The sequence below is a fragment of the Oreochromis aureus genome, linkage group 23 (assembly GCF_013358895.1).
Source record: "Oreochromis aureus strain Israel breed Guangdong linkage group 23, ZZ_aureus, whole genome shotgun sequence".
Taxonomy (NCBI): Eukaryota; Metazoa; Chordata; class Actinopteri; order Cichliformes; family Cichlidae; genus Oreochromis; species Oreochromis aureus.
In genome coordinates this window covers 15614146-15756842 of record NC_052963.1, presented here as the reverse complement: position 1 = coordinate 15756842, position 142697 = coordinate 15614146, and the positions used below count along the sequence as shown (strand labels likewise).

Below are 142697 nucleotides of genomic sequence, written 5' to 3'. Positions count from 1 at the left end.
AAAACCTGTCATCCTAGATGACACATTGCTGAAATATAGAGCACACCTATACTAACAACTAATAAGCTAAACCCTGTATACAACAGCTAAAGCTACAGGTTTGAGAAGCTGAATAAAATGAATTAAATATATGGTCACTGCTAAGCTGATGAGCAGGCCATCAGTAACTTGTTTTTGTTTTGTTTTGTTTTTGTTTTGTTGGGTTGAAAAATGAATAAATCTGTGATCATACTTGTGGATCACAGTGGCACATAATGATTAGGCATATGATTTACTAATGCAGATGTAATAACTTTATTCTAAAATTCAAGGAGAACAAACAAGAACAACACCTTCAGTTGTGTCTTGTTGTTGTTCTCTGTGCAGTGTGCTGAGTTTTGTTTTTTGTTTCTTTTGTTTTTTGAAATGTTGCTTGAGTGATGAGTACTGTAACTTCTGAAGTAGCTCTCACCATGCGTCCTTGATGATGATAAGTTCAGAGCCAGCTGAGAGCTGGGCTGTCTGTTTTGTTTTAGGTGATAAGGCAGAAAAGTTAAAACTTAGTTTCTTGTTTTGAAAAAAAAAGGGGGGAAAGGGAGGTTTTGTGTTTCTCAGCCAAGAACAACTACAATTTCATTTTCTGTTTTTGAGAAAGGAGAATTTAAAATAATAATAATAATAAAACAAACAAAGAGTGATGTTTTGCTTAAGTGTTGAAGCAGGCTAATACTGCAACATACCGTCTAATGCATGATCTGCGAGCAATATATGAAATCATTTTATTTATCTTTAAATAAACTCCAATTATGGAGACCTGAAGTCACATGCTTAGGGCACACCCTCAGGTGAAGGCAGAAAGCTACTAAACAAAGAAAAGAAGCTATACAAAATGCGCCACAGCCAAAAAACTAAGCATTCACATTCTTTCTGACTCTTTGTGAGCCTGAGTTATGACCTTGGCTCCCTGTTTTTCTGCTTCCACCAAGGGTGGGGGTGACGCTCCCGTGGCATGTGCTCTGTTCTTCTTACTATCACAAAGAGGCCCCTACTCTCTGAATACAATATTCTCTTCATAACTCAGCAGTATGAAATGTCATGAAACAGTGTAACTCACTCACAGTAAATCAGCATTATAGGATAATACAAACCTATCTAATAAATCTGATGATTTTCACATTCTTTTAACTCAGAAGTGTGATGCAAACTAAAATTACATACTGATTACACAAGAAGCATGATGTGGCCTACAGCAGTATCATGATTCACTCATTTTGATTACAGGTATAATGCAATATAATCTCACAACTGCTTCAAGCACATTTGCCTTTCTTAACACACGCGAGTGAAAGGCAACTGTTAAGAAAATGCCCTTTTGGGTGAGACAGGCCCAGAGGCCCTGCATGCAAGCATACTACCACACATACATACGCAATAAAATAGTTAAAATTAACCTGCCTACAAATGCACACACATGCAATGAAAAAACAGCTTACACTCATGAACACGTGAAGATTTTCCAGCAAGGTTAGAGCAGCGAAACTTAACATACACCTGTTGTTTTAATGATGAAGTTTATCCACTACTAACAAATAAACTCTCTGGGTTGCAGGACAACAACTTCAAAAAGAATGAGACTGGTATGACCAACCAGTGATGAAACAACAAATTTAGTGGTTAAGAGTCAAATTGTGAGATGTTTTCTGCTGATTGAATCATACAAGTGATTACTGAAGGAAGGAAAATTCCTTTTTTGCTTTTAAACGTGATCTTACGAATTTTAACATGTACCTGTGTTGTCCTGTCAGCTTGGTGGGTTATGAGTTGATTATATGGTGAGAAAAAAAAAAAAAGGGGGAGAGAGAAGGCTGACACAGGGCCTGGCCCGGTGTTTCTCCCCTCTCTGAATAACACAGCCAAAACAACATCATTTTCCTGTTCGTCTGTTTTGTTTTGTTTTTGTTTTTTTCCTCTATATGTTTAATTACAGGCTGCTTTGCCAGCCCTGAAAGCCGAAGCTGACCTGGACTCCTGCTCTCCCCTCTACCATCTTTGACGTGACCCTGACCAAATGCTGCAGCAGCTAGACCCATAACAACAATCTGAAAATGTCAACAGTGCTACAGGAAAGCGATCTCATGCAGCAGAGACGGAGAGCGTTAAATCCAAGGCTCGTTTCACTACACGGGGGAGATTTCCAGACAGCTTCAGCTGACAGAGCTGTGACGAGACGCCCATTAAGCCCGGATGAAAAGTAAGGCCGAGCAAAAGAATGCTGACCTTGATAACTCTGCATTAACACTGTGCAGGACAGTGATGGACCAACACGGATGATCGGGCAGCAAAAAGGGCGTGCCAGAGACAGGAGGAGCAACTGAGGTCAAAAGGCACCTCAGAATGGACAAAACACAGAAGAAGATGCAGGTTTCACCTGCGGTGAGCATGGACACTGGAGAAAGGACTGCCCCAATTGGGGCCAAAACCAGGACAGACTGAACTTTGAGCAGCAGCAGCAATGGTGGCAACCGGACTGAAAAGGAGGAGGGCAGGACCCCAGGGCACGCTTCAGGCCGTGGTTTACCCGAAACACCAGAACAGGAAAGTGATAAACACACCAGCATACACAAACATACACATCTACATACATTGACTCAGAATGAAGAAAAACACACACCTGAACCGACGTGCACTCATTGATTGAGTGAGAAATGACAAACACACACATCAGACAATGTACACTCATCAAACATGACTGATGCCCTGAACGCCTTGAGACAGATCCAGCAGGCCCAAAATCAGGACTATGTAAATAATACAAGTGACTGCTAAAAAGACTACTACTCCCTTTTCACTGTGCAATACTTTTTGTTAAAAACCAACGGTGCAATAGACTTCAATACTTGAAATACTTGAAATACTTATTTATATATATATATAGTATTCTGCTCACATTCTGTAACTTCTGTCGGTGATCTTATCTTACTCATTGGAGTTGGAGTATTTTTACTTTTATTTTGTGTTTTTGTAACATGTATCCTGCCATGTCTGAAACTCATGATTAACCGCATAATTGTTTCCACTGTTGCTGCATACATAGCCGTGACAAATGATGATGATGATGACCCCGACCTGTTGGAACATGAAGACTTTGTGTGATTAATGATGATGTGACAGAAACTGTACAACAAGATGTTACATACTGATATCTCACTTCAAAGTTATACTGACAACAGGAGGGAATGTCAATGGAGAGTTGTATTGGTAGTCAGTATAAGCTTTTAATGATATAAGTTTGCATATGATAGAATACTGCATGATGACCTTTTGATGACTTAGACTGTTGTCCACTACAGGACTGTTTTATAAATTCTTTCTTACAGCTGAACAAGCTGTTATTATTTCACTCCTGCCAGGAAGAGGAGAGCTGGACACTCTTATCTGACGCTCCCTAACAAGAAGAGAGGCTGCGTCTTTCTGTATCCCACAACACACACGCATACACCTGAACCACTCTTATCTTCACTCCCTACGCACTAACATTCCTCTGCCTATGAATAGACGTATTCACTGTTGTATTACTTTTGTATATAAATAAAGACAAGGGCAAGAACAGGGCGCATCACAGGGCCCCCACTCTGGTGTGTGCGTTCTGTGATCGCCCTTGTATACAAGTAAATGCTGCAGCGTCTGTGTGTTTCTACCCTTAGACTCTTAGCTGAAGAAGTGTCTTTAGAATAAATCTCTTGACAACAATAAAAGCGAGAAATGTAGCATGTGGGGTTAAAAAAAAGAAAGAAAAAAAAGTGTCTTTAAATCTCTCATTAGACATGCTGCATCTATTTGTAAGAATAAACGTGACAGCAGCCTAATGTGACGTATGGGGTGAGGTATGGGCGACAGTGGACAGACGGCTGTTGCCAGTGCACCGGACTCACAATTGTGATTATATAAGATCCACAGGCCCCTAACCTAACACCAACCTTAACAAGTATTCCGAATGGGTGAGAAAAAAAACAAAAAAACCCAAAGTTAATGTGTGTTTTGTGTTGTGCGCATGCGCATGCGCAGCGTCTGCGCAGAAACAACAGGTAGGATGTTTTTTGAGGTAGAATAGATTCCCAGAACACCCACAAATGCATCCTACGTTGTAAGCCTCTATTAATGCTCGAAAACGTAGCAATCCAATAAGATCTCCAAACCGGAAGTTCTTCACTCAAAGAGCAAAAGAGTACCTTGTGAAACATGCAACTCCCACCACATTACTCCAGGCAACAGATTGTCTTCAGCTCCAGAAGCACTCTGCTCTGAATGCAGTACCTGTCATGATAGGCTGTGTGGTAGGCAAGCCGGAAAGGTAGACTCAAGAGCAGGACTCAAAACCGGGAGGTTAAACCCAAAACACAGTTTTATTGCTGGGAAAAAACTCCTCATAAATAAACTCACAAAAAAACAAAACAAAACTCTGAACAGAAGCGCTAAGGACTGAATGGTAACAGAGAACCTAAACAGGAGACAAAACACACAGCATGTAGACAGTAGCAACATTAACGACACAACAGAGAGGAAAGGAAAACACAGGGCTTATATACATAAACAGGAGGTAGACACAGCTGGGAGAAATTAGGCTAGAAAGACAGGGGAAGTAAAAATGAATACACTGACATAAGACATGGACCTTCAAAGTAAAACAGGAAACAAGAAACAATTTACAAAGATGCGGACTTAAAACAGAGAGACAGACTTGAAAGAATATAACCCGTAATACAAAATCAAACCAGCAAAACTTAAGAATCAGAACATAAATCATAATCCAGAAAAACACCAAAATATAAGAAACAGAAAAAGCTGGGTCAAAATGACCCAGAACCGTGAGAGTAGCACAAAGATGAGGAAAGTCCGTGATCTCCACGTGTTCCACAGCTACTTGTTTTCATTTCCCACGTAGCCAGAGGTACTCTGAGCAACGCGGGCACTCAGAGTGACTATCTGGAGTCCATCTGTCATTATCCAGTCCGGTAATGATCCTCTGCAGCTTTTTAAGTTCCACAAAGTTAGCAAAACGGCAGTCTACAGTAATCCTATTACAAGACAACAGTCACACAGAGATAAACAGAGACACAAAGAATGGCAAGAAGCTGTTGTATTATTAACTACCATAGCTGGTCGCATGACAGCCACGGGAAGCCGACAGGTAAAGAGATTGTTTTTTATTGGATTCCTTTGTGGAAGAAAAATTGTTCATGTTTCCGAAGTCACAAAGAGGCAATGGATGGCCTGGATTGCGGGGCAAGTCCCGAGACAGACCGTGCTACAAGAAATCCCTTTCACTGGAAAGAACAGTGACTGTCGCTGCCCCCTCTCTCTTCCAGTACTCTGGAGCAAAGAGACAGACAGGACGGCCCAGGGCCGCCTGGTTTTCTTTGCCCCGCTCCGATTTTAGTGGATTTTAATGCTGTGGCTGACGCCACTGGATTTTTAGTGTTGTTTTTATGTTTTTACTGTGTGTTCCCCTTGGCCAGGGGTGTTTTTAACTGTTTTAAATCTTTTTTGTGAAATAAATTATATTTTAGTAATCGAGTTTTATATTGTTCTATTGCCTTGGTTACCCTTCCTCTTGTGTTAGGGTCGGCACCGACCCATTTTAAATTTTAAATGCATAAAAAAAATCACATACATTTTTTTATTGTATCAAGGCTTTTTGACTTTGTCAGGAACCTCTATTTCTACAAAATAAAACAAAAAACATCTTTTCACTAAATTCTAAAATGCTTTAGTTGAAATTATGACCTTTGTGTTGTTAGGGTCAGTTTCGACCCAGTTATGATAATATGAGTATAAAGCAATAATTAGAGCCAAAACTGAAATCATAAGTGCACTGTCAGCTGACCCACTGACAGCCAGCTCCTTTCCTAATCATGTGAGCTTTAGGGGATTGCACATTTACAATTTGCAGCATTCATGAGAAGAACATTTACAGTGAGCCAAGTTCTGAATCATAATTTTGGTGAAAATGAAAGAGAGGACACAGAACAGCATAGCAATTCAGATGAGCAGGTTTCTGAGGAGGAAGACAATGTGGAGTACCATCCAGAACACACAGACACATCTAATCAGAGGTGGAGGTCGCTGGTGCTGAAGCTGCTCCTGCTGAAAGATTCAAGTCCAAAAATGGTAAGATCTTTTGGAGCTCAGTACCTCATTATGTACATGGCAGCTGCCGCATATGTCATCAAAATGACCCCTGGAATCACAAGGTTTGCTCTGACCAGAGTCAGTAACATCAAGACATGTTTTGAGAAATTTATGCCATTGTCACTAAAAAGGATCATCATTACTATGATGAACCTCGAAGGAAAAAAAAGTCCATGACAACACGTGGAAAGACATTGATGAGGAATACCTGGATGCTTTCATTGGTGTTCTTCTTCTTGCTGGAGTGTACAGATGCAGCATCTGTATGATGATATGTATGATATGATATGACATGATATGATATGATATGATATGATATGATATGATATGATATGATATGATATGATATGATATCTGTATGATATGATGATAATGAGGCCACTAATAGTCTATGGGACGCATCAACAGGCAGAAGTCTTTTACGAGCAACAATGTCACTGCAGACATTTCAAATGATATCAAGAGTCCTCAGATTTGACAACAGAGAAACCTGAGTGAGATCTGACAAGCTTGCTCCCATCAGGGATGCCTGGGAGAGATGTGTGCAGCTTCTTCCACTGATGTTCATCCCAGGGCCAAAGGTGACAGTGGATGAATGTCTTGTCCCTTTTCAAGGAAAATGCCCCATCCGGCAATACATACCCAGGGAAATACGGCATAAAAATCTAGGAAGCCTGTGATGTAAAAACCAACTATGCCTGGAAGGAGCGTTTCCACAGGTTCTTCCTCCCTGCAGCTGTCAGACTGTACAATCAAAACTGCTCCCAACAAACATAGAGGTTTACATCAGCGCTGTAACTTGCACTATATTTTATCGACCGATTCATACTATAACCAGGGTTTGCCTCTTATCTGTATTTAATTTTATTCAATTTTAATACATGTACAGTACTCTGTTTTTGGTAACTATTGTCCTTGATGTAAATATGTAAAAATTGTGTATGTTTCTGTTCTGTGTCCTGTACTGTTTGTTTGTATATGTGTTTTTCTTGCTTCTGTTACAACCAAATTTCCCCTTGCGGGACGATTAAAGTATTATTCTATTCTATTCTAATCTACAGATTTACACAGGCAAAGCTGCGAGTGGCATCCCTGAGACCACCTCCACCTCCAACATGAAAATGTGTGGTCCTCGATATGGACTGCAGGGTCACAATATCACTTGTGACAATTGTTTTTACCAGCTATGACCTCGGACAAGAACTTCTGGAGAGGAAACTTCACAAAGATGCAGCTGTACCTTCAGGAAGTGACAAAAAGTCCACAATTACCCACGACTATAACCAAAACAAAGGAGGAATGGACTTTTCTTTTTTTTCAATTTATATTAAAGTTCTATTGCTGAAAAAAAAACCTTTTTTTGCCTTTTCTTTATGTAAATATCTATGGGTTGAAATTGACTCGCAACACCACAGATGTCACTTTAGTTATTAATACAAAAATGAAAAAAATCAATAAAACAAATTTAAGTAAGAGATGTGTTCTATACCCCTCAGTAATAGTCAGGTAACACAAAAACCTTTTATTTATTAATATGATTCTCTTGAGGTTCATTTTACCATTTTTTTTTAAATTGAAATCAAGGGGTATAGTCACAAAAAAAGACCCAGAGGCCCACACCAAAAGTATTAAAAGCAACATTTTCATGGATAAGGAAGCCTAACAAGGTAACCAAAGATGAGAAACAAACTGGATGATAGCTTATTGTTTTTAGTGTATTTTATAGCTGATTTAACACACGGGTCAAAACCGACCCATTAACATAAGAGATGATTTGAATTTATTTATTTAAAAGGGACAGTGCAGTTTAACATAGTACAAAACATGAAACCGATGTAATGCACATAAGTTTATAGCTATTGCTAATTTTCAACAATTTTCAACAGAAAGCTAACACAAGAGGAAGGCTACTCCACTGCTCTGTCCGTTTTTTGAAGGGTTGCCCTTCACTTAGAATAAAACCTGGTGTCCATCAACATATCCGGCTACTCGGAACATCTCAAGGTCTGTACCCATCCGTCGGTAAACTGGAACTGGGCTTGTTGCAGGGATCTGAAGTTACTAAACACTTCATGAGTGTATGCACTCACACTTAGGACCATATAAATATAAATATGATCTTGTCTCATTCAGTTCTAAAATGTTTCAAGATATCAAGCAGTAAATGTCACTAATGCAGCTTATTAGTTCGTGAACAAGATTAGATCATCAGAGGAAATGATAAGTAGAACGGTGTGTCATCTGCATAAGAATATTAGGATAAAATTATGATACTTTGTAATTGTACCAAGAAGGAGTATGTAAAGGTTGAGCAATAATGAATCAAGAACCATACCTTGAGGAATCAAAAGTTGGATTTTTATTGGCACAGATCATTTAATTGAAATTTAATAAAAACTACCCTTTAGATATGATGAGAGCCAAGCAAGAACCTGATCTGCTAAACCAACAAAGTTTTGAAGCCTTTGAGTTCTAATGTTACAGTCAACAGTGCTGAAAGCAACAGTGAGTTCAAGCAGAACTTAAACTGAAGCTCTTTGTAAGTCACTATCGATCTTTAGGACATTGATGCAAGAGCATCAAGCAAGTACTGTTTCTGTGCTTTGATCAGTTGACATAAAAATGCCTCTTACTAAGGCATATTTTACACATATTAGATATTTCTTCACTAGCAGATGGACCGGCACTTAAATCTGCCTGCAAGCAGGTTGACAAGCAAGCTTGTCTCCACGGTGAAAGTTTTCTCTTTCTGTTTCTTTCTTTAATTTTAAAGTGCAATCAACTTTTCATCAAAGTTCATCTTGTGTCTCAACTCCAAAGTTAGCAGGTAAGATTTTTTTTTTATTTTTACATATCAAGGGCAAGGTCTGGCTCCTGGGCTAGAGTCAGCATTCACTCAGCTAATGTCACCCTGGGTTCTTGGCTAGCTTTGTGTTAGCATGTAGTCTGTGCAGAGGCTTGCAGCGGAAGAGCAGAAGTTTTCTTAGCAGCATAATGCGGTTGTTTCTGTGTGCGTTGCAGTTTCCAGTGTACCTTGCACTCTTGTCCTTTAGTGCAATAAAAATTAAAGTACTGTGCATATCACTGCTGCAGACTGCACCATTATTTTCCTTCTCCGGTACACAAACTGAAATCAGCTAATTGTAGTGCAAGTGGAACTGATAAGCAGAATCAATAGGCAGGCAGACTAACAATTCAATTGAAAAACTGGGTACTGGTTCTCGATTCCCATGCCTAGTCATACAGTAATACATACATACAACAATTTTGATCTAATTTTCCACCACCATTATAAATGAATTTGACTGTGCCATCATCACTAAGGATAAATAGACTGATATACTTAGATTTGCTACATTTTTTGTAGATATTCCTCTTTAATATTCATGCATTACAGTTATCCTTAGTCTCTGTGGCATCTACATGCTGTCCCTTAAACCTTTTATAAGGGGGTTATTGATTTTGCTTCTTTCCAGGTTTTAACAGTCCATCGACAGTGAGCAGCAACCAGGCAAACTGAATCCTCATTGTTTCCTGGAGAAGGAAAAACAGGAACATTTTTTTGGATCAAGAATTTAGTCCAGCAAAAAATAGCATTGCAGTGAATATCAGATATGTTAGGCTCCTGTGGATTCTGACGGTCAGTATTCGTTCTTCTCTAATGCTTTACCACCTCCAATTGCAACACTTCTGGCAAGAATTATAGACAATTTTCCTCACTGCCAGTTGCAACAACAGGACAGAAGGACTGACAACCCTTTCTTTTTTTGTATTTTTCCCATATTTTTAAAATGAAAAGAGCATTTCACCAAGCAAAGTTTCATTGATTATTTCAAAAGATAATTTAACAAACTGTTATCCTTGGATTCTGAGCCTCTTATCAGCATTTAATTTCAATGCCACTGCTGGCTGACTGTATTTTGTTTGGTGAACAACAAGCACTAGTGAACTGAAATACCTTGGCAATTGAGTAGAGTGCAGCCAAAGTTAAAGGTGAACCTGAAGAAATGCAAAGACACCCACAGGAAGAAGCTGGAGGTCAAACTCAATGAAAACAACAAAAAGTGGAGGTGTGAACTGAGAAAACTGATGAGAACCAGTGGCCAACCTGGACAAAACAAATGAACTCTTAATGATTTCTGCAAGAGGTTTACAGGTTCACAGCCCTCTCCTGCCTATACACACCCAGACTGCCTTCAACAATGTTTCCCTTCCATTTTAACTCAGATGAACTTTGGCTCGGATTACCCCACCTCTGACAAACATTACTGTTTTACTGTGACTTTTGGCCAAGTTAGGAGGAGGGGGAGCTGGAAAAACTACATGAGAGCAAACCTGCAGGCCGAGATGGCCTCCTGTTTGTGAGCCCAATAGTAGTATAACATAAAAGCTAGAACAGCTATTTATTGTCATTGTAGAATGTACAAGAAAATTGTGTGTGCCCCACACCAACTCTGGAATTACTGGAATAAAACATAAGAAATAGACAACAAATGAGTGTCTCAAATACGTTTTAAATTAATTATTTGTTATCTTTTGATTTACAGTTATTTTCACTTTCTTATGTGTTAGTTTTGGTCTTCAGTTAAAATCATCTGAAGCTGGTGACTGGCAAGGTTCATGAAGAAGAAAATCCACTCTGCATCCACAACACTTTCACTGACTCAGCAAACATATAGATTGTTTTTCACAAAGTAAATGATTTTCTGCTTTTCTATATGACTTGTGGACTTCAGCCTAACAGCCCTATCAACTACTGGTTACTGGTCTGGTCTTGTAATCCATACCATTAAGCTGCATTCCTTTCCTCACTCCAACAGTAAACAAGGTGAAATTCAACACAGCAGTATGTTTTTTTTTTTTTGTTTTTTTCAAATATTCTTTCTTGCCAAAACTCACCTGTCACCTACTTCAACTATAATGCAACATAAACACTTAAAGATATGACATTGTGCTCTTTTGTATTCAAATACAGAGAAACAGAGAGGGCGAGCTGGCTGCAGACGTCTGGTAAACTCAGTCTTCCTGACTTAACAGCTAAAATTTTCTCTTCAGCATTCACAATGCTGACAAAAGTGACATTGGTAGAGGCAGTTTCTTAAATTAATCTAAAAATAAGTAAATACACGTTTTATACGACTTTTCTATCTAAACATAGTGGTGGTATCAGTGGTGATGCTGGCAGTTATTCAAATAAAATTTGAATAATGAAAACTGGAGTACCGTGTTGTATCTGCACAGAGATAAGTAACAGGCAGGTTGCTGTCTGAGACACTGAAGTTCACTGACCTGACAACACATCACAGACAGAATAACCCTGGACAAACTGTCAGTCCATCCATGGTGAATATATAAAGACAGACAACCATTTGCACTCATATTCACACCTATGGTCAATCTAGACTCAGGAGTTGGACTAAGTGGACTGTGGGAGAAACCAGAGTTTGCAAAGAGAACATGCAAAGGCCTCAGCCTGGATTTGAACCAAGGATTTTCTTGCTGTGAGGGACAGTGCTAACCAGTGCAGTAATTTCTTGAAATACTTGACTGAAAGTGAGGCCATGAACTCCATAAAAAGGCTTTGCAGTTCATGTGCCAGTTAAAAGTGGCACAGCAGGTTCAGTGATTAAACTCCTTTACAAGAGTCTTATAGCCTGGAAAATGATCTATCCGATTTAAATATACCAACCAGTTAGGTTTGGCATATATCAGATAAACTTATATTTTTTTTCTTTAATTCTATGTCCAGTTAAAACGTGTATTGTTCTAATGCTTAACAATGTATTCAGAAAGAGACTGATGATTTGAATAAAGAAATGATGAGTACTACATTGTATTTGGAAAGAGACAGGCTACAGTCAGCTTTGAATATGATAGGTTCACACAACTATGGTCAATTTACAAGACTAGAAAAGAACCTTTTGTTCAGTAAGATCATAAATACAGAAAACATCTTCTTTGCATTAAGACCTCACATGTCACAAAGTTTGTCAAGAACTAATTATTAATTTATTAATGATGAGTTACACATTGAAGTCTAAAAGTTTCCAGCATAAAAGAGCCATTGTCATTCTTTCCAATAAACTTGGTGATAATAGAAGCCTGAATTTACTTCTATTAATAAGGAAAGAATACAGTGAGGCTGAGATCAAATGTAATGCATCCTCTAAATACTGACATTTCTCTATTGAATTATTTGATCTTGATTTATCTCTGTGTGGGATTAAGTCACTTTTATTTACAACATACAAACTGGTGTTATAGTATTGTTGCACCTTTGAGAGTAAAAAGCTTAAAGTGATCCTTGATCTTCTTTTTGTCTTTGCCAGACATAAAATAAAAGTGCAAAGGTGGCTATTCTGTGCCGGCTAAGCTAGGATAAAGGCAAATAATAGAACAACAGCTTGGTTTTATAAGTTGTCTTTTTTTTATTGTTCAATAGCAACAAGCATTTTATTTTTTTTTAAACACAAGAGGCAAAACTTCTGGAGTAGCAGGACCTTTGAGTGCTGCTAAAATCAAAGGTTGGTTAACAGTGTTCGGTTTGATTTTTAGGTTAAAAACAAAGCAAAACATAAAGCAGCAACACTCTTCCCCCTCGTGTGACTGACAGAGAAACAGTTCATGTGTGCTCAGTATGATTGAAATGTGTGTGTGAATATAAGACTACTCATGGCCCATACTCTGAACATTAACAACAAGAACACATTTTTTAACACAGGACTGCTGAGATTGAATCACAGCCCACACTGGTCTGCACAGGTGGCTCTATGGTCAGTCATGAAGTGGAGTGTTTGGCATCGCGTCATAAGCCACAGTTGAGGGACTGCACAGGAGGAACTACTGATGACAAAAATCAATGAACAAGTGGTGCATGATGGTGCATTTGCAAGGTTTGCTTGTGAACATGAAGCTGGTTCATACTCTGTTACTGTAGAGCAAATGCTACATTATATAAGCAAGCTCAAAATTTTATATACCAAATTTTTTAATTATGCAAATCTGCTAGCAAGCTGTGGTCACAAGAAAGCTTTCCCCACCCATAATCATTAGCTATTTTTTTCTCTTCAGTGTAATTATTAATGCTAACATTAACTTACTGGTAACAAGTACAAGGCTTTAGCAGAAGTGTTTTATTGTCATTTTTCTTCAAGCTTAGTCACAGGGAGATAATTCATTTTGTAATCTTTTTTTAAATCACTTTTCATTAATACTAAATATGGAATAACCAGATTGACTCTAACCAGTGATGTGGATACATTTTTAGATATGTTAGTTTATTTTTCAAAAAGCTATTACATTTGGAAAAAGTGTAGCTCAATGATGATATGCTTGATTTTCTTATTAAAAATATAATTTTGTGTTTTGTATCAGGTCATTGTTTTCAAAGTATTGGAAACCAGACACATCTTTGAGTAACCACATGTGATGATGACTGAAAATTGCATGTTATAGAAATGACTTTAACTTAACTGCTGAATTTAACACAACCTGAGTTTAAATAATAGTTGTGTTCTGTGATTACATTTCACTTTTAGAGAGAATAAAATTCATTGTGCGTTTAGCTACATGCTTACAGTCTTCACAGTGAATTTTTGCCTCCACCAAAGAGAAAAAAATATTTGGGGCTTTCCTGAACATATTAAATCTAGTTAGTTAGTCCTGTAAGACCATAATGTCACCTGCAAAGTGCACAGGTAAATTGTTTTCACAAGCAACAGCGACATATCTGTTAGTAAGGAGATTACCTTTATACTGACAATTGGGTTTCCTGCCCCCCTCATTCTTTAGTTCACATTTAACAACTTTGAACTGTATGTGACTTTTTGTCATTTGAAGATTTTCATCAAATTTTCCTTCCACACAAATTTTTTTGACCTCACTTGGATTATCAAGGATGAACGTGTTGGTATCTTTACAGCTGTTGTCAGGGTTGTAGATTTGTTTACTGTTTATAACCTTATCACATTTCTTCTCAGTCATCTTGCCGTCTACGTGCTGTCTTTTAAACTGGTCATAGCGGGTTTCTTCATACTGGGAACTCTCAGTGGCAAAGAGCAACAAACAGGTAAACAGGATCTTCATTATTACCTGGTGGAGAAAAAAACAGAAACAATATTCTGGTTGAGAATGTTATCCAGATGAGAGGTTATTTTCACTTTCTGGGCATGTTGTTCAGAAGAAGCGAGCTGTCCTGTCATCTGAAAATGTCAAAAAGCTTGTCTGTTTGAGCAACTGGTTCAGTGCAAAGAAAAGTAATATATAGGGACAACCCATGTATTGTATGTTTTAGCTCTTTTTTTTTGTTTCTCCTTTGTGGTGTTTCCATGTTCATGTTTTGTTAGGAAAAAAGAAGTAGGAAGAAGCTTGGGTTGCTCAGCCTATGCTAAATACAACTGGAGAGCAAAAACAAGTATAGCCAAACTGTTTTAATCAAAGACACTGGAAGTATAAGCTATAGCCTAACTGCACTTTGTAGGCTTATGTATTACACTCCCCACTGTTACATATGCATTTTATTTATTGTATTTTTATTTTTAATGTGTATTGTGTCTCCCTGTTTTGATCCCACTTAGATGGGAATATGTTTTATGAGCCTTGACTGTGTCTAATGGTAAATTAAACACATTGTATGGGAGAATATGCTTAAATTTCCTTTCAGCATATTTTTGAGCATTCAGTAACTTTGAGGTTTTTCTGAAGAATATTCTGAACTTTTCAATGTATTTTTCACTGTAACTAATTGTTGCAATAAAAATAAACCTATATTTGAATAAAGCAAGTATATTTGTCCACTCGCATACTCATAAGGGTATTAGAAGCATGAAGAGTATCCTGTTAAAGTTCCTTTAGAACAGATTAAAAAAAATCTGTTAACTATTGAGTTAACTATTGATAAGTATGCGATTAATCGCAACTAAATATTTTAATCGACTGACAGCCCTAATTTCGACCATATTAGCTTATAGCAAACAGAATACTTTATTAACCCCAGGGGAAATTATGTGGTCACAGTTGCTCCATGAGAGTAAGAACAGTAACTAAGTTAAAGTACCAATATATAAAAAAACAATATATTCCAGTCAATAAATTACATCTCGATGGGTTCATAATGAAATATGATAAACGGACTACTTCTTATACAGTTCTTAATAACTCTACCTGAGCACTCAAAGCGCTTTATAAAACTTTCCTCATTCACACTGGCACTTTTTTCCATGCTTTTTCTAAGCAAGTGTGTTCTGTCTAACATTTACACTCTCACAGATGTCATCCCAACAGAGCACTTTATCCTCAGACAGCAGGCTGTGTTTCCTAAAGTAGAATCGGAAGCAGAGCCCTCAACTATCAGACCCGTCTCCTGTTGACCCTGTTCCCAGTCTGAGTTTAGGAGAGTTGTTACACCAGTCAAAAGTAATGAGGACAATAATAAAGAATTGTTCTGTAGCATATTTCTCATATGGCATATGGGTAAATATTTTATCCTTCTCAAACCTGACAATCAGAGGAACGTTTACTTACCATATTTCTTGCCCAGGTAATGAATGTTTGATTGGTCACTTGATTGGTTTGTTGGTTGGTTGGTTGGTCAGCCAGTCAGCTGGTTGACTCACAGGAGTTAGCTTTCTAAGCAATGGTTGACGAAGATCATCAGTGAAGGAATGTCTCTGAAAGGTTGCACTGAGCTCATTATAAGTAAAATCCAGGTGGCTGGACATGTCTAGTTTATAGATCCAATTTGAATGAAGTTTAATGAGTAACTAAACAGAAATCAGTTAAAACAGCTGTAGACATGGGAGACAAGCAAATTAATTATGTAAAACAAGGAGGACATCATGTCATACAGTGAAAGAAAGTGGTTGAATTTTTACTCTTTTATCTTTGTCTTCTTCAACAGAACAACTAAAAAGTGTTATCTGACCTCGCCTGAAGCAACAAGTCAAATGAGCCACGTTAGAAGCCTCAGAGAACAACACCAAGGAGGTGACCTCATCTAAAGTATAGCTGTAGTATGAAGGCTTGTGTGTTCTCTCACCACAAATTATTTAAATATTAAAAATGACAACTTTGTTTGCTCAAAAGCTCCCAGTCAAAGTGGATGCTGTATAACAGAGTTACAATCTGAACAGTTCATCTTATATGGATGCAAAATGCCCTGCTGCTTATTCCAAAAAAGTTTACGTTAGCTGGAAGATAACTTCTCTCATCTGAACTGACAGCAGCATAGTGATGACAAACTATCGGTTGATGTCAGCAGACAAAAGAAACGCATCACCAAGAAAACGGCGTGAGTTTGATCAACTAATTTAAAAAGTGAAACTGAAGATACAGATTAGAGGAAGCAGAATATTACCAGGAAAAGTATTTACTGGTATGTGCGAGTTATAGAAAAAAGGATTTTAACAGTATTTGACATGTTAATTTAAATGGCATCCTCCAGAATTTCTCCAAAAGTATTTTCACTTGGAAAGTTGTGACACCGTTAATCTAATGTAAATGCAATTCAAAGCTGAAAGTCAAGTTTAGATTAAATGGTAAATAGTAAATGGCCTGTATTTATATAGCGCTTTTCTAGTCCCTAAGGACCCCAAAGCGCTTTACACAACCAGTCATCCACCCATTCACACACACATTCACACACTGGTGATGGCAAGCTACATTGTAGCCACAGCCACCCTGGGGCGCACTGACAGATTATCCAATATACACAACCGCCTGGGGTAACCGTGCTGTACAGAATATAACAAATAATTAAAAGTAATCAGTTTCACTAATCTAAAATGATAGGCATCTTTGTGAGAATCAAAAGGTCACAACAGCCACATATGCAAGTATAGAAAGAAGAAAGAAAGAAAGGAAAGTTTGAACACAATAAAGAATATCTTTGTGATTTTGTCATTATTTTTGCTTCTGCACTTAAATGTGTTATGATATTAAATGTCTTTTCCAGTGGTGATAATGTGGATACAATATATACGGTTGTGGAGAAACTACATCTATAATGCTTTACAGCTTATTCAAAAAGATTTTGACGACACAAACATGACTGCTTGGGTATGAATGAAGCAATTATGAGCACTAGTTTGTAACAGTTGAGAGATAAGTAACAGACAGCTCTGCACTGTGAATTATTCAAAGTCACTGAGTCAATGCCACATCTGCATCTCACATACGACTCCCATTGTTGTACATTGTGTTTTAAAGTGTAAAACACCTTAATTGAGAAATGGTTAGAGAACAGCTTGTTGTTGGATGTGATCATGAACACATGAGTCATCTTTTTTTATCCATTGTGCTTCAGACAATTACATAATATACAACATTTTCTCTCATTTGCAACAATGGACTTTGTTTTAACTGACATAAAAATGCTGAAATAAATGTGCCTTTAAACTGGCAGGTGCACAAAAACATGTAAAAAGAAACTCTATAATGATACTTATAATCTTCATGCGGCAATAAAAACATGACACTGTAGCATGTGTAAAAGGAGCAACAGTGCCTTCTGCAGCTTGTAGAAAGAAGTGCCCAAGCGATCTCCCATCCAAGTACAAACAGATTTTCAGCATGCATGAGGCATGTTGCACAGGTGACATCCTATCACAGTACATCACTGAAATTCATTGAGCACCTGAAAGTGGCCCGTTCTTTCACAAATGTTTGTAGAAGCAGACTGCACACCTAGGTGCTTGACTTTATGCAACTGTGGTGATGAAAGTGATTGAATAACCTGAATTCAATGATTTGAATTGGTGAGTAAATTCTTTTGAAAAGGTAGTGTATCTTTGTTAGAGAATTTAAAATACATTTGAATTTAATTTCATCAAACTCTTCAGTTCTTTTTAGAGATGTAGTTTTTTATGGTCATTCACTGATCATTATCTTCACTACACTCCTGGACAATATGTGAGGTCTGAATACAAAGGTCAGAAGACGTCTTCTCTGTTAATGATCATGCTGAAACAGCACTTTTTTTTTTTTTTTTACATGTTTAAACATTGTGTCGCATAAATTCTGCTGATGTGTTGTTGGTTCAGTGAACTTGAATATCTTACCAAGGAGCTCTGTCTGAACAATAGTTCACAACAGTTTTCAATATTCAAATCGGATAGATCATTTTCCAGGCTATAAGACTCTTGTAAAGGAGTTTAATCACTGAACCTGCTGTGCCACTTTTAACTGGCACATGAACTGCAAAGCCTTTTTATGGAGTTCATGGCCTCACTTTCAGTCAAGTATTTCAAGAAATTACTGCACTGGTTAGCACTGTCCCTCACAGCAAGAAAATCCTTGGTTCAAATCCAGGCTGAGGCCTTTGCATGTTCTCTTTGCAAACTCTGGTTTCTCCCACAGTCCACTTAGTCCAACTCCTGAGTCTAGATTGACCATAGGTGTGAATATGAGTGCAAATGGTTGTCTGTCTTTATATATTCACCATGGATGGACTGACAGTTTGTCCAGGGTTATTCTGTCTGTGATGTGTTGTCAGGTCAGTGAACTTCAGTGTCTCAGACAGCAACCTGCCTGTTACTTATCTCTGTGCAGATACAACACGGTACTCCAGTTTTCATTATTCAAATTTTATTTGAATAACTGCCAGCATCACTACTGATACCACCACTATGTTTAGATAGAAAAGTCGTATAAAACGTGTATTTACTTATTTTTAGATTAATTTAAGAAACTGCCTCTACCAATGTCACTTTTGTCAGCATTGTGAATGCTGAAGAGAAAATTTTAGCTGTTAAGTCAGGAAGACTGAGTTTACCAGACGTCTGCAGCCAGCTCGCCCTCTCTGTTTCTCTGTATTTGAATACAAAAGAGCACAATGTCATATCTTTAAGTGTTTATGTTGCATTATAGTTGAAGTAGGTAACAGATGAGTTTTGGCAAGAAATAATATATTTGAAAAAAACAAAAAACAAAATACTGCTGTGTTGAATTTCATCGTATTTACTGTTGGAGTGAGGAAAGGAATGCAGCTTAATGGTATGGATTACAAGACCAGACCAGTAACCAGTAGTTGATAGGGCTGTTAGGCTGAAGTCCACAAGTCATATAGAAAAGCAGAAAATCATTTACTTTGTGAAAAACAATCTATATGTTTGCTGAGTCAGTGAAAGTTTTGTGGATGCAGATTGGATTTTCTTCTTCATGAACCTTGCCAGTCACCAGCTTCAGATGATTTTAACTGAAGACCAAAACTAACACATAAGAAAGTGAAAATAACTGTAAATCAAAAGATAACAAATAATTAATTTAAAACGTATTTGAGACACTCATTTGTTGTCTATTTCTTATGTTTTATTCCAGTAATTCCAGAGTTGGTGTGGGGCACACACAATTTTCTTGTACATTCTACAATGACAATAAAAAGCTGTTCTAGCTTTTATGTTATACTACTATTGGGCTCACAAACAGGAGGCCATCTCGGCCTGCAGGTTTGCTCTCATGTAGTTTTTCCAGCTCCCCCTCCTCCTAACTTGGCCAAAAGTTACAGTAAAACAGTAATGTTTGTCAGAGGTGGGGTAATCCGAGCCAAAGCGTTCATCTGAGTTAAAATGGAAGGGAAACATCGTTGAAAGCAGTCTGGGTGTGTATAGGCAGGAGAGGGCTGTGACCCTGTAAACCTCTTGCAGAAATCATTAAGAGTTCATTTGTTTTGTCCAGGTTGGCCACTGGTTCTCATCAGTTTTCTCAGTTCACACCTCCACTTTTTGTTGTTTTCATTGAGTTTGACCTCCAGCTTCTTCCTGTGGGTGTCTTTGCATTTCTTCAGGTTCACCTTTAACTTTGGCTGCACTCTACTCAATTGCCAAGGTATTTCAGTTCACTAGTGCTTGTTGTTCACCAAACAAAATACAGTCAGCCAGCAGTGGCATTGAAATTAAATGCTGATAAGAGGCTCAGAATCCAAGGATAACAGTTTGTTAAATTGTCTGTGAAGGTTCTCAGTCATCCAGGTCATCGTAGTCAAAGGAGTTTGCAAAGAAAAGCGTCTGGACTTCTTTGAGTTGCTTGAAGACGTTTCACCTCTCATCCGAGAAGCTTCTTCAGTTCTAAGGTCAAATGGCCGAGAGTCCCAGATTTAAACCCAGTGGGAGTATCCCCCCAAAGAGGGACAAAGGACCCCCTGGTGATCCTCTAATCACATGAGCCAAGGTGTGAAAGCGGGTGTGGTACCTAATCAGCCAGGGTTTCGGGTGAGCTCATTGTGAAACCTGGCCCCACCTTGTCATGTGATTTCCTGGGGTCAGATGGCCCAGGATGTGAGTGGGCGTTAAGGCGTCTGGGGAGGGAACTCAAAACTGGATTATAGATGGCAGACAGTTGGTGTCGTAAGCCACCGCCTCTGTTCAAAGATGGTCGCTCACAGTGGACATAGATGGCCTCTTTCACTCCTCTTTCAAACCATCTGTCCTCTCTGTCCAATATGTGAACATTGGCATCCTCGAAAGAGTGACCTTTATCCTTTAGATGCAGATGGACTGCTGAGTCTTGTCCTGTGGAGGTGGCTCTTCTATGTTGTGCCATGCGCTTGTGAAGTGGCTGTTTGGTCTCTCCAATGTAGAGGTCTGGGCATTCCTCGCTGCACTGTACAGCATACACCACGTGGTGTATGCTGTAAAAGACGGATTTAATGCAACATGACCGTTCACACAGCAGTCGCTTTCTAAAACATCGGATATGTATCGGATTCAGGACCACATACGAAAGTGACCTAGATCGGATTTGAAAATATCGGATTTGTACCGCTCACACTGTCATACCATGATCAGATATGGGTCGCATAGGGTCAAAAAAATCGGATTTGATGCGCTTTCGCCTGCAGTGTGAACGTAGCCTTAGTTCTAGTGAAAGGAAGTGTTAATGCTTCAGCAAACCAAGACATTTTGGATCATTTCAGTTTGAGGATGGCCCTTTCCTGTTCCAACATGACTCCACACCAGTGCACAAAGTAAGATCTATAAAGACATGGATGAGCAAGTTTGGTGTGGAAGACTTGACTGGCCTTCACAGAGGCGAGCCAAGTCTTCCCGTCCAACGTCAGTGTCTGTCCACACAAATGCACTTCTGGAAGACAGGTCAAAAATACCCATAAACACAAAGCAAAGAGTTGGCCGACATCATATTAAACCCTGTTTAATATATATATATTTAATTAATATAAACCTTACATACAAACTGGTGTTATAGTATTGTTGCACCTTTGAGAGTAAAAAGCTTAAAGTGATCCTTGATCTTGTTTTTGTCTTTGCCAGACATAAAATAAAAGTGCAAAGGTGGCTACTCTGTGCCGGCTGAGCTAGGATAAAGGCAAATAATAGAACAACAGCTTGGTTTTATAAGTTTTTCTTTACTGTTCAATAGCAACAAGCATTTTATTTTTTTAAAACACAAGAGGCAAAACTTCTGGAGTAGCAGGACCTTTGAGTGCTGCTAAAATCAAAGGTTGGTTAACAGTGTTCGGTTTGATTTTTAGGTTAAAAACAAAGCAAACCAGAAAGCAGCAACACTCTTCCCCGTTGTGTGACTAACAGAGAAACAGTTCATGTGTGTTCAGTATGATTGAAATGTGTGTGTGAATATAACACTACTCTTGGCCCATCCTCCAGGCAGTAACGAGTATCACAGAAACACTCAATTTTACTCAGAACATTAACAACAAGAACACATTTTTTAACACAGGACTGCTGAGATTAAATCATAGCCCACACTGGTCTGCACAGGTGGCTTTGTGGTCAGTGGAGTGTTTGGCATTGCGTCACCCGCCACAGTTGAGGGACTGCATAGGAGGAACTACTGATGAGAAAAATCAAAGTGGAGCATGATGGTGCATTTGCAAGGTTTGCTTGTGAAGCTGAAGCTGGTTCATACTCTGTTACTGTAGAGCAAATGCTACATAATATAAGCTAGCTCATATTTTTATATACCATTTTTTAAAATTATGCAAGTCTGCTTGCAAGCTGTGGTCGCAAGAAGGCTTTCTCCATAATGTTTAGCTATTTTTTTCTCTTTGGTGTAATTGCACAGTTTTAATGCTAACATCAACTCAGTTATAACAAGTACAAGTCTTTAGCAGTTTTTTATCCTGCTTTTTTTTTTTCAAGATTAGTCACGATGAGGTAATCCGTTTTTTAATCTTTTTTTAAAATCATTTTTCATGAATAGCAAATATGGAATAACCAGATTGACTGAAATAAAAAAATATGAAACAAATTTTGGAATGTTGTGGAAAAATGTTTAGATATTTTATTTTAATTTTCAAAAAGCTATTGCATTTAGAGAAAGTGCAGCTCAATGATGACAAGCTCGATTTTCTTATTAAAATATAATTTTGTGTTTTGTATCAGGTCATTGTTTTTAAATTTTGGAAGACAGTCACCTCTGTTTCACACATCTTTGAGTAAGCACAGGTGATGATGACTTACAATTGCATGTTAGAGAAATTACTTTAACTTAACCGCTGAATTCAACACAACTTGAGTATAAACAATAGTTGTGTTCTGTGATTACATTTCACTTTTAGAGAGAATAAAGTTCATTGTGTGTTTAGCTACATGCTTACAGTCTTCACAGTGAATTTTTGCCTCCACCAAAGAAAAAAAAATGTTTGGGGCTTTCCTGAACATACTAAATCTAGTTGTTCATATCATTTAAGACCATAATGTCACCTGCAAAGTGTACAGGTAAATCACCTTGACAAGCAACAGCGACATATCTGTCAGTAAGGAGATTACCTTTATACTGACATCTGGGTTTTTTGGCTCCCTCATTCTTTAGTACACATTTAACAACTCTGAACTTTTTGTGACTTTTTGTCATTTGAAGATTTTCATCAAATTTTCCTTTGACACAAATGTTTTTGACCTCACTTGGATTATCAAGGATGAACGTGTTGGTGGCTTTACAGCTGTTGTTATCATTCCAGATTTCTTTCTTCTTTATAACCTTATCACATTTCTTCTCAGTCATCTTGCCGTCTATGTGCTGTCTTCTAAACTTGCCATAGCGATCTTCTTCAAACTGTGAACTCTTAGTGGCAAAGAGCAACAAACAAATAAACAAGACCCTCATTATTACCTGGTGAACAAAAAACAGAAATAATATTTTGGTTAAGAATTTTATCCAGAGAAAGCACATATTATTGCAAAAAATATTAAATATATTTGAGTGCTCTGGGTTGTGTTGCTTAGTAACATTTTACTAGGATAACTCATGCAGTAAAATAAAATCTTAATAAATCTGCAGTATTGCCACCTTAGGAGCATCCTGTCTCGGAGTAAGGTTAAAACATTAGTCCGCACACTTTACTTCTAAGCTGCATTATAGGAATATGTTTTTATTAAGTTGTCCTAAAAACTCCCTGAAAAGCCTTCAGTTGATCAAAAGCTCAATAGTAAGAGGACCAAACAAGTAAGACAGATCATATTTCTACCATATTAGCTTATAGGAAATTTGTGGCCACAGTTGCTCCAAGACAGTAAGAACAGTAACTAACAAGTTAAAGTACCAATATATATATATATATATATATATATATATATATATATATATATATATATATATAGATATAGATATATATATCTCTATATATATATTCCAGTCAATACATTACATCTTGATGGGTTCATAATGAAATATGATAAATGGACTGGTTCTTATACAGTTCTTTTCAACTTTACCTGAGCACTCAAAGCGCTGTATAAAACTTTCCTCATTCACATTGGGACTTTTTTCTTTGCTTTTTTTTAAGTAAGTGTGTTCTATCTAACATTCACACTCTTGCAGATGTTATCCCAACAGAGCACTTTATCCTCAGACAACAGGCTGAGCTGAGGCTCCTAAAGTGGGAGCCTCAGCTCAGAATGGGAAGCAGAGCCTTCAACTATCAGATCCCTCTCCTGTTGACCCTGTTCCCAGTCTGGGTTCAGGAGACAGACACTCTCTCTACCTTTATCTACCACCAGTCCAGTTGTTACACCAGTCAAAAGTAATGACGATAATAATAAAGACTTGTTCTGTAGCATATTTATCATGACATATGGGTAAATTTTTATAGTATCTTTCTTAAATCTGACAATGCGCCAGAGGAAGGTTTGCTTACCATATTTCTTGCCCAGGTGATGAACGTTTAATTGGTCACTTGGTTGGTTGGTTGGTTGGTCAGTCAGTCAGCTGGTTGACTCACAGGAGTTAGCTTTCTAAGCAATGGCTGATGAAGGTCATCAGTGAAGGAATGTCTCTGAAAGGTTGCATTGAGCTCATTTAAGTAAAATCCAGGTGGCTGGACATGTCTAGTTTATAGATTCAATTTGAATGAAGTTTAATGAATAACTAAACAGAAATCAGTTAAAACAGCTGTAGACATGAGAGACATGCAAATTAATTATGTAAAACAAGGAGGACATCATGTCATACAGTGAAAGAAAGTGGTTGAATTTTTACTCTTTTATCTTTGTCTTCTTCAACAGAACAACTAAAAAGTGTTATCTGACCTCGCCTGAAGCAACAAGCCAAATCAACCACGCTGGCAGCCTCAGAAAACAACACCAAGGAGGTGACCTCATCTAAAGTATAGCTGTAGTATGAAGGCTTGTGTGTTCTCTCACCACAAATTATTTAGATATTAAATATTAAAAATGACAACTTTGTTTGCTCAAAAGCTCCCAGTCAAAGTGGATGCTGTATAACAGAGTTACAATCTGAACAGTTCATCTTATGTGGATGCAAAATGCCCTGCGGAACGGCATGAGTTCGATCAACTAATTTAAAAAGTGAAACTGAAGATACAGATTAGAGGAAGCAGAATATTACCAGGAAACGTATTTACTGGTATGTATGATTTATAGCAAAAAGGATTTTAACAGTATTTGACATGTTAATTTAAATGGCATCCTCCAGAATTTCTCCAAAAGTTTTTTCTCTTGGAAAGTTGTCACACCATTAATCTAAGATAAGTAACAGACAGCTCTGCACTGTGAATTATTCAAAGTCACTGAGTCAATGCCACATCTGCATTTCACATACGACTCCCATTGTTATACATTGTGTTTTAAAGTGTACAACACCTTAATTAAGAAATGGTTACAGCTTGTTGTTCGATGTGATCATGAACACGTCATCTTTTTTTCCCCCAGTGTGCTTCAGACAATTACATAATATTTTCTGTAATATGCAACAATGGACTTTGTTTTAACTGACATAAAAATGCTGAAATAAATGTGCCTTTAAACTGGCAGGTGCACAAAAACATGTAAAAGAAACTCAGAATATAATGATACTTATAATCTTCATGCAGCAATAAAAACATGTGACACTGTAGCATGTGTAAAAGGAGCAACAGCGCCTTCTGCAGCTTGTAGAAAGAAGTGCCGAAGCGGTCTCCCATCCAAGTAAAAAGAGATTTTCATATCAGGAGTGTTCAGCATGAGGCATGTCAGTCATCACTGTAAGAACCACGGAGTGTTTTATGTCCATGGAAATACATGAAGTAACTCTGAATACAAACACACAATTTATCCACAACAACAACAACAACAATAATGATAATAATAATAATAATAATAATAATAATAATAATAATAATAATAATAATGATAACACTGTATAGCGGGGCTCTTGTCCAGGAAGGGAGATCAACAAACTCAAAAGAAACTCCGAGTTGATAAACGCTGAGCGTCCGGAACAGCTGATCAGAGTTAGTTTAATCAACTCTGAGTATGCCCACCCTGAGGTAAGCGCGTGCGTGATACCAATAATAAAAAAAAATCCATCATCAACAGATCCTATGATTCAACATGGAAACCGGGCAGAGAAAACGCTCGGCTTACTTCACCCCACTTGAAATAGATATTCTGCTGGGTGTATATGGCGAGTACGAACACATTTTTAGGAAGAAAGGCAACACGGCTGCAGCAGCAAAGGAGAGAGAACTGGCGTGGGAGAGAATTGCAGCGCGGGTAAATGCGTAAGTTGAATCGGTAAATAGTAAATACATGTGAATCCTGAGATGCATTTACAGGCGAATTTTTACTCATAATTTTAATTAAGGTGCAATCCCACGGGAACAAAAAGGACTTGGCAGCAGCTGAAAATGAAATATAAAAACATAGTTCAAACAGGTAAGGCCCACTTTTGCTTTTGTATATGAGTCTATAATTTTTTATAAACCCACAGGCCTAATATCCTGCTAAGATTAACATATGGATTCAACTTAGCTAACAGAAAGAAGGCAGAGGCTCGCAAAGTGGTTGAAGGGGCACCTTCATCCATGCTGAGGCAGAAGAGCTTGCCAAGAGTAAGTGTCTGCATAAAATGTAATTATTTATAGCACACACATACATGAAATTTGAATATGTGGGATGAAATTCTCATTTCCTTGTTTACCACCAAGTTAAAGTGAAAGTAAAAAGTGAATTAAATGAATCACTGAGTGAAATAAAAGGCAAACATAAAGGTTCAAATGCAATGCAAAACAAACAAACAAAAAAAAACTAATTTATTTCCATCTCTTTAAAAAAAACTAAAAAGAAGCAATACTTCAGGAACCATCTAAAGCCAGACTCTTTTCAGTGAGTTATACTACAAATTACACAGAATTCACGAGTCTTTGAAATGGGATAATTTCTGTCTGCATTGTCTCAACTAAAGGTTCAGTACATTTGGTGAAACAGTAGCTAAATTTCTTCATCAGCAGTGTAGTACTGATCCTTGTTACTAGTGCATTTTCCATAATGTCTTTATTACTTAGGAATGCTGTTCCCTGCTGACTTATTCAGAATGCCATCATGTGCTATAACACATCTGCATATTTATTTCAACAGTTGCTGATGGCCTTGTTGAGACTCCTACTTCAGCAGAAGCATTTCCAACCCTTCCATCTGTAAGTAGGGCACTGAGTGCTTGTGATATGTTTCTAAAGAAAGGTTTCTAAAACAGAATGTTGCTCTTCATCACAGGAAGCAGACGAAGATGATGATAAGGATACATTATCCGCTGAGATAGATCCAGATAGACCTAGTGAGGTACACATCATAACAGTAGAGATATGTTTTAGTTTGTGTTCTTGTATTTGAAATGTGCAGTCAAGTGATGACGATGACTGGAAAACAATCTTCATATTCACGTTTTTTTCTTTTAAATTAACAGAGCAAGGCCGAACATTATCAAGAGGAAGCTCCATCAACTACCCCAGCACATATTAACAAAGTGAGACGTTCAATGCCATTCTGCATTTTCTGAACTTTATTTAAACTGCACCATGCATGAATTTCAAGCCATTCTTACATTTTACAGTTACCAGTTAAAGAAATATACAAAATGCACCTCATCCAAACAATGACAAAAACTGACAAAGAAATCACATACTTGGATCGTCAGATTAGAAAGACAGATCTGGAAATTGAATTACTGGAGCACCAGTTAGAGGTGGGTAACATGTTACAGGTGATTACTCTCTGATAAATACACAAATGATAATGGTTGGTTTTGTATTTGTAGGAAATAAAGAAGAACAAATGAAATGTGAATAAGGAGTCCTTATTTATCCTGTGGGGGTGGGGAAACTAATCTGAAAAGAGATTGTAGCAAAGTTGTTTCTCTGACAGCTCTTGCATCATGAACATCTTCAGGGTGAACAGGATCCTCTTCCCCAGGTTCATCCACTCATATGGCAGGGTGCTGCTAAGAGAGGCAATATTATGGAGAACAACACATGCCACAATGATGCCACATGCTCTCTCTGATGATACCTTGAGTCTATGCAGGCACTGGAACCAGGATTTGAATCATGTCCACCCAGAGAAGGGGAAGTTTAATTACAGCAACAACAATTCCAAGTATAATCATGAAGTATAACTGAAGGATTTGTACATCAATCGCCTGCTGTGCTACAGAATTCCTCTTTAATACTCCTTCTTAGTTTATGAGATTTCTTATTTGGAATAGTACAAAATTTTGTAGCTGATGTTTAAGAGAAAAATAAATCTTTCTAACTGGTGCACAGACAGTCATGTGTCATACAGGAAACCCCTGATGGTAACAAAGCGAATTGCCACACAAAGAGATTGGTCTGATGTGAAAAGCACAACCTCGCTGTGTTATATTTGATTTGTATAAGGTTGGAGTGTGTTGTTGGTAATGGTGACATTCAACAAGATGCTCATCTGGGAATGAAAAAAAATTCTAATCAGGGTGTCATGCACAGAGATCTGAAAGATCTTCCAGGGATAGTGATACTATATTCTGTAGAACTGATGGGTCAGTAGGCAGCAATTTTATACCTGTTAATCTCTAAGATAGAGTTTAATCTGCTCTGGTGCAGGTTAGGTTCAAGGCAGGCATGTGCAATAGTGCAAATTTTGGTACTGATCCGATGCTAAGTAATTACATGGCCAGTACCAGTACTGATATTTTTATTTTACAAAGGCAGGCAGCTTATGTCTGGGGGAGCAGTGCGTCATGACTTATGAGATTAATCATCAATTTGCAAATTCTTAACACATTTTAATGAGCACTAAATCACCGTTAACACAACAAAACACACCTCAGGTTTTCATGTTTTTTGAAACTGGGTTTTTTGGAGACCTGAAATGTAAACATACCTGTCTCTTAAGGAGTTTGTGTTAACTTTCATTGTTTAAAAGTGAGGCTATAAATAAAATAGATGTGATGGTCAGTGCAAAAAAGTTCTCACATTTTTCATAGTATAGCTACAGTGGGCTACATAGTGGACATAGAGGATTTAAACAAATTATCAACTCTGTTATGCTAGTATGGACCCAATATGTGTTGGTATTGATACAATAGATTGAAGCAGTATTTGTTTCGATCTGCTCACCTCTAATTCACAGCATAAATTACCATGGCGATTTGACCGTGTGAGAAGTGAACCCCCTTCATAGTATAGGTAACCCTGAAGTTACCTGGATGAGCCAAAATCCTGCTTCGTAGTCTAAGCTGCTCCAGTATCAGGTTATATTTGTTTCGAACTGCTCGCCTCTAATTCACAGCATAAATTACCATGGTGATTAAGCCAGGTAAAACTGTCACTTTCATAATACTGAAAGCTCAGATTTAAAGCTCAATACAGCCAAGCTATTGACTTTGCTCTGTACTACAACGCATCTGTCCAGTTATTTTCTTTTCTTTCCCACCATGGACTGTATGGTTTCATACAGTTGTGTTTTTCACGAGAGACCCCTGAAGGCCACACTGATTGGAGTCTCGGAGCACCTGAGGGACAAACGCGCTGAGGCCGGAGAGTGACGGGAAATGGTTTTGGAAACAGCGGCGTGATATGAAAGCCGGGAAGCAGCCGGGAAAGCGCGTACTTACAGGTGTTATATTTATAGCTCCCTGCCAGAGGTAAGTTTCACTCAAAGAAATGTGGGAAACCTCCACAATGGATAACACTGCTAGCTGATGGGAAGAAGCTGTAAACTCCGATAAAAGCGAGACCCTAAATTGTACTATACACAAATGTGTAGTTTTATTTTAGTACATTTAAAAAGTTGCGTGTTTTACCTCGAAAATCTGTAATTTGTCATATTTGTTGTACTCAAAAGATTTTACTCCACAAATTAGCTGAACAGTCGTGTTTTTAGCACTCTAAGTAGTTTGCCCTCGGCTTATTCTCCTTTTTTTCGTTTACATAAAGCACTGAGTGATTTTCCTCCAAGGCTTACTTTCTATGGAGAACTTAGAATGCCAAAAGAAACAGACAAATTAGTTAACGGTATCCAGAAATCTTATTACTTTTCCGTGTCAGTTGTTATTTGCTTCTTTCCAGGTTAGAGTCATCAATATATTTTTGCTTTGCTTTGTGTTACGAAATGGACATTCCTGCTGCTTTGCTATCATCTTAGCTAACTGACCTTAGTTATGGAGGCTATAAAATGGAGAGAATGGAACGAATCGTTCTTTGGGTGTAGGACCTTATTGCACTGACCATCTGCTGACCTGAGACATTTGGCCATGAACCTAAGGGCCTCACTGCTGCTAATACCCACCCTCTGATGAACCCCACTGACCCTATGCATTGCTATAGCATGTTTCATAATTTGCAGGGTATTGTGACTGGCTCTGGTATGTGCGCGTTGAACTCCACTATCATATTAGACATTCTTTAAAACCATAGGCAGCAATCCATTCTAATATTGATCTGCTGAAAGCTTGCATCATAAAGAGACCTTAGTTTAAAAGGGAGTTCTTGGGGGAGCTTGAGCTGAATTCAGTAGGTTGTAATACCTTGTGCAGCTGTGATAATGCTCAAAATGCTTTATGAAGGAAAATCTCATCATCTAGTGTCTGTTGTTTGTTTTGATAGTCTTCAGTAATGATCTGTTCCCTGTACTAAAGACTGATTTCATCATACCCAGGGTGCCATTCCGTTATCTGGCTTCTCTTTAGTGTAACATCAGCAATCAGCGGGAACAGGCACACAGTGCTGGTTATCAGATTGCTAAGTTAACCCAATCACAAAAATCATGTTTACTGGCAGCAGAACTGAAGATAAAATTATACTATAGGAAAGATATGAAACCGTTACGCCCAATACAGACTGAAAGCAACACTGCTGCTGCAGACAAAGCAGCTGAGTGAGAGAAAAAGCACTTTACAGTAGTTTAGTATTAAAAGTGCTCTATGAACAGTGTTGGGAAGGTTACTTTTAAAATGTATTCCACTACAGAATACTGAATACATGCCCCAAAATGTATTCTGTAACGTATTCCGTTACGTTACTCAATGAGAGTAACGTATTCTGAATACTTTGGAATACTTAATATATTATCATGCTGTTTACAACTACATGAATGTCCTATTGCTGTGATTTATTACTGTTACTGAAGGTCCGCGGCTCCGAAACGTAGTAAAGGGACCTCTGGCTAATACGTCGGGTTCGTGTCGGGCTGGTAGCCGAAAACTAGCTTTACTTTGTTGTCTGGGTCAACTTTGCTTGCGGGAGACAGAGAGAGGCGTTGAAAGGCTTCTCCAACGGAACTTATTTTTTCCGGAGGAAAACACGAACACAGTGTACAGTTGAGTCTTAATAGCTTACTTACAAATGGGCTCGTCAGGCACTCTTCTTGGCTGCAGTGGTTATTATTATATTTACATGCTTCCAGCTCCCGTTTTTGCTCCGTGACAGCTCGGACTTTTCCTTTCTCTCCCTCCCTCGCTCACAGACACATAACGGGTATGGCAGTCCATTCTCCCTGCAGCACGGACTACACTGCCCATCAGGCTACATTCTTTAGGGCCATGCCTGTAGCATTCTGCCTTTAGCTTAGCACAACAACAACAACAAAAAAGCGCTCTCTCACCCAGGAAACACGCAGAGAGAGAGCGTCACCCTGTAACCATGGCAACCGTAACGCTGCCGCCTGGAACAACATTACGTAGCTGTCAAACAAACCCAAATAATCCTGACCCGCGACAATATGAAACAGGGAAGTACCGCCGTGTATTCCATTTATTTCAACAAAGTAACTGTATTCTGAATACCACCTTTTTAAACGGTAACTGTAACGGAATACAGTTACTCATATTTTGTATTCTGAATACGTAACGGCGGTACATGTATTCCGTTACTCCCCAACACTGTCTATGAATATGTGAACGCTTCACATATTTGCATAGTTTAAAACTCTGAGAGCAGGACGAGAATAAATATTAAAACAGAATTAACACGTAGGCTTAGTCTGCATTCAAAGGGATTTTTAAATCAGCTTGGAAGACCCACCTTACTGTGTGGCTTTCGACCAAGTGTGAAATGTTGATTTTATTGTTTTATTTTATTGTTTTCAATCCATGTTTTTGTGTCTTGCACTTTTTATTTTTTATTTTTTTCTTATATATAATTGTTACTGTTTTTAAGGTGCTTTATAAATTAAGTTAGCCTGGCTCAGCTTTGTATCTTTAGTTCATCTACCCACCAGATTTCTGTGGTCACAGGAAAGATAACTTCACCAGCTGAAAGTCTCCAAGTTCAAACTCATAGTCTGGTTACAGAACACCTGCATGTTGTTAATGCAGGTGTTGCATCTGAACATTTGTGATTCTGTTTACTGTTAATTTCTTAGTTCTGATTTCCCTTCTGTAATTTGCTTTGTTTTTGCATGCATTTTTGCTTTTTCATCATTTCCCTGGTTTTTGTCAACAGTATTGCTGAAAATTCACACAGTTTAAAACAAAACAACTGTCTGGTTTACAACAAACAACTATTCAGACTGGTACTCTGCTGGGCTCCAGCAATTAGAAATTTGAACAAAACACTTCAGTGTATGGAGGATGTTTGTTTCGTGGGAAAAACTGTAAAATCTGATTTATTTTTATTCACACCTGTGGGATACATTGTTAGACTTTGACTCTAAACGGGGGCAAAGATACAGTGACTTGTGTTGATCATATTTAAATGCAAAACTAGAATATTGTCATAAATCATAAAGTAAATGGTTCACAATTCTAGAAGCAATAAATAAAATGAGCCACAACTCACTGAGTTGTTTTTGTTTTTTTTTTTAAATTAAGTATTATTAATATTGTTGGGAGAGCCTCTCCCATCTGCTATCTCATTAACTCCACTTTTACTTTACCTCTCTGCATGCAGCAGGTTTAAAGGTTGTCCTGAATGAAATGGCAGAAGGGTACGACTGGTTCACCAACCAAAGGAAATCTCCACCTGCTTCCCATTCCCCTCTTTCATGTCATGACAGCAGCTCCATCCAACCATGGCTGCCAGTGAAAACTCTGCAGCCTTTCTGGAATGATGGTAAAATGGACCATGATGAAGACTCTGGGGGCCGTCAGTTGAATGAGGGTCCTTCGCCTCATTTGTATGAGGAACTTTTCTGTGCCGGTCAAACTTCCATCCCTCTGGGCCGTCTGGCCGGTGCCCTCATGACCTCGTCTGGGCCGCAGACCGATGTGGTGAAACAAGGTTACCTGGGGAAGCTGGAGCGGAACCACAAGAGATATTTTGTCCTCAGAGCAGGGAGTCACACTGGACCGAGCCGACTCGAGTGGTACAAGAGCCAGGAGAAGTTCATGGCAAAGGAGAAGTCTTCTGGCAAAGCTGCGTTGTTTGGGTCAAGCAAACAAGGGTTGGTAAAAGTGACTTTATATGTGAAGCCTCTAACCGAGGCTCGTAGTTTCTATTAAGTCACATTAAGTGGCACAAAATTATTATACTGGTGTATTTGTTTGTTGTGAAATGTACTGTAATACGGCCCCCTCAAATTGATGTTTTTAGTAGTTTCTTTATAAATCTCTAAATAATAATACAGTTAAAAACATTTCAACTATCAGAAAGGTAGTCCTAAATTTAAAAAGTATGATACTCAAAATATGTGTCCAAATCTAAACTTCCATTTTCATCTGAAGAAGCATTAAAATCTAACTGTATTTAATTCCCCAGAGTGATTTACTTGCGGTGCTGTCTTGGCGTGAGCCGGATTGCCAGTTCCCGGAATGGCCACACTGTGGCGTTGTATCCCAAGGATCAGACCATGGTGTTGGTGATGGAGGACCAGAAGGAGCAGGAAGATTGGTATGTGGCCCTTAAGAAACTGATGGAGGAAGAGCAAAAGGATGAAGAGAATGGCGAAGGGGCTGATGAAGACGATGATGGCTATTGCACTCTGCCCCCTGCTGCTTTCTTTAAAGAGGTTAGAACAATTTTTGGTTGTAGTTAAGATCATAAACAGTTGATTAAATCTACTGAATTTAATGATGTCTTGATCAAAGTAAGCAGCTTCCCTGATGCTCAGAATCAATTGGAAATGGCAAATATGACAACCTTATTTTCAATAGGACACATTTATGCCATACAAGTGCTGTGCCGCCTCCAAAAAAGATGATGATAATGATTTAAAAAAAAAAAAGTACTGTGCACAATTCATATTTTCATCAGATGACTGCTTTGACACCCTCAGCTAATTCAAAATAATTAAAAAAAAACGCCCAGTTGTCTTGCTCCAACCTGTTTCTTTTACATTGTCTAAGGTTTGGCCCATTACGGTGAAGCCCAGAGGTCTGGGTACTTCCAAGTCCCTCACTGGTGAGAATCGACTCTGCCTGACAGCAACATCTCTGATCTTGGTGAGAGTGGGTGCAGGAAATGATTTGCCATCCGTCACCATACCTTTGCTGAGCGTTCGTCGCTTTGGGCACTTGGAGGGCTTGTTCTACTTGGAGCTCGGCAGGTCTGCACCAAATGGTCCTGGAGAGATTTGGATGGAAGCAAATGACCAAGGTAATTAAACAAACAAAAAAATGTTGTGTTGAGGCCTGACTGGATAAAAATAAAGAGTGTGACTCATCCTGGTGTATATGTTCTTTACAGGAAAACGAATACTGGCCCAGCATATTCACGAGGCAGTTCGGGAGGCAGTTCGGGCACTACGAGTTCTTCCAGATTTGAGCTGCTCTCCAGTCTCCAGTCAGAGTCAGAATAAAGGCCTTCTGGCTTCAAAACGCTGCAGACCTAAATACAGAAACAGAGTGGTGAATGTAAGACCACAGCGCCCCTTAGCCTTGATTCCCAGAAGTCCTGACATACAGACTAGTCCTGCACAGTCTTGTGTAAAGCCCTTCGAACCAGACGAAGCGAATCCTAAATCATCTCCAAGCTCAAGCTTTAATTTCAGCCCTTGCAGATCTCAGAATAGGTCCATTTCTGAAACTTGGAGTGACATGGAAATGAAGATGGACCACTGTGGTGCCACAGCCTGTGAGATGCAGGGCTCCGAGCCAGTTGAAGACAGGGAGGGGCTGGGATACATGATCATGTCCCCTCATGTTAGCCGCAGCTCATCTGTGTTATCTCATGATGACTATGTCACCATGGCAAGCCCACATAAAAATAGCCAGCCAGCTTACTCTTCATCCTCCACTTCACTGCAGACATCATTCATCAGGCAAGTTTTTTTTTTTTTAATCTATATTGGTACTAGTAGAATGTAGGATCTTGAAAAAAAAATGACTGAAATACATTTGACAGAGGATACCGCACATAGAAATGTCAGAATGGATCAAGTTTTTTGTCTTGTTTTGTTTTTTAGTTAACCTTGGCTGCCGCTTGTGTAATTTCTAGAGTAAAACTTTTGTCGTTTTAGCTCCTCCTCTGACAGCAGCTCTCCCCTGGACCCTCCTCATCATCTGACCAATGAGCACAGTCGGCCACACTGGCTGATGACACCAGCCCAACAGTCAAAAATGGAAGCTGACCAATCACAGATGAGCATCAGTTGCTCCACTGAACCACAAGTTGATGCAGAGCAGGAAGGCAGTAAAAGCTCAGCACAGACTGGAGTCACTTCTCCTTTAGATAGCATTGATGGGTCTGACCTGATAATTCCATTTGTCACATTTGGATCAGGCTGTAGTGGGCCGATCCAGGCTAGTTCCAACTTGGATACAGATCAGTCTAGTCAATTCCAAGCTGTACCAGACCAGTCTAGTATTAGAAGATGCTGGCTGTCATTGTTTTTGCCTGCTTGCCTTCAAGCTGAGGACGCATCCTGAGTGTTTGTAATGATTTAATGTTTTGTTTGAATCTCAGTAGTGTAAAGAAAAGCTGATTATTTATGGTGCACTTTACAAATGAAAAACTTGGTAAATTAAAAGAAATATTTCAGTGAGATTGTTGTTGACACTTGTTGCACTTGATCACTTGCAGTCGTTGCACATAAAAAGAGAATCTGGGACTAATGTCTTTACACAGTTTAGTAATGAGTATACTTTTGAGAAAAATAAAGTTGTTGTTTTACAGTTTGTCTGTAAAAGCACACAGTGTGCCTCTTTTTGTCAGTGGGTGTTGTTTTGGGGGGTTTCTTCTGCTTGGAGTCTTGCTGTTACGTGGAGAAAAAAAATTGTTAAATAAAATGACATTAATTAAGTTTTTCTAAAAGTTTTTTCCCCCTGTTTGGTAAAAATTGTAAATGCCAGTTGATAAAATGTAAGTGATGCATTATATCTAATCCATCTGTTGACACGTGACTAACTGTTCTCGAGCAAGACTTTAACACAACATATTAAAACTATATTTAAAATGGTAGGGAATCAAGTGTTATTTCTAGCTTCAAAATAGATTTTTAATATGCTGCCATGTCCATGGATTTGTAAACATGTATATCATATGCACAACTGTGTGTGGCCTTTCTCCATTCAAATAAAGTGTAGTACTATACACTACTTTAATTAAATTCAAATGTAGGAACATTTCCCATGCCTGCATCATCATTACAATGAGGACAATGACCTAACACTGTTGTATTGTAACATGCAGTATTGTGCAAAAGTCTTGAGCCACCCCCTTATTTCTTTATATTTTGCTAGGAAAATGGGTGCAATGAACCATTTGTAAGCATACATGGAAATACAGGATATAACGCAAAAAAAGTTGTATTTGTTTGCTTCAGCACAGCCTGAAGTATTTTAGGCAGCTTTTAAGTAGTCTTCAGGAATAGGTGAAGGACACTCAAAGCTCTTCTCTGGATGAGAAAAAATGATGTAACTGTAGTATTGATTCTGATATAGTGCAGGCCTGAGCCTGTCTTTGTAATGCACACTGGCAGAGCAGTTACTGCAAATAAATCCAGATGTGACCATCAGCTTTTTATTATGGAAGTTTTTTATGCTTAAACATAAAAATCATAACATATAACTCAGCAGGAAAACTTGTCGACATGGGGTATGAACCCAAAGAGAAGAAAAACAATTATAATTTGCAATTATACTGAAGAACAAACTTTTCTAGTTTGGGAAAATGACTTTAGTTGTGATCTTGCAATACTGGCTGTGGCTTTTTTCTGTTGAAATATAATACACTGCTCTTCTTTATTCAAGTGTGTGTCAAATTCTTGCTAAGCTGTAAAGCAGTGTCACTGGTGAGCACTACTGCTGCTCATCCATTTAAGTCTGTATACAAACAAAAATCAGTGACTGTAACTGTTATTATTGCATGCTGTAGTGCTTAAGAATATGTGTGTCTTTAGTGTGTGTGTGTTTTTTGTGTAGTAATTTCAATGTCCTGAATGGTGCTAGGAATGCTCACAGTAACAAACGGGTGCTTTATAGAGGCTGTAACAACAATTACATGCAAAGCTGCCACTGCAACTGTGCACCTGTGCTTCGTTTTAACATTATTCTATGTAAAATCATGGCTCACTAATGCATTACTATGTTCTCTGTATGTACAGTACTAACTCACTGCGTCACTGTATTCAGATGTGTTGTCATGCTTCTGTGGACATAAACACACTCAGATGGTTTTTGTGGTAATGACTGGCATGTGTCTGATTCTGCCACTAACACATGACTCTGAACATTCACAATGTCAGGAGCCTAAGCACCATCCAGCCTGCTTAGAACCTGAAAGAAAGATTGCCTCTTTTTGAAAAGTGTTGGCTTTTCTTGTGTGTGTATTTAGCCTCATGCTTTTGAATGTTCGAATACTGATTTATTCCCACCAGTAAATTGCTGCTGGTGCACCCTTCACCAGAGTCTAACTTATATTAATATTAATTTCACATAGATTTATTTAGTAATGTGGTAACTAGTCCATCAGCACTGGGGTGATACTCATATACCAGTATTTATTATAACTATATATTTAAAGGCAGTTTAGTTAACGGGGGACTGGGACAAGGCTTCATCTTTGAGTGCAACTCAGTCCAAAAAGAAGTAGCTTTAGCTCTACCCATGGGGGTTAGGCCCAGAGAAGGACAGACCACTATTGCTTGTTTGAACTGAGCCTGACCAGGCACATTTAGTTAAGACCTGGTCACCAGGCTAGAATTGGATGTCTCGAGACCACTTTTACGTGGACTTGGTCTTGTCTCGACAGACTTTGGTCTTGGTCTTGTCTTGGTCTCGAATCCCTCGGTCTTGTCTTGGTCTCGCTGTCTCGGTCTTGCTGTCTCAGATTGACATAGTGGTCGGGAGATTTGAAATCAACAGTATCCATGACACACAACGTAACGTTCGATAATGTGTCATGCGCAAAAGCATCAGCTCTAAGAGCCGTGCTTAGAGAGTGCTTTGTAGTGAATCAGAAGAGTCGACTCCCATTGAACGAGAGCCGGCTCCTCATTTAATTTCCTTTCGCTGCTCAACTCTCACACAGTGGCTCAGCTATGCTCCAATCCCTCCATATTGTGGCCAATCACATGCAAGGATATAGGATAATATCATTATGTGAAAAACAGAGAGGGTGAGAGACGCGACAGTCAAGTGGAGCATGCGTCTGTCCTCTCAGTAAGTGAGTGAGACAGTAGACAGCGGTGAGGAGGCCTGTGCAAAAGCAAAAACACATAAATATGCCTGACACCTGTAAACATCATGCAGCATCTGGCTGCAGTTTAAAGACTTTTTTGTCTTGGTCTCGTCTCAACTTTGTCTTGGTCTTGACTCAGTCTGTCTTGGTCTTGTCTTGGTCACGATACCCTCTGGTCCTGGTATTGTCTTGGTCTTGGTTTAGGCGGTCTTGACTACAAGTCTACACCAGGCACTCCCAAACAAGCTCCCTCACCAGACCTAGCATCAGGATGGGTCTCCACCGGTGTCCCTGGGTATCTCCAGTAAGGTTTATAGATTCAGAAATCAGTTTATGGACTGATTTCAGATTTTGAGTTGCACTTAGTCTGACCCCTCACTCAGGACTGTTTGCCCTGACAATATTGCTCCTGAAATCTAACATCTCATCACAATAAGGTGAGTCCTGACCAGTGATGGGAATAAAGGCGTTACTTTTGTCAGTAACGAGTAATCTAACTAATTACTATTCCTATCGTTACAACGGCGTTACAGTTACTAACAAGGAAACGCGGTCTGTTACTATTTTTCAACAAACAGACGGTTGAAGCTGTGTTCAGCTTACCGCATCTTATATCAGTTGCACGGAAGTAGCCGACTACGTATCAGGGGGCAAAACAATCGCATGAGCGCTGCTGTTTGACTGAGGAAGAATAAAGTAGTCGTGGTAAGTTAATCACATGACCACTTAAAGACGAAGCAACACGGTGATATATACCAGTTTTTAAATTGTGTCGATAGGCCACGTAAAACCAGAGTCATGATAAACAAGATATACGCGGCGTTTTCTCCTCAATAGTTTCGCCACGTTAGCGCTAGTAAGCACTCTCTGCTTATGAGCAAAAAAAAACAAAAAAAAAACAGGGGAAGTTTTAGGAGTGACGGAGAGAGAGAGAGAGAGAGCAGAAAAAGAGAGAGGGAGTTTTGAGATGTGAGATTTGTGACGTTTAGCGTGTTTGGAGTGTGTAGTTAATGTGTTGTCTTGTGTAGTTAGTGTGTAGTGTTGTGGATAGTTTTGTGTTGTGTGTCAGAACAATGAGGCGACTGCTGTCTCCAGGTAGAAACAGGAGTGATACACCTGCTGCTGTCAGACCTGCAGGTATCAGGCTGTGATGTTCTCCTTTGTAGTGGACACAAAATATTTTTTTGGAGTGGCACAAATAATTTGTGTGGCATCTTATTGAAGAACAGCTGATTGTTCTGTAAATAGTTTGAAATGGTTTTTTTTTTAAAAAAAGGGTAAAAGGTAAATGGATGCAAATAACTTTGTTGTTTGCAAAACTTGTGCATAGGATTTTAAAATTGACAATTAATATTTGCATTTGAAGTTATGAAATATGATTCATTAAAGATGTTTATGGTTGTTACAGTAAAAATATAACTTTTTCTACTCTGATTTTATGTTTTTTGTCTGATTTTAGATCAATTGTGTTAATACAGTATGTCAAAATGAAAACATAACTGTAAATTCAGACACGTGAGGTTGTGCTAAAAAGAATGATACCAAACAAGGCAAAGTAAATAGTTTAAAATGTGGAGAGAAAATCAAAAGTAGTAAAAAATGGCCAATTATACCCTGGACCCCAGGGGGTTAAATGTTTTTTTAAAGTAACGCAATAGTTACTTTTCAAGTAATTAATTACTTTTAGAATACTGTAACTCAGTTACTAACTCAGTTACTTTTTTGAAGAAGTAACTAGTAACTATAATTGAATTACTTTTTCAAAGTAACTTGCCCAACACTGGTCCTGACACATAGAGGGTCCCCATCAAAAGGAATCAGCTGAGGTGCATTAGGCATCTGATCAGGACACCTTTGGACAAGTCTTAAGTGAGGTGTTTTGGGCTCGTCCCACATATAGGAGACCATGGGAGACCAGGGCAGGATGGAGAGATTATATGTGATGACTGGCTTGGAAACCTAATGGTAGAAGAGCTGGAAGAGGCAGCTGGGGAAAGTGAGGTCTGGGTATGTATGGTTAGTACTACCCTATGACCCAGACCTGGATAAATGATGGATAGTGGTATTTAAAAATGCTTGTTGATATGTTTTTAAGACACATCAATAAAATATATATTTTTGCATGCTTTAGCACATTTATGCTATTAGACTCTGTGCCTCCCTCATATTCGCTGTAATTCATTTACCAAAACAAAAAAAATGTGCAATAAACAAGCTGAGTGAATTTGACAAAGACAGTTAATGATATCAACAGATATCAACATTATTGTTAAATGAAAAAAATATGTTTTTTGGCAAAGATCATCATCATTTGATCTGTGAAGGAGAACAAGAAATGCATGCCACTTTCTTCATGTAAGCTTTCTTTCTGAAACACTTTGTCAATATTCAGCTCTTTCTTACATACACATACATTTATTTTGTTTATTAGCTTTTTAGTGGGTTTTTTTGTGTGTGTGTTTTGCCATTTCACTTTTTTTTGCCAAGCTTTTTTCCAGTATGGGATAATGTTTATATTTCAATTTCTACAACTGCATATTTCGGAGGATTTTGCTTCTCTATGTACAAACTGCTTCCAGCACTGTTGCACAGTACAACAATGCAATGCCTTTCAGTGGTTTCAACAAATTGATGCAGTTACAGGAATGCAGCTCAGTGTAATACTTTAACCTTTAAGTATTTACAATCAGAATTGGTGGGGTGGAGCAGTTTCCTCTCTACGTGTTTCAACATAAGCAACTTCCCCCTATAAGAAACACAACAGAGCAGGATCAGTGGTGAGAAACTTGGACTTCTGAATGCTAATTTCTCTCTCCTAGAGATGACTCTCCTGCACACTGTCCTTGCTCTGGTCCTCAGCTGGACAGGTCTCTATTCAGTCCTGTACATTTTCAGTATTGGACTGATTACTGTGGTTGCACTTTGGACTGCGAGACTGCTGCTGCGTCATGCCTGGTACACTCACAAGTTGTCCTGTTTCAGCAAACCACAGACACGTTCATGGCTGTTGGGCCATCTTGGGAAGGTACGACACGCAGCAATCATCTAGATTTTTATGGTCTATTTGACATATTTATCTCTAAATCATAACATAACTGTAGAGTTAAGAGTTAAACAGGGTGCACTTTCTGTTGCAAAATATCACCATTATTTCCTCTTCAACTGTTTTAAACACCGCAAACCTTTAAATTTTGTTTTGGGATAAAACATTATAGATGCAGAGCACAGAAGAAGGTCTCCAGCGGGTGGATGACCTGGTGCAGACATACAAACACTCCTGCTGCTGGTTCATCGGTCCTTTCTATCACCTGGTCAGACTCTTCCACCCTGACTACGTCAAACCTCTGCTTATGGCAGCTGGTAGGGTAAAACACCAACAGTCAGTCTGTATTAAACCACATTTCCGAAGCTTTTGTTCTTCTCTTACATCATCTGTTATTTACTTATTTCAGCCAGCATCACTGTGAAGGATGAACTCATTTATCACCATCTACAGCCATGGCTTGGTAAGTCAGACATTTCAGTTTTTCTCATCCATGGTTACAAGATAGGATCAGTGTCAATTTTTTTTAATTACCCAGTCTTAATAGAAGGTCGGAAATACAGGAAAGAATTATTCCTGCAAACTCTCTTTTTTCTCTCAGGAAACAGTGTGTTGATCAGTAACGGAGAGGTTTGGTCTCGCAAGAGGCGGCTGCTCACTCCAGCTTTTCATTTTGATATTTTGAAGAGCTACATTGCCGTATTTAACTCCTCAGCTAAAACCATGCATGTAAGATACACACAGGCACACATACAGTTACATGCTAAGTTTTTACTGACATATTTAGACGAGCAAACATTTGAAACCTTTAAAGACTGCATATGGTTAAACTGGTACACCCATGAGGAAAATTAGGTTTCCAGTTAACTTCAGGTTACGAATTAAGTTAATTGAAGGTTACCCATAGTCTTCTTATGGCCTCTGACAGTGGCCTCCTCTCTGTGCTTATCCTGCTAGAACTCAATGCAGCATTTGATACTGCTCACCATAATATTTTGTTACAGAGATTAGAACATGCCATTTTCATTGAAGGTACTGCACTGCTGTGGTTTATCCACAGTAACAGACTACAATTTGTTCATGTAAATGGGGAGTCCTCTAAACACACTAAGGTTAATTGTGGAATTCCACGGGTTCTATGGTTGGACCCGTTATATTTACATTATATAATGCTTCCCATAGGCAGTATTATTCGAAGGCTTAGCATGCATTTTCATTGCTATGCTGATGATACCCAGCTTTATCTATCCATGAAGCCACATGACACACACCAATTAGTTAAACAACAGAAATATCTCAAAGACCTAAAGGACTGAGTGATCTCTAATTTCCTGCTTCTAAATCCAGATGAAGTTTTTATTTTTGTCTTCTTAGAAACATTCCACGATACACTGAGCATTTCTTGTCTTTTGTCCTGTCTCGCTTCGTGCAGATGGCTGCCCATCCCTGAGCCGGGTTCTGCTGGAGGTTTCTTTCTGTTAAGAGAGAGTTTCACCTTCCCATTGTCACCAAGTGCTTTTTCATAGGGGGTTGAGTGATTGGCAGGGTTATTATTGTAGGATTCTTACCTCACAACATAAAGCGCCCTGAGGTGATTGTTGTTGTGATTTAAAGTGTTTTGAATTTAACTGAACTGAATTCATGTTCTAATTCTTGATTGTTGCGGTAGTGATGAAAACCCCTAAAATCAAGCAACCCTCTATGAGAGAGCACTTTGCGCTTTGGGGTCCTTAGGGACTAGTAAAGCGCTATACAAATACAGGCCATTTACCATTTTACCACTTTGCGATGGTGATAAGGAAAAACTGCATTTTAACAGGAAGAAATTCCATAAAATCCATGTTGCTGTGGGGAATTGTTACCCATATTCAAGTGTTCTAATCTTCAAAAAACATGTTTTATTTCATAGGTTTTAATCAATGTATGTTATTTAATCTCAGTAAAGAAATAGTCCTGAAATAGTCCAGGAGGCCAAACACAGACAAATACACAATCTACATCTACACTGCTTCCAAACTGCAGAATTACAGGTGACCTTCAAAAATTGCGAATACGTGTGATATAAATATATTTTCCATATTTGCCTGCAAAACAAATCAAGTCATAGTTTTTACAGATTTCAGAATCAAGCAAAATCAGAATACTTTATTAATCCCTAAGGAGATTATAGATTTTATATTTGTATATTTTTTATTTATATATTTTAATATTATATTATGATATTTTCCAGTATTGTCAAAAACTTATGCTGATCATGCACAGAGCAGGTGCTGTAAATTGAAGACTTATATACCATATGAATCACACACCACATATGATTTGTTTCCTTGCAAATGCTCACACCTTTATCCTGTTAATCCCTCCTTGTTTCTGTTTTCAGGACAAGTGGTGCCGACTTGTAGCAGAAGGCAAAACTAATCTGGAGATGTTTGACCATGTCAGTCTGATGACTCTGGACAGTTTACTGAAATGTGCCTTCAGCTATGACAGCAACTGTCAGGAGTGAGAGCAGCCACTTATTTCAACTGATATCTTCCATTTTTGTTGTACTTGTCTGTTTCTAAGAAGATTGTCCCTCCAGGTCTTCCAGTGAGTACGTGTCAGCCATAGTGGAGCTCAGTGACCTGATAATAGAGCGTAGAGAAAAAAATATTTTACACCACTGGGACTGGATTTACTGGAAGACTCAGCAGGGGAAACAATTCAAACAAGCCTTAAACACTGTACACAGGTAATGCTCTGACCTTATGACATTTCTGCAGCTGAGTTACACAAGTCACATAGAAGGCTGCAATTGTGATGACACATTGTTACTGTCAAATGGTGAAAAGTAAACTGTTACTGTCCTTTCTGTTGCTTATGTTCTTTTCCTTGTGCAATGCTGTTGAAAAAAATTCTATTTAAATCTAATGTTCTAGATACTTGTGATGCTGTAATATTCTTGAATAGTAACTTGTAATTATGTCTAATGAACTGCTGAGTATGGTAAAGGCAGGCTAGTGATGTCAATTTTGAGCCGCTGCATTCTGGTTTACAGGTTCACCAGGGATGTGGTTGAGAAGCGCCACACCCTCCTTAACCAACAGAGGGAGACAGAAACACAATCTGAAATTGCCCCAACAGCCCAGAAGAGGAAAGATTTTGTAGACATCCTGTTGTTGACAAAGGTAGGATGGTACTCAACTTTAATAGAAAACGACTGAAACAAAATGAGCCGGGCCGAGCCGAGTAGATACCAGGAGGAGGCAGTAGTGGAAAAAAGGAGTGTATAGAGCCATTTTTAATTTAAATACTGCATCTGCTTAAGTGTCTCTTAAATAAGGGTTTATAACACCCAGAAAAACAGGAACTTTACAGCAGTGTAAAGTAGGGATGGGTATCGTTTAGGTTTTATCCGATACTGGTGCCAAATCGGTACTTTTGAAACGGTGCCAGTGCTTAAACCGGTGCTTAAAGAATGGAGAACGCAAGCTTTGTCCAAAAACCTCTCATGTTTTTATTTTTAGTGGTCTCTTTTTTTCTGCAAAATGATAAGAACCGTACCAACATATAAACATCATCTGTGCAAAGATTTATGTTTTTAAAGTGAAACAGTGAAAAATTACAGCGCTGTCAATACATGAATATTCAGTAGGGATGGGTATCGTTTAGGTTTTATCCAATACCAGTACCAAACCGGTACTTTTGAAACGGTGCCGGTGCTTAAACGGTGCTCAAACCGGTGCTTAAGCAATGGAAAAAACACAAACTTTGTCTAAAAAACTCTCATGTTCAGCTGTTTTTTTTGTAAAAAGATAACAATGTTAGCCTTTTCTGCAGCTATAGGGCATATATGGTCTCACTCTTGGCTGGAAGCAGTGCTTAAACAATGGAAAAAAACACAAACTTTGTCCAAAAACCTCTCATGTTTAGCTGTTTTCCACTTTTTCTTTGGTCATTTTAGCCTTTTTGGCCAGGGTGAAGGGAGTATCTGCCATCAAACAAGAAGACAGCCGCATGTAACTACGACAGCGTTTGCTAGTTCACCTTACATGCATTAATTTAATAACGTGGTTAACCTACTCAACGTAAACTACACACGAACAACATTAAACAACTCACCCAGAGAAGAACAGCTGCTGCTGCCATCATCATCCGTCATCATTTCTGCTACACTGACAGGGCTAGGGGCCAGGACTCTACTCTTCGGGTTTTTGGGGGATGTTGCTAACTCCGGGTCCGATAACAGGCAACCCACCCGCAGTAGATGTGCACGGTGTGAGGTCTCGCAGCAAGCTATCAAATACGCCGCATTTCTCGGCTTTTAACAAAATGCTATATGTCGCCAGGCGTTTCATCAGATTCGAGGTGTTACCTCCTTTGCACAGTATCACAGTATCAGCTTAAAGCACTTGTTGCAGGCTGCTGAGTTTGCATCTTTTGCTGTGAAGTACAGCCAGACTTTTGACCGCTTGGCCTTGGGCATTTTTAATCTGTAGCTCTGCTCTAAAAGAACTGGCACCGGATACCGGTACCCATCCCTAGTGTAAAGTGCTGTAAACGATTCACAATGAGGAAATTTCAACATAGCCAGACTTTCTCTGCATTAGCTGACTTCACACAATTCTAGATGTCAAAATCTCACAGAGGTGAAAAATAAATTACCTGGAGTCATTATTAGCTTACTACTCCGTGCACTTTTGCTGCTGCTGTATATTTCTTACAGCTGCACATTAAAGCTGAAACTTTTCATACATTTAAACATTAAAAGTTACTCTGTGTGTGTATGTATGTATACACTCGTGTATAAAAATGATTAAATCAACAGGGCACTTTGTTCACGTTGTACGTGTACATTAACTGTTTATTAAAACCTCTTTGCAGAAAAATTTAATCTTTCACTCCATTCATTCTACCTACATGAAGAATGTATCATAGAAAATCTCGTAGCAAAATATTAAATAGTTGTTAGATCTCTCTACATTTTCCCCCGTGTGTTTTAGCATCATAGTTTCTGCCACTTTGGGAGTAAGATAATATTCAGATGACACATATCTTTGGCCAAATGGAATACGAGTGTATTGATTTCATTGCATATTCTTGGAGTTGGTTGGATATGTAGATGTGCTGTACAGGCTCACACTTATGGACATCTGAGTGGGTGCTGGATAAGTCATTTTAGTAACCAATGACTTGTTTTTCTTGGCCTCCGCATATTAATTATCCTGCAGTTTGTGGTGTGTTTTCAGCTAGTTATATAATAATACTCTTTCCATATGATATGTTTTGGTTAAGCTTCTGTTCATCTGGACGTAGCGTTTTAGGCCAGATGAACAGAATCAACCTTTTGGGATTTAATTACCTGGATGCTTGAGTATGCATCAATGAATCGCTTCCAGAGCCATTTAATTCGATCTATTACTGAGACAGCTCTGAAATAATCACGTGAAACTGATCTATATGTGGAATTCCGTGCACATAAGACACAGAACCTCCACCAGCCATTAGTGGCCTGGAACAGGTGATGTTATGGACCTTCCACACTTATGCGTAAACTAAGTGAAAGTGTGTAGGAAGATGGTGTTGGGGACACTTTGAAATTGGCCACAGTGTAAGTAAATAGTTAGAAGTGAAGCAGGGCATTGTAAAATGCATTACATTTTTGGGACTGCATTAGTTACAAGATGTCTGTGTTGAAGGATGAAGATGGACAAGGACTAACGGACGAGGAGATGCAGGCTGAGGCCAACACTTTCATGTTTGCAGGTGACATGCTACAGTAACATCTGTGGTCACACATAAAAATTACACTATAGTGGTAACTGCTGCTATATACTCTAGGATGTCTCTTTAAAGCTGCAGCTCATAGTTTGTTGTTATTATCCTCACACTTCACACTTCTTCACCTTCTTCTCGGGCAGGTCACGACACAACAGCCAGTGCCATCTGCTGGACGCTGTATAATTTAGCACGCCATGAACACTATCAGGAAAAATGCAGACAGGAAGTGATGGACCTGATGGAGGGACGAGATGGACAAGAAATTGAGTGGTCAGAAAATACAAATGCCAGCAACATTATTGATAGATTCATATGTTTACATGTGAATATTATCTCAGTGCACTGACATGACTTGATCTTAAGGGAGGATCTGTCCAACCTTCCCTTCACCACCATGTGCATCAAAGAGAGCCTCAGACTCCACTCTCCTGTGCAGGCTGTAACACGGAGTTACACTCAGGATATGGTGCTGCCAGGAAATCGAACAGTCCCAGCGGGTGAGGGGGGAAACTCTTTCAAGATTTACAAATAGACTTTAGAGATTCAAGAGCTTTGTCTTGTCATAAATCATGCTTTAACTTTCATTTGTGAGACAGTACTTTAAGGGATACTATTTAAGGAGAGATTACTATATATTAGTGCCAGTTTTTAATGTCAAGTTACACACTTAATGAGAGAAGTTGATGACGAATAAATGTTGAAGTTGTAAAAGGAAAGTTTAAGCTTTAACTAACTCAACTAATTATTTCTTGTTAACCAGGTACAATCTGCCTGGTCAGCATTTATGGAACACACCATAACCCCACTGTCTGGACAAACCCACATGTAAGCACTTAGTAAGATCATCTTAATGTTTGATACAAATCTGTCATATTTAATCTTTGTCATTTGCTCTCTAACCAGGAATATGATCCCCAGCGATTTGACCCAAGCAACAAAAAGAGCCAAACCTCTCATGCCTTCATCCCCTTCTCCTCAGGCCCCAGGTTCAGTTTCAGAATTATTCCCAACGGTATAACTAGGAAATGTTTTGGTAGCAAAATAACAAGTATATTTTCACAGGAACTGTATTGGTCAGAAATTTGCCATGGCGGAGCTTCGTGTTGTTGTGGCGTTGACCCTGCTCAGGTTTCGACTGACCCCAGGAGTGAACCCTGAACTCGGGAGCAGCAGGGTTCGCCGTCTCCCCCAACTCGTCCTGCGTGCGGAGGGAGGCCTGTGGCTGCAGCTGGAGCCTCTGAACACACCCACATAGCAGGAGCGGTCAGATGAATGAGCCAATAAGATGATATAGTAGCTTGTTTTTTTGAGAAAAGAGTAAAGAAAAGATCAGCCAGGAAGTGAAACTTAATGCAGTATCTATGTTGATGCCCACTGACAAACGTTATCTATCTGCAGTAACTTTTTGGTGTCTTTATCTAATATAGGCAAATGCAATAATAACCATGCAACTCTTTAATGTACCTCTCAGACTGTAATTAGCAGTTTGATTTTGAGGTTTCACACATTAATATAAGGGCTGAAATCTTCTTGTCAGAAATCGACATTTAACTGGGCAAATAAAAAAAATAATCTTCTTTAACATAAAAAGAAACAGAGGATTCACAATTTTGTTTCCTTTCTTACATTTTGGTGGCACAGTTCATCTGTCATAACTTCAATATACTGTAGCTCTGTATTTAAGTACTGTTAAAAAAAAATCAGTGAAAATAAAAAAAAAAACTTTTTTGAGATATAACATAAAAATACGGCTTTATAGCTTTAACTTTACCGGCAATATTTTTTTTTTTACAGATTTAAATTTTAATCGTAAAAGGTATTTACATGTGTAAAAATGATTACATTAAACTATTAATATGATGAAATGTTGCTACAGTACAACTGATCAACCTTAGAGTTGCAGAAAAGTACTGTTATTATAATGTAATTTATGTGAATTCTCTTACATGGCAGTCTTATTTAATCAGAAAAATTACAAAAATTACATACCACCCTTAAAAGTCAAAATACTCTTAAATACTGTAAAACTAGCATCTGGCTTTGTAATTATAACAATCTACTGTTCATTGTTGATTCTATCAACTGTTATTGATATAATTTATTATTTATAACTTCATGTAAGAAATCGTGATATTTAATAAATATTAAAAAAAAGTTATTCCAAATGACTTTTTATTTAAAAAATTAAAAAATGTTAATGTTATTAAATGTTATTGGTATTGTAATCACATCCACATGTAATTACATTGCTAACTACAAATCTTATCAAATCAGACTGGAGTTCATATAAACACTCAAAGTTACATTTAATATTAGCTTTGGTTTGTTTGATACTGTCATAACAGTTCAGTAATACGGCATGGCATTTTGATTTTTATATAAACATTTACCTACTTAAACATTATAGAGTTATGAAATTCAGTTTTCCAATGACAGCTTTTAAACACACTTCCTGTGTCTCAACATTTAATCCTTTTTTAAAATCCTGTTTGTCATCCTTCACCAGGTACAAACTATAAATGGCCTGTTTCCTTCCTCCAAATTTTTTCCTTATTGCTGGCTATTGGATGAATTTACCAGCACTGCACACCCTGCTTCTGTTAAGAACTAAGGTACAAAATGTTTTGACTGATTGGCTGCAAAATTTTCTCAATGTAACCCTTTCACTGATGTTTTTCAATAAAAAAAAAATAAGTACAAAAATATTGATATTTTTAGTGTTACATAACTGATAGTACTTTAATTATAAGAAATTTCAATAGCCATCTGTAAAATAATATTAAATGATTGATTGCATTTTAATAATGCAAACCTGTAATTTACATGCAATTGTTTATACTCATTAAATTTGTGAATACCGTAATAGCAAATCTATATATAATCTGTATACAATATACATTTCTGAATCTGGCAACTACTGTACAGTAATTATAGTTTTCAAAGATAATTATATATGTATTTTGACAGTCTACTAATAATAATCAATGAGAAAATTAAATGAGAATTTCACAGTTTCTGTTAATTAAACATTACATATTTGTGAAATTATGTTAAATTACAGTCTTGTTTTCTGAATAAAAAGCTAAATTCTTGGTTAATACGATAACACTTAAAAATAAAATCTCATTTTATAAATATTTATTTATTTTATTTAAAACAATAAAATGTTTATTAACAGTTTGGGCTTTTTAAAATGTTATTTTACATTTGACATGTTAATTCATTCCCTATTTTTGTAATTTTTTTCATATATTTCTTGTATTTAAATATAATGGTAAAATTCTGCAAAGATTTAACAGAAGAAAAATGTAAAATTACAGATTTTTTTTACAGTGTATACAAGAACTCCATAAGAATTTTGTTTGCTTTTTGTTAATGTGCTGTAAAAAAACAGTCTTGCTCTAGCACAGGTCACAAAAATGCCCAGAACACAATACTCCCAGTCCTCCCAGTTTCAGTTTGTTTTTGGTTTGTGTCCAGATAAATCGACAATGTGAAAAATGCAAGCATGTATTCTGCTTCAAAACATATTCATAGCTGTAAATCCAATAAATCAAAAGAGAAACAAAGATTGCTGGATGAAGAAACTTTATTCTGCTACATTCAATGTTTCCCAAATTCTTACACTTCCAAAATAAATCCTTTAATTTCCAGAATTAACTGAACATAGACACATAATTAACATTTTGATAAATGTTACTGCCAAGTAAAGAGGCAGGAATACCATCACTTTCAACTTTAATCCTTCCAAGCATCAAGTTGTACAGGTTTTCCATTGTTACATTTTATCACCCTAAGTTTGGTTTCAGTGTATTTGTATGAACAAGGGTTCTTGCTCGATTGTTTACATTTAATAACGTCATACTCTCTGGGGATGAATCCTGTGTTTGTTTTTACACACACAGTCAGAACTGATTCCAAATACTCTTCTTTGATGAAAGTGTTTTTCTCCTTGCATTCATTTCTGCCATTGATGTTTTTCATCATTTGATCACAGGAGCCCTTTCTCACAACAATATGTTTAGTTTTGAGCTTGTCATCAGTTTTACAGAGCACAGCAGGAGAGAGCAGCACCAGGAGCAAACAGGCACACTGAAACCTCATGATCCCCTGATAAAGAAAACAGAGCATTTACATTAATATTTTCTCATTCTTGTTACTGGTGTAGTAGATCCGTCATAAATCTGATATAGTGCACATCAACTGGATGGTACTGATCACATTTTACTTTGGTTTTATCTGAAAATGTGTAGATTTACAGTAAAACAGTGCTGAGCCTCCATCAAAATGTTTGCATTTATTTGATGCTCTGTAATAACAGAGCCACAGAAACACTGCTTTTGCTAAATGCAGTTTCACATTCAAAAATATCGGTTACCCAGCACTCTACCTTTTTTTGTTTTTGCTTGTAGTTGTTTGGTTAACTTGCAGTTGCTCAGGAATGAGTTGGTAATCTGAAAAGTAGAGCAGAATCAATAATTCAGTCTTTTGGTATTCAGCATACACGTCTTTACACCTGTGGGTGAACTTCAGTTAAGAGTTTTGTCTATCAATGAGTTTCTTTCCTATAATATATGATAAATGAATGTTCTTACCAAACATGAAGTGAAGACTCAAGACGAACAGATACTACATTTTACATTTACAAGTTATAGTTTGCTTCTGTCAGAGCGTAGACTCTGTGCACTTCCGCTTTTATACATAAAAGCACAAACATCTCAGATAATTATTTGCATCATTTTTGCAACGATCCTGAGACACTTTAGCACTTCTCTATTTGTGATTAGGAAACAATGCAACTGTCACAACAAATGACCACAACAGCTTGTAGACACAGTTTGCTATTCAAAGCTGGTTTTACATTAAAGAAGGTATTCCTGCATGTTTGTCGGCCAAACTGTGACAGCACTTTTGCACAGCACTATATTTTAGATAACTGATGATTTATACAGTTTGTGCACACTCTGCTAACATACCTGGTGCAACAACAGATAAACTATGATGTGGCATTTATTCTGTGACTGACAGACTTGTGAAATGTTTTGACAGTTTGCTCATATTTCCGCATTTTAAAGCAGAAGACCAGTGGCACTTGTGGCCACAGGCATGACTCTAACATGACACGTATCTCTATACTTCTGGATATATCTACAATTTATAATCATTCTGCCACAGAATATAGACATCAAATAATATTCTGCCAGTCTGCTAATAAACTATTTGCACATTGCTGTTGTCCCTTCTGTTTATGACAGACATCTATCTAATGTAGGTCAAGGTACATTGCATATCATATAGTACATGCTCAAAAAGCTAAAAACAAAATAGATGTAATACACTTTTAGATTGCCTGAGTACACTAAACCAACAGATACAGTCTTGTGTTAGAAATTTCATGATTTTAGTTTCTTGTATAATTAATACACTTTATACCACTGTGGCCCCGTTAAAGACTGATTTGGCCATGGTAATTGCAGATGAAACATTTCGAAGTTCATTTTCACTCAGCTGTAATGTACAAATGACTTATTTTGTCATTACCTATTACAATAGCTTACTGCGGGAAATGGTTAATGCGGTACAGAAGTTTAAAAATAAAGAAAGAAAAGCTAAAGTGGTGAAACTGTTTTGTGACTTCCATGTGTGTAGAGAGATAAGCACCTCTGCATATGACATGGTCAAAATTCACTGAGTCAATGTCACGTCTGTAGGACGTGTGACTCTTGTGAACACATTGTACACCCCCTGTCTGCAACACCACTGGAGTCTAGAAAACAGCTTTTGTTTTGTTATGATCAGATAAGACGTATTTCTCATGTAAACTCATAAAGATGTACATGGTGTGATGACTGACAATATAAAAGGACTTTTTATTTGAGCACTTCGGCCCTTTATGGTTTGCATCATAATAAAAAAAAATTGTTTTAGTTTAAGTCACAAATAATAATAATAATGTTAATGTATTAAACCAAATATATCTAAATTTGCAGAAAATATTTGTACCTACATATTAATATGTGTTAGCAGAGAAAGCTGTTCTATGGCGTAAGTGCATTTCCTTTGCTTGTGGTCATGTCTCTGTAACTCTGTTGGTTAGTTGTTTATATGCCGTATATGGGCTTAAAATGCAGACTATGAAATGGACAGGAAGTGAGGGTGCTAAACTGTTGCTCTGCATTCCACAGGACTAGGGTGGTAGTATAAATTGTGCAGCATAAAAAAAAGGAGCTGCACAGAGAAATCAGGGTTCTTTTCCCTTGGCCGTTTTTGTTTTACTTTTTGTTCCTTATTTGGTGATTTTCATCTGCAAGCAGGTCAGTCTTTGGACTTGTTATAATTTACCATTTTGCTTTTGTGTAACCTTTTGCTAGTGGGTAATAAAATTTTAGTAGGTCTTTTGGTTTTAAACACTGATATCTGAAAAATGTACATCATAAAACTGCATGAATACAGTGTTTTTAGTCCATCATTAATGATAAAACTATAATAATAATGGCGGTTGCATTTTGTTAGCAGGGTTCAAATATTTTTGTACTATTTCAATACTCAGATTGACCAGAATCGACAGGATTAGAAATGATTACATCAGAGGGACAGGTTTTGGAGACCAAGTTGGAGAGAGCTGGTGTGACAGATGAGGATGCTAGGGATAGGATGATAACTAAAGCGAACAGCTGAAAGAGGAAGAAGAAGAAGACTAGAAGTTGTATGCAAAAAAAAATATTACATTAATTAAGTAATATCCTTGGAATGCTTCAGAGTTAAAGAAAACAAAAGTAACCTTGTGATTTTGTCTCAGTGAATTTGTATATCTGATAACTGACCTCCATAACTTACACACAGAGCTGTTTGTGAAAATAAGTGACTCATTGTTGTTGGATGTTGTTCAAGTCATATATCTCATATACACGGCTGACTTTAGTGGTTACTTTGCTTTTGTTAAAGTTAAAGAGTCTATCAGCAGGTCACTGTGTAATATATTTACTATTGTGGCGGACCACCAGGTGGCTCCACTCACACCCAAGTGGAAGGGAAGTGCTGGGGTGGAGATTTTGGCGCTTACTGTATGTGAGGTTCTGAGAGTCAGTTAATAAAGTTGGAGTGAGACACTGAGACCTCTCCTGTCATTATTACATACCTCCACACTATAATCAAACAATATTCATCAGATTGAATCTAAAAAGACATCTTTACCATCTGGTGCTTCAAACGAACAGCTTATGTTCACCGCAGATTAACCAACCAACCAGTCCACAGTCAAGTCACAAAGCTAGGTAATTTAGTATATTATAAAAAGTTTGTTTTGTTTTCTTCTTTTTCTTTACTTACTGTTATAGTGCACTAAAAAGGTCATATTTTTCTTGTAATTCCCAAAAAATGTAAACAAAAATTTAGAAAGTTAATTTCCCAGAGTATTGTATTGGATGTCTTTTACTCAGAAAATGTTTTTTTATTTTTTTTATTATGACTGTTTAAACGATATTATATTTTCTTATTTCTACAGACAACTGCCCACTAAAACCACAACTTTAAAGAGGTCAGACTAATGTAAATGTTCTGTTTTTCTTCACCAGGGGCTCATGAAGGTTCAATGCGCCTGTTTGCTGCTGCTGCTGCTCTCTGCTGCTGTGCTCTCACAAACTTATAATGATTTCAAAAGGAAACACATCCTTCCAAAAAAGGGCTCTCATGACTGTAATAACATGATGATAAATGTCAATGACATAAATCAGTGTAAGTCAATAAATACTTTCATCAAAGATAAGGGGAACTTAGTGCTACACAAAGCCACTACTATCAAAAATGGGTTTGTCACCCACAAATTTGATGTCATTGACTGCATAATGATAAGCAGCAAACCTTGTTTATACCAAATGCTAACACTCAGAAAAAACAAAAGGATAAAATGTGAAAATGGCCTACCTGTACACCTTGAGGCCTGAAGTATCAGGTTTCAATGATGCCTTAAACGGTTCTCTTTCTTTCTGTTTCTTTATCAGTTATATATTTTATTGTGTGATGCTGAATCTGAGTAAATAAGTCACAAAAAGAGTCCCATCAGTCAGACTCTGCCCAAACTTTGCCTGTGCCACAAACCTTTAATGTTGACCTTCCTTTATAAACATTTACATTTGATTTAATAAAGGGTTTCTAAAACCACAAAATTAACAGATAGAAAGTATGCCATTGTTTGAAATGTGTCTATGAGGAAGCAATAAGTTAATAAAAATGTGAATTTGAACATGTACTATCTCAAGTATATCATAAAATAGTTTGAAATGCTTAATCATTGTAGGGTCTGTGATTTGGTGCTATATATATAAAATGTAATTCAATTTAATGCTGTTTTAAATAGACAGTAGAAATTCCTGATTATGTGTGTGTTGCTTGTTGAAGCACTTTGAGTTTGTTGATACTTGCTGAAGACCATCTCTGAAGATGTCCTTTGGATCAGTTACTATCCTTACATGACATTATCATGTATTATGTGTGTTTTAACAGTTCTGAGAACATGATTGTGATTGGCAGTCACAATCAAAACTACTGTAACAACATGTATTGATAAGTTAACATTTGTATGCCTTCACTTTTTGATCATCTGGAGATCATTTAACTAAAATAAAAATGTGCAATCTGACAAACCAGGCTCTCTTGATTTGTCTCTTACATTTTTGTGTTCAGTACTGGCATAATCATAAACTGATGGTGAGATTAATCAAATAGTTATTGTGGAATTAAAATGTAGCACGGGCTACTCAGGTGAAATATCTTCAGATTTTACTTAAACACAATTCTTACATCATTGTTATGTGGATAAATGCTATCTCTGGTGTTGCACTAATAACCATGTTACTGTAATACCTCTACTAGAAACAGAAGAATCAAATACTCACTTTGGCATTTTACAATAAATGCCAGCTATAGTACACAGAACTGACGAGTCTACATTTGAACTGCAAAAGCAAAACTTCAGTTGAATTTATGTAAATGGAGTAATAAAGAAAATTATGGTGATAAACTTTTTTCTGATTAAGTTAGAGAAAAGAGGGTAAAAAGAAAACAGCAGCAACAATAAGTTTTGCTGACACCTTACAGGCACACACAGATCAGTATGATCATTGTTACTATGTCTCCAGTGAGGAAGGCCCAGTATGTCTAATGTCATGTGTTTCATGTAGTTTAGGATTGCTTGTATCACTGCCTGGCTATCTATTACCTACTCTATACAGTAAATTAGCAAAAATCTGCTGACGTTAATTTGAAAATGAACACCTGCTCAACACAATTAGTAATTAACTATTACGATAATACCACACAATGTGTGTAACTCTGTGTTGTATTACAGTGCTGTGAAAAAAATATTTGTTGTGTTCCTGGTTTGTAGTAAGGACTGATACAGTCTGACTATGTCATTCTGATGATTGGTGTGTCTTACTGAATTGTGTCTTCAGCTACAACAGATATCAGCAGCGCCCTCTGCAGTTTGTGTGTAGAAGTGAAAAAGCTTGCAGCACCTGGTATTCCCAGGAGGTTTCCCATCCAAGTATTAACCAGGCCCAATGCTGAAAGTTGAAGTACTGATTCAAGTTCTTTACTTGAGCAAAAGTGAAAAATTACAGGCTCTGAAATGTCCTCAATGTACGAAAGTAAAAAGTAGACAGTTCTACTATCTATTTTATGCACATGTAACTAGACCTTCTGCTATATTAATATACTACAAAATTAATTTCAGTACATGAGAATACAAATGTTAAATGAGCTGTTACTCTTTGTGGATTAAACTCAACAAGATGTAACCTGATGTTTCACAGTTATGAGTTCCATTCCCTGCACTAAAAGTATACTGTATATTACTAAACTGTTTAAAGTTGGTATAATGACTGAGTTCAGTGAATGACTCTAAGCATCATTTTAAATGTAAATGAATTAATAATTAGAATAATTAAAATAACGTATAAGCACAGGTGCATTAGCATTAAACCTTGTGAACTGACTGCATGTGTACGGCTCATTTCCTATTTAAATAGTATCTCCTGCAGTCCACAGATATGACCTCTCTTCTTTCTCTCCTGTCCTGTCTTTTCTTACATCTTTCTGAGTGCAGCAGCTGAACCTTTAGTTAGCAACACACTGTGCAACAAACTGCACACATATAGTTTGCGTGTTTGCTGATGATTGCTGAGCTGAAAAATATTACTCCCTTTATGCTCATTCCTCTTCTGTAGTGTTAGCAAGATGCTAACTATAGCAAATAGACATCTGCACTCGCCCCCTTTAACTGCCAAGTATAAGCTATAAATGACACCACTAAACTTAAAGTAACGAGCCTGATTTGAAAATTATAAGTAGAAAATACAGATATTTGCTTGAAAATGTAGGGAGTAAAAGTAAATTGTTGTCAGAAAAATAAATACTGGAGCAAAGTACTGATACCTGATAAATCTTCTTAAGTACAGTAGTAACAAAGTAAAAATACTTGGTTACTTCCCACCTCTGGAAATCAGATAAGGTTAAATGTATTGAGGGTGGTACACAACTTGGTCTCTGTCATAACAAAACCTTCAGAAGGTGAATGTAGGAATATTTAGTGAATAACTTTAAATAAAAAATTAACACTTTCAATTTTTTCAACCTTGTGCTGTTAATTTTCACTCAACAATATATATATAAGGAGTCTGCAGAGCATAAAGCTACTAACTGAAGCTGAACACTCACATACAAAAAAAATCTACAAATTAGTCCATCAGTTATGCCCATAATGCATAACAGAGTGTTAGCATGAAAACATTCATTTTAGTAAAAGGATCTGGATGTGCAAATACCTGGTGCTGTAAACGTTTCCACTTCTCTATACAAACTGCACAAGATGCTGCTGCTTCTTCAGAGAAGAGACTTGTGGCAACAATAAAATCACTTAATCATTTTTGCGAAAGATAAAATGGCCTTTGCTCACTGATTTTGAAAAGTCTCATATGCAGAGCTGTCTGTTACAAAAAATGTTGTCTGAACATATTTGTCTGTCTTAGCAAAGAAAGTAGTTTCAGGAAGCAAGTGCATTTCCCTTGTGTGCAGTCATATGTTCGTAACTCTGTTTGCCTGGTATATGCTGCATATAAGCTGAGAGTGCAGGCATCAAAAGTTCACAGGAAATGTGGTTGCTAAGCTGCTGCTACATGCACTCATCACACTGATGAATAGGGCAGCAGTACAAGTTGTGTAGCATCAAAAAGGAACGACACAGACAAACGTGGTTCAGTTTCCCTTTTATAACTTGGATCTTTTTGGTCCTGTTTGATCCTCCGCTGAGCTCAAGTCAGTAACCTTGTGTTTAACAGTAATAAACAGATAAATTACAGACATGAATAGGTGTCTGCAACTTAAGACAAAGATTAAATGTTTAATTTATTCAGTTTAATTACTATGCAGCATTAACTCTGCAACAATTAAACTGATAACTGATAAAGTTACTTTTTCAGAGTGTTGAATGTGTTTTTATCCATGAAAGTAAATCATGTTTTGAGTTTTGTTTTGGTTTTAAATGATTTGACTATGACTAGTTTTTAATTTTATCCAATTACTCATGGTTAACTTCCTGTTAAAGTCTTAATAATAAAGATGAGAGACTAATGAAAACGTCAATTCTGTTTTTCTTCCTCAGAGAATCATGAGGGTTCAAAGTGCCTGTTTGCTGCTGCTCTGTGCCGCTGCGTTCTCACAAACCTACAATGATTTTGAAAGGAAACACATCCTTCTAGAGAAGAGCTCAGAGGTGAATTATGATAATATGATGAAAAACATCAACGGCAACAATAAATGCAAGGAAATAAATTCCGTCATCAAGGCGAGGGTGGAGGAAATTAATGTTGGCTTTGCTTATTTTATAGATTTTTCCTACAGGAGATTTACACAGAATTATCTGTCTTTAAATGTGCGATTCTCTCAGAGGTGACACCTACATTATGAGTAAACTGAAGCAGGAATCTGTGGACATCGGTCCTCCTGAACGCTGTGATTATCTGATCTGCTGCTACTAGAAAGTCATGTCTGAAGCTGATGTTGGATCATTTGTGAAATCTCAGGGTCCCCCTGTGTTATTCACCAAGCTGTCAATGTTTGATGGTGCGTTAAATAAAGACGCAAATATATTCAAAATTTTGTTTTATGTTGTTTGTTTAAGCAATTTTTAAGCGTTCAGATGAAAATCAGATCACATTTTTCAACATCCTCTTAATACTCTGAACATTTGAGCACAAGAAAATTAATATTTTAATTTTAAGTGAAAATCATTGACATGATGGTGAATATATATTTGGTGTTCTACTATGTGTGTGTGAAGAAACACATGACGGTGGCTTCTTCCAGGACTCCCAACAATCTGAGAGTGGATATTTATTGTAAGTGATATTTATAATATGGAAAGGATTAATTTCTCTCTACATCTGAAGAAAAATGAGTTTATTAAACTATGGGATAAGTGGATCAAGTTTGTTAAACCCGTTAAACCCGATTTTGTGGAGGCCGTAGACAAATGATGGTGATTTGTTATTTTATTTATTTAGTTAGCCTTTTTCTTTTTAATTTTTACTAAAAATAATAACAATAAAATAAAATGAAAACCATTGTAAGCAGTGAATACTTCTCTGAGGATCATCTCTGGTCCTTTTGGTCTGAAACATCCACTGGTGCCTGTAATTATCAATATATTTTATCACAATTACAATTACAATACCTTTTACTCTCAATAAGTGGCTTTACATGACATAGTCTTGTACTATTCTAAGGATATGATAGATGTACTGCAGAAGATAATCTGTATCATATCTCTATCAATATTATATCAGTTTTTCTTACTGCACATGCTTTTATGATTTTATGGACAAATATCCTGGACAAATAGATCAGGTCTGTTTTGCCTCTGAGGTCTCTCCTCAAAGTACAACATTCACTTGTAAATATGTTTGTCATCACAGCAGAACCTTTTTGTGAGTGTCAAATGGAAAATAAAGGAAGCAAAAGAGATGTAGCTCTCTCAGTAGTGTAGTTGTTCCTCTTTACATTTGTTTTATAATGTAAGTTGCCAAAGCCTGACATTTCAAAACAGCTTGCAAATCTTCCTCTAAATGAGTGGTTCTCAAACTGTTGTACACGTACCACTGGTGGTACTTGGGCTCCCTCTATTGGTACATGGGAAATCTCAAAAACAGAAAATTTAAGATTAAATAATTCACTGTGGCAAACTAAGAAATATTGACAACAGAGGACCCACACAGAGACTAAGGCAGCTATTCCAACCCAAGCAGGACAGGGGTGCTCTTTATTGTACAGGTCACTGTACAACACAGTGCTTCAGAGGGTCAATAAACCTGCACATGAACTCCCTCATGGTATAACATCTCTTTCCATCAAACAACAACTGTCAGTGTATTTACACTGTAGCATTAACAGGAACCGTTAAGAGTCACGTAACAATAACAGATGTAAATAACACAGTTTCCTCCTATTAAATGGCAACACATGTTCCCAAGGCATGATGGGAGATAACTAGCCACTCCCAGCACGCCACAATACCGTGTTCTGATTGAGGGATTTCTGAAAAATTAAAACGTACACCTCTGCTATCACTTCCAACATAAATGAAGACAGAAAACTAATCAGCAGTGGCTCTTGTAGGGGTACTCAAGTTGGGCTAGCTGGTATATAATGATGTGGTACATGGTGGCTAGCTACACAGCTATGGTTAGCGTAACATAAACACAGTGAAGCTGGAGGATGAACGCTAACTTTTTTCCACTCGATAAAAGTTAAAGTGAGGGTTCCAGATGGTTAGGGACAAATGCAATCGGATGGCAGGATGCTGTAAACGGACCAAACTTCAGTCAGGAGAACAACTGAGATAATCCATCCACAATACGAAGTTAGTCATTAATATACTGCTGCATAGGCTGGGCTGTAGTTACATTGTAAGGTTTTAAAAACTGAGCTTTAAAATGAATAGAGGTAATAAAAACTGAGAGAAGCCGACAGTGATCACTGACTGTTTTTAGGGGCTTGTTCAGATCAAATAGAAGAAGATACAAAGCATTAAAATATGTTAAAAACACAAAAGACTTAATAATCTCGAAGTAGTTTGGACCCAGAAGCAGGGTTCATACGTCATCACTTAAAGATTGGATATCCCACCTGCTGTGAATGTTTTAATGCAGTACAGTTGTTATTAGTATCACTTGTCACATCTTGTTTATGACAGTTAAAATAACATATGTTACATATGTAACATTCATATAAAAATAAAATTGTCTCGTGTAAACTGTATGTGGTGTTAAATAGGCCTATACTACTGTACTTTGTCGGTCATAAGGGTGGTACTTCAAGAGCCATATATTTTATGAGGTGGTACTCATTGTGAAAAGTTTGAGAACCACTGCTCTAAACCAACCAGTCAATGTTAGGAAAGTCATGAATAAAGCACAGTCAATGCAGCACAGGAAAACAGAAATATTTATCATAAATGTTTTCTGTTGCTGTCTATGGTCAGTTTCTACGTTGGATGACAAATCATTCAAGTCTCTCTATCATTTATTCCTTATTATCACTTAGTTTGAGTTAAGCAACTGTTGAACAGAAGCATGGTCACCAGAAAAAGACATAACTGTAAAGATCCTGACACTTAGTGAAATAAAAAAAGGCTACTAAAAATTACAGGATATTGGGAAATGAAAATATTTCCACCGAAACAGTTTATTATTTCACATTTTCAAAATGTTTTGTTTAATTAACAGATTTTACTGTTTTACCCATATTTTGTTGTAGTTTTGATGTGCTTGGACTTTACTTGAGAGTTTGTTTTAGTTTTCATCTGTTTTGGGTTCACCTTCTATTCATTTTCATATTTGTTTTTTATGGTTTTAAGAATTTATTAAATTCATAAATGTAATTAATTAAAAACCCACAACAGGTCTCTTCTGTTCTCAGACCAGTTTCTGTTCACAGATCTCTGACAGGGTGCATTACCAGGATGTAAGTACTAATAAGGTGTTACGTTGTGGTCACGAAAGAAACAATGTTGTTAGCAATAATTTTCTGGTAGTGTGTGATATTCACAGAACAAATTAATCTTGAGTCCAGGCACAGTGTTTGAGTAAGAGTTGGGGTTTTTTTTTAACAAGGTTGTATGTGACAGATTATACTGCAAACAGTCCCTTATAACAACTGAAATATTTAAAAAACTACAACTGATATATACATCATTTTGTAATTCAAACCTTATTATTTCATCAGTTTGTTTATTCCCCTCTCTTTTGACTTCTCCCAATAATTATCTGGCAACCCTTTATATGTATCTGGTGTCCTTGTTTTAAAAAATGTATCTAAAATGAACTCTGCCTTTTACAATACTAATTATCCTACTAATTACAACAATAACATGCAGCTTATTGTCAATTGTCAGCTTATTTGTATGAAATGTGAACAACATCAACATCACTTTTCATCTGTGCCCCATGTAAGACCTAACCTGTCACGGCTGGGGCAGCAGTTGTGTGGTGTGGTGAGAAAAAGGATCCAAAATGCAGGTACTGGCTGGGGTGCGAGTGAGCTTTATTTGCAGAAGCGACAAAGTGGCAAAAACAGGAAGAGCAGAGCAGGGAGATAAGAAACTGAAACTGGGGAAAACTAAAGAACTAAGCTGAAACCAAACACACACGGGAGGAGGAGCAAAAAGCACAGAGAATGTGGGCAGACACACACTATAAATACACACGAGGTAATGAGGGGAATGACACACAGGAGGGGAGCACAGCTGAACCTAATTCACAAGACGACACACAGACCTACAAAGTAAAACAGGAAACACACAGACTGTTTACAACACAAACTCAGGGACACGAACAGAACACAGAGGAAAGACACAGGTAGGGATGATAAAACACTAAACACCAGAACCAACCCTAAGAACCAATACAAAATCAGGATTAACACAAAACACAAAGCAATACCAAAAATGAAACACAAAACGCTGGGTCGAACGACCCAGGACCATGACCAGTACTCTAAAGAACTTTTTTTCTCAAAGTGGCAGCCTGAAAAACATTGATTGTTAAAGAGGCACCAAACTCACCTCGAGCCTCAAAGCTCTTAGTCTCTCCACAAAAATGTTATTTTTTTGTTGTTGTTGTAGCAAACCCACTAGGAAAAGTTTCATTGGTTTTAGAAGACACAATCTGTACATACAGACTCAGCTCCATTACTCTGTAATTCTCCACTTACATGGCTACTCGAAAGACCTCTGGTCCTACCAGTTGAGCTCTAAGCTAAAGAACATGAGGCTGAGGAAAATTAAACTGCCTAAAACATGGAAAGGGAAGCAGAAGAGCAATGTCAAAAATCAGAGACATTTAAAAAAAGTCAATTCAAAGCTACTTACAGCTGATCTTTCTTTTATTTAGATTTCCCAATGTATACATTTTAAAAAATGTCTTGTTGTTGCACTGAAATAAATATAATTTCATCCTGTTATGTAGAAACAGCATTTTAGTCATAACATGATAACAGCATGTTATCAGTTGTAATGTTCCTGTAGAGGTATTTCAGCTGATATAAAAGACTGATTGCAGTATAATCTGTCACATATAATCTTCCTGAATCATGTGAGGAAAATTTAAAGTACAAACAGCATTTTAGTCACAAGTTGCATTATAATAATGTCACACTGTTGTTAAGGGCATTAGTAGGATGTTAGTATCTGCATCATGATCATCATTTATCATTTATAAGGCATTACTCCTGCTTAGTATGTCATTTATAAAATAGATAGAAATGTTTATTCTTGATCAGTAACCTCATATATAACGCGCCCATGGTATCATTTAGAAAGTCTAAATGAGTGAATAACATTTAGATGCACATTCATAATCATAATGTTCAAGATTTGAGCTCATTGTTTGTGAGTGTGTTAACAGAGGTTTTATAAATACTCATTTCACATTTTAATTCATGGTTAATTTAGGCAGTCACTAGTTTTTACAAGATTTAAAAGTCGCAGCTTTCTTTACGGCAGAAAAATGGCACTGACAAAGTACAACGAGATACAGAACATACAAATATTTATTGCCAGATGCAAACATAACCTGTGTGAGGTTTTCAGAATACTAAAATGTCGGTAGGATCAGAGTCTAAACCAGAGTTTGTAAGAGGCGTTAAAGAGATAAAGATACACTGTGCAGTTGCAGCCACAGGATAGCTGTGGCTCAGGAGGTCGAGAAAGTCACCTACACATTGGAAAGTTGGTGGTTCACTCTGCTCCAGTCGCCAGATATCCTTGATACTAAGACACTAACCCCAAGTTGCTCTCAGATGCATCCATCGGAGTTTGATTGTGTGTGAACATTAGAAAGCACTTGCATAGGTAAATCATAGAAAAAAGAGCTTGGGTGAATGAGGCAAGTTGTATAAAAGCACTTTGAGTGCTCAGAGGAGAAAAGCACCAGTCCATTTATCCTTTAACTTAAATATACTGAAGCTTCTTCAGTTAAAATAAAATGAATCAGGTTATCACTAAACAACTGTGAAGATTCCACAGAGCTTCACAAACAAGTGTAAACACCATAAACAAAGTGTCCATCGTACTAAACTGATAATGAAGGAGTTTAAATTTTCTTAAGTTCATTCCTGGGAGTCAACTTTCCTCTAGTTTTTAGTCTGCTAGCTAGCTTTAGTCAGACCAGTTAGCATCCGGTCTGATTCAGATCCAGAGTGCTCCTAAATTAAACAGAGAAGTCATGGTTAAACTCACCCTGTGCTTTTGCGCAAGTGAACTAAGTTGAAATGACGGTCTCTTTCTCTTTCTCATTTCATGAAACTCAGAGCAGCTTCTCTGGGTAAGCAGGTGATCAGGTTAAGAGGTGGTTCTCTGCCATCAAGGAGAATTCCCAGTAAGTGGGCATTTTCGTGGAATCTTAAAATCCCAAGTCTGTAGAATGGAGATGTCACTGCATTAAATCAGTAAATACCAATAATTAATCTCCAAAATTCTCCAAAATACTGCGACAACACTATTTTTTGGTACAGCAGTTCTTGCATAATATTTTACCTTTTATAGCCATCATGACTTCTGTTTTTATATTTATTCACTTATTTCTTTTTATACAGTTATCATTTTAAATTACCATGTGCAGTAGCCATATTGTTTATACTACATGTTATTATTATCATTGGGGGATTGCAAGAGTGAAATAGTTTGTAAAGTTATATTAAAATGTGACGAGACTAATGGAATACTATGTACATTTCATAACTTAGAACTAGAACTTCTGGTATTTATAATCAAAACTGGGGGAGGGAGTGTGTGTGAGTGGGGGGTGGAGCAATTTGCCCCTATAAGTACAACCAACAGAGCAGGGCCAGTAGTGGGAAACTTGAACCTCTGGATGCTAATTGCTCTCTCTCAGTGATGACTCTCCTGCACAGTGTTCTCTCTCTGGTCCTCAGCTGGACAGGTCTCTGTTCAGTCCTGTACATTTTCAGTACTGGACTGGTTGCTGTGGTTGCACTTTGGACTGTGAGGCTGCTGCTGCGTCACACCTGGTACTCTCACAGGTTGTCCTGTTTCAGCAAACCACAGACACGTTCGTGGCTGTTGGGCCATCTTGGGAAGGTACAACACACAGACATCATCTTTTTTTATGAACTATTTTAAATATTTGTAATCTCTACATGATGCAGCTATAGGTTTCACAGTTAAACAGAATCTACTTTTTGTTGCTATGTTACTATTTCTCTTTGATTGCTATAATCAGCACCGATCTTTAAGTCTTGTTTTGTGATAAAACATTATAGATGCAGAGCACAGAAGAAGGCCTCCAGCAGGTGGATGACCTGGTGCAGACATACAAGCACTCCTGCTGCTGGTTCCTCGGTCCTTTCTATCACCTGGTCAGACTCTTTCACCCTGACTATGTCAAACCTCTGCTAATGGCACCCGGTAGGGTAAAACACCAACAGTCCGTCTGTATTATACCACATTTCCAAAGCTATTGGTGTTTGCTTACATTGTTCATCATTTACTTCCTTCAGCCAGCATCACAGTGAAAGATGAATTAATTTATCACCACCTGCGCCCATGGCTGGGTGAGTGAAATATTTCAGTTTTCCTCATATGTTGCAAAGTTTACTGGAATTAAATCTTTCCCAGTATTGGTTTCCAATTTCATTGTACTATTGTACTATGTATGACTGTGCAATGACAATAAAGAGTTATCTTATCTTATTTTGTTCTAAAGGTCAAACGACAGTGCTCCTAACTACAAGTCTTTTTTTTCGGTTTCAGGACACAGTCTGTTGATCAGTAACGGAGAGGTGTGGTCCCGCAAGAGACGACTGCTCACTCCAGCTTTCCATTTTGATATATTGAAGAACTACATTGCCGTATTTAACTCCTCATCTAAAATCATGCATGTAAGATACACACAGCCACGCATACAGTTATGCGTACAAAAATCTGATCACATGACAGTTTGAGTTTATTCCTCAACTTATCGTCACACCTCCAAGCGGGCAATGTGGACAACCAAGTTTGTGAATGCGATAACTTGAGACGTAGGCTACATAGAGTTTTTAAATCGATATCATAGGTGCATCTACTAAAAATCTCAGACAAGCTCGATTCTCAGTGACCTCGGCCTCAAAGTCAGGGGTCACAGGTCAAGTTTTCTGAAAATGTTAAATTAAGTCACGTAGGATTATGAAATGGATATGATTAGTGTATTTACTGGGAGGGTGACGGGTACCACCGGTCACAAACAAGACAAGCAAACATTGTTAAAACTGGTACAACCATGAGAAAAATATGTTTTTCAGTTATTTTCAGATTCTAAATTAGTCATTCAGGTTTTAATTGCAGTAAGAGCACACAGAACACAGTAACAGCCACCTAAGATGCTTTATACTGTTAGTTAAACAACCTACAGTATTGGAAAAAAAAAAAAACAGCAGTAATCAAGTGACCTGCTATGAGCAAGCACATTCTGGTGGTGGGAAGGAAAAAGTTACATTTAGCAGGAAGAAACTTTCAGCAGAATAAGGCTCATCAATGTGATGCCTGTTATTCATATTTCTATGAAGAGTACTACACCCTCTACAAAACTACTGCAGAATTTTCTGTAGTGATTTCCAGAATTGTCCAGCAGTCTGACATCATCTTGATAACACTGATGACTTGCAGTCATCAGTTACTCCTTCACTTGCAGGAAGGAGTTTTCTTCTACTTTCCTTTTAAAATTTTTCAGTTTTATGATTCATTTGTTTTAGTGCACCACACCTTTTAGCAGACACTCTTTCAAGAAGATCAAATGTTTCCTTATCAGCAATTTTCATAGTATGCACCGACTTTCTCACACGCTTTAAAACTGCTGTCATTTAAAACAATACACAAACAGTGGCACTGATGAGATGTTTGTATTTTTTATTAATAATTATAATAACTTAGATTTGTATAGATCGAGTAAAGACGAGTGGAAAAAAAAGATTATTTACTTTAGATTCATGAAAGTGCAGAATGTGTTGAAGCATGGTAATATTCACATTACATGGGGGAGGGGGGAGTGTTGTTTGTTGTTTTGTGTTTATTTTTATTTATTCTCAGTTTAAAAAAAATCCTTAAATTATCCAGGGGGCTGAACACAGGCAAACACACAATCTACATCTACACTGACTGCACAGAACTTAGGTGGTCTTTAAAATTCATGTGTATAACATAAGCTACCATATTTGAGATCAAATCATAGTGTTCACTGTTTGTCCAATAAAATCTTAAACCGATCCTGAACAGTTCAGCTGCTTTAAGTTAAAGACTTAGACCACATGAATCACCCCCCAAATATGATTTTGTTTCCTTTCTTATGCTGATATCTTTATCCTGTTAATCCCTCCTTGTTTCTGTTTTCAGGACAAGTGGTGCCGACTTGTAGCAGAAGGCAAAACTAATCTGGAGATGTTTGACCATGTCAGTCTGATGACTCTGGACAGTTTACTAAAATGTGCCTTCAGCTATGACAGCAACTGTCAGGAGTGAGAACAGCCACTTATTTCAACTGATATCTACCATTTTTGTTGTAGTTGTCAGTTTCTAAAAAGATTGTCCCTCCAGGTCTTCCAGTGAGTACGTGTCAGCCATAGTGGAGCTCAATGACCTGGCAACACGTCGGCAAGAAAATATTTTACACCACTGGGACTGGATTTACTGGAAGACTCAGCAGGGGAAACGATTCAAACAAGCCTTAAACACTGTACACAGGTAATGCTCTGACCTTCTGACATTTCTGTAGCTGAGTTACACGAGTTACATAGGAGGCTGCAAGCGTGATGACACACTGTTACTGTCAAATGGTACAGATGCAAATAACTGTCATATTTGTTGCTTATGTGCTTTTTTGTATTAATTGCTGTTGAAATCTAATGTTATGGATTGCTGTAGATATATACTTAACCATATGATGCTGTAAAAGTCTTTAAAAGTATTGTATAGTACTATAATAACCTGTAGTAATGTGTAATGTATTGTTTTACTTCAGAGTACTGTAAATACAATCTTGTAGTGTCAGTTTTAATCTGCTGTATTCTGATTCAGGTTCACCAGGGATGTGGTTCAGAAGCGTCGTACCTTCCTTAGCCAACAGAGGGAGACAGAAACACAATCGGATGTTGCCCTAACAGCTCGGAGGAGGAAAGATTTTGTAGACATTATACTGCTGACAAAGGTAAGGCAGAAAGAGTATAAGCAGTATTTCAACAGTTTTTTTCTGCTGAAGTATCTTTTACAGAAGGGGTCAGGCAGTAAGTTTTGCAACATGCACAGAAACAAGAACTTCCAGTCGGCATCTACGGCATTTTACACTACCATTAAGCATGTTCAACACAGCTTTTCTCTGGTTTTTATTAATATGCACCAATTAAGAGGAGAGAATGATGCTGCAGAAGGTTTTCAAAATCACACAGAGAGAAAAAATAGAATATTATCTCAAGCTATATTTAGCTTACTTACTCTCTGCACTTTTAGTGCTGCTGTTTATTTCTAACATTCTAAACATTAAATGGTACTCAGTGTACCATTTTAGTGTACCCCATTTTTATGCTCCTGATCAACAAGGATCCCCAAAAGGATCCTGTCCCATCCAACTACCAGTCAATAACCTGCCCCAGTACCACATGAAAGCTCCCGTCGGGCATCATAGCGGCTAAGATGAACAGACAAATGGTTCAATACGTGATTGGGGAAGAGAAAGGAATTGGCTACTTTTAGATAGAACAGTCGCACAAGACTGCAAGACCAGGATCACCAACCTATGCACAGCCAGGATTACTGCAAGAAAGTCTATGACTTAATGCCCCACACATGGATCCTGGAATTCCTAGAATTATACTAGATCAACATGACCCTAAAAGCCTTCATCAGGAACTCAACTGGGATGTGGCGTACAACACTAGAGGCCAACTTCAAGCCAATACCACATGCCACCATCAAGTGTAGGATCTACCAAGGAGATGCTCTGTTGCCACTGCTGATCTGCAAAGGCCTAAATCCCCTCAGTGAGATCATTAACAAGACTGGCTACAGATACCAAATTTTAAAATGGGAAATTACATGCATGGAAATCAAGTGAAAGGGAGTAGGTCTCAGTGAGTCAATAGTTAAAAGTAGATGCAAAAAGTGTGGTGAAGAAGGACATTTTAAATGCATTTTGTTCATGAGACTGTATCACTATTACAGATAAATATTATTACTAAATGTTTGTGTGTTGAAGGATGAAGATGGGAAAGGCCTGACAGATGAGGAGATACAGGCTGAGGCCAACACTTTCATGTTTGCAGGTGAGATGTTACTCTAACAGCGACCTCTGTGGTCTTATGTGAAAATCACACCATAATGGTAACAGCTGCTATACACTGTAGGAAGAGTAATGTCTCTTTAAAGCTGCAGTTGCCATTAAAATGTCCTCACACTTTGCAAATCGTCCTTCTTCTTCTTCTGCAGGTCACGACACAACAGCCAGTGCCATCTGCTGGACGTTGTATAATTTAGCACGCCATGAAGACTATCAGGAAAAATGCAGACAGGAAGTGATGGACCTGATGGAGGGACGAGATGGACAAGAAATTGAGTGGTCAGAAAATACAAATGCCAGCAACATTATTGGTAGTTTCAGATGTTTACATGTGAATATTATCTCAGTGCACTGACATGACTTGGTCTTAAGGGAGGATCTGTCCAACCTTCCCTTCACCACCATGTGCATCAAAGAGAGCCTCAGACTCCACTCTCCTGTGCCGGGTGTAACACGGAAGTACACCCAGGACATGGTGCTGCCAGGAAATCGCACAGTCCCAGCAGGTGAGGGGGGAAACTCTCTTTCAAGATTTACAAATAGACTTTCGAGATTAAACACTTGTGTCTTGTCCTGGATCACACTCTAATCATATTCTGTACTTCATTTGTGAGGCACTAATTTAAGGGATCCAATTTAAGGAGAGTTGATCACATTTGATGTCAAGTTAAGCAAACTCAGAAAGTTTTTGATCAGAAATGTTGGTGACCAATAAAGACTGAAGTTGTAAACCTACTAATTTTTGTAACACAGGTACAATCTGCCTGGTCAGCATTTATGGAACACACCATAACCCCACTGTCTGGACAAACCCACATGTAAGCACTTATACAATATAACATTAATTCCTGCTACAAATCTATTGTGTTTAATCTTTTAAACACGATTTGCTCTCTGCCAAGAAATTTGATCCCCTCCGTTTTGACCTGAGCAACAAAAAGAGCCAAGCTTCTCATGCCTTCATCCCCTTCTCCTCAGGCCCCAGGTTCAGTTTCAGCATTCAGCCTTAATCTCAATAACACAAATAGGAAATGTGTTGGTAACAAATTAACAGGTATCTCTCCACAGGAACTGTATTGGTCAGAAATTTGCCATGGCGGAGCTTCGAGTTGTTGTAGCGCTGACCCTGCTCAGGTTTCGACTCACCCCAGGGGTGAACCCTGAACTCGGGAGCAGCTCGGGGAGAGTTCGCCGTCTTCCCCAAATTGTCCTGCGTGCAGAGGGCGGCCTGTGGCTGCAGCTGGAGCCTCTTAACAGAGTCACACAGAAGGAGCAGTCAGATAAATGAGTTACTAAAATAATATTGTAACTGCATTTAAGACTTAAGAAAAGATCAGCCAGATCTTAACAGGTAAAAAGTTGTTATGAGTCTTAATGTTAATGGAGTTACCTTTTAAAAAATATACAGAGAATGTTGTTGTAATTACAATTATACTTTTAATTACAGATGTTATCAAATGCAACCAGATTGATCAAAGATTCCATATAAAATCATATGTAATAAATGGATATAAACATTGACATTGTTACATTTAATATTAGCTTAGCTTTGCCTGTGCCACAAACACTTGCTTCTCTAAGGTCCACCTGTTGATCCTCCTGAAGCTGTGCATGTCTGCAGCTACCAGAAAGTCTTGTTAGAAGCTGCTGATTGATTATTTATTTATGAAGTCCCCTTGTATTTTTCACCATACTGGGCATGCTTATGTTGTGTTCAATAAAGACACAGAAATTCCTGATTACATGTGTTGTTTTCCTCCAATGTATTTTGTTCACATGGGTTTTCAGTAGATGCTGTCATTTCACATATCAGTTTTCCATCATTGTATTTGGAGAATACAATAAAAGTTTCCATTTTTTAAATGTGCAACAGAGGCGTTACAACTAGTGTCGTAATGTTGTCTAATATGCAATCTAAGTGTGCAGGTGCCGCTCCGTGATTGGTGGATCCAGGGGACGGACCATATGGATCGGCTAACCAGCTGGAGACGACTTATATGCTGACCAGTCATTCATCCTCAGCTCATCCCAACCAGCAGACCTTTTGTTACTTGCTCACTGCTGTTCGTCTTATACAGAAGTATGTGGGGTGGACTGCATTTTTGTTTGATTATTGTTTTCTCATGTTTTTCTTTGTTAGGGAGGCAGGTTGTTGTCATTTGGTTTAATTTTTTAGAGTAGGTAAGTTTGTTAAATCCTTGAGATTTGGGCTTTAGATTGAGGCTCCTTTTTTGTTGTTGTTTTGGCGTTGGGTGCACCCTGAAGTTATAATCAGTTCCTTTCTTTGTGTCAAATAATCTTACAAATCAACTCATTGTAAATAAATCATTATCAAACTTTTCCAGTTGTGTGATGTGGCTGCTTGGGGTCTGATGAGGATGGATCACCCTTATGTTGTGGTCTGGCCACCCCTAGACGGGCCATAACAAGAGGGTTCACGACAGTCGCATGAGTTTTATTTTAATAACAGATGCATCCACAGGTGTATTCATATATGAATGACAAAGATATTCTTTAATGTCTTCAAACTTATTTTGCATATAGTACTGCTGTTACCTTGTTGCCCTCACAAGGTCTCCTGCTAGTTTCTTTTTAGTTTGTTTGTTTTTTTATAAGGAGACTCATCATGTTGTTAATTCTCAGAGTTCACACAGCAGCATGTTCCCTGGTTATGTTGGGTCGTTTTCTTGTATTTAGGATCTAACTGATGTCTTTGCAGCAACCTGTCAACCCATCCAAGTGCCACCCAGGCCCAATGCTGCTTAGCTTCAGAGAGCATGAGGTTGAATGTGTTCAGGGTGTCATGGATGTAAAGAACATTCTTGATCAGAAACTGACTTTTTACAGAACTTGGCCTCCATCATAATAACTGTTACAGAAGATGAAAGTAAGAACATTTAGTAACTAACTTGAAATAAAAAAGTAAAGATACTTGTATTTCACTTGTAGATTCAAATCTGTTTTGAACCTTGTGCAGTTACTTTTTATTCTATGTTTTATTCTAATGTTCATCTGATGTCTTATGGATGAAACGCATGACATTATTAACTGAAGCTGCTTTCCTGTGAGGAAGATGGTGACACCCACATCATGAATAAACTAAAGTAAGCATCTCTACACATTTGTCCTCTTGAATGCTGTGCATGTCTGATCTGAAGCTACCAGAAAGGTTTGTTCGAAGGTGTTGTTGGTCATCTATAAAATCTGAGGTAAACCTGTCAGGGTTCCTGGGTCGTTGACCCAGTGCTTTCAGTTTTGTCACGTTTAGTTTATGTTGCCACATCAATGTTCTCACTTCCTGCTTTTCCTGTGTCAGCTCGTCTCTTGTGCCGTTAGCCAGATTATGTTCAGCTGTGTACTCACCGGTCTCTCATTATCATCCTCATCAGTCTGTGTATTTAAGTCCTCTGTTTCCACTCGTTCACTGTCGTGTCATTGATGTTATGTTGTCGTTTCCACCTGCGTTCAGTTCAGCCAGCCATTCAGTCTTTCAGCCATTCAGTCCTTTCGTTCCTGCCCTGTTCATCCACGCTTCATAATAAACCATCTTCAGTTCTTCACCATCCACGAGTCCTGCGTTTGGGTCACTTCCTCACCTCCACACGACACAAATCCTGACAAAACCCTGTTCAATGTTTAATGGTGTGTTAACTGAAGACGCAAAGAAATCTTGATTATGTGTGTGGTTTTTGTTTAAGGACTTTGTCTTTTTCAATTGTCCTTTTGATAAAGCTCATAGTTAGTGTTGGATCAGGTGACCCTGAACCCTTTCTTAATTATGTTGCAAAAGGCTATGCTTTGGTGGGCTTGGCATGATGAGTTTTTCCTTCCCACTGTCACCTAGAGCTTCTCATAGGGAGTCATCTGATTTGAGGGGTTTTCTCTGTAATATTGTCGATTCTTTACAGTATAAAGCACCTTGATGTAACCATGGTTGTGAATTGGTGGTATGTAAAGAAAACTGAAACACAGGAGGCTGTGACAAGTAGGAAGTGAGATGACAAATTATTACTACCAAGTGCAAAAAAAATAAAAAATAAAAATAATAACGCATATAGTACAGTTCAATGCACAATTGTACTTAAATATATAGGAGATCCAGTCTAGTAGGGTCTTATTTTACAACAGTTATTTGCAAGTGCACAAGATCTCATTGACCAACAGAAGGAGACAAATCCCAAAGACCCTAACACAGAGAAAAAACCCAACAATCAGACGACTCCCTGTGTGCAAGCACTTGGCGACAGGGGGAAGGGAAAACTCTCTCTTAATAGGAAGAAACCTCAGGCAGAACCAAGCCCAGAACAGGGAAGCCATCTGCCGTAATCAGAAGACAGGACAAAAGACACACTGTGACAAAAAACACTGTCTTCCAATTAAGCAAGAATTTCTTTGTTTTTGTAAATGTAAGTTTTTGCAGGTGTGTGCATATTAAAGACAGCTGCTGTAGTTGATTGACTCACTCAGTTAGGATGTTCCTTGACTTTCAATACTTCTACATTAACATTTGCCATCTCGTTTTTCCCTATCAGAGCCAACAGTAGCCAAGTCTCGATCTAGTAATAACAACTGCATCTCTTCTTTTGTCAATAAAGAAATATTTTTCAGTTCTCACTGTATTCTGTATTCTGTCAGGATAGCCCTTGCCTTTTTAGCATTTTAACATAAACCTTGAGTGGGAGAGGGAGACTGCCTGGCAATGCCAGTTGCTGTGAACTTTTTCCCTTCTCTATACTAACAGCAGAGGGCGCTCCTGCCATTCAATGAAGAACCTGCATCTGGAAATACTTGATAACAATGAGAGCTCTTAAAACCTTGTTTTAAAAGTTAAAAGTGACAATTTAAACAATATAACTTACTTGACCAACTCGTGTATTTTCTAGTAGACGTCTGGGTTTGTGACTGTGACATCCATAGATGCTGTATGTAGATTATTAGCATCGCTGCATTCACAGTTTCTCTGGTCATAAACTCACAGAGATGCCCACGATGGTGGTAACTGACAGTGTAACACTATCGTTACTTGAAGGCTTTTAATTTAAAGTACAACACTATGATCTGACTTTCAGCTTTGATTTGCTTTTACATTGGATTAGCAGGGTGCTAACTATAGCTGTCTGATATAATGCATAGCTTTAATAATAATGTACTGTGGGGAAATTCCTCTCTGCATTTAACCCATTCACTCAGTGCACAAACAAATATTTGTATGTGCTGTAAAGAAAGTAGTTCTTGAAAGTAGGTGCATTTCCTTCATTTGCAGCCACATTGCTGTGACTCTGCTGGTGTGATTTTTGTGTATACCACATAAAGGCTGAGAGTACAGACATGAAGTGGACAGGAAATGTGGTTGCTAAGCTATGTGTGCTGGTGTGACTGGTAACCAGGGCAGTAGTACAAGCTGTGTAGCATAAAAGGGGCTGACACAGAGAAATCAGGGTTCATTTTTCCTCTTTCTAATTTTCCCTTTTCGGATGAGCCTCAGCTGCACACAGGTCAGTCTGTGAACTATTCTGATTTTAACAAAAGTTTGCATTTGTGCAACTTTTTGCTCAAGTGTAATAAAATTTAAGGAGATCTTTAGACCTACTTAAACATCGTTTAATCTCCTTGCATCCTGATATTACATTTATTTATTTATTTATTTATTTGTGTGTGTGTGTGCGTGTGTGTGTGTGGGGGGGGGGGATAAAAATTCCTCTGTTCTAACATTCCTCTGCATGTTCAAATTAAAACAACCTCTCCTCACCATGATGGGGATCAGAGCACTGGGACTGAAATACCTGCTAATTTAGTGTTAAACCTAGTTCAATAACTACACCAGCTTTAGACTTGCCATCACATACCAGTATTCTGATACTGATACCAGTAGCACATATACACACTGAAACACTCAAAGTAAATGACTGTGTTGTTATTGTTGTAAATCTTGTAGTTGGAGGCTCTTGGGTAGTTATTCCCATTCAGTCAGAGGTGTCATCATCTGTATGTGTCAGGTGTTCTGTCTGTCAGAAAACTCTTCAGTATTTGTTCTTCAAAGAGCTCCAAGCCAGCAGTAATCGGTCTAGGCCCTTTGGTCACGTCTACATTGGTATCCACATCAGATTTTGGGGTTTCATCATCTTAAAATGCAAATGAAGAAAAAGTTGTGTTTGACTCATTATTGAAGTTCATAGAATTTTGAAGTGAAATTTCTGTGTCAAAATGAAGACCAGATCAAATTTATGGGACATTAAACGGGTTTCGATACTTTTGTTGTGATACTATCACAAATGTATTTAATAAAATGCGCTTTGAAATAATATCCTCTAACTGCTAAATCCTTTTAATCTGTTTGAATCTGCTCAAACAGACAATAAAGACAGGAAAACAACAGAAACCCATCATATTCTAGTCTCAGTGAATTTGCATATCTGATAAACATGATGTGGTTTCTGTGATTAGGTCAATCTTGCTAAAGCTTAATATCTGAAATGTCTCCATTGATTTGTGTTTAGTTTGACACTGTAGAATTAATTCACTGTAACCATTCAGGGAAATTCACTGACTGAAGATATCTTTACCAGCTGGTGCTGCAGACGACCACCTTGTACCCAAACCAGCAACCAACTCACAAGTCAAAGTAAGTCTGCTGTCAGTAAAACAAAAACTAAGGTAATTTTGAGAAGTGTGGCAAACAAAATTTTGGTAAGATATAAAAAAGTTGTTTCTAATGTAACACTAACAGTCAATGAAGTAAGGGGTAAGTCTATGCAGAGTATTATTTTCATTATTTTACACATTATTTTCTGTGAGTATTGTTTTATTATACCTGTAATCTAAAAGCTTTTAGAAAAATAACCACAAAGTTCATTTTCCAGATCACATTGCTACACGTATCTATCTTGATTTTAAGTTTTTTAAGTAGGTTTTTTATGATTGTTGAATTATATCAATGAAACCAAAACAGTACAGAGGAGAGACTCATTTAAATATTCTCTGTTTTTCTTCCCCAGGGAATCATGAGGGTTCAGAGTGCCTGTTTGCTGCTGCTGCTGCTCTGTGCTGCTGTGCTCTCGCAAACTTACGATGATTTCAAAAGGAAACACATCCTTAAATCATGTGACGACATGATGAAAACTGTCAATGACGACAGTCAATGCAAGCCAGTAAACACATTTATCATAGCGAATGAAGAAGAAGTTAAGGCTTTGTGTAAAGGTAAAGACAATCGAACCATCACGTACAAATTTGATGTTATTGACTGTAAGAGGAAAAAGAAAAAGCCTTGTGAATACAAGGCTCGACCACTCGAAGGAGAGGAGAAGAAGATAAAATGTGAAAATTCTGAACCTGTACATCTTGAGAGAGGCATATATGACGATTTTGATTATGACATTGAAAATTAAAGATTGTTGAGTTGTTTTTTCAGTTTTCTTTGCTGTACGATCTTTACCTTCCAGTATAAAGCATCTTGACGTGACTGTTGTTGTGATCTGGCGCTGTATAAAAAAAACTGAACTGAACTAACAAAGACTCAGAAAAATTTTAGCTATGCCACAAACCCTTTAATGTTGCCTTTGCTAAGTTTTGATTATTTGTTTTCGATTGTTTCATTGTTTATTCATGCTTTCTTTTTTACTTCTTTGTGTAACGTTTATGGGTCAAAATGTTAAAAATGTATTTGCAAGTGATGACATTTGCAAATTAGTATTTTTCAATTTTATCTGCATATTTCTGAAAAATAAACCACATTCACATTTTGCTTTAAAGCACAAAATAAGCATTTCTGAGTACTTCTCTGAGGACCATCTCCGGACATTGGTTCTCTCTATGCATATCTGGTCTGCAGCTAATTGAAAGGCTTGTATGAAGTTGTTTTTTGATCATTCGAAATCTGCATGTGTGATAAATAAAGAGGCAGAAAAACCTTATGTGTGTGTGTGTGTGTGTGTGTGTGTGTGTGTGTTTCTTGTAACCAGTTAAGCGGTTCACATACTTTTTGTTTGATTGTGCTAAAGAACAAAAAAATATACATACTAATCAAATAATATAAAATGAATACTTGCTACATGCTATTCTTCCTTAAAGTGCATTCTGTATTCTGAAAAAGAGAGACATGATTTCCACTGAGCTATCAAAACAAGCCTTCCTGTGTCATCACAACTTCACAATTGTTCAGTAAAAACTACATTTACCTTATGAAAGGCACATTTGAGCTTTTATGCTTGCGCTCATTAGCACGACACGAGTGTTGAACTCAGCATTTCTGACCCATGTCAGGGGCTACAGTGGTGCATCAGGTTGTGATGAGCTACAAACAGAGATCTTGACAGAATGACTCTTTAGCATAATTGCATTACATTTTTTTCCTCAAGAATAAAGCCTTTAAGCTGTAATTCTGGTATTATGACTCAGATCATGAGCAGCTAAACACAAGTATGTACAGCATGCTTCCATGCTCCAAACAAAAAGGACAATCTATTAGATTTAAGAACAGAGGAGCTGATTATACAGATTACAAACTGTAAGGAATTAGAGTGGATGATAATTTAGCTCCACTCTCCTACTGACTGACTTCCCTGACTTTTAAAGTCTGCTGGAACACATCAATCAGAGAAATAAATGGTGTGACAATCCTGCTACATAATGAAATAGAATATATAATTACATTACAGGATATTTGGAAATAAAGAGGTTTTCCACTCTCTGTTATTGTTTCCTATATCCCCATTTTTATTTAAATAATATAATTTACTGTATTATTGCATGTGGTGATCAATTTTACCCATATTTACCATGTTAAGACCTTAGGGTTGTTGGACGTGCCCAAATTTTGTGGAAGTAGTGCGTGGTATGTGTGGTGTCATATGTAATGTGTAGTAGTGTGTGGTGTCAGTGCATACATGCAGTCTTTGACCAGCAGACTGTGCTCCCTGCTTCATCTCTCAGACTCATACAGCAACTAGGAGTGAGTCAGCACATTTTCTGACACCATGCATCACCTGTGACCATCGTTCTGATTTGATTAGCCTTCACCATATTATTATATTATTAGAGTATATTTGTTAATTGCCATGTAGTGTTTCTGACATTGTGTTCTCATTTGCGCTGAAAGTACCGATCAGGTCTGTTTTGCCTCTGGGGTCTCTGAAATGTAAAACTCACTGGTGAATATATTTGTCTTCACACCTACACGACACTTTTTTTAAAGTGTTAAATGGAACATGTGAATGTGTTTATTTATTTATTTTTTTGATCAGCTCTCGTAACCCTTCCTGCTAACCAAGCAGTCATTCTCATGCACTGATCACAAAATCATAACTCAAATCATCACGGCTCAGTCAGAACAGAACAAACACGCAGAGACGTGAATGACATGAGCTGCCCCGTGTGATACTGCATTTAAAATGAATGATGACAATCATGGTTAGAAGGAACAAACGGTGAACATATTTTAAAAAAGGCACAAAGCCTTGCATTATATTAAATCAAATGTAATGCAATGACTTCTAAAATTATCATATCGATAGTAGGATTTATTTCGCTCTTAAAAGAGTGTTAGTTGTGCACAGTTTTGTGTAAGGATGCATCACCCGGCTGCAGTGAGTCATTAGGTGCTTACTTGTGGTCATGAAAGGAAGAATGTGGTTAGCCACATGTCTTTGCTAAACTGGCGTAGCACCACAAGTAAACCTTCTTTCCAGCCACAGCGTGATGCTGTGAGAGCACGCCTTTAATGAGACATGTTGCATTCTCATGCAGTGTTTTCCACTCTAAGATTTTTACAGATGTTGATCAGAGGCCTCGAGCTAATTAATGTAAACAAGTTTCTGATGAATAAATCAAAGTCATCAGAACATGCGACTTTGTGTCAGGAATCATTTTTAAACTAAAAATGACATTTTATAAAAACAGTGGATTAAAAATGTGATAAATATTTACCAGAAATTATTTCTATCCCTGTTGGAAGTCAGTTTCTATGTTGAATGTGAGATCATATTACCTAAAACTACAAGATGTCTCGAAATGGAAATGTTTCCACTGAAGCAGTTTATTATTCTACATTTTCAAAATCTAATGGTTAATTAATATTTCAACTGGGGTTCTTTGCATTTATTTGTCAGCTTTGCCCTTTTTAGGTGTAATTTTGATGTATTTGGACTTTATTTGAGAGTTTGTTTCAGTTTCTATATTTGTCATCTGTTTTGGGTTCACCTATTCATTTTCATAATTAAAGACTTTAGTTCATTTGAATAAAATATATTTATTTTTTGATTTTGAGAACTTGTTTATATATATGGCCTACATTCTCCCCTACAGCTTCCTGAGCAGCGGCGACCTCTGCAGCTTGTAAAGAGAAGTGAAAAACCTAGCACTATGTCACTTGTGTAGGCGGGCATGTTCAGGGTGGTCTGATTGTGGGATATATATCATAGTTTACCTTAATAAATGTAACTTTTAGACGATGCAGAACCCTGTCACTGTAACACTGATGCACATCTCTGTAAAAGAATTCACCTCTGAATATTGAAGCGGCAGTTAATAACTTTACTAGTTTGCTGTATCATATCACAATAGAAAGAATCTCAAGAACTGTAATGTTTGTCATCTATAATGACTGTCAAATAAAGTCTATCAGAATCAAGGTGACAGTTCTTTTTTCCATTTGTTGTGACTGTGTGTCAGTCATACTGACCTAAAAATAGATCAGCAACAAAACATTTCTAAACCACTGACACTGAATTGACTGGAAGACACAGCAGGTGTTCTGATTTGATCTTTTTGTAGTCCAGTAACACAAATCATGTAGGAGGCTGACTTTGATTTTCACCTTTGGGCAGTAATAAACTGTAGAAAAATAAGCATTAGATTATCATAGTTTTGTAAATTTAGGGTCCAGTGGGATATTACATTGACCAACAGAGGGAGACAGATCACAGTCTGAGCTCATCCAAACGCCACAAGGCAGGAAAGAAGACAAAAGGTATATCAGCAGCATACCATGTAAGTAAATAATGAAAGGTAAATGCAAAAGTAAAAAATTTTAGATTTAGATTTTAATGGTGTTTGGCTGTACCAACATGCCGTTTCCTTTTAAAGGGAGGATGTGTCCAGTCATCCTTTCATTACTATATATAAAGTAATAAAAAGAAAACCCCAGACCCTGCTCTCCTGTACAGGCTGGAAGGACAAGGAAGGACATCCAGGACATGGTGCTGCCAGGGGAATCACACAAGGTCAGAGCAAATGTTATTTATTTTTTCAAGGATCGTGCACACAGTAAGTTAATCACAAAATAGTAAAAGATGGTTTGTCCCAGATTTGGAGATTTTTTAATTTCTGCCTGCAAGTCCTTGGCAGAGAAAAATGCTGTTGAAATACAGTTGAACTCTGTGACAGACACCCTCTTTTTCCTTGATGTATTAGGGAGTTGAGTTGTAGATTTCAAACATTATTTTTCTAATTTAGTTTGTTTAATGGGATTTTGTTTTAGACATTTTGTGTATGTTGGCTTTGGCTCTCCTTGAAGTTAATGTATGCTTTCAGTAAAACGGCTTTGTGTTAAACCAGTTCAAACTAAGCTAATTAGTTTATTAACCTGGTTAGTAATGGTGAAAAGCTGCCTGGAAAAGTCAGGTGCTGTAAGCTTCTTCACAAATGCCAGAGGGTGCTGCTATACGTCCAGTGAAGGTCAGAATTTGACAGTTTTCATGCTTTGTGCAAAAATGAACATTGTTGTGATTTCTTTTCTTCCAGCGGAAATTTATTTATGTTTAACTTTTTTGTGTTTCATGAGGAGAAATATGCACCAACATTATTTCCTAGCTTTAGTTTCCACTCCAGAACTGTTTGTAGGTCTGCCTGCAATAAGAATAGTCATGCATGCTGTTTTGCTATTGAAATGCTGTTGTCACTCCTTTTTAATACAGATAGAGTTGTGGTCAGAAGTTTACATACACTCATTATGGGCTGTTATGGAAAATTCTAGTTCATCCACACATTTAGATTTATGTGTTTATAATCTCACTGTAGGATTTGGTATAACCTTTGTTTGCTTGGATGACATGCTTAGATGAGTGTGTGTTAGTATGACCTCGTCAAGAACTGCTTAGCTAGGCCTAATGATGTTTCACTATGTTATCTGCTGTTAGGGCGTAGAAGGACGAAACTCCCAAGATGACTGGTACCAGGAGCTACCTGGGAAAAGATAGTGGGAGTTGCTCTCTGCCCAGCCACAGCCCGTGGGACTGAGACCTGTTGTAACTAAAAGATACAGAGAGTTGTGTTTGGGGAGGAGGTATAAAAGAGGAGCTGAGACGTCCCAAGGGCAGAGCTGGCATGACTGTGAACTGTGATGTTTGATGTGTGTGTTGGCTCTCCTGTGCAGTAATAAATAGCTTGATCACAGCTCTTTCCGTGTTGCAGACTTTATTTACAAAATTCCACGACAAGCTTGACGTCATGACCAGGATGCTCGGAGTGTGGGCGCTGAGGAATGACCCCAAAGACGGCTGATCACCCAGAGGGAAAAAGTCAATCCTTGGTCCCACCAAAGCATCAAAAAGGGGGAGTTGTGGGGGGAGTCCTCAGCAACACACCGAGATCATCCAAAAGAACTAGAGGAGAATCTGCACCGGTGAGCTGTGTCCAACCTATGTTTATACTTGATATATATATAAACATAAGTCACTGGAGTTCTCTGTTCAGCCAGGCCAGAGGGTGGGTGAATGTTGCGCACCTCTGTGATTGGACACGGTGAAGTTCTGAGCCTAAGCACGGAGCAATTTCCTGACGTCTTAACTAGACAAAGGATCTAATAGCCCCCGGAGCAGTGGCTCACGGGAAAGTTGGCTGGGTTACTTAGAGTCTGCAGAGCGGTATTTTAGCACTTTTGGTCCGTTAACGCAGAAAGGCCTCGCTAAGGACACTTAAGCGAGTAACATGGGATCTGGATCCCCAAGACAGCCAGCATGGCCGAATTGAGGTCTGGGGCATGGGCTGTGGCGCACGCCCCACCGGGTGGCCAAGGAGAGAACTCAATCTTTGACTCTATGGTGAAGAAATAGGGGTTACAATGCATTGAATGTGTTACTAAATAGCAAAAGAAATGTTGAAAAATCAAGGGGCTAAATCAGCTGGTTTGCTAAGTATGAATGATGAAAAGAGAGTGTATTAACCTACAACAGCAGCTTTAAAAAAAACAAAACAAAACAAAACAAAGTGAAAAAAGAGGTGAGAAAGGAGGAGAGAGGGAGAAAGCTGACACAGGGCCCGTGTCAGCACCCCTCCCGCCTCCGTAAAACGCAGCAAACAACACATCATTTTCCTGTTCATACACCGCTACCCTTTTTTGTGCTTATGCCCCACTACAGAAAGCTAAAGCTGACCTGGACTCCTGCTCTCTCCTCTACCCTCTTCGACGTGACCCTGACCCACCGCTGCAGCAGCTGGACCCACCACAACAACCTGAAAACGCCAACGGAGCTGCAGGAGGGGGACCTCATCCAAAGGAGATGGAGGGCACTAGACCCAAGGCCTCCTCTCACTACAGGGGAGGAGATCCCCAGACAGGCCTTAGCTGACAGAGCTGTGATGTCTCGCCCCAAAAGAGAGGCAGAGCAACAGAATGCTGACCTCTACAGTCGCTGCATTAACACTGTACAAGGCCGTGGCAAATCAGCACGAAGGATTGGGCAGCAGAGAAAAAGGGCGTGGCAGAGGTAGAAGGAGCAATCGAGGTCATAAGCAACCTCAAAATGGACAAAACACAGACCAAGACGTATGTTTCACCTGCACCCAGAATGGATACTGGAGAAAGGACTGCCCCAATCGGGGTCAGAACCAGGGTGGACAGCGCAGTGATCAGCAGCAGTGGCTGCAAGCAGACTGAAGAGGAGGAGGGCAGCACCCCAGCGGACGCTTCAGGCCATGGTTTGCCCAAAACAACAGAACAGGAAAGTGATGACACACACACACACACACACACACACACACACACACACACACACACACACACACGCTGATTCAGTACGAAGTAATGCACACACAAACACAAACCTATACACACACATGCTGATACAGTGAGGAGTGATACAAGAGCCACACACAAACGGATGCACACACACATGCTGACGCAATGAAGAATGCTTTGCTAACAAGTGCTCATGTTGATACAAAAAAAAAGTGTTACACACACACACACACATACTGTTGCAAGACGCCATTGAACACTTAGAACGCATTCCCTCAAGTTGCATTTCATGCCATCCAGAGGGCACATATGTACATTTAACAAAATATGTACATTTAAATCTCTGCCTATGTATACATTGTCTGTGTGTGGTGAGAATGTGGAATTTCCTGTAGACTCCGGAGCCACTCTGTGTTACGCTCTCACCCTCCCTGAAATTCCAGCCAACATTAGAAGGTACTCCCACTCTGTCTCTACAACAGGGCATGTTCAAAGGGCGATTTTCACAGTTCCCCTGTCCTGTATTGACGGACAGGGCCAAAAGTTAAAACATAATTTTCTATGGTCAGACTCATGTCCAATAAATTTACTTAATGTGTAAATTAAACATAAATTTGATCTCCTGCCATGATGGCCTTACAATCACACAGTCAGAATGTGACTATGCAATGGTGAAATACAGCCCTGTGACCCCTGCCTTCGAATATGAATGGAGGCTGCAGGCAGGGCTGCTCACTGAAAGTTATCTTTTTACAAACAGCACGTGACTGCATGCCTCCAGATGCCTGTTTTGGCTGCTGACGGCCTGCACTGCACTTCTCACTGTGCTTCGCAGGGCCCTGATGAGAGACATGAGGGGAAGTGGTACAGAATTGAAAATGATAAACTAACAGTGAAATGCTTATTTTAGAGCTTTACATTTGCTGTGCTTGCCATTTCACTCACTAAAGAACAAAAGTTGTTTATAATGGATGCATCCACCCCACACATTTGCCTTGCCAGGCCCACTGACTGCAGGTGGGAAGACCTGGGCAGTTTTGTGCACAATTGTAAAAAAAGAATCATTCTAAGAAATCATCAAAAGCCCAAAATTACCATGACATTCATGCTCATGACGAGAGGATAAAAACTGCAGTGCTGGAGAACTGTGGTAACTTAATCTTAGAATTTCTGAAATTCTTCAATATAAGATTATGAAAAAAAGCCCCCAAAAATAGCACAGACAAGATGGACAGAGCATTTTTTTCTTTAGATTTTAACATCAAATAAGAACTTGTGAACCTTGAGAGTGAGAAATAATGAGACAACTTCTGCAACAAATTTTCTGCAGCATTAAATTGGATGAAAGAAGTTTATTCTGGTTTCTTACATGTGATCAACTCAAATCCTTACAATTCCTCTTCATGTTTGTGAGAAGACGATCACATGATTATCAACACATTTTAAGAAATTCTTTTGAACAAGTAGTTAAGAAGACAACACAACAGTTTCAAACTGGAATCAACTGCTGAGTCTTCCCCTAAACACTACCAGCCTCAAGGTGTACAGGTAGAATCTTATTCTCGGATTTGTCTTTTTCACATTTTATCTTGTTAAGAGATTTTGTTTAATGTTTTATTAAATAACATGCTTTCCCTAAATAGGTTTGCGAATGTACAATGATGTTCATATATTTTATACTACATGTATCTTGTCACTACACATGCACGTGAGCCTTGCTGACTTCTAAAAATGACTGGCATAAGGAGGTTGCCACAGGAAACCTCACCTTTGCTGAGTCTGCCGTTGGGAACAGGAACCAACTGGCTTCTGTTCCCCTTAAGATAGGCTTGACCAGTTCCTTACTGACAGTTGAACGTATATGTTTTATGCTTGTGTAAGGAGTGGTATGTTATCTCTTCCTACATGTGTCTGTGACGCAAACATGCTTGAGTATAAATAAAGCTGACTCCAAAGCCTCGGGGTGAGTATCGCCCGATCACTCACCCGTGCGCACGTAGTTCTCTGAACAAAACTCTGACTGTTTTGTATTCCTTCAATGTGTTTTATAATGTCTTACCACTGACATATCTTCTTTTTCTCATTAGGTTTTTCTTGTGTGTATGAACAAGGTTCCTTTTTATCTTTTGTCACACAGTCAAAAGAGTTAAATGGTAAGTTAACAAATTTCTTGTCAGAATCAGGTGTACACATGTTCTGAATTATTTGCTCGTCACTTTCGTCAATGAAAGTATTCTTTCCCTTGCACTTTCCCGGTGGAGTTGTCTTTTTTGAATTTTCCAGTTCATTGACAGCTTTCATCAAAGTAGCACAATCTTTGTTATTCTTTGCCTCCACAAGCGTGTGTTTCACTTTGAAGTCCTTATAATTTTGTGAGAACACAGCAGTGGAGAGCAGCAGCAGCAGCAAGCAGGTGCACTGAACCATCATGATTCCCTGGTGAAGAAAAGCAGAACATTTACATTAGTCTGTTTTATTTTAGTTTTAGTGGAGCAGTTGAGAGTAGTTTATTTGATTTTACTTAATTCAATAATCGTTAAAAACATTCAGCACATTGCACTAAAAAATCTACTTTGTGGATCTTTGTCAACCAACAAGATTTTAAACAGAACAATACATGACTTTTATATACTTTTATATTTAAATGTTATTTCAATTCAGTTAATGCTCTGTAATTACTCTGAATAAACATCCTGCTCTGGCTTTCATAGCTGCACAAGTAATGCAAACTTTTCCACATTAGGACACGTACCTGAATCTTTTGCTTGACTGATGAGTGGCGGGTTAACTGGCAGTCAGTCGTCTGAAACACCAGTAGACGAAGATGTCTTCAGGAAGAGAAATTCTCTGAAGCTGGTAAATGGGTACTTTGGATTCATTATATAGTGTCTGCATGAACTGTCATCATGTGATAGCCTCTACATTTTGCATGAAAAATGAAGTTTATCTCAACAGAAATCACTAAAGGCAGCCCTGCATGTATGATATGTAGGTTATACAAGATTTGCCTACTCACATAATCTGGTAGTATAGCATGGGACTAAGTCCATATCTGGACAGTGGAAGTCAGTTATATTCACAGACAGCTCAATGTACAAAGCTAATTTATTAGATACAAAAGGTAACTGAGCTATAACATTTGGGGGATATTACATTTTAGTGCTTAAATTTAATACAATAATACAAAACTGAATCCTATATTGGTCATGTGATCTGATATTCATCTGACAAAAATGTCAAAACACACAATTTGCTAAAGCAAACTAACTCATAAATGTCAATTGATCCAGGAATTTAAAGCATTTTTCTTTTATAGTCAGATCACATGAAAGGTACAGTACAAAAGTTATGCTGTTCTTTACTCTGTGAACTGTTATGTAAATTAGACCTCATAAAATGAACAAACTGTGACATCTTTGTTCATACACAAATTTCTCCACAGTACTCATCTTTTCTTTATTCAAATCAGAAGCAGACATCCACATTATTAGGATATGCTGAGAACCATTTCCTTGTTGTTTGCTAATGTCATGTTAAACTTTAGCTCTATGTTGTAGTGGGATCTCTGTGTCTTTTGCTGAAGTGTTTAGCAAGAATACAGCTCAACTAAATCCAGGTGAGATTTTAAAAAGTTTATTTCAACAGAAATCAATAGAGGGTGTTGATGTTCTGTAAACTATATCACACTTCTTCACCTTGAAGTTGCAAAGTTGCTTATTTACCCTGGTGAATGAAGAAAGGTGTTTCGATGTCAGCAAAAGACAGCACACACACTGGACCTGGAGGATACTTTTACCTGGAGGAAACAAAAACACCATTTTTAACAGGTGACATTTGAGCCTATCTCCAAACTTTCGTCTTTTTGCCTCCATGGTGATAAACGTAAATGGTTTTTATTTGTTCAGTTTTTAAACTTACCTCTTGGACATTGACTATAAATGCTTCACTTGCTGTGCAGTCACAAAGAACATTTTTCACAATTTAAGACTTGTAGAGCTCGGTTTAACAGCTGTATAATGACCAGTGTTGTTCAAGTTACTTGAAAAAAAGTAATTAGTTACTTATTACTTATTACTTCTCTAAAAAAGTAATCCCGTTACATTACTGATCACTTATTTTCAAAAGTCATTAGTTACTTATTACTTAGTTTCTATTTAAAAACATGATACACAACCTGAACACTTAATAAAGCAATAGACCTTTCAGCCCAATTCTATTTTTTTTCTGCAATATCCATCATATAAAATTGAATCAAATGAAAAAGTCTCTTTTTAAAAATTGTTTTCTTAGTTTTAATCTTTTAACTTTATGCACATTGCATTAAGCATAAATTAAATTATATGCAGCAGTCTTTGACTTGAAGAGATTTGTTTAACATTTAAACCTGTTTTCTGCATATTCCAGCACATCATATAAATTATTTTTTGTGTTTACACTCGCTCTTTCAGATAGATGCAAGTAAAACACAGCAAAAAATAAATAAAATCAAAGACTCGGGGGCACTGTCACTGTGAGTCCTGTCGCTTTTAAATCTATTTTTCACCTGTTTAGGCAGGAGTGGGGCCAGTGGACGTTTACCCGGTGTTGCAGCAGTCATGTCAGTGGAAAGATCCAGGGGTTTCTCTGTGAATTTCACATTACCGTGGCAGCGTGCTAGGTGCTTGCTCAGATTTGAATTTTAATTTGTTGCCGTGGAAAGAAGTTTTCTTCCCATGTAGAGTGTACAGCGGACGCTTATGTTTTTGTCATTTTCTACGGAATAAAACTTGAAGTAATGTAAGTACTTCCACGCTTTTAACGCTACATGGTCGTACTTTCTCCTGCACTCCATATTATCCATTGTTGATCTACACACGTCTGTTGCTGCCACGGCATCGCATGCGCGTATGTCATTGTCATGAGACACACTCACACACAAAATTATGACAGTTTAGTAACACGGCAATGCAGCGTGCTTACGGGAAAGTAACAGTAATTTAATTACTTTTTTGCAAAAGTAATCCCTTACATTACTCGTTGTTTGAAAAAAGTAATCAGATTACAGTAACGCGTTACTTGTAACTCCGGTGTTACAAGTAGCGCGTTACTGCCCATCTCTGATAATGACTGCTGATTAACATCTGGAATCTAGAAATGGTCTACTATAACAGTTTTTTTCACTCAGTATCAATAACAAATATGTTACACAACCATACAGCAGAACCTGTGATGTTTCTTATTTCAGACCCAATGTAACCCACATCAACTATAATGCAACAGGACCAGTGGCAGACATGTCTTATCCAGCCTGTTTGTAATCTGCTTTAAAGAGGGAGGAGCTGACTACGGAGGCCTGGTAAATTCAGTCCTCATAACTCCACAGACAAATTTTTATTTTCACATTTTTCATTTTAGCATTAAGTGACATCAGTTCACAGTCAGTTTTTCAGATCATTTTGAAAAACAAAAAGCTTTCTACAACTTTTTTTTACACATGCTATTATAGTTTCTGTTATTGACACATTTACATTTATCCAAGAGGGATTAAATAACCGTCTCTGATAAATTTGTGATTAGAGTAGTTAGGAGGACTGATCCGGGGAATCTCTTAAGATTTATGCAGTGCTCCTTTTTCCTGAACACCTCTTTTATACAAAGAATGCAGTAAAGAGTGAGCTCAAACCATGAAATGATGCATTTTATATTCAAGCATTAAGTTAAAAAAAGGAAAGATTTAGTTGCATCTCGATCTCCCCTTTTGTTCTCTCTCTGGACATTTTTTAGGGGGAAGTGTAACACTTTGTTATGCTCAGCTATTGACTGTATGCTATTATCAGTCTCAATACCTGGAAGTTGAGTGCTCTAATTTGAATAAAGTTAAGATGAGTACTATGTTCATGTGAGATACTCAAATTCACTGAGAGAATGACATGTCAGCAGAACTTGGGTAACTCTAGTGAATACACATTTAGCTCACGAGGCATGCGTGGAGTTTAGCGAGGGTAAATTATCAGTTGTAAGACTACAGACCCAAAAATGTTCAGAGTTCAGACACTGAAACTAAAGATGTAGATCAAAGTTGATGGAGTATTAACAGGAAAACTGAGTCAAATATGAAACATGGTGACTTCAAGAGTTTATGATTTCCCCACTAACATTAAAAAACTTGGGTTACTTGGGCTCTGGTTTCCCTTGGGTGATGTTTTCCTGGTGGCTGCGTGTAGCAGGGCTGGGGGAGGGTCTGTGCTGGCAGACGTGGGTTACTGGCCTGGTAGCCTAGCTGCCCTGGGGTGGGTTCTGGGCTGGCTTGGCGGCTTGGGGTTCTGGGGGTGCTCCGCCTCCGGGCCGGGGCTCTGGCTGAGTCTTGGGGGCTTGGTTTCTAGTTGGTGTATTGCCGGGTTGTGGGTGGGTGCATGCACAGCCTTGGCGCAGGGGGCCTCTGGTGCATCGGCAGAACTAGGGGCCTCTTCAACTGGCGGGGAGGTTGTTACATCCTTGCAGGGGGTCTCTGCTCTCCAGGAGTTCACTCTGCAGGTGCGGGAGAGATATAGGAGAGTTGGAGAGTGACTCAGAAGTTCACTCTGGACTGGGCAGAAGATAAAGCCAATCAGGACATCGAATTCACATTTCCAATCACCTTCAGAGAACTTAATGTGCTGAAAGAAGAACAATTCAGCGTGGTGGGACTTGTTAATCATTTCTACACTGAAACCAAAAGAGCAGAAATTTTTAGTTTTGAAGACTTCAAGGTTATATTAATCTTTGATGGCCTGGATGAGTGTCAACTTCCTCTGGACTTCCACAATATCTTAAGATCTTAACTGACCCTAGAAAGTCCACCTCAGTAGATGTGCTGCTGACAAACCTCAACAGGGGGAACTTACTTCCCTCTACTCGCCTCTGGATAACCACACGACCTGCAGCAGCCAATGAGATCCCTCCTAAGTGTGTTGACATGGTGACAGAGGTTAGAGGGTTAACTGACCCAAAAGAAGGAGGCCTACGTCTGGAAGAGATTTAGAGATAAGATGCAGGCCAAACAGATCATCTCCTATGTGAAGAAGTTGCCTCGACATCATGTGCCGCATCCCAGTCTTCTGCTGGATCACCGCTACGGTTCTGGAGGATATGCTGAAAACAAGCAAGGTAGGAGAGCTGCCCAAGACCCTGACTAAGATGTACATCCACTCCCTGGTGGTTCAGGCCAAAGTGAAGAAGGTCTAGTATGATGGAGGAGCTGGGACAAATCAACAATGGAGTCCAGAGAGCAGGAAGATGACTGAGTATCTGGGAAAGCTGGCTTTTCAGCAGTTGCAGAAAGGAAACCTGATCTTCTACGAATCAGACGTGACAGAGTGTGGTATCGATATCAGAGCAGCCTCAGTGTACTCAGGAGTGTTCACATAGATCTTTAAAGAGGAGCAAGGGCTGTACCAGACCAGTGTGTTTTGCTTTGTGCATCTAAGTGTGATCCACACAAATATGTGGTCACAATTGTGAGTTAAGTGGCATGATATATGGAGATTATTATGCATGTTTTATGTTGCTGGTTTATTGGTGTAGTTTAAATCCACAAAGTCATGTAAGTTCTATGTTGCCAAGGGAATGTATAAAACTTTGGACAGTAGGGGGTAGCAGAGTGATTTGGGAACTGAGTCGGGTGCATAGCTGCTGCAAGCTTGCCATTCTGGCAGCTTGTTGGAAGATCAACAAACAACCTCCCAGAAGTCTGAAGTTCAAATGGACACCTGGACTTGTTCCTCAGCTTTCTCCTGGGTCTTTCACTGCAGACCAATCAGACTCTCCTACAAGGCCTGTTGACACAGACAGAAAGCAGCTTAAATGCCAATCAGGAAACAGTCCAGTACATCAAGGAGAATATCAGTAACAATCTGTCTGCAGAGAAAAACATCAATCTATAACATTGTCTTAATGAATTAAAAGATCAATCTCTAGTGGAGAACATCGAACAATACATGAGATCAGGTAACCTCTCCCGATTTTCTCTTCCCCTGCTCAGTGGGCAGCTCTGATCTTCTTCTTATTGTCATCAGAAGAAAATCTGGAGGTGTTTGACCTGAATAAATATTCTGCTTCAGAGGAGGCTCTTCTGAGGCTCCTGCCAGTGGTCGAAGCCTCCAGTGAAGCTCTCTAAGTCCACAGATACAGTAGATTTACATATTTGTTTTAAGAGGAGGCAACAGTCATTAAACATTCACAAGTGTCAGGAGAATTATTCTAAAACACTTCTTCAGTTGAGAATCAGAGAGGAGAAACACAGTTTTACTTGTATACAAGGGCAGCACAGAGCAGGGCTCTGAGACACGCGCTCTGAGACTGCCCTGGTCTTTATTTATACATCAATGGGTGTTTGTTCTTTACATTGGAATGTGGATGTTTAGGTGTAGGTCTGTGTGTGTGTGTGTGCGTGTGTGTGTGTGTGTGTGTGTGTGTGTGTGTGTGTGTGGGGGGGGGGGGGGGAAAAAAATCCTCTGCTCTAACATTCCTCTGCATGTTCAAATTAAAACAACCTCTCTTCACCATGATGGGGATCAGAGCACTGGGACTGAAATACCTGCTAATTTAGTGTTAAACCTAGTTCAATAACTACACCAGCTTTAGACTTGCCATCACATACCAGTATTCTGATACTGATACCAGTAGCACATATACACACTGAAACACTCAAAGTAAATGACTGTGTTGTTATTGTTGTAAATCTTGTAGTTGGAGGCTCTTAGGTAGTTATTCCCATTCAGTCAGAGGTGTCATCATCTGTATGTGTCAGGTGTTCTGTCTGTCAGAAAACTCTTCAGTATTTGTTCTTCAAAGAGCTCCAAGCCAGCAGTAATCGGTCTAGGCCCTTTGGTCACGTCTACATCGGTATCCACATCAGATTTTGGGGTTTCATCATCTTAAAATGCAAATGAAGAAAAAGTTGTGTTTGACTCATTATTGAAGTTCATAGGATTTTGAGGTGAAATTTCTGTGTCAAAATGAAGACCAGATCAAATTTATGGGACATTAAACGGGTTTCGATACTTTTGTTGTGATACTATAATAAATGTATTTAATAAAATGCGCTTTGAAATAATATCCTCTAACTGCTAAATAATCTGTTTTAATTTAATCTGTTTGAATCTACTCAAACAGACAATAAAGACAGGAAAACAACAGAAACCCATCATATTCTAGTCTCAGTGAATTTGCATATCTGATAAACATGATGTGGTTTCTGTGATTAGGTCAATCTTGCTAAAGCTTAATATCTGAAATGTCTCCATTGATTTGTGTTTAGTTTGACACTGTAGAATTAATTCACTGTAACCATTCACCACATTCAGGGAAATTCACTGACTGAAGATATCTTTACCAGCTGGTGCTGCAGACGACCACCTTGTACCCAAACCAGCAACCAACTCACAAGTCAAGGTAAGTCTGCTGTCAGTAAAACAAAAACTTAGGTAATTTTGAGAAGTGTGACAAACAAAATTTTGGTAAGACATAAAAAAGTTGTTTCTAATGTAACACAGTCGAGAGAGTAGGGTAAATCTATGCAGAGTATTATTTTCATTATTTTACACATTATTTTCTGTGAGTATTGTTTTATTATACCTGTAATCTAAAAGCTTTTAGAAAAATAACCACAAAGTTCATTTTCCAGATTAGATTGCTACAAATGTCTTTATCTTGATCTTATGGTTTTTAAGGAGGTTTATTATGATTGTTGAATTATATCAATGAAACCAAAACAGTACAGAGGAGAGACTCATTTAAATATTCTCTGTTTTCCTTCCCCAGGGAATCATGAGGGTTCAGAGTGCCTGTTTGCTGCTGCTGCTGCTCTGTGCTGCTGTGCTCTCGCAAACTTACAATTATTTCAAAAGGAAACACATCCTTCCAGAAAACGGCTCTCGTAAATGTGATGACATGATGAAAAACGTTAATGGCATAAATCAGTGCAAGCGAATTAATACGTTTATCAACCAGAAAGCAGAAAAGGTTAAGGCTTTGTGTAAAGGTAAAAAGAATGAATACATCACCCACAAATTTGATGTTATTAACTGTAAGAGGAAAAGTGAGAAGCCTTGTAAATACAAGTCTCTAGTACTCAAAGGAAAGAAGACTAAGATAAAATGTGAAAATGGCCTACCTGTACATCTTGAGAGAGGCATATATGACAATTTTGATTATGACAGTGAAAATTAAAGATTGTTTTTTCAGTTTTCTTTGTAATGCTGTACGATCTTTACCTTCCAGTATAAAGTGCATTGACGCAACTGTTGTTGTGATCTGGCGCTGTATAAATAAAACTGAATGGAACTAACAAAGATTCAGAAAAATTTTACCTGTGCCACAAACCCTTTAATGTTGCCTTTGCTAAGTTTTGATTATTTGTTTTCAATTGTTTCATTGTTTATTCATGCATTTTTTGTACTTCTTTGTGTAACTTTTATGGGTCAAAAATGTTAAAAATGTATTTGCAAGTGATGAAAATAAACTGCATTCATCTTTTGCTCTAAAGCACAAAATGAGCATGTCTGAGTACTTCTCTGAGGACGGTCTCTGGACATTGGTTCTCTCTATGCATATCTGGTCTGCAGCTACCTGAAATGCTTGTCTGAAGTTATTTTTTGATCATTCTAAATCTGTGAAAAACACCAAAAATGATTTCATGTTGTACAATCCACCTGGCGGACATTCCTAACGGCGTCACCAGGGTGTCATTTGACATCTGTGTGATAAATAAAGAGGCAGAAAAACCTTATTGTGTGTGTGTGTGTGTGTAGGTGTGTGTGTGTGTAGGTGTGTGTGTGTGTGTGTGTGTGTGTGTGTGTGTGTGTGTGTGTGTGTGTGTGTTTAACCAGTTAAAAGGTTCACATACTTTTCGTGCGATTGTGCTAAAGAACAAAAAAATATACATACTGATCAAATAATATAAAATGAATACTTGCTACATGCTATTCTTCCTTAAAGTGCATTCTGTATTCTGAAAAAGAGAGACATGATTTCCATTAAGCTATCATAACATATCTTCCTGTGTCATCACAACTTCACAATTGTTCAGTAACTACATTTACCTTATGAAAGGCACATTTTAGCTTTTATTCTTGCGCTAATTATCACGACACAAGTGTTGAAGTCAGCATTTCTGACCCAGGGGCTGCAATGGTGCATCAGGTTGTGATGAGCTACAAACAGAGATCTTGACAGAATGACTGTTTAGCATCATTGCTTCACATTTTTTTCTAAAGAATAAAGCCTTTAAGCTATAATTCTGGTATTATGACTCAGATCATGAGCAGCTAAACACAAGTATGTACAGCATGCTTCCATACTCCAAACAAAAAGGACACTCTATTAGATTTAAGAACAGAGGAGCTGATTATACAGATTACAAACTGTAAGGAATTAGAGTGGATGATAATTTAGCTCCACTCTCCTACTGACTGACTTCCCTGACTTTTGAAGTCCACTGGAAAACGTCTGTCGTGTTTTAATAAAACATTAGTAGTAGTGAGCAAGCTTCTTTATTTTTAACATGGCTCACATCCATGCATGTAAACATAACCTGCCGCTGCCTTTTCACAGGTGTTGTTGGTTCAGGTGGTGTGTTGTTGTCATCACACTGTCCTTCTGATGGTCCCATTGTCTTTTGAGTGTACAGTAAACTCCTCCGATTTCTCCTTAACATCAGTCCATCTTCAGTTTTCACATTGTATGATCTTGGGTTTACCTCCTCCAGTACAGTTGCTCTCTTTGTCCAGGTGTTTGCATCTTCCACTCTGACTGCTTCATTGGGTGCGAGTGGTTTTAGACTTCTTGAGGACTTGTCAAAGTTGACCTTTTGTCTCTTCTGCAACTGTTTCATTTTGTCTCTCACTTGTTTGTGTTTCCTGGTTGTTGTGTAAGGAAGAGTGGTCTGTAGTTTTCTTCCCATTAATATTTCTGCTGGTGACTTGCCATGCTCCAGTGGTGATGCTCTGTAGCTCAGTAGTGCCAAATAAGGATCTGCATTACTATCTTGTGCTTTCTTTAGTAATTGTTTCACAATGTGCACACCTTTCTCTGCTTTCCCATTGGACTGTGGATGCAGGGGGCTTGAGGTCACATGTTTAAAGTCATATTCCTGAGCAAATAGTTGGAATTCTCTACAACTATAGCAAGGTCCATTGTCACTATGAACAATCTGTGGTATCCCATGTCTAGCAAATATTGATTTCATGTGCGTTATGACACAAGTAGCTGACATGCTGGACAATAATGCCATCTCTGGATAGTTTGACAAGTAATCAATAACCAGCAGGTAGTTTTTTCCTCCAAGGTGGAAAATGTCTGTTCCGACTTTCTGCCATGGTTCCTCCGGTATGTCTGTTATGGTCAGAGGCTCTTTTGGTTGTTTGGCCTGGTGTTTGATACACGTATCACAAGTTGAAACCATTTTCTCAATGTCTGCATTTATACCTGGCCAATAGACTGCTGTTCTGGCTCTCCGTTTGCATTTCTCTATGCCTAGATGTCCCTCATGCAGTCTTTCCAGGATGTCTCCTCTAAGTGAGTGTGGAACTACTACTCTGTTTTGTCTTAGCAGAACTCCATTCACAACACTTAGTTCTGCTCTTATGTTGTAGTATGTTTTGCATTCACCTCTTGGCCATTTCCCATTCAACAGTGTTATAACTCTTTGCAGACTAGAGTCTTTTTGTGTTTCAGCCTTGATCTGATGTGATTTTCTGACATAGGAAGTGACTCTGCTACCAGGTTTACATGTATATTTACATCCATCTCTGTGGAGCTTTGCTCTTTGTTTGGGGTTGTGGCCCTAGAGAGCGCATCTGCTAACACAATGTGTTTACCTGGTGTGTAGCTCAAGTTGAAATCATAGCGCTGTAGCTTCATCATCAATCTTTGAATGCGTGGAGACATTTCACTTAAGTTTTTCTTGATTATGGCTATCAATGGCTTGTGGTCAGTCTCTGCCACAAATGTTGGCAAACCATAGACATAGGTGTGGAACTTTTCAAATCCAAAAACAAGCCCCAATGTCTCTTTTTCTATTTGGGCGTAGCGAGATTCTGCCTCTGTCATTGCTCTTGAGGCATATACCACTGGCCTCCAGTGGTCTCCATAAGCCTGCAACAACACCGCGCCGATCCCGGCCTTCGATGCATCTGTTGACACTTTTGTTTTTCTTTTTGGATCAAAATACGCCAAAACTGGCTCTGTTGTAAGTGTCTTTTTCAGTTGTTCCCACTCGTTTTCTAGTTCTTTATTCCATCTGAACTCGCAGCTATTGTGTAGAAGCTGTCTCAGGTGCACTGTTTTGGCCGCCAGGCTTGGGATGAATTTTCCAATAAAGTAAACCATTCCTAGGATTCTCAACACACCTTTTTTATCTTCAGGACGTGGCATTTCCAGTATAGCCCGTAGTTTTTCCTTGTCCGGCTCGATGCCTTCGGCTGTCAGCTTGTCAACGAGAAAGGTAATGTCACCCACGCCAAACTGACATTTTGCTCTGTTCAGTTTAAGTCCATAACGTTTCACTCTTTCCAAAACCTTTGCTAGTCTCTCATTGTGCTGCTGGAGTGTGGATCCCCACAAAATGATGTCGTCCATATAAACTCTGACTCCCTCGATTCCTTCGATCATATGCTCCATGGTCCTGTGGAATATCTCAGGAGCTGAAGAAATTCCAAAAGGCATTCTCAAGAAGCAGTAACGCCCAAATGGCGTGTTGAACGTGCAGTATTTTGTACTGTCCTCATGAAGCTTGAGTTGCCAAAATCCTTGAGACGCATCTAGTTTGCTAAAAAATTTTGCACCAGCCATTTCACTTGTTATTTCTTCTCTTGTAGGTATCTGGTAATGCTCTCTTTGTATGTTGGCATTTAAGTCTTTTGGATCCATGCAAACTCTAAGAGCGCCGGTTGGTTTTTTAATGCACACCATGGAATTAACCCATTCAGTAGGTTCTTCAACTTTTCTTATAACTTCCAGTGCCTCCATCCGCTCTAGTTCCTCTTTAAGCTTGTCTTTAAGAGCAGCTGGAACACGTCGAGGTGCATGAACCACAGGCTGAGCTCCTTCTTTCAGCTTTATCTTGTAGGTGAAGGGTAAGACTCCAAACCCCTTGAATATGTCTGGGTACAGATCCAATATGTCTTTCACACTTTTGGGATCAGAGCTGTTTATGCTGTATACCTGTCTGACTAGGCCGAGTCTCTCACATGCTTTATCTCCCAATAGAGATTCATGTCCCTCCAGCACAATGATAAACATCAGACTGTGATATTTTCCTTTTACTTGTACCCTGAGCCTGCATTTACCTTTGGTTTTGATTGGTTCTCCATTATATGCTTGGAGTAAACTGTTATTTTGGAATATGGGTGGTTTCGTTTTCATTGCTTTCACATCCAGCTCATTCACCAGATTAGCCTTGGCTCCTGTGTCCAGTTTGAAAGTTACCAGGGCTCCATTCACTGGTAACGTCTCTGTCCATTTGTCCTGCTTCACTGTACTGACTGCAGGTTGGTCCATGGGTGTATCATGTTGCATTACCATTCCCACAAAAAACGTGTCACTGAGAGCAGTTTCTTCTACTGTGTGTACTCTTTCTTTTTGCTTATTCTTTGAAAAACATTGCTTGACAAAATGGTTTTGTCCATTGCATTTTTTGCATATTTTACCATAAGCTGGGCATTGTTTCCTTCCATATTTTGTGCCACATCTTTTGCACAAGAACGTGTCTTTTGATTCTTTCTGTTCTTTTTTATACGTGCGCCCTGCCTGCCGTGTATTAACTGCAGCTACAGCCGTGCTTTCCGTGTCTGTTTCCCTCGGCGACCCGCTGAAGGTTTTTGCATGTTGTATTGCAAGCTCACTGGCATGACATACTTTCACAGCACTTGCTAGAGTCAGATCCGCCTCCCTCAGAAGCCTCTCTCCTATCTTTGTATCTTTTATTCCAAATACGATCTGATCTCTTATCATAGATTCTTGCAGCTGTCCAAAATTGCATGTTCTTGCCTTTAACTTGAGGTCGGTCAGAAACGTATCAAAACTCTCTGAAGGTTGTTGTATACGTGACCGAAAGACGTACCTCTCAAATGTTTCATTCTTTCTGGGCTGTGGTGTGTCCAGCGGGGTGGCCTGGGGGGGGCACAGGCCACCCCCCTAAGCAGACTGGCCACCCCAGGTGCCACCCCGAAGCTAAAACAATAAAATTCAATGAAATATCAAATGTACGATTATGTTTTCACAGTGTGTAACGTGCGGTGGAGATGAAGTCAGCCGCGGAGGTGTGCAGGTGGATAGCGAATGAGCAACAGCTTCTGACTTTCCAAAAGTACTCATTTATTTACAATATCAAAAATAAAAATGCCACCTCTACCACACATTACTAAAGAGCACACTAGTCCGCGTACACACGGGAGCATCCATTACAGGGAGCGTGCGAAGAAGAACAAAAAGGGGGTGACACACCAGTCATGAGACAGGTGGCGCCGCCATGTGGTGATACACTGCATTACAACAGCAACTGTTACATAGTCCCCCCTGGTGAGAAAAAGGCTGTCCTCAGCCGTACACAGCTGAAAAAGCACACACCACACTTAACAGTACCCTATACATAGAGGTTACAGCTAAGATTGGCGCACACACACAGGGCAAAAGACCATTTAAAAATTAATTTGGTGAAAGCAAGAGGAATATGTACAGTGGAAAATCATTTTCCTTTTTTTTTTTTTTTTTTTGCACTTTTTCAAGTAAATGCCAAGAATGAACCTTAACTCAATAAAGAGCCATAAAACCGGATTAAGTAGAGCAAACAGAAACAGCTACATAGCATGACTCAAAATAGCAACGCAACAAGACAGCATCAAACAGGTTTAACCAAAACATTTCACTTCAGATCAAGCCTGGTTGTGTGAAAATCATTAGTCCATCTTTTGTTGTTCCAGCCAGACGTAATTCTGGGGCAACGTCTGGGCCTGAGATTGTAATGTCCACCAGCAGCTGGGTGCTGAACAGACCTGGGTGAAAGACTGTCTGAAACAGCGCCCACACCAGAAGAAGAGTCAATGTCCGGTAAATCAAAGGGGAATGGCTCAGAGTCAATGTCAGTGTCTGCAGGGGGCCAGGGTGGGCCTGAGAGTCAGAGTTCAGATCCTCTGCGGTCTCTCTCCAGCAGGCGATGAAACAGAATGTTCTTTGGAAGTGAGAGAGTCCCAGGTATGGAACGGTTGCATGTTCACAACATGATAAACACCTGCATCCACACCGAGTCCACCCAAGTGAGCCTGTAATTAACATCACTGAGTCTCTGAGATACACACAATGGTCCCTCAAACAGTGGTGCAAGTTTAGCAGTAAAGTTAGACTGAGCGTCCGACCTGGGGTGCGTCTTAACTCTCACAAGGTCACCAACACGAAACGTGGCATGTCGATGTCTCAAGTCATAGTAATGTTTTTGTCTGTCATGGCTATAGTCCAGAGCTGCTTTGGCGTGGTCGTGAGCTTCCTGTAGGGAGGCTCTCAGAGTCTCAGGGTAAGGTACACCCGGTTCATCAACACCTGCTGTAGAAGGCTGAGTGATAAGGTCAAGCGGGTGTCTAACTCACGACCATAAAGCATCATGGCAGGAGTCATACCTGTACTGTCATGGGGGGCGGTACGCAGAGCAAAGCAAATCTGAGGGAGAAACTTGTCCCATGATGTGTGTTTATCACCTACATAAGCGCGGATCGCAGTTTTCAGAGTCCGGTTGACACGTTCAGTAGGATTCGTCTGAGGGTGATAAGCCGTGGTTAGTCTGTGCACCGAGCCTAAGGCAGAAACAACATGTTCAAAAGCTCACTCACAAAAGGAGACCCTCTGTCAGAAATCAGGTAAGTGGGTGTACCATGTCTAGCAAAAATGTCAGTGACAAATTTACCAGCTGCTACCTGAGATGTAGCTTCTTTGACAGCACTGGCTTCAACCCATTTAGTCAAATAGTCAACAAACACGATCAAATATGCATTACCAGCGGGGTGCGGGGCAGTGGTCCAACAAAATCCACACCAACATACTCCCAGGGTTTCTGGGGACAATAGGAACCATAAGACCGGCTGCTTTTTTCTGACTTGGCTTGGTGAGTTGGCACACTGAGCATGAAGTCACATAGCGCTTCACATCAGCTGCCATTTTGGGCCAAAAGAACCTAAAACGCAGTCTAGCCAGTGTCTTAGAAACACCCAAGTGACCTGCTGTGGGGTGGTCATGGTAATAGTCCAGCAAGGTGCCTCTCATGGAAGTAGGGGCAAACAGTTTCAGCTCTTTCAAAGGGTGCAAAGCACATGTGGACTTGGGGTCTCTGTAATACAAAAGAGAGTCATACACGACATACTGTAACAAGGTGGCACTGTCTGAGCTGTTCAGAGAGTCTGCTTCAATGTCTCTGAGGAGTGGACCTGCGACGTGATCATCTAACTGCAGCTGTCTCAATTGTGAACGGTCAGCCAGAATGACGGGGGCAGAGTACGAATGTCCAGGCTGCCCATGACAGCATGATCTGGTAAAAGATCTGTCGGCCTGTCAGAGGTCAGAGGCAAAGGGTTGCGTGACAGTGCATCGGGAACTTTGTTTTGTGCACCAGGTTTGTGCACTATTGTGAAATCAAAGTCCTGCAAGCGAAGTGACCAGCGGGCGAGTCGGCCCGTTGGGTTTTGACGAGACATGAGCCACCTGAGACTGTTGTGGTCAGTGAAGATAGTAACATGAACACCTTCAACATATGGGCGGAAGTGTTCCAGGGCCCATATCACAGCAAGGCACTCCTTCTCTGAAGTGCAGTAGGGGAGTTCAGCTTTGTGAATGGAGCGACTAGCAAAAGCCACAACATACTCACGACCCTTGTCATCCTTTTGCATCAACACTGCTCCGAGACCAATGTCACATGCATCGGCGTGAATGGAAAAGGGACGGTTGAAGTCTGGAAATGACAGGATCGGGGCTGATGTGACATGGTCTTTCAAAGTGTCCATGGCTCTTTGACAGCTGTCGTCCCAGTGGAAGGCATTGTCCTTTCTGGTGATGGCGTGAAGAGGTTCGGCATGGCGGGCGTAATTCTGAATGAAGCGCCGATAATAGCCAGTCAGGCCAAGGAACTGACGGACGTGTTTCACTGAGGTCGGGTATCAAACTCCTTAACCGCCTTTACTTTGTCTGGATCGGGTTTAACACCTGATGATGTGATGCGGTACCCGAGAAAGGTGAATTCATCAAGGCAGAATTGGCACTTTTTGAGCTTCAATGACAAGCCAGCAGCCTGGAGTCTGCCCAGCACCTCCTCAAGATCCACCAAGTGCTGTTCAAAGGTAGGTGAGGCGATAACAATGTCATCCAGGTAGACTGCGCACGTTTTGTAAATGAGGCCAGCAAGCACAGAGTTCATGAGCCTCTGAAAAGTTGCAGGCGCGTTGCAGAGCCCAAAGGGCAGCACCGAACTGGAAGAGACCGCAGTGAGAGATGAAGGCAGTTTTAGGCTTGGAGTCTTCTGCTACAGCAACCTGCCAATAGCCTCGCTAAGTCCAATGTCGTGACAAACTTTCCCAGCCAGAAAGTCCAAAGACTCATCCACACGAGGCAGGGGATAAGAGTCTTTTCGGGTAACTTGGTTGAGCCCTCGAAAGTCCACACAAAACCTTGGTTCATGCCGCTCTATTGACAATGACTACAGGAGCTGCCCAAGGGCTTGTGGAAGGTTCAATGATGTTGTCCTTCAACATTTGTTGCACTTGTTCTTCAATCACACGTTTCTTAGCAGGTGACGTGCGATAGGGTGGGAGATTGACAGGTGTTGCATTGCCAGTCTCTATGGCGTGCTCAGTGAGAGCCGTTCGACCAAGATGACCATCAAACAAGGAGCTAAACTTGCTTAGCAGATTGAGTAAAGCATCCTTGTTGTTCTCTGAGAGGCTTGCTTCAGACAGTTTGGCTGTTAAGTCTGAGCGAATCAAGTCCAAAGACATCAGTGCTCCAGGCGAATGCGAGTAATCATTTGGAAGGTCCTCTTCATCGCCTCATGCGAGTGGGCAGGGATGTCCTCAATGCAGACTGTTCTAGTGGGAATGTGAATAGAAACAGAAGCTCTTGCCATAAAATCCATTCCCAGAATGAAAGGAGAAGACAAATCCGGTATTATTGCAAAACGCTGGTAAAAGTTCTTGTTCATGAATCCAATATTGAGCCAAATAACACCCTCAGGGATGCAGGGAGCATTATTGGCGAGGTTAACTGCAGGACCATTCCACTCACTTGTGTTTCTAGGGTAAGAGTCATTTACTTGAATGAGATCTGGTCGTACAGCTGAGAGGGAAGCGCCCGTGTCGAGGGTAGCATCCACAGATGAAGCATTGAAGTTCACTTTCGTTCTTAGTGGGGTATTCCAGTGGACTTGTGAAAAATTGTCTTCCAAGTGTCCAAGACTGTGTCCACCCTGCAGTGAATGGGGCATGTGAGGCTCCGTTAGTAACTGGGGGAAGGTTGGCCTCTGTGAAATGTCCTCCCCCCCCTGGAGTTTCCCGACTGCTTGTATTGCGGCTGGGATGCAGTGCTGCTTAATTCCAACCTTTCGTGGCCTGGGTCAGAGGGGCCAGGCGCCGGCAATGGCTGGACCGGGCCATGCCTAGCGGAGTCTGAGGGTCGTTGTGGCAAATGAGGTTGGGTGTTACAGTTTGGGCAGGTGCGTGTAGTGAACCCTGGCTGGGAGCATTTGAAGCAGTAAGGTTCAGGCTTATAGTTTTCTTTGCCACACGAAGGAGGCTGTGGTCTATGTGGTCCAAGCACTGAGTGAAGCTCATGAGCACGCAGCAGCAGGTCCATTACAGAAGTGACATCAGCGCCGTACAGGGCAACTCTGTATTTTTCAAGAGCATGTTTACTAATTAGGTCGATTCTGTCTTTTTCAGGTGGAGGGCTCTTTAGTTTGTCAAACTCGCTCAACATGTGGGCAACAAAGGTTGGGAGCGGTTCGTCCGAGCCTGAACACGATCCAATATCCCTCTCAGGATGCGTTCTTGGCTGTCGGAGGGCAGAAAAACTGTCTTAAACAGTTGACAGAATTGAGCCCATGACGTGATGTGGGAGCTCAATGCCTTGAACCATTTCCCGGGCTCTTTTGCAAGAAAGTGTGGCAGTTCGTTTAGCAATTGCCCATCGGTTAGGTTTAATGAGGCTTTGTATGTGCCAACTGCATTTAACCAGTCCTCAGGTTGCACTTTGTCATCCCCAGCATACACAGGAGGCTCCAGTTTGGCGTGATGTAAAGCTGCCGCAATCACTCTGGAAGTGCTGCTGAGCTCGAGTGAGTGAGATGGGAGGAAAGGATTTGTAGGTTGAAATGGGTTGCTGGGCAGGAACGGATTGGTACTGTTGGTGGGTTCAGTTTTGTCCCTCGCAGGAACATGAGGTGTCGATGTGGCCACTGGGAAAACAGGAGACTGTGGGACTGCGGGAGGGAGAGAGTTCCCCGTTGTGAGTTGGTCCCACTGCTTTAGTAAACTCTGCTGTATGTTCAGTGACTCACGTAAACAATCACTAAGCCTATTCACCTCAGTTCTTAACTCCACCACTTGTTCACTAAGGCTAGGAGTCACATTTTCAACTATCTGGCACATTGGCAATGAGTTAAGTTCCATGTCTGAGTCAGATTCATCCGGTAGAGTGCCATTGCGATTTCAAAAAAAATTTAAGCTGCTCCAGCACACAGTGCAGTCATTTATATAGCAGTAAAAGAGTCAGTTAGGTCAGACTAGAAAGACAAAACTGCAAAATGCCGTTCAGGACTAAAATCGAAAAACCACATATGAAAACGTCACCCAACAACTAAAATTTGACCAAGTGATCACAACCATGTTATTACAATAGCATGTCTGCAACACTAGAGCTCAATGCAAGATTAGTTTTAAATCGTTTCGTTATACTGAGCCAAGACCAGCACTAACAGTTGTAGTCGGCCAAGTTATCACTTACATGCGCTACAGTCCGTCTAGTCTCAGCAGAGGAAGGGGAATGAAAGGCCAGCAGAAATGTTCATGTCCAGGCTCCCCACAGAAGAATTAATCCTTAGAAGACGAAACCAACAGCATGTCCAAATAACAGATCCACAGAGTCCATACGCGACACGGAGTCAGCTTCTCTCTTTTCCTTCTTTTCAAAGCGAACAGCGGCACACCGCGGTATCCAGAGATTAGTCGGGTCCCACCTGAGCTGAGGCTGCGGCCATGGCTGGGGAAACGTCGGGCGTCCGCAAAAGGGAGAAGATTTCGAGACAGTTCACGTGTTAGAAGAGAAGAATCCTCGGCGGGATACAAAAATCGTCTGAAGTCCAAGGGAAAAAGTTCGGGCGCCAGTTGTAACGTCGCGGTGGAGATGAAGTCAGCCATGGAGGTGTGCAGGTGGATAGCGAATGAGCAACAGCTTCTGACTTTCCAAAAGTACTCATTTATTTACAATATCAAAATAAAAATGCCACCTCTACCACACATTACTAAAGAGCACACTAGTCCGCGTACACACGGGAGCATCCATTACAGGGAGCGTGCGAAGAAGAACAAAAAGGGGGTGACACACCAGTCATGAGACAGGTGGCGCCGCCATGTGGTGATACACTGCATTACAACAGCAACTGTTACAAGTGAAGCTCAGATATCTGAGTGTACGTGAATGCAGCATCGGCTTCTGCGCTCTGAGCATCATGTTAGCAAAGGTAGGAGAGCCAAGCACGAAAGACAGCACCGCAGAAAACAGTTTTTCAGCGAAAGATTAACAGGTTAACATAGCTGAACTGGCCATCGAGCATACCTGGGTATTTGCCCGGTGGGCTGATGACTTATTTTTTTTGTTTTTTTGTAACGGCATGAACAATGAGAGGTGGTGGATTGGCCAGATGCTGGCCATGTGTAAAAATAACTCAGTTGTTTGGTGGTGGCTATGGCGGAGCTTGCACAGAGGCCAGCAGGTGGATGAGGGAGAGGGGAGGCAGGAGGAGGAGAGATCCGAGGCAGCCGCCAGTCCGAGTGTCAGGTGAACTGAATTTCAGGTAAGAAGTTATGACCTGCAGTCTATCTGGGTCAGATATAAACCAAGTTTAGGTGGAGTTTAATTTCGTTGTGCTGACTTTTTACAGTCAGTTACAATAACTCGTACTGCCTGCTAGCTAGCATGACGGAGTTTCTATACAGCTGGGCGGGTGCTATGATGTTACTGATAGTGAACTTTATTTTATTCATAAGGTTAGTTAGTAGAGTTGTCAGCGGCTCCTTAAAAAAAGGGAATGGTCCCTCATTCAGAGAAAATATTACACGTTTCGTATTGAGCTGAGAGAGACGCAGTTTGTCCTGCACTTCAGCTAGAATGAAAAAAAGACACAAAGCTGGATTTATTCTGTGTTTACGCTGCACAGCTGCCTCTTCTTCTCTCATTCTCTCCCCTCTCTCTCTTGTTTCTACTTCAATCATGAAACTGATCAATGATCAGCTGATCGGCTTTTCTCCCTTTTGTTTATCGCCCACTTTGCGCCAGAAAGAGGAAACCAGCGCTAAACAACAGCAGCACGTTTAAGCTTGATCAGCAGTTGTTAGAATTTATTTAATATTAATTTCTAGTATCAGCTGATGTTTGTTGGAGCCACAGCTGTAAAGCTGCTGGTCATGATATCGGTTTGGATATGTGGTGAGCAGAGATGGGCAGTAACGCGTTACTTTTTTCAAGTAACGAGTAATGTAAGGGATTACCATTGCAAAAACGGTAATTAGATTACCGTTACTTTCCCGTAGGAACGCTGCGTTACTGCGTTACTAAAACCGTGAGTTTTTTTGCGAGAATGTCTCATGATAGTGACGTAAGCGAGTGCGACGTTCGTGACAACAGCTGTCTGCAGATCAACAATGGATAATATATGGAGTGCGGGAGAGAGTATGAGCGTGCAGCGTTTAAAGCGTGGAAGTACTGACCTTATTTTGAGTTTGATTCCATAAAAAGTGACAAAAACATTAGCGTCCCTTGTGCGTGGGAAGAAAACTTCTTTTTACAGCGAAAAAAACCCCTAAACTTCCAAGCAAGCACCAAGTGTGCTACGACTGTAATGGGAAATTGACAGAGAAACTCGTGGAGTCTTCAACTGACCGCTGCCGCACACCTGCACCAGGGTAAACCTCCGCCTACCCCAGTCCTGCTTTACAGGTGAAAATAGAGCAACTAACCTTTGACTTTATTTATTTTCTGCTGTGTTTTACTTGCATCTATTTGAAAGAGTTAGTGTAAACACACAAAATATTTTATTTTATGTGCTGGAATGTGCAGAAAATAGGTTTAAATGTTAAACAAATTTCTTCCGGTCAGAGAATGTTGCATATAATTTAGAGCTGGGCGATAAAACGATAACGATATGTATTGCGAAATAACTTTTTCTCGATAGAAAAATTAAACTATTGCGATAGGCCTCATCTCTCTTGTCCTCTTAAAAAAAAAAAGAAAAGAACAGCCAATCCAAATTAAGTAGCAGAGCCGAACCAATCACAGCCGCAGCGTCACCTCACGTGACTTGTTATGTACAGCACAAGTGCCAAGGCGCACATGTGTATTTGTTTTTGCAGCCGTGCAGCCCGGGTAATGAAGGAAATGAGTTTGCCGACTAGAGAAAAATCAACCGAGAGCGTGAGCGAAGGTTACCGAAGAAAAAACAGATGATGGTTCCAATGCCGGAGAGATTGTCGAACGGAAGGGCCACAGAAGTTCTGTAGTGTGAAGGTATTTCGGCTATTTCAAGTCAGACAAAAAACAGAGTAGCGCGCACTGTAAATTGTGCCGAAAGCAAGTCTGGAAATACAATAAAGCGGTGCATGCTCAATCTCTGACTGAAAGCGCTAATTCGTCATTCGGCTTTTGTCAGACTAAAGTAACTGTTAAAACTGTTTGAAAAGCTAAGCTATACAACAAGGAGAGATTGAGAATTTCCTTTTAGTTCTCAGTTTATTTGATATTGACAAAAGTTAGTCAATTTTGTCTGTTCTTCTGTAAAACAAACTAAGATTTATTTTTAGAATTAAAATTTTGTTTCTAAGTGGAATTGACAATTTAGTCTGTTTTGTTTGTTCTATTTTGAAACTTAAACGCTTTAGCGGCTGCCTTTTGTGTAGTTTGCAATATTTGCCTTTATTTATCTGAAACTGAAGTCTTATGTTCCTTAAGTACATCTACCCTGTTGAACTTATTATGGGAAATAAATATTTAAATCAAAACAAGCTGCAGATTATTTCACATTTTACTCTTGAGCAACGGCACATTTAAATCTTACAAACATAGTTATTTGGCCTATATCGTGATATATATCGTTATCGCCAGAAATGAAAAAAACATATCATGATATGAAAAAATCTTATATCGCCCAGCTCTAATATAATTTAATTTTTGCTTGATGCATAAAGTTAAAAGATTAAAACTAATAAAACAAGTTTTAAAAAGAGACTTTCCATTTGATTACATTTTGTATGATGGATTATGCAGAAAAAGTAGAATTGGGCTGAAAGATCTATCGCTTTATCACCTATTCGGGTTGTAAATTGTGTTTTTAAAAAGTAACTAAGTAATTAATTACTTTTGAAAATAAGTAATCAGTAAAGTAACGGGATTACTTTTTTGGGGAAGTAATCAGTAATTAGTTACTGATTACTTTTTTCAAGTAACTTGACCAACACTGGTGGTGAGAGGGAAACATGAAGATGAAACCAGGAGATGTCCTTACTGAATCATCAGAGCTGAACAGGTGATGGAGAAACAGGTTTACCTTTTAGGTGACATGAATGAGTTGAAGGGAAGTTATCAACTGTTTCTGAGAGACAAATAACACCAGGATCCTTTGTAGCTGACAGCTGGTAACTGTGCAGGGGCGGGTCTAGCAAAGTTTTGCAAGGGGGGCCAGGTAGGGCATTAACAGGGAGAGAGGGGCACAAAGAAATACTTTCTTATTCTCATTTAAAATATCTAGCTTTTATTAAATAATTATCTGAATCTTGCGAACAAAGTTTTTATCTGACGTAAAATGTATAGAAATCATACATATACCAACAAGACTGTACATCACTGTCACAACAGCGTTTGTTTTCATTCAAAGGCTTTATATCTTTAATACCTGGTGGGCCGGTCTCTGGTCAAAATGCCCAATTTTTTGTCGCAGTCCAGCCCTGCAGGTTAATACTGGCAGTGTCACCATGCCAGCTGACTGTATTTCATCATCAGCCAGTGTTGTTCTTTATACATCAATATTACCAAAGTTTACCATAAGGCAGCATAGAAAGTATTTACTTGCTTTCAGGTTTCATTCAAATGTTAGTCTTTTCAGTTGTTTCCCCACTTTTTTCCTGTTTCAAAATCAAACACCAGTTTGTGAGAAGATTATCTTCTTTTTTTAAGAGGCAGATAAAGTTTTGCATTGGCATTGGCTAATTTGCCAATTGTATGTTAAAAATGTTTGTATTTTAATATTCAAAAATGTTTTTGCCCAAAACATATGTGCCCTATATGTCAGTAAAAATACTATGCAAAGATTGCTGTCCTTGAATGCTGAATAAACACTGACAAAGCACTGATTGTATCTCTTGTACTTCATCAACGCAGTATCTAAAAACTTTGCACCGTAGTGGTTAAAATCTCATTCTAATAAGAGTTAAAAGTGCATTCGGTTATTAGGTTTACAGGGTTATTGAATTATGGTTAACGGTTGGTAGAATTTTTTTTTAACATTATCTGCCAATTACATCTGCCACCCTTCTCCAAATCTGTGCCCCTACCTGGCCCCCCCAACAAAAATTTTCTAGACACGCCACTGTTTCTGGGCGAACAGTGTTCATCAAACTTTCTCACTACTTCGTCAAACTTTTCTTTGTCTTCTGCAGTTGCGAACACAAACGTGTTATATACTTCCACCGCTTGTGGACCTGCTACGGTAAGAAGCAGTGCAATCTTCCGTGTATCAGGCTTACTATCTAGGCCGACAGCTTGCAGGTATAGCATAAACCGCTGTTTAAAAGTTCGCCACTCACAGTCCACATTTCCGTTCCAGTTGACGGCATCAGGCGGCTTAACACTGTACATGATGACCTGCTTTACTGGTTCACTCCTGGTACCATGTCGTGTTTTAATAAAACATCAGTAGTAGTGAGCAAGCTTCTTTATTTTTAACGTGGCTCACATCCATGCATGTAAACATAACCTGCCGCTGCTTCTACGACACAGTATATATCACGATTTGGTTTAGACAGCCCCCTAGTGGTGAAGCTGAACTAACCCACATAACTCCTATCAACACAACGTCAATCAGAGAAATAAATGGTGTGACAATCCTGCTACATAATGAAATAGAATATATCATTAAATTACAGGATATTTGGAAATAAATAGGTTTTCCACTCTCTTTTATTGTTTCCTATATCCCCATTTTTATTTAAATAATATAATTTACTGTATTATTGCATGTGGTGATCAATTTTACCCATATTTATCATATCAAGGCCTTACTTGAGGGTTTTTGGAAGTGCCGTGTGGTATGTGTGGTGTCATGTGTAATGTGTAGTCTCTAAAATTAGAAATATCCTGTCTCAGAGTGACGCTGAAAAACTAGTTCATGCGTTTATTACTTCCAGGCTGGACTACTGTAATTCATTATTATCAGGATGTCCAAAAAACTCGCTGAAAAGCCTTCAGTTAATCCAAAATGCTGCAGCAAGAGTCCTGACAGGGACTAGAAAGAGAGAGCATATTTCTCCTGTTTTGGCTTCCCTTCATTGGCTTCCTGTTAAATCCATAATTGAATTCAAAATCCTGCTCCTCACATACAAGGTCTTAAATAATCAGGCCCCATCTTATCTTAATGACCTTTTAGTACCATATCACCCTATTAGAGCACTTCGCTCTCGCTCTGCAGGCCTACTTGTTGTTCCTAGGGTATTTAAAAGTAGAATGGGAGGGAGAGCCTTCAGTTTTCAGGCCCCTCTTCTGTGGAACCAGCTTCCAGTTTGGATTCGGGAGACAGACACTATCTCTACCTTCAAGATTAGGCTTAAAACTTTCCTTTTTGCTAAAGCATATAGTTAGGGCTGGACCAGGTGACCCTGAATCCTCCCTTAGTTATGCTGCAATAGATGACATAGGCTGCCGGGGGATTCCCATGATGCATTGAGTTTCTCCTTTCCAGTCACCTTTCTCACTCAGTATGTGTTAATAGACCTCTCTGCATCGAATCATATCTGTTATTAATCTCTGTCTCTCTTCCACAGCATGTCTTTCATCCTGTTTTCCTTCTTTCACCCCAACTGGTCGCAGCAGATGGCCCCGCCCCTCCCTGAGCCTGGTTCTGCCGGAGGTTTCTTCCTGTTAAAAGGGAGTTTTTCCTTCCCACTGTCGCCAAAGTGCTTGCTCATAGGGGGTCATATGATTGTTGGGTTTTTCTCTGTATTTATTATTGTGCAATCTACTGTACAATATAAAGCGCCTTGAGGCGACTTTTGTTGTGATTTGGCGCTATATAAATAAAATTGAATTGAATTGAATAGAATAGTACTGTGTGGTGTCGGTGCATACATGCAGTCTTTGACCAGCAGACTGTGCTCCCTGCTTCATCTCTCAGACTCATACAGCAACTAGGAGTGAGTCAGCACATTTTCTCACACCATGCATCACCTGTGACCATCGTTCTGATTTGATTAGCCTTCACCATATTATTATATTATTAGAGTATATTCGTTAATTGCCATGTAGTGTTTCTGACATTGTTTTCTCATTTGCGCTGAAAGTACCGATCAGGTCTGTTTTGCCTGTGGGGTCTCTGAAATGTAAAACTCACTGGTGAATATATTTGTCTTCACACCTAAAAGACACTTTTTTTTAAAGTGTTAAATGGAACATGTGAATGTGTTTTTTTTTTTTTTTTATCAGCTCTCGTAACCCTTCCTGCTAACCAAGCAGTCATTCTCATGACCTGATCACAAAATCATAACTCAAATCATCACGGCTCAGTCAGAACAGAACAAACACGCAGAGACGTGAATGACATGAGTTGCCCCGTGTGATACTACATTTAAAATGAATGATGACAATCATGGTTAGAAGGAACAAATGGTAAACATTTTAAAAAGGCACAAAGCCTTGCATTATATTAAATCAAATGTAATGCAATGACTTCTAAAATTATCATATCAATACTAGGATCTATTTCGCTCTTAAAAGAGTGTTAGTTGTGCACAGTTTTGTGTAAGGGTGCATCACCTGGCTGCAGTGAGTCATTAGGTTCTTACTTGTGGTCATGAAAGGAAGAATGTGGTTAGCCACATGTCTTTGCTAAACTGGCGTAGCACCACAAGTAAACCTTCTGTCCAGCCACAGCGTGATGCTGGGAGAGCACGCCTTTAATGAGACATGTTGCATTCTCATGCAGTGTTTTCCACTCTAAGATTTTTACAGATGTTGATCAGAGGCCTCGAGTTACTTTACGTAAACAAGTTTCTGATGAATAAATCAAAGTCATCAGAACATGCGTCTTTGTGTCAGGAATCATTTTTAACTAAAAATATGTTTTATATAAACAGTGGATTAAAAATGTGATAAATATTTACCAGAAATTATTTCTATCCCTGTTGGAAGTCAGTTTCTATGTTGAATGTGAGATCATATTACCTAAAACTACAAGATGTCTCGAAATGGAAATGTTTCCACTGAAGCAGTTTATTATTCTACATTTTCAAAATCTAATGGTTAATTAATAGATTCCTACTGGGGTTTTTTGCATTTATTTGTCAGTGTTGCCCTTTTTAGGTGTAATTTTGATGTATTTGGACTTTATTTGAGAGTTTGTTTCAGTTTCTATATTTGTCATCTGTTTTGGGTTCACCTATTCATTTTCATAATTAAAGAGTTTAGTTCATTTGAATAAAATATATTTATTTTTTGATTTTGAGAACTTGTTCATATATATGGCCTACATTCTCCCCTGCAGCTTCCTGAGCAGCGGCGACCTCTGCAGCTTGTAAAGAGAAGTGAAAAACCTAGCACTATGTCACTTGTGTAGGCGGGCATGTTCAGGGTGGTCTCACTGTGGGATATATATCATAGTTTACCTTAATAAATGTAACTTTTAGACGATGCAGACCCCTGTCACTGTAACACTGATGCACATCGCTCGGGCCACTTCGGAGGCAGGGTGCCCTCGGCCTCTCGGCCCGGAGCTCGGTCACTCAGGCACAGCTGGCTGCCGGCGGAGCTCACGGGCACGTCACTGCAACCCCCCCTGGCTTCTGCTCCGCGGCTGCTGAGTGACCCCTCATCTGGGACTCTCCTCAGCTCTTTCTGGGATAGTGACGCGGCTGCCCCTCTGTTGGTCTTCCTTGGTCTCTTGTGTTCTGGGGGCCTCTGGACGTCTGGAGTTTTGATCTCCTCCATACCTGCGTCATGCCCTGGAGGACGGGGCAGTGGCTCCCACACCCTCTAGCAGATCATTACATGAAGGAACCTTTTAAAAAACAAAAAACAAAAAATCAAGCGCGTTCATGCTCACAGGTGTACACACAGGTGATCACACACACAAACTACACCCTTTTTGGCTCTTACCTCAAAGCACACTGTGCGCTGTCGATCTTACGTGCTGCACAATAATGTTTAATATTTAGTATTTACTGTCATATTCCCATATATCATTGTGATGATGTTTATTACTCTCGTTTTCTTCTGCTTGCTTTCTTCTTTCTTTCTCAACAGGTGATCCAGGTGATCGATATATGTATTTTTTGTCTGCTTATTCTGTTGGTTTTTGGTTTTTTGCCCTTTTTCCCCGTCCCTCTTCCCTGCTGTTTTTCTTTCCCTCTTTCTTTCTCCCCTTTCCTTCCCCCAGTCAAGTCTGTCCCGTATTCAGCAAGCGAAAATAAAATAAACAATAAAAGGTGAATCAGATGGACCATTACAGCAAGGCTGGGATGGTCCATTTGGTAAAGTAAATCCGTTGGGCATCTTTCTTCGCCTTTAGACAATAATTCTGATGGCAAAAGAACCAAACGGGACAGGTTAAAAGAGAAAAAAAGAGTAAAAAAAAAACGAAAAAAAAAAAACACTGATGCACATCTCTGTAAAAGAATTCACCTCTGAATATTGAAGTGGCAGTTAATAACTTTACTAGTTTGCTGTATCATATCACAATAGAAAGAATCTCAAGAACTGTAATGTTTGTCATCTATAATGACTGTCAAATAAAGTCTATCAGAATCAAGGTGACAGTTTTTTTTCCATTTGTTGTGACTGTGTGTCAGTCATACTGACCTAAAAATAGATCAGCAACAAAACATTTCTAAACCACTGACACTCAATTGACTGGAAGACAGCAGGTGCTCTGATTTGATCTTTTTGTAGTCCAGTAACACAAATCATGTAGGAGGCTGCAGGTGTAATGACTTTGATTTTCACCTTTTGGCAGTAATAAACTGTAGAAAAATAAACATTAGATTATCATAGTTTTGTAAATTTAGGGTCCCGTGGGATATTACATTGACCAACAGAGGGAGACAGATCACAGTCTGAGCTCATCCAAATACCACAAGGCAGGAAAGATTTTGTTGACATCATACAGCTGTTTGACAAAAGGTATATCAGCAGCATACCATGTAAGTAAATAATGAAAGGTAAATGCAAAAGTAAAAAATTTTAGATTTAGATTTTAATAGTGTTTGGCTGTACCAACATGCCTTTTCCTTTTAAAGGGAGGATGTGTCCAGTCATCCTTTCATTACTATATATAAAGTAATGAAAAGAAAATCCCAGACCCTGCTCTCCTGTACAGGCTGGAAGGACAAGGAAGGACATCCAGGACATGGTGCTGCCAGGGGAATCACACAAGGTCAGAGCAAATGTTATTTATTTTTTCAAGGATTGTGCACACAGTAAGTTAACCTCACAATAGTAAAAGATGGTTTGTCCCAGATTTAGAGATTAGTTCATTTCCACCTGCAAGTCCTTGGCAGAGAAAAATGCTGTTGTTATTGTAGTATCTACTGTACAATATGAAGCGTTTTGAGGTGACTGTTGTTGTGATTTGGCGCTATATAAATAAAATTGAATTGAATTGAATTGAAATGAATTGAAATAAAGTTTAAATCTGTGACAGACACCCTCTTTTTCCTTGATATATTAGATAGTTGAGTTGTAGGTTTTAGACTGGGGCCATTTTATGTATGTTGGCTTTGGCTCTTCTTGAAGTCAGTGTATGCTTTCAGTAAAACAGCTTTGTGTTAAACCACTTTAAACTAAGCTAATTAGTTTACTAACCTGGTTAGTAATGGTGAAAAGCTGCCTGGAAAAGTCAGGTGCCGTAAGCTTCTTCACAAATGCCAGAGGGTGCTGCTATACGTCCAGTGGAGGTCAGAATTTGACAGGTTTCATGCTTTGTGCAAAAATGAACATTGTTGTGATTTCTTTTCTTCCAGCGGAAATTTATTTAGGTTTAACTTTTTTGTGTTTCATGAGGAGAAATATGCACCAACATTATTTCCTAACTTTAGTTTCCACTCCAGAACTGTTTGTAGGTCTGCCTGCAATAAGAATAGTCATGCATGCTGTTTTGCTATTGAAATGCTGTTGTCACTCCCTTTTAATACAGATTGAGTTGTGGTCAGAAGTTTACATACACTCATTATGGGCATTTACCAAATATTGGTGGAGGTGCATGTATATATTTGAGGCTGTATGTAGACTTTTGAACCTGTGTGGATGAGAAAAAATCCAAAATAAATTCAAACTTATCCACCCAATTCTTGCTTTCTTAAAGTCATTAAAGGTGTATGCTGCACAATCATTCCACCCTGGAAAAAGAATCATTCTAAGAAATCATCAAAAGTCCAAAATTACCATGACATTCATGCCCATGATGAGAGGATAAAAACTTCTGAGCACAACTGTACATGTCAGTGAACTGCAGCATTGGAGAATTCTGGTAGGCTAATCTTAATATTTCTGAAATTCTTCATTATAAAATTATGAATATTATTTTTAAAAAGCCCCCCAAAATAGCACAGACAAGATGGACAGAGCATTTTTTTTCTTTAGATTTTAACATCACATAAGAACTTGTCAATCATGAGAGTGAGAAACAAAGAGACAACTTTTCTGCAACAAATTTTCTGTAGCATCAAATTGGATGAAAGAAGTTTATACTGGGTTCTTACATGTGATCAACTCAAATCCTTACAATACCTCGTCATGTTTGTGAGAAGACAGTCACATGATTATCAACACATTTTAAGAAATTCTTTTAAACAAGTAGTTAAGACAACACAGCAGTTTTAAACTGGAATCAACTGCTGAGTCTTCTCCTAAACGCTACCAGCCTCAAGGTGTACAGGTAGAATCTTATTCTCGGATTTGTCTTTTTCACATTTTATCTTCTTTTTCTCATTAGGTTTTATTTGTGTGTATGAACAAGGTTCCTTTTTATCTTTTGTCACACAGTCAAAACAATTATATGGTAAGTTAACAAATTTCTTGTCAGAATCAGGTGTACACATATTCTGAATTTTTTGCTCGTTACTTTCGTCAATGAAAGTATTCTTTTCCTTGCACTTTCCTGGAGTGTTCTTTTTTACATTTTCCAGTTCATTGACAGCTTTCATCAAAGTAGCACAATCTTTGTTATTCTTTGCCTCCACAAGCGTGTGTTTCACTTTGAAGTCCTTATAATTTTGTGAGAACACAGCAGTGGAGAGCAGCAGCAGCAGCAAACAGGTGCACTGAACCATCATGATTCCCTGGTGAAGAAAAGCAGAACATTTACATTAGTCTGTTTTATTTTAGTTTTAGTGGAGCAGTTGAGAGTAGTTTATTTGATTTTACTTAATTCAATAATCGTTAAAAACATTCAGCACATTGCACTAAAAAATCTACTCTGTGGATCTTTGTCAACCAACAAGATTTTAAACAGAACAATACATGACTTTTATATACTTTTATATTTAAATGTTATTTCAATTCAGTTAATGCTCTGTAATTACTCTGAATAAACATCCTGCTCTGGCTTTCATAGCTGCACAAGTAATGCAAACTTTTCCACATTAGGACACCTACCTGAATCATTTGCTTGACTGATGAGTGGCGGGTTAACTGGCAGTCAGTCGTCTGAAACACCAGTAGACGAAGATGTCTTCAGGAAGAGAAATTCTCTGAAGCTGGTAAATGGGTACTTTGGATTCATTATATAGTGTCTGCATGAACCGTCATCATCTGATAGCCTCTACATTTTGCATGAAAAATGAAGTTTATCTCAACAGAAATCACAAGAGGCAGCCCTGCATGTATGATATGTAGGTTATACAAGATTTGCCTATTCGCATAATCTACATTAGTATAGCATGGGACTAAGTCCATATCTGGACAGTGGAAGTCAGTTATATTCACAGACAGCTCAATGTACAAAGCTAATTTATTAGATACAAAAGGTAACTGAGCTATAACATTATGAATTACTCTTGTGATCCCAGTATATCTCTAATGTCCTGTCATTGTTTTAAGCCTTTACGCATCTGGGAGATATTATTTAATCATTATGTACATTTTAGTGCTTAAACTTAATACAATAACACAAAACTAAATCCTATATTGGCCATGTGATCTGAAATTCATCTGACAAAAATGTCAAAACAGCATTTAAAGCATTTTTCTTTTATAGTCAGATCACATGGAGATACAGTACAAAAGTAATGCTGTTCTTTACTCTGTGAACTGTTATGTAAATTAGACCTAATAAAATGAACTAACTGTGACATCTTTGTTCATACACGAATTTCTCCACAGTACTCATCTTTTCTTTATTCAAATCGGAAGCAGACATATTTAGCAGCATATGCTGGGAACCATTTCCTTGTTGTATGCTAATGTCATGTTAAACTTTAGCTCTATGTTGTAGTGGGATCTCTGTGTCTTTTGCTGAAGTGTTTAGCAAGAATACAGCTCAACCATATCCAGGAGAGATTTTAAAAAGTTTATTTCAACAGAAATCAATAGATGTTCTGTAAACTATGTCACACTTCTTCACCTTGAAGTTGCAAAGTTGCTTATTTACGCTGCTGACTGAAGAAATGTGTTTCGATGTCAGCAAAAGACAGCACACACACTGGACCTGGAGGATACTTTCACCTGGAGGAAACAAAAACACCATTTTTAACAGGTGACATTTGATCCTATCTCCAAACTTTCGTCTTTTTGCCTTCATGGTGATAAACGTAAATGATTTTTATTTGTTTAGTTTTTAACCCTTAGATGCACACGTGGCGTCAAAAATGACCCCACGGGTTGTTTTTCTTCAAAATCTTTAAAGTGCAAAGTTGTAATACATTCATATTCCAGGTATTCCTCATAAAATATGTTTGTAACATGAGGCCATTTGCATTTTTATTCATTTTTTCATTAATTTTAAAAAAATGCAGTTTTTGTATCACTACCCCACTCTTCCACAAGTGGGGTCAAAAATGACCCCAAGCAGTTCCTATTGAATCTTCTATGAAACTTTCATTCTTAGCAACTCTGACTGACCCACTTACACTTCTGATGGATCAAGAATTAATTTTTACACAGTAACATACATGATTTATAGTCACGGGCTGCACATAAGTGGTCCGCAGGTGTGCATTCGCTGTCAAAACAAAAGTATTCCCGGAAATTCAGAGAATACACACTTCTTTTGCGGTGCAGGAACACCAAAGTAAATGCTTATGTAGCTTGCTTCTTCGACATCTTTAAGAGTTCTAAACAAATGTCTGTCCTCCAGAACATCTAATGTACGCAAACGAGCGTTCCAACTTCTTATCTGGTACGCGTCTTTTATTTTGACAGCAAATGCGCACCTGCGGACCATTTATGTGCAGCCCTGTTTATAGTTTCCTATGCATTTCAAACATTGTCCTTTCTGATGTTTTTTTTAAATATTTAAAGTAACATGGCTGCTATGAGGCCAGCTAGGATCCCTGTGGACCTTGCCCTACAAATGATCCAGGATGGATGAGATGAAGAGCCCATCGGAGGCACTGACTCAGAATCTGACATCTAAGATATAGAGGACCCAGGCTATCCGGTTGTTCAGTCTGACGTCACTGGCCGTGTCTGGGCCTAAACTCCGCTGCAGGTCCATATATCAAACGATCACTGTGGCATTACTGAGAGTTGAAAAACTGTCTAAAGTCTTTCATCTTTAATAAAATGATCAGTGTTCTGCTCTACCAGGTGTAACAATTGAGTTTAACATCCAGGCATCCATGAAAATGGAATTTATGACATTTAACGGCGTTAGAAGTTAGCAGGAAGTTAGCTCGCTAGCTTCTATCTAAATACAATATAGCATGTCCTGACTGCGGGGTTTTGGAAAAAAATTCAAACGTACAGCTCTGCTATAACTTCCAACATAAATGAAGACAGAAAACTAAACAGCAGTGACGTTTGTAGGGTTACTGAAGTTTGGCTAGCTGGTATATAATGATATGCTACGTGACCGCTAGCGACACAGCTATGTTAGCATAACATAAACAAGCTAACTTTTTTTCCACTCGATAAAAGTTAACGTGAGTGTTCTCGGTGGTCAGGAACAAATGTAATCGCATGGCAGGATGCTGTAAAAGGACTAAACTTCAGCCAGGAGAACAAGTGAGATAATCCATCCACAATACGAGGTTAGTCATTCATATACTGCTGCATGGGCTGTGCTGTAGTTACATCGTAAGGTTTTAAAAACTGAGCTTAAATAAATGATTAGCAGTAATAAAAGCCGAGGGAGGTCAACAGTGATCACTGACTGTTTTAGGAGCTTTTTGAGATTAAATAGAAGAAAATACAAAACATTAAACATGTTAACAACACAAAAGCCATATTAAACGCAGACTACTTTAGGCCCGGAAGTAGGATTCGTCACGTCATCACTGAACAACCGGATTGTCCCCCACACTGAACAAGGCCAGTCAGACACAGAGGAGTCCTCTGATGAGTCCTCTGAAGAGGAAATGGATATTGAGTCTAACAGAATGAGCCCCTCTTACTGCTCTAGCCACAATATTCTGAATTAGTCAGCCAGGGCTTGCACCTGGGTTTAGTACTGTCTCCCCAGTAAATGCATGGAAGATGTTCATGTCTGATAATTTAATAGAAGAGGTGCTGATATGCACAAACATGGAGGCACGAAGAGTAGCCACAGACAGGGGAAAAGAGTGGAAAAATTTAATCGAACATGAGCTCCTGGCCTTCATTTGATTGACCATTCTTGCAGGAAGTGAGAAGAACTGGGATGTACCAGTCGGTGTGTTTTTTGGGAGTCCTTTGCATAACCCATTGTACAAGGCCACTATGTCAATTCAAAGATTTAAAGATATTTGCCGTTTCTTGCACTTTGATGACAAGAGGACCAGAGCCTACCGACTGAAAACAAACCACATGGCAGCTTTCCGCTACATATGGGGCCTGTTCCTGGTCAACTGCAGGCAGAAATTCATCCTCAGTGATTGTGTTACAGTGGATGAACAACTTGTGCCTTTCAGAGGGAAGGCCCAGCTTCTGCAGTATATGCAGAACAAGCATACAAAAGTGATACAAGTGATACAAAAACTGCAATTTCTTAAAATTAATGAAAAAATAAATAAAAATGCAAAGGGCCTCATGTCACAAACATGTTTTATGAGGAATACCTCAAATATGAAAATATTACAACTCTTTGTTTTAAAGATTTTGAAGAATAACAGCCGAGTTAATAGCAAAATGCATTGTTTCTATTTGGGGTCATTTTTGACCCCACTCGTGGAAGAGTGTAGGTATTGGTAGGTTGTGCATCCAAGGGTTAAAGTTACCTCTTGGACAGTGACTATAAATGCTTCACTTGCTGTGCAGTCACAAAGAACATTTTTTCACAATTTAAGACTTGTAGAGCTCGGTTTAACAGCTGTATAATGACCAGTGTTGTTCAAGTTACTTTAAAAAAGTAATTAGTTACTTATTACTGATTACTTCGCTAAAAAAAGTAATCCCATTACATTACTGATCACTTATTTTCAAAAGTCATTAGTTACTTATTACTTAGTTTCTATTTAAAAACATGATACACAACCTGAACACTTAATAAAGCAATAGACCTTTCAGCCCAATTCTATTTTTTTTCTGCAATATCCATCATATAAAATTGAATCAAATGAAAAAGTCTCTTTTTAAAAATTGTTTTCTTAGTTTTAATCTTTTAACTTTATGCACATTGCATTAAGCATAAATTAAATTATATGCAGCAGTCTTTGACTTGAAGAGATTTGTTTAACATTTAAACCTTTATTTTCTGCATATTCCAGCATATCATATAAAATTATTTTTTGTTTTTATACTCGCTCTTTCAGATAGATGCAAGAAAAACACAGCAAAAAATAAATAAAATCAAAGACTCGGTGGCACTGTCACTGTGAGTCCTGTCGCTTTTAAATCTATTTTTCACCTGTTTAGGCAGGAGTGGGGCCAGTGGAGGTTTACCCGGTGTTGCAGCAGTCATGTCAGTGGAAAGATCCAGGGGTTTCTCTGTGAATTTCACATTACCGTGGCAGCGTGCTAGGTGCTTGCTCAAGTTTAATTTGTTGCCATGGAAAAAAGTTTTCTTCCCATGTAGTGTACAGCGGAGCCTTATGTTTTTGTCACTTTTTATGGAATAAAACTTGAAGTAATGTAAGTACTTCCATGCTTTTAACGCCACATGGTCATACTCTCTCCCGCACTCCATATTATGCATTGTTGATCTACACACGTCTGTTGCTGCCACGGCATCGCACGCGCGTATGTCATTGTCATGAGACACACTCACAAACAAAATCATGACGGTTTAGTAACGCAGTAATGCAGCGTGCTTACGGGAAAGTAACAGTAATTTAATTACTTTTTTGCAAAAGTAATCCCTTACATTACTCGTTGTTTGAAAAAAGTAATCAGATTACAGTAACGCGTTACTTGTAACTCCGGTGTTACAAGTAGCGCGTTACTGCCCATCTCTGATAATGACTGCTGATTAACATCTGGACTGTGGAAATGGTCTACTATAACAGTTTTTTTCACTCAGTATCAATAACAAATATGTTACACAACCATACAGCAGAACCTGTGATGTTTCTTATTTCAGACCCAATGTAACCCACATCAACTATAATGCAACAGGACCAGTGGCAGACATGTCTTATCCAGCCTGTTTGTAATCTGTTTTAAAGAGGGAGGAGGAGCTGACTACGGAGGCCTGGTAAATTCAGTCCTCATAACTCCACAGACAAATTTTTATTTTCACATTTTTCATTTTAGCATTAAGTGACATCAGTTCACAGTCAGGTTTTCAGATCATTTTGAAAAACAAAAAGCTTTCTACAACTTTTTTTTTTTTTTACACATGCTATTATAGTTCCTGTTATTGACACATTTACACTTATCCAAGAGGGATTAAATAACCGTCTCTGATAAATTTGTGATTAGACTAGTTAGGAGGACTGATCCGGGGAATCTCTTAAAATTTATGCAGTGCTCCTTTTTCCTAAACACCTCTTTTATAGAAAGAATGCAGTAAAGAGTGAGCTCAAACCTTGAAATGATGCATTTTATATTCAAGCATTAAGTTAAAAAAAGGAAAGATTTAGTTGCATCTCGATCTCCCCTTTTGTTCTCTCTCTGGACATTTTTTAGGGGGAAGTGTAACACTTTGTTATGCTCAGCTATTGACTGTATGCTATTATCAGTCTCAATACCTGGAAGTTGAGTGCTCTAATTTGAATAAAGTTAAGATGAGTACTATGTTCATGTGAGATACTCAAATTCACTGAGAGAATGACATGTCAGCAGAACTTGGGTAACTCTAGAGCAGGGGTAGGCAACCTTTCTGATGGCGAGTGCCATCTAAAATTTCCTCAGAAGTCAATGTGCCATATGATTGCATTAGCAATAAATTTAATAATGCTCTATATTAACAGTTACACACTATATAGAACCACTTTATAGAATTATATCTGTTCGCAGATGTTGGCAGCTATCAGCGAATAGTTATCAGCTATTTTGAAACAAAAAAAAGACACTTTTTATCCATAACAGCAAATGAACTGTACAACAGAAAATGCAAATGCTATTTATGGTCTCCTCACAACAAAACAGGTCTCCGAGTGTCCAGCATTCAGACGGCTACCTGAGGACACTCTTCATGTGAGAGAAAATCTGCTCACACAGATATGTAGAGCCAAATACTGTCAATAAGGCCTCTGCAATGTTCTGAAGACAGTTAAACTTGTCAGGTAGTGATGTCCAGCAGGTGAAAATGCAGCTCCATGAACACGCACAGCTGTGGATTCCAGCTCCTTCAATGTTGCATTAACTGGCATTAACTCAGCCAGTTAATGCGAGACAAATTCAGCTGCTCATTAAAGCTTTCTGGTTTGATCAGAAAACATTAGTCCATACACCTGAAACAAAAAACACATTGTGAATTCTGTCTCGAGTCTACGGATGTATCCGTGTATCTCCGTGGTGCTGATGCTGTGCTGAGCGGAAAGCTCCTGAATCTTTTGAAGTGTCGGAATGTGGAAAGCTAACAACGTCCCTCTCACCGGTAGGCTAAGTTATCTTTAGCCAATTACAAGTTGAATCTGGTAGTTGGGGTTGTTAGCTAAGATGCCGTCATTAAGAAGCGGCACAACTAATGTGTCTATGCGAGCTAATTTGCAATGTGCAACGCTGGCCCGGCCATTTATTTTTTAATGCACCTTCTGTCACGGCGAGTGAGATGAGCCGTGTGGGAAATAAAGGAGGATCCAAACGCAGGCACTCGTAAAGGTGTGAGGGTGATTTATTGAATACGAAGTAAAGATAGGCAAACGGCAAAACGGAGAACTAAACTATACTGGGACAACTAAACTACTGAGCATGAACAAGAACACGAACCTGGACATGAAAGAAGGAAGACGATAATGATGACGGCAGGGGACACACGGATGAAACATGGTGGATACACAGACAGACCAGCAACTACAAACACAGAAGACACGACTTAAATACACTCAGAGAAACACAGGGAGATTACACACAGGTGGGGGACACAGCTGGGAGTCATTAACGAGACGAGAGGTAAAACTGAACACACTCACATGAGACGCAGACCTTCACAATAAAACAGGAACAAGAAACCAGGAACAAGAAACCATCACACTAAGACGCAGACTCGACACTGAGAGACAGACAGAAAATGACACATGGAATTTGAACTAAACATGCAATAAACATGAGAACACAAAACCTACGAACTAATCCCTAAACAAGAATAACCAAAACATAGATTCATAATCATCATCATCGTCATCATCATCATCAGAAAAGAATCCAAAATGCAGAAACACACCAAAACATAACAGCTCAAAATACTGGGTCCAACGGACCCAGAACCGTGACACCTTCTCAGATTAATTCATTGCATGTCATGCCCAGGGCTGGACTGGGACAAAAAATCGGCCCGGACATTTTGACTAGAGACCGGCCCACCAGGTATTAAAGCCATAAAGCCTTTGAATGAAAACAAACGCTGTTTTGACAGTGATGTACGCTGTCTTGTTGGTATATGTATGATTTCTATACATTTTACGTCAGATAAAAACTTTGGTTGTAAGCTTCAGATAATTATTCAATAACAGCCAGACATTTTAAATGAGAATAAGAAAGTATTTCTTTGTGCCCCCCTTTCCCTGTTAATGCCCTACCTGCCCCCTGGCAAAACTTTGCTAGACCCGCCCCTGCACAGTTACCAGCTGTCAGCTACTCAGAAAAGGATCCTGGTGTTATTTGTCTCTCAGAAACAGCTCATAACTTCCCTTCAACTCATTCATGTCACCTAAAAGGAAAACCTGTTTCTCCATCACCTGTTCAGCTCTGATGATTCAGTAAGGACATCTCCTGGTTCATCTTCATGTTTCCCTCTCACCAGATAACCAAACCGATATCATGACCAGCAGCTTTACAGCTGTGGCTCCAGCAAACATCAACTGATACTAGAAATTAATATTAAATAAATTCTAGCAACAGCTGATCAAGCTTAAACGTGCTGCTGTTGTTTAACGCGACATCCGCTGGTTTCCTCTTTCTGGCGCAAAGTGGGCGATAAATAAACAAGAGAGAAAAGCCGATCAGCTGATCATTGATCAGTTTCATGATTGAAGTAGCAACAGGAGAGAATGAGAGAAGAAGAGGCAGCTGTGCAGCGTAAATACGCAGAAAAACTCCAGCTTTGTGTCTTTTTCCATTGTAGCTGAAGTCCGGGACAAACTGTGTCCCTTTTCAGCTCAATACGAAACGCTTAATATTTTCTCTGAATACGGGAGATTCCGTCTTTTTACGGGACGGTTGGCAACTCTACTAACCTTATGAATAAAGTAAAGTTCACTATCACTAACATCATAGCACCTACATACATACATAGTATGTATCCATGATTGTTTATGTTAATGAGAGTGTGGGGAGTGAGTTGGAGGGCGGGGTGGGGTGGGCTGCTTTTAACCATGTAAAGCACTTTGTGCTACATTGCTGTATGAAAAGTGCTTTATAAATAAAGACTGATTGATTGAGACTGATTATTTTTACACACCGGCCAGCATCTGGCCAATCCATCACCTTTTATTGTTTATACCGTTACGAAATTTTTTTTTTTTTAAAAATCATCGGCCCACCGAGCAAATGCCCGATGGCCAGTCCAGCTATGGTCGTGCCATCAGTTAACCTTTCGCGTGCCAGCTGTGGCACGCATGTCTAGGGTTGCCGACCCCTGCTCTAGTGAATACACATTTAGCTCACGAGGCATGCGTGGAGTTTAGCGAGGGTAAATTATCAGTTGTAAGACTACAGACCCAAAAATGTTCAGAGTTCAGACACTGAAACTAAAGATGTAGATCAAAGTTGATGGAGTATTAACAGGAAAACTGAGTCAAATATGAAACATGGTGACTTTAAGAGTTTATGATTTCCCCACTAACATTAAAAAACTTGGGTTACTTGGACTCTGGTGTCCCCCGGGTGATGTTTTCCTGGTGGCTGCGTGTAGCAGGGCTGGGGGAGGGTCTGTGCTGGCAGACGTGGGTTACTGGCCTGGTAGCCTAGCTGCCCTGGGGTGGATCTGGGGCGGTCTTGTGGTTCTGGGGGTGCTCCGCCTCCGGGCCGGGGCTCTGGCTGAGTCTTGGGGGATTGGTTTCTGGTTGGTGTATTGCCGGGTTGTGGGTGGGTCCATGCACAGCCTTGGGGCAGGGGGCCTCTGGTGCATCGGCAGAACTAGGGGCCTCTTCAACTGGCGGGGAGGTTGTTACATCCTTGCAGGGGGTCTCTGCTCTCCAGGAGTTCACTCTGCAGGTGCGGGAGAGATATAGGAGAGTTGGAGAGTGACTCAGAAGTTCACTCTGGACTGGGCAGAAGATAAAGCCAATCAGGACATTGAATTCACATTTCCAATCACCTTCAGAGAACTTAATGTGCTGAAAGAAGAACAATTCAGCGTGGTGGGACTTGTTAATCATTTCTACACTGAAACCAAAAAAGCAGAAATTTTTAGATTTGAAGACTTCAAGGTTATATTCATCTTCGATGGCCTGGATGAGTGTCAACTTCCTCTGGACTTCCACAATACTGAGATCTTAACTGACCCTAGAAAGTCCACCTCAGTAGATGTGCTGCTGACAAACCTCAACAGGGGGAACTTACTTCCCTCTGCTCGCCTCTGGATAACCACACGACCTGCAGCAGCCAATGGGATCCCTCCTAAGTGTGTTGACATGGTGACAGAGGTTAGAGGGTTCACTGACCCACAGAAGGAGGCCTACGTCTGGAAGAGATTTAGAGATAAGATGAAGGCCAAACACATCATCTCCTATGTGAAGAAGTTGCCTCGACATCATGTGCCGCATCCCAGTCTTCTGCTGGATCACCGCTACGGTTCTGGAGGATATGCTGAAAACAAGCGAGGTAGGGGACTAAGATGTACATCCACTCCCTGGTGGTTCAGGCCAAAGTGAAGAAGGTCTAGTATGATGGAGGAGCTGCGACAGATCTACAATGGAGTCCAGAGAGCAGGAAGATGATTGAGTATCTGGGAAAGCTGGCTTTTCACCAGTTGCAGAAAGGAAACCTGATCTTCTATGAATCAGACGTGACAGAGTGTGGTATCGATATCAGAGCAGCCTCAGTGTAACTCAGGAGTGTTCACATAGATCTTTAAAGAAGAGCAAGGGCTGTACCAGACCAGAGTGTTTTGCTTTGTGCATCTAAGTGTGATCCACACAAATATGTGGTCACAATTGTGAGTTAAGTGGCATGATATATGGAGATTATTATGCATGTTTTATGTTGCTGGTTTATTGGTGTAATTTAAGTCCACAAAGTCATGTAAGTTCTATGTTGCCAGGGGAGTGTATAACACTTTGGACAGTAGGGGGTAGCGGAGTGATTTGGGAACTGAGTCGGGTGCATAGCTGCTGCAAGCTTGCCATTCTGGCAGCTTGTTGGAAGATCAACAAACAACCTCCCAGAGGTCTGAAACAACAGAATCTGCAGAGACACACTTCTACAATAGTGCTGTGAACAAGGACTTACAGAGTTCAAATGGACACCTGGACTTGTTCCTCAGCTTTCTCCTGGGTCTTTCACTGCAGACCAATCAGACTCTCCTACAAGGCCTGTTGACACAGACAGAAAGCAGCTTAAATGCCAGTCAGGAAACAGTCCAGTACATCAAGGAGAATATCAGTAACAATCTGTCTGCAGAGAAAAACATCAATCTGTTCCATTGTCTTAATGACTTAAAAGATCAATCTCTAGTGGAGAACATCGAACACTACATGAGATCAGGTAACCTCTCCCGATTTTCTCTTCCCCCTGCTCAGTGGGCAGCTCTGGTCTTCTTCTTATTGTCTTTAGAAGAAAATCTGGAGGTGTTTGACCTGAATAAATATTCTGCTCCAGAGGAGGCTCTTCTGAGGCTCCTGCCAGTGGCCAAAGCCTCCAGTGAAGCTCTCTAAGTCCACAGATACAGTAGATTTACATATTAGTTTTAAGAGGAGGCAACAGTCATTAAACATTCACAAGCATAACAATGATTTGCAACAAGTAGCTGTTGGAAAATAATTTGTCAAAGTCAGCAGGCTCTTGTTTCCATATATGAATATTAAATACTGAATATCTTCTGCTGCCATGTGCTACTTAAGATTATTATTGTATATACTGGATATTTTTACCAAAAACATTTCTCTGAAAACAAAGTCATTTCTGAATTTAACGGACGAATAATAAAGTGTATAGCCAAGTTTCAAAACTTGGCTATACAGTTATCACTGCTTATAAATGCCAAACAAACCAAATTAGCTGATCTTGAATTACCCAGTAAATCTTGTATCTTTTGTGACATGGTGGCTTTATGATATACCTTCATCTGTGGTAAATAGTGCTCCAGTCATTTGAAGCTCTCCTTGATTGAGGTCAGTTTATATCCCTAGTTTATGTAAGGCTAGTTGGGGCTTTAGTTTGTGGAGTTTGCTTTCTCTCCAGGTATTCTGGCTTCCCTTCCAGAGCTCAAAGACATTTATGAATCTAAATTGGTTTGGCTAATCTTGTGATGAACCAGACAAATTAGATCAGCTAATCCTGGTTAGCCAGTTGACCTTGGATCTTCGAAATGACATGTGGAGAAAGTATCAGCTGCCACTATGAGCCGTAAACTGTGTACTAGAGCTATATAATCAGTGGCGGTCCTAGCCTGTTTGGCGCCCTGGGCGAACACCCCCTCTGGCGCGCCCCCCCCCCCAACACACACACACATGAAGAGAGAGAGAGTATGCATTGTATGCAAACTGCTACTAAACAGACATCATAATTCGTCATACAATGAGAACAGGACAAATCAACAATTGACACTAATTAATATTATATTATTGTATATATTGTTTGGAGTTTAGTCTGTTACTGTTACTATTTTTACCATTTCTTCTTGGAGCAGCTGTAACCCACATAATTTCCTTAGGGATTAAGAAAGTATTCTGATTCTTAATGTTTTAGGATACATGACGTGCCATTATCCAATGACACATCTGCTTACCTGTGTCTTTTGCTCGTTTCTCCTTGTAGGAGCCATAACTAAATGTATTGAATTTTAATGATCACTGGGTTTTCATTTGTTTGGTTGCTATGGTGATGTGTAACGGGAGTCACGTGGGTGGTAGCGGTGACATTAAGAGGGCGTTGTCAGTCTGTCATTCACTGGTTTGATTTTGACAGAGCAGGGCTGGGTAGCCGTAGTTTTTGTTGACCGCAGCACAACGAGTTTCCCCTTGTTGCATTAGAGCCTGTGATGTTTTAAGAGTTTGAATCGCGAGCCGATCACATTGCTCTGTAAACTTTTCAAGCACTTTAATAAACAAGGAAGCAATTCCACCTCTCGCATTATTGCGTAAAGTTGACAGCGCGTTAGGCAAATAGGCAGGCTCAGTCCCCGGCCTCTAGCGACTGTGGAAGTCGCTACACTCCTCCTCTTCTTTTCTCTTTTTTTAAACTTTAAAAACGGGTTGTGTGTGAGACTTTAAATCAACAAAATATAAAATATACATTTTAAATTGTTATTGATCCCTTTACCCCGAGTCCTAAAGTGTATATTTATTTTTTTACTCTTAAATATTTATTGTTTGTTTATTTGCACTGCTGTAACTGGAGCCTCGTCGTCTCGTCTCTCTATATACTGGACTGTATGTAGCGGAGATGACAATAAAGTTTACTTTGACTTCAGCAGAGAGCAGGCGCACCGAGGGCTCTCGCGCTCACTTTTCGCGTATAGAATTTTGAAAAAACATCGGTGCAAATTGTAAGTTTGTATCATAATGTCTGGTGTTTTCGTATTTGTTGGTTTGTTTTTATTTTGTTTTATTTTGCGAGTTGGTAATTTTTGCTGCTCCAGCCAGCCAGAGAATCCCCCGCCGCCCCGCCCTCTCCTCCCTGTGCCGCAAGCAGCAGGCGCACCTCGCAAACGGAGGGCGCCCTTACTCCCAGCAAACGGGCGATAGAAAACTGATCGGTGCCTACGACATTCCCAATATGCGCTGGCATGATGTCGGGGCAGCATGAGTACGAGCAATTTTTTGTTTTTTGCCAATGCCCGTGATGCCGCCCCCCACCACGATGCCGCCCCGGGCAACCGCCCGTGTCGCCCGTATCTAAAACCGCTACTGTATATAATAGCCCTGTTAGCATGTTAAAAGGGACTGTTTATTACCTGGAGACAGCAGTCGCCTCATTGTTCTGACACACATCACAAAACTATCTACAACACTACACACTAACTACACAAGACAACACATTAACTACACACTCCGAACACGCTAAACGTCACAAATCTCTCACAATTCAAAACTCTCTCTCTCTCTTTCTGCTGTCTTTCTCTCTCTCTCTCTCTCTCTCGCCGTCACTCCTAAAACTTCCCCCTCTTCCTAAACAACCAAATGCCATGTTGCCATATAATTTTTGATTGGTCGACGTAGTACATTTTTCCACCAACACGAACAGGCTGTTTTTTGTTTTTGTTATTTTTTTGGTCATAAGCAGAGAGTGTTTGCTAGCGCTGTCCTTAGACAGTAAACGTGACAAAACTATTCAGGAAAAAAACACGTGTATATATTGTTTATCATGACTCTGGTTTTAGGTGGCCTATCTGCACAATTTAAAAACTGGTATATATCACCTTGTTGCTTTGTCATCTTAAAGTGGTCATGTGATTGGCTTACCACGACTACTTTATTCTTCCTCAGCCAAACAGCAGCAGTCATGTGATTGTTTTGCCCCCTTAGCTCCAGGTGTTCTGCCAAAAAGTGATCGTCTGCCAGAAAGTGATTGCAGTTCGCTGGAGCACGCGCTGCTGCTTAAAGCTGTAGAGCCCAGATTACTTACAGCTACTTCCGTGCAACTGATATAAGGTGTGGTAAGCTGAAAACAGCTTCAACCATCTGTTTGTTGAAAAATAGTAACGTGACCGTGCACATTTTCTTGTTAGTAACGTTAACGGCGCTGTAACGATAGGAATAGTAATTAGTTAGATTATTTGTTACTGAAAAAAGTAACGCCATTACTTGTAACGCCGTTATTCCCATCACTGGTCTTCAGCTACAACAGATATCAGTAGCGCCCTCTGCAGTTTGTGTGTAGAAGTGAAAAATCTTACAGCACCTGGTATTCCCAGGAGGTTTCCCATATTACCTAGGCCCAATGCTGAAAGTTGAAGTACTGATTCAAGTTATTTACTCGAGCAAAAGTGAAAAATTACAGGCTCTGGAATGTCCTCAAAGTAAGAAAGTAAAAAGTAGACAGTTCTACTATCTATTTTTATGCACACGTAACTAGACCTTCTGCTATATTAATATACTACAAAATTAATATCAGTACATGAGAATACAAATGTTAAATGAGCTGTTACTCTTTGTGGATTAAACTCAACAAGATGTAACCTGATGTTTCACAGTTATGAGTTCCATTCCCTGCACTAAAAGTATACTGTATATTACTAAACTGTTTAAAGTTGGTATAATGACTGAGTTCAGTGAATGACTCTAAGCATCATTTTAAATGTAAATGAATTAATAATTAGAATAATTAAAATAACTTATAAGCACAGGTGCATTAGCATTAAACCTTGTGAACTGACTGTGTGTCAGTATCTCCTGCAGTCCACAGATATGACCTCTCTTCTTTCTCTCCTGTCCTGTCTTTTCTTACATCTTTCTGAGTGAATTTAGCTCTTTTTCTTTTCTCTCCCTCTGACATACAACAGCTCGACCTTTAGTTAGCAACACACTGTGCGACAAACTGCACACAAACAGTTTGCATGTTTGCTGAGCTGAAAAATATTACTCCCTTTATGTTCATTCCTCTTCTGTAGTGTTAGCAAGATGCTAACTATAGCAAATAGACACCTGCACTTGCTTCAGCCCCCTTTAACTGCCAAGTATAAGCTATAAATGACACCACTAAACTTAAAGTAATGAGCCTGATTTGAAAATTATAAGTAGAAAATACAGATATTTGCTTGAAAATGTAGGGAGTAAAAGTAAAATATCAGAAAAATAAATACTGGAGCAAAGTACTGATACCTGATAAATCTTCTTAAGTACAGTAGTAACAAAGTAAAAATACTTGGTTACTTCCCAACTCTGGAGATCAGATAAGGTTAAATGTATTGAGGGTGGTACACAACTCGTTCTCTGTCATAACAAAACCTTCAGAAGGTGAATGTAGGAAGATTTAGTGAATAACTTTAAATAAAAAATTAACACCTTCAATTTTTTCAACCTTGTGCTGTTAATTTTCACTCAACAATATTTATCTGAAGTCTTACTTCAGATGAAAGGAGTCTGCAGAGCATAAAGCTACTAACTGAAGCTGAACACTCACATACAAAAAAAATCTACAAATTAGTCCATCAGTTATGCCCATAATGCATAACAGAGTGTTAGCATGAAAACATTCATTTTAGTAAAAGGATCTGGATGTGCAAATACCTGGTGCTGTAAACGTTTCCACTTCTCTATACAAACTGCACAAGATGCTGCTGCTTCTTCAGAGAAGAGACTTGTGGCAACAATAAAATCACTTAATCATTTTTTTGCGAAGATAAATGGCCTTTGCTCACTGATTTTGAAAAGTCTCATATGCAGAGCTGTCTGTTACAAAAAATGTTGTCTGAACATATTTGTCTGTCTTAAGAAAGAAAGTAGTTTTAGGAAGCAAGTGCATTTCCCTTGTGTGCAGTCATATGTTCGTAACTCTGTTTGCCTGGTATATGCTGCATATAAGCTGAGAGTACAGGCATCAAAAGTTCACAGGAAATGTGGTTGCTAAGCTGCTGCTACATGCACTCATCACACTGATGAATAGGGCAGCAGTACAAGTTGTGTAGCATCAAAAAGGAACGACACAGACAAACGTGGTTCAGTTTCCCTTTTATAACTTGGATCTTTTTGGTCCTGTTTGATCCTCCGCTGAGCTCAAGTCAGTAACCTTGTGTTTAACAGTAATAAACAGATAAATTACAGACATGAATAGGTGTCTGCAACTTAAGACAAAGATTAAATGTTTAATTTATTCAGTTTAATTACTATGCAGCATTAACTCTGCAACAATTAAACTGATAACTAAAGTTACTTTTTCAGAGTGTTGAATGTGTTTTTATCCATGAAAGTAAATCATGTTTTGAGTTTTGATGTGGTTTTAAATGATTTGACTATGACTAGTTTTTAATTTTATCCAATTACTCATGGTTAACTTCCTGTTAAAGTCTTAATAATAAAGATGAGAGACTAATGAAAACGTCAGTTCTGTTTTTCTTCCTCAGAGAATCATGAGGGTTCAAAGTGCCTGTTTGCTGCTGCTCTGTGCCGCTGCGTTCTCACAAACCTACAATGATTTTGAAAGGAAACACATCCTTCTAGAGAAGAGCTCAGAGGTGAATTATGATAATATGATGAAAAACATCAACGGCAACAATAAATGCAAGGAAATAAATTCCGTCATCAAGGCGAGGGTGGAGGAAATTAATGTTGGCTTTGCTTATTTTATAGATTTTTCCTACAGGAGATTTACACAGAATTATCTGTCTTTAAATGTGCGATTCTCTCAGAGGTGACACCTACATTATGAGTAAACTGAAGCAGGAATCTGTGGACATCGGTCCTCCTGAACGCTGTGATTATCTGATCTGCTGCTACTAGAAAGTCATGTCTGAAGCTGATGTTGGATCATTTGTGAAATCTCAGGGTCCCCCTGTGTTATTCACCAAGCTGTCAATGTTTGATGGTGCGTTAAATAAAGACGCAAAATATATTCAAAATTTTGTTTTATGTTGTTTGTTTAAGCAATTTTTAAGCGTTCAGATGAAAATCAGATCACATTTTTCAACATCCTCTTAATACTCTGAACATTTGGGCACAAGAAAATTAATATTTTAATTTTAAGTGAAAATCATTGACATGATGGTGAATATATATTTGGTGTTCTACTATGTGTGTGTGAAGAAACACATGACAGTGGCTTCTTCCAGGACTCCCAACAATCTGAGAGTGGATATTTATTGTAAGTGATATTTATAATATGGAAAGGATTAATTTCTCTCTACATCTGAAGAAAAATGAGTTTATTAAACTATGGGATAAGTGGATCAAGTTTGTTAAACCCGTTAAACCCGATTTTGTGGAGGCCGTAGACAAATGATGGTGATTTGTTATTTTATTTATTTAGTTAGCCTTTTTTCTTTTTAATTTTTACTAAAAAATAATAACAATAAAATAAAATGAAAACCATTGTAAGCAGTGAATACTTCTCTGAGGATCATCTCTGGTCCTTTTGGTCTGAAACATCCACTGGTGCCTGTAATTATCAATATATTTTATCACAATTACAATTACAATACCTTTTACTCTCAATAAGTGGCTTTACATGACATAGTCTTGTACTATTCTAAGGATATGATAGATGTACTGCAGAAGATAATCTGTATCATATCTCTATCAATATTATATCAGTTTTTCTTACTGCACATGCTTTTATGATTTTATGGACAAATATCCTGGACAAATAGATCAGGTCTGTTTTGCCTCTGGGGTCTCTCCTCAAAGTACAACATTCACTTGTAAATATGTTTGTCATCACAGCAGAACCTTTTTGTGAGTGTCAAATGGAAAATAAAGGAAGCAAAAGAGATGTTGCTCTCTCAGTGGTGTAGTTGTTCCTCTTTACATTTGTTTTATAATGTAAGTTGCCAAAGCCTGACATTTCAAAACAGCTTGCAAATCTTCCTCTAAATGAGTAGTTCTCAAACTGTTGTACACGTACCACTGGTGGTACTTGGGCTCCCTCTATTGGTACATGGGAAATCTCAAAAACAGAAAATTTAAGATTAAATAATTCACTGTGGCAAACTAAGAAATATTGACAACAAATGTTTTCTGTTGCTGTCTATGGTCAGTTTCTACGTTGGATGACAAATCATTCAAGTCTCTCTATCATTTATTCCTTATTATCACTTAGTTTGAGTTAAGCAAGTGTTGAACAGAAGCATGGTCACCAGAAAAAGACATAACTGTAAAGATCCTGACACTTAGTGAAATAAAAAAAGGCTACTAAAAATTACAGGATATTGGGAAATGAAAATATTTCCACCGAAACAGTTTATTATTTCACATTTTCAAAATGTTTTGTTTAATTAACAGATTTTACTGTTTTACCCATATTTTGTTGTAGTTTTGATGTGCTTGGACTTTACTTGAGAGTTTGTTTTAGTTTTCATCTGTTTTGGGTTCACCTTCTATTCATTTTCATATTTGTTTTTTATGGTTTTAAGAATTTATTAAATTCATAAATGTAATTAATTAAAAACCCACAACGGGTCTCTTCTGTTCTCAGACCAGTTTCTGTTCACAGATCTCTGACAGGGTGCATTACCAGGATGTAAGTACTAATAAGGTGTTACGTTGTGGTCACGAAAGAAACAATGTTGTTAGCAATAATTTTCTGGTAGTGTGTGATATTCACAGAACAAATTAATGTTGAGTCCAGGCACAGTGTTTGAGTAAGAGTTTTTTTTAACAAGGTTGTATGTGACAGATTATACTGCAAACAGTCCCTTATAACAACTGAAATATTGAAAAAACTACAACTGATATATACATCATTTTGTAATTCAAACCTTATTATTTAATTAGTTTGTTTATTCCCCTCTCTTTTGACTTCTCCCAATAATTATCTGGCAACCCTTTATATGTATCTGGTGTCCTTGTTTTAAAAAATGTATCTAAAATGAACTCTGCCTTTTACAATACTAATTATCCTACTAATTACAACAATAACATGCAGCTTATTGTCAATTGTCAGCTTATTTGTATGAAATGTGAACAACATCAACATCACTTTTCATCTGTGCCCCATGTAAGACCTAACCTGTCACGGCTGGGGCAGCAGTCGTGTGGTGTGGTGAGAAAAAGGATCCAAAATGCAGGTACTGGCTGGGGTGCGAGTGAGCTTTATTTGCAGAAGCGACAAAGTGGCAAAAACAGGAAGAGCAGAGCAGGGAGATAAGAAACCGAAACTGGGGAAAACTAAAGAATTAAGCTGAAACCAAACACACACGGGAGGAGGAGCAAAAAGCACAGAGAATGTGGGCAGACAGACGCAGAATGAACACAGGCAGACACACACTATAAATACACACGAGGTAATGAGGGGAATGACACACAGGAGGGGAGCACAGCTGAACCTAATTCACAAGACGACACACAGACCTACAAAGTAAAACAGGAAACACACAGACTGTTTACAACACAAACTCAGGGACACGAACAGAACACAGAGGAAAGACACAGGTAGGGATGATAAAACACTAAACACCAGAACCAACCCTAAGAACCAATACAAAATCAGGATTAACACAAAACACAAAGCAATACCAAAAATGAAACACAAAAGGCTGGGTCGAACGACCCAGGACCATGACCAGTACTCTAAAGAACTTTTTTTCTTTATTCACATTACTCAAAGTGGCAGCCTGAAAAACACTGATTGTTAAAGAGGCACCAAACTCACCTCGAGCCTCAAAGCTCTTAGTCTTTCCATAAAAATGTTATTTTTTTGTTGTTGTTGTAGCAAACCCACTAGGAAAAGTTTCATTGGTTTTAGAAGACACAATCTGTACATACAGACTCAGCTCCATTACTCTGTAATTCTCCACTTACATGGCTACTCGAAAGACCTCTGGTCCTACCAGTTGAGCTCTAAGCTAAAGAACATGAGGCTGAGGAAAATTAAAATGCCTAAAAAATGGAAAGGGAAGCAGAAGAGCAATGTCAAAAATCAGAGACATTTAAAAAAAGTCAATTCAAAGCTACTTACAGCTGATCTTTCTTTTATTTAGATTTCCCAATGTATACATTTTAAAAAATGTATTGTTGTTGCACTGAAATAAATATAATTTCATCCTGTTATGTAGAAACAGCATTTTTAGTCATAACATGATAACAGCATGTTATCAGTTGTAATGTTCCTGTAGAGGTATTTCAGCTGATATAAAAGACTGATTGCAGTATAATCTGTCACATATAATCTTCCTGAATCATGTGAGGAAAATTTAAAGTACAAACAGCATTTTAGTCACAAGTTGCATTATAATAATGTCACACTGTTGTTAAGGGCATTAGTAGGGTGTTAGTATCTGCATCATGATCATCATTTATCATTTATAAGGCATTACTCCTGCTTAGTATGTCATTTATAAAATAGATAGAAATGTTTATTCTTGATCAGTAACCTCATATATAACGCGCCCATGGTATCATTTAGAAAGTCTAAATGAGTGAATAACATTTAGATGCACATTCATAATCATAATGTTCAAGATTTGAGCTCATTGTTTGTGAGTGTGTTAACAGAGGTTTTATAAATACTCATTTCACATTTTAATTCATGGTTAATTTAGGCAGTCACTAGTTTTTATAAGATTTAAAAGTCTCAGCTTCCTTTACGGCAGAAAAATAGCACTGACAAAGTACAACGAGATACAGAACATACAAATATTTATTGCCAGATGCAAACATAACCTGTGTGAGGTTTTCAGAATACTAAAATGTCGGTAGGATCAGAGTCTAAACCAGAGTTTGTAAGAGGCGTTAAAGAGATAAAGATACACTGTGCAGTTGCAGCCACAGGGTAGCTGTGGCTCAGGAGGTCGAGAAAGTCACCTACACATCGGAAGGTTGGTGGTTCACTCTGCTCCAGTCGCCAGATATCCTTGATACTAAGACACTAACCCCAAGTTGCTCTTCGATGCATCCATCGGAGTTTGATTGTGTGTGAACATTAGAAAGCACTTGCATAGGTAAATCATAGAAAAAAGCACTTGGATGAATGAGGCAAGTTGTATAAAAGCACTTTGAGTGCTCAGAGGAGAAAAGCACCAGTCCATTTATCCTTTAACTTAAATATACTGAAGCTTCTTCAGTTAAAATAAAATGAATCAGGTTATCACTAAACAACTGTGAAGATTCCACAGAGCTTCACAAACAAGTGTAAACACCATAAACAAAGTGTCCATCGTACTAAACTGATAATGAAGGAGTTTAAATTTTCTTAAGTTCATTCCTGGGAGTCAACTTTCCTCTAGTTTTTAGTCTGCTAGCTAGCTTTAGTCAGACCAGTTAGCATCCGGTCTGATTCAGATCCAGAGTGCTCCTAAATTAAACAGAGAAGTCATGGTTAAACTCACCCTGTGCTTTTAGCAAGTGAACTAAGTTGAAATGACGGTCTCTTTCTCTTTCTCATTTCATGAAACTCAGAGCAGCTTCTCTGGGTAAGCAGGTGATCAGGTTAAGAGGTGGTTCTCTGCCATCAAGGAGAATTCCCAGTAAGTGGGCATTTTCATGGAATCTTAAAATCCCAAGTCTGTAGAATGGAGATGTCACTGCATTAAATCAGTAAATACCAATAATTAATCTCCAAAATTCTCCAAAATACTGCGACAACACTATTTTTGGTACAGCAGTTCTTGCATAATATTTTACCTTTTTATAGCCATCATGACTTCTGTTTTTATATTTATTCACTTATTTCTTTTTTATACAGTTATCATTTTAAATTACCATGTGCAGTAGCCATATTGTTTATACTACATGTTATTATTATCATTGGGGGATTGCAAGAGTGAAACAGTTTGTAAAGTTATATTAAAATGTGACGAGACTAATGGAATACTATGTACATTTCATAACTTAGAACTAGAACTTCTGGTATTTATAATCAAAACTGGGGGAGGGAGTGTGTGTGAGTGGGGGGTGGAGCAATTTGCCTCTATAAGTACAACCAACAGAGCAGGGCCAGTAGTGGGAAACTTGAACCTCTGGATGCTAATTGCTCTCTCTCAGTGATGACTCTCCTGCACAGTGTTCTCTCTCTGGTCCTCAGCTGGACAGGTCTCTGTTCAGTCCTGTACATTTTCAGTACTGGACTGGTTGCTGTGGTTGCACTTTGGACTGTGAGGCTGCTGCTGCGTCACACCTGGTACTCTCACAGGTTGTCCTGTTTCAGCAAACCACAGACACGTTCGTGGCTGTTGGGCCATCTTGGGAAGGTACAACACACAGACATCATCTTTTTTTATGAACTATTTTAAATATTTGTAATCTCTACATGATGCAGCTATAGGTTTCACAGTTAAACAGAATCTACTTTTTGTTGCTATGTTACTATTTCTCTTTGATTGCTATAATCAGCACCGATCTTTAAGTCTTGTTTTGTGATAAAACATTATAGATGCAGAGCACAGAAGAAGGCCTCCAGCAGGTGGATGACCTGGTGCAGACATACAAACACTCCTGCTGCTGGTTCCTCGGTCCTTTCTATCACCTGGTCAGACTCTTTCATCCTGACTATGTCAAACCTCTGCTAATGGCACCCGGTAGGGTAAAACACCAACAGTCCGTCTGTATTATACCACATTTCCAAAGCCTTTGGTGTTTGCTTACATTGTTCATCATTTACTTCCTTCAGCCAGCATCACAGTGAAAGATGAATTAATTTATCACCACCTGCGCCCATGGCTGGGTGAGTGAAATATTTCAGTTTTCCTCATATGTTGCAAAGTTTACTGGAATTAAATCTTTCCCAGTATTGGTTTCCAATGTCATTGTACTATTGTACTATGTATGACTGTGCAATGACAATAAAGAGTTATCTTATCTTATTTTGTTCTAAAGGTCAAACGACAGTGCTCCTAACTACAAGTCTCTTTTTTTTGGGGTTTCAGGACACAGTCTGTTGATCAGTAACGGAGAGGTGTGGTCCCGCAAGAGACGACTGCTCACTCCAGCTTTCCATTTTGATATATTGAAGAGCTACATTGCCGTATTTAACTCCTCATCTAAAATCATGCATGTAAGATACACACAGCCACAGTTATGCGTACAAAAATCTGATCACATGACAGTTTGAGTTTATTCCTCAACTTATCGTCACACCTCCAAGCGGGCAATGTGGACAACCAAGTTTGTGAATGCGATAACTTGAGACGTAGGCTACATAGAGTTTTTAAATCTCAGACAAGCTCGATTCTCAGTGACCTCGGCCTCAAAGTCAGGGGTCACAGGTCAAGTTTTCTGAAAATGTTAAATTAAGTCACGTAGGATTATGAAATGGATATGATTAGTGTATTTACTGGGAGGGTGACGGGTACCACCGGTTACAAACAAGACAAGCAAACATTGTTAAAACTGGTACAACCATGAGAAAAATACGTTTTTCAGTTATTTTCAGATTCTAAATTAGTCATTCAGGTTTTAATTGCAGTAAGAGCACACAGAACACAGTAACAGCCACCTTAAGATGCTTTATACTGTTAGTTAAACAACCTACAGTATTGGAAAAAAAACCCAGCAGTAATCAAGTGACCTGCTATGAGCAAGCACATTCTGGTGGTGGGAAGGAAAAAGTTACATTTAGCAGGAAGAAACTTTCAGCAGAATAAGGCTCATCAATGTGATGCCTGTTATTCATATTTCTATGAAGAGTACTACACCCTCTACAAAACTACTGCATAATTTTCTGTAGTGATTTCCAGAATTGTCCAGCAGTCTGACATCATCTTGATAACACTGATGACTTGCAGTCATCAGTTACTCCTTCACTTGCAGGAAGGAGTTTTCTTCTACTTTCCTTTTAAAATTTTTCAGTTTTATGATTCATTTGTTTTAGTGCACCACATCTTTTAGCAGACACTCTTTCAAGAAGATCAAATGTTTCCTTATCAGCAATTTTCATAGTATGCACCGACTTTCTCACACGCTTTAAAACTGCTGTCATTTAAAACAATACACAGACAGTGGCACTGATGAGATGTTTGTATTTTTTATTAATAATAATAATAACTTAGATTTGTATAGATCGAGTAAAGACAAGTGGGGAAAAAAAGACTATTTACTTTAGATTCATGAAAGTGCAGAATGTGTTGAAGCATGGTAATATTCACATTACATGGGGGAGGGGGGGGTTGTTTGTTGTTTTGTTTTTATTTTTATTTATTCTCAGTTTTAAAAAAAATCCTTAAATTATCCAGGGGGCTGAACACAGGCAAACACACAATCTACATCTACACTGACTGCACAGAACTTAGGTGGTCTTTAAAATTCATGTGTATAACATAAGCTACCATATTTGAGATCAAATCATAGTGTTCACTGTTTGTCCAATAAAATCTTAAACCGATCCTGAACAGTTCAGCTGCTTTAAGTTAAAGACTTAGACCACATGAATCACCCCCCAAATATGATTTTGTTTCCTTTCTTATGCTGATATCTTTATCCTGTTAACCCCTCCTTGTTTCTGTTTTCAGGACAAGTGGTGCCGACTTGTAGCAGAAGGCAAAACTAATCTGGAGATGTTTGACCATGTCAGTCTGATGACTCTGGACAGTTTACTAAAATGTGCCTTCAGCTATGACAGCAACTGTCAGGAGTGAGAACAGCCACTTATTTCAATTGATATCTTCCATTTTTGTTGTAGTTGTCAGTTTCTAAAAAGATTGTCCCTCCAGGTCTCCCAGTGAGTACGTGTCAGCCATAGTGGAGCTCAGTGACCTGGCAACACGTCGGCGAGAAAATATTTTACACCACTGGGACTGGATTTACTGGAAGACTCAGCAGGGGAAACGATTCAAACAAGCCTTAAACACTGTACACAGGTAATGCTCTGACCTTCTGACATTTCTGTAGCTGAGTTACACGAGTTAAATAGGAGGCTGCAAGCGTGATGACACACTGTTACTGTCAAATGGTGCAGATGCAAATAACTGTCATATTTGTTGCTTATGTGCTTTTTTGTATTAATTGCTGTTGAAATCTAATGTTATGGATTGCTCTAGATATATACTTAACCATATGATGCTGTAAAAGTCTTTAAAAGTATTGTATAGTACTATAATAACCTGTAGTAATGTGTAATGTATTGTTTTACTTCAGAGTACTGTAAATACAATCTTGCAGTGTCAGTTTTAATCTGCTGTATTCTGATTCAGGTTCACCAGGGATGTGGTTCAGAAGCGTCGTACCTTCCTTAGCCAACAGAGGGAGACAGAAACACAATTGGATGTTGCCCTAACAGCTCGGAGGAGGAAAGATTTTGTAGACATTATACTGCTGACAAAGGTAAGGCAGAAAGAGTATAAGCAGTATTTCAACAGTTTTTTTCTGCTGAAGTATCTTTTACAGAAGGGGTCAGGCAGTAAGTTTTGCAACATGCACAGAAACAAGAACTTCCAGTCGGCATCTACGGCATTTTACACTACCATTAAGCATGTTCAACACAGCTTTTCTCTGGTTTTTATTAATATGCACCACTTAAGAGGAGAGAATGATGCTGCAGAAGGTTTTCAAAATCACACAGAGAGAAAAAAAAGAATATTATCTCAAGCTATATTTAGCTTACTACACTCTGCACTTTTAGTGCTGCTGTTTATTTCTAACATTCTAAACATTAAATGGTACTCAGTGTACC

General features: G+C 38.8%; 4 protein-coding genes and 7 long non-coding RNA genes across 19 annotated transcripts in view; 9 read left to right on the top strand and 2 right to left on the bottom strand.

Annotated features, from left to right (window-relative positions):
• Positions 1-25924: 25924 nt before the first annotated feature.
• On the top strand, positions 25925-28254 carry LOC120436065. 3 transcript variants are annotated; one of them, XR_005610093.1, is made up of 8 exons: positions 25925-26132; positions 26224-26294; positions 26391-26470; positions 26997-27055; positions 27132-27197; positions 27322-27381; positions 27469-27600; positions 27673-27701. It is a non-coding gene; the product is annotated as an uncharacterized LOC120436065 (long non-coding RNA). The 3 variants fall into 3 exon arrangements; XR_005610092.1 differs by having other exon boundaries at positions 25925-26140; XR_005610094.1 differs by having other exon boundaries at positions 25925-26140; positions 27476-28254.
• A 1127-nt stretch (positions 28255-29381) lies between these two features.
• Positions 29382-35946, top strand: LOC116327581 (insulin receptor substrate 2-B-like). The gene is made up of 6 exons (XM_031749192.2): positions 29382-29538; positions 32783-33275; positions 33590-33839; positions 34177-34426; positions 34517-35090; positions 35289-35946. Exons 2-6 carry the CDS (start codon positions 32809-32811, stop codon positions 35695-35697), a joined length of 1950 nt encoding a protein of 649 aa, XP_031605052.1. The 5' UTR covers positions 29382-29538; positions 32783-32808; the 3' UTR covers positions 35698-35946.
• Positions 35947-41207: 5261 nt separating this feature from the next.
• On the top strand, positions 41208-50388 carry LOC116327572 (cytochrome P450 4F3-like). The gene is made up of 13 exons (XM_031749184.2): positions 41208-41474; positions 41665-41809; positions 41902-41955; positions 42094-42221; positions 43873-43994; positions 44074-44223; positions 44530-44659; positions 47171-47237; positions 47393-47522; positions 47616-47749; positions 48013-48077; positions 48156-48238; positions 48315-50388. The coding sequence occupies exons 1-13, from the start codon at positions 41271-41273 to the stop codon at positions 48505-48507; spliced, it is 1605 nt and encodes a 534-aa protein (XP_031605044.2). The 5' UTR covers positions 41208-41270; the 3' UTR covers positions 48508-50388.
• Positions 50389-50823: 435 nt separating this feature from the next.
• Positions 50824-51987, bottom strand: LOC116327579. The gene is made up of 3 exons (XR_004200010.2): positions 51848-51987; positions 51643-51706; positions 50824-51362 (listed from the first exon to the last, which is right to left on the bottom strand). It is a non-coding gene; the product is annotated as an uncharacterized LOC116327579 (long non-coding RNA).
• A 1389-nt stretch (positions 51988-53376) lies between these two features.
• On the top strand, positions 53377-55894 carry LOC120436029. The gene is made up of 2 exons (XR_005610062.1): positions 53377-53566; positions 54827-55894. It is a non-coding gene; the product is annotated as an uncharacterized LOC120436029 (long non-coding RNA).
• A 9771-nt stretch (positions 55895-65665) lies between these two features.
• Positions 65666-72839, top strand: LOC116331618 (cytochrome P450 4F3-like). Of its 2 annotated transcripts, XR_005610179.1 has the most exons (14): positions 65666-65904; positions 66087-66231; positions 66324-66377; positions 66577-66704; positions 68194-68315; positions 68395-68541; positions 68875-69004; positions 70049-70115; positions 70279-70408; positions 70502-70635; positions 70883-70947; positions 71032-71114; positions 71198-71480; positions 72049-72839. XR_005610179.1 is itself a non-coding variant. In XM_039606559.1 (13 exons), the coding sequence occupies exons 1-13, from the start codon at positions 65701-65703 to the stop codon at positions 71415-71417; spliced, it is 1629 nt and encodes a 542-aa protein (XP_039462493.1). In that variant the 5' UTR covers positions 65666-65700; the 3' UTR covers positions 71418-71868. The 2 variants fall into 2 exon arrangements, 1 of the variants encoding a protein (XP_039462493.1); XM_039606559.1 differs by lacking the exon at positions 72049-72839 and having other exon boundaries at positions 71198-71868.
• Positions 72840-75523: 2684 nt separating this feature from the next.
• LOC120436394 lies at positions 75524-78032 on the top strand. The gene is made up of 3 exons (XR_005610381.1): positions 75524-75624; positions 76664-76751; positions 77125-78032. It is a non-coding gene; the product is annotated as an uncharacterized LOC120436394 (long non-coding RNA).
• A 3033-nt stretch (positions 78033-81065) lies between these two features.
• On the top strand, positions 81066-93498 carry LOC116331617. Of its 4 annotated transcripts, none has more exons than XR_005610238.1 (7): positions 81066-81115; positions 81212-81348; positions 83485-86939; positions 87641-87699; positions 87786-87910; positions 89308-89418; positions 93407-93498. It is a non-coding gene; the product is annotated as an uncharacterized LOC116331617 (long non-coding RNA). The 4 variants fall into 4 exon arrangements; XR_005610236.1 differs by having other exon boundaries at positions 82538-86939; XR_005610237.1 differs by having other exon boundaries at positions 81082-81115; positions 81292-81348; positions 82538-86939.
• A 23726-nt stretch (positions 93499-117224) lies between these two features.
• Positions 117225-122532, top strand: LOC120436163. The gene is made up of 3 exons (XR_005610197.1): positions 117225-117301; positions 118036-118296; positions 122257-122532. It is a non-coding gene; the product is annotated as an uncharacterized LOC120436163 (long non-coding RNA).
• Positions 122533-126084: 3552 nt separating this feature from the next.
• On the bottom strand, positions 126085-127770 carry LOC120436164. 2 transcript variants are annotated; one of them, XR_005610199.1, is made up of 3 exons: positions 126843-126876; positions 126598-126665; positions 126085-126488 (listed from the first exon to the last, which is right to left on the bottom strand). It is a non-coding gene; the product is annotated as an uncharacterized LOC120436164 (long non-coding RNA). The 2 variants fall into 2 exon arrangements; XR_005610198.1 differs by lacking the exons at positions 126598-126665; positions 126843-126876 and adding an exon at positions 127731-127770.
• Positions 127771-139042: 11272 nt separating this feature from the next.
• LOC120436362 (cytochrome P450 4F3-like) overlaps positions 139043-142697 on the top strand; it is a 6470-nt gene continuing 2815 nt past the window's right edge. For both annotated transcript variants that reach the window (XR_005610354.1, XM_039607288.1), the window contains exons 1-7: positions 139043-139281; positions 139464-139608; positions 139701-139754; positions 139957-140084; positions 141538-141659; positions 141739-141885; positions 142219-142348. Coding sequence is in view for 1 of the 2 variants with exons in the window: in XM_039607288.1 (XP_039463222.1) it covers positions 139078-139281; positions 139464-139608; positions 139701-139754; positions 139957-140084; positions 141538-141659; positions 141739-141885; positions 142219-142348 (930 nt within the window). In the remaining variant the exon portion in view is untranslated. The remainder of the gene's footprint in view (positions 139282-139463; positions 139609-139700; positions 139755-139956; positions 140085-141537; positions 141660-141738; positions 141886-142218; positions 142349-142697) is intronic.

What these genes read in the sequence shown, in the direction of transcription:
- LOC116327581 (XM_031749192.2), top strand. Translation starts at nt 32,809, where the DNA reads ATGGCAGAAGGGTACGACTGGTTCACCAACCAAAGGAAATCTCCACCT. An exon ending in TTTGGGTCAAGCAAACAAGG is followed by an intron (nt 33,276 to 33,589) that starts GTTGGTAAAAGT and finishes TTAATTCCCCAG; the next exon opens with AGTGATTTACTTGCGGTGCT. An exon ending in GATGGAAGCAAATGACCAAG is followed by an intron (nt 34,427 to 34,516) that starts GTAATTAAACAA and finishes TGTTCTTTACAG; the next exon opens with GAAAACGAATACTGGCCCAG.
- LOC116327572 (XM_031749184.2), top strand. Translation starts at nt 41,271, where the DNA reads ATGACTCTCCTGCACACTGTCCTTGCTCTGGTCCTCAGCTGGACAGGT. An exon ending in ACATCCTGTTGTTGACAAAG is followed by an intron (nt 44,660 to 47,170) that starts GTAGGATGGTAC and finishes TCTGTGTTGAAG; the next exon opens with GATGAAGATGGACAAGGACT. An exon ending in GATGGACAAGAAATTGAGTG is followed by an intron (nt 47,523 to 47,615) that starts GTCAGAAAATAC and finishes CTTGATCTTAAG; the next exon opens with GGAGGATCTGTCCAACCTTC.
- LOC116331618 (XM_039606559.1), top strand. Translation starts at nt 65,701, where the DNA reads ATGACTCTCCTGCACAGTGTTCTCTCTCTGGTCCTCAGCTGGACAGGT. An exon ending in ACCTCTGCTAATGGCACCCG is followed by an intron (nt 66,232 to 66,323) that starts GTAGGGTAAAAC and finishes TACTTCCTTCAG; the next exon opens with CCAGCATCACAGTGAAAGAT. An exon ending in AAATCGCACAGTCCCAGCAG is followed by an intron (nt 70,636 to 70,882) that starts GTGAGGGGGGAA and finishes TTTGTAACACAG; the next exon opens with GTACAATCTGCCTGGTCAGC.